The sequence below is a fragment of the Adiantum capillus-veneris genome, chromosome 19, assembly GCF_014529385.1.
Source record: "Adiantum capillus-veneris isolate H3 chromosome 19, ASM1452938v2, whole genome shotgun sequence".
Classification (NCBI taxonomy): domain Eukaryota; kingdom Viridiplantae; phylum Streptophyta; class Polypodiopsida; order Polypodiales; family Pteridaceae; genus Adiantum; species Adiantum capillus-veneris.
The window spans coordinates 110,516,070-110,628,183 of NC_140949.1; the positions used below are offsets into that span (position 1 = coordinate 110,516,070).

The 112,114-nt window shown below is 44.0% G+C and overlaps 1 protein-coding gene across 1 annotated transcript; it reads left to right on the forward strand.

Annotated features, from left to right (window-relative positions):
- Nucleotides 1-26,979: 26,979 nt before the first annotated feature.
- LOC147434656 (transcription factor TGA2.3-like) lies at nt 26,980-102,569 on the forward strand. The gene is made up of 11 exons (XM_086491108.1): nt 26,980-27,527; nt 63,845-63,942; nt 64,021-64,097; nt 64,178-64,378; nt 64,454-64,534; nt 64,718-64,777; nt 64,858-64,935; nt 65,016-65,058; nt 100,775-101,046; nt 101,728-101,964; nt 102,051-102,569. The coding sequence occupies exons 1-11, from the start codon at nt 27,448-27,450 to the stop codon at nt 102,195-102,197; spliced, it is 1,374 nt and encodes a 457-aa protein (XP_086347234.1). The 5' UTR covers nt 26,980-27,447; the 3' UTR covers nt 102,198-102,569.
- Nucleotides 102,570-112,114: the final 9,545 nt, after the last annotated feature.

Sequence of the window (112,114 nt, forward strand, 5' to 3'; positions counted from 1 at the left end):
GGAAGCTTTTAAATTAGGGGTAAGCCAGGTAGTATCAGAGCAAAGCCATTCTTGCGGCATAAGCCTAACTTTATTCCAAAAAATATTTTTTAGCGTAGAGGTAAGTAGGATGTTAGCTTCTTCCTCCAGTTGGAGTTTTAAGGCCAAGTCGGCCAGGCATTCAAGTAGAGCCACTAAGGCCAGCTGAGGATTTAGTGGAAAAGGAGGAATATGGTTCAAGCCTTTTTTCAAGAGGTTCCTTATAGGAATATCAGATATAATTCCCACCTCAGTAGTACACACATGTGAGCCAAAGTTAGTAAACGCCTTACAAAATTTTGGAAAAAGATGACAAGAACAGATAGGAACTTTTTCATTACGCAGGAATTCATTCGAATAAAACAGATTCTTGATAGGTGGCAAGTATTTCCAACCAAACATCACTTCTTTTAGTAATAGAGGTGATCCAAAAACATGTCCAAAACATTCCAAAAAGATAGCTTGAGGAGTAAAGAAATCCAAAATCTTGCTAGTAAACCAGCAATGTGCAAATACTCTATTACAGGCTTCATCCTTCGGCGGTAGGTAGAGTCTTCCACAGGCGTTCTTTTTTACCTGTAAATTACATATCCAAAAGATTTCTGATTGGTAGGTTCCTTCCCCAGCCTCTCACATAACTTCTACCCCTCCCTCTTTCAAAAACAGCATCACTTGAGGAGGGAGTTAGAAAGGATGTGTAAGAAGCAGCAGGAGAGATGAGAGTGTTAGGACGTTTGGAGACTTGAGTTTCATCATCGTCAATACTAGGCTTGATTTGCCCCACAATACTCTTTATTCCTTTGTAACTGCCATATGTGGTTAGAAGAGTGCCACACTCATATGAACCAAGCTCCTGGAGGGTGTCACACATAATAGATCTGTATTGAATAAAAGCTATCTGAGCTAGGACTAGCTCCCTAGCTTGACCACCAAGCCATGAGCAAAAAAGGGAGAGATGAAATTCTTCAGCTTTGTCAGGAAAGATACTCGGTAGATTGTTGAGGGCAAACCAAATTGCATGGTCAAACCAGATGATGCTTGATTCGCAAGACGCTTTAGGGTCTAAAAACCTGCATGCACACTTAAGGTATGGCCTGAATACATTCCATACTGTTTCAGTATAGTAATCTGCATTGCTTTTACTAAAGGTCATTACACCTTTGGTTCTTGCATATAACCCAGTATTTGAACTGCACTTTTTTTTATCCAAGAAATTCATATTGAACGGAGCTTTAATCAGATCACCTTTATCCAAAAGCTGAATTCCTTTGAGGACTTTAAGTCTGCACTCCTCAATAGTGGAAGGCGCCAAGTTGGCAAGGAAGACCCAAGTTTCCATCGAAATAGGTGCAATAAACCCTTTATTAGGGAACAGCCATAGTTTGTGCTCTACGCCCAAGGATTCTACCTCAATCTGACGCGAAGGTAAAAAAGGAAAGGCCCTAGATACTTTCGGCACCATATCCAACAGGGACGCTTCACTAAGTGAGCAAAGGTCCTTCTGAAATTCTTTTACTGCTTCCAAAGCAGCAGCATCCCTACAAAATAGGCTGTTCGGGGGAGGAACTATAGGAGTAGAAGGAGCCGTAATAAAGATGGGACTAAGCCCGCAAAATTTTCTGAGGAGATTGGAGAGTTCAGATCCTTTAGACGAGAAGGAAGCTAAGTCTTCCATATGGGTTTTTGAAATACCAGCTAGATTCGAAGCAAACTCCAGCAATAGGTTGATACCATCAGATTTATTCTTGACAAGGAGAGCAAGCACCTTCATCCATTGGTCAAATGAGATAAGCTGGACAAGAGACAGACTAGAATCCTTAGAGGCATCACAAATTAAGGTTGAAGCCTCATTATCTTGTATACACTTCAATACAAGTAACGAAGCGACGGAAAGGGGTTCCATAGGAAGAGAGAGCCCTTGGGATAAGGAAACAATCTGCATAGATTTTCAAGAACATTTGTTAGATTACATCGTAAGGAGGAGTTGAGTGGTCTAGAAACCCTTATCCAGCTTTTTACTTCTTATTGAATTTTACAGTCCTGTGTAAATAGGGCCGAATTCTATAAGAGATATAAGGAAAGAAGCTTTCAATTTCTTTAGCAAGCCGTAGTTTTTCTGAAATCAGAGCTCTATTTTCCGGGTCAGAGCAGACCGTTATTCTTACAATGAGCTTTCCAGTAACCTGGTAGACAGACGTAATACACTAGTGAAATGAAAAGTAAAAGACAGGGGATTTTTTTGAAAAATGAGAGTATAGAGTGGAATGGTAGTGCTAGCAACCTTTCACCAGTCGGGTCAATGAGAACCACAGTGACTGTGTGATAGCACCCCAGCCTATTATCATATAAAAAAAGATTTATATAATAGTAGGCAATTTTTTCTAACTAGAGCTAGGGTCTGAGAGAGACAACCTACACGTCAGTCTCTCTTATGCGTTTATTGTGTGTGTAGTAGTTCTAAATATATAAACCTATATATACGCAAACGAACACCATAGTTCACAGACCACTAATTCTAGGACAATACAGTGGAATTGTACAATAATCTATTTGCAGTTGAAAATAAATATTGTACAAGGCAGTATAGATATCAATGTAAATCATGGGGTGAAGCCATCCCCAACTTCGGAGTAATGTAGCTTCAAGTTAAGCGAACATCCATAGTCATCACCAACTTAGAACTGAATGCTTTAAAAGAAGGTAGCCCTCACCTGCACCCATAGCCACAAGAAAACAATTCGTTAGCACGTGACTGTACGCAGGTGATGCTGGGCATCCCAGTTGTTATCCATGTCACTTTTAAAAATTCACACAGTTCTTATCTAGTATCTTTGTTTAAAATAAAACAGATCCATGGATTATTGCCAATCCAATACGGAAAGTGGAGTTCATCTTAGTGTAGCTATTCTAATATTAGGATTTAAAAACTTAAGGAAATTTCCCAAACCTTAGTAGGTTTTTTATAGGTAGTTTTATCCAAGTCAGACACGACCTGCCTTCTTAATCGGACACGAAAGCACTACAAACTAAATGCCATGAAAGGCCAGTTTTCAGTTATGGATAGCACCTAATTCGAAATGAAATTTTTTTTTTACTTTCGGACCAGATCATAATCCAAAATACTTTTCAAGTATATATATTTTATAAACCAGAAAAATTTAACTACTCTTCAGATCTAAGCCCTTTCAAGCTATAAATCAAAAAAAAAAAAAAAAAAACCCGCTGTCAATATGCAATGACTGACAGCCTTTTGCCAAAGTTTGTAATAAAACCAGTCATCATACGCTAGTTTTTTAGATAGCTCAGTCATTAGAGTATGTCCCGCCACTTTTCGAAAAAAATTTATATACTTGAAGCAAACGTATCAAGTCAAGAGCATATTGCATATCAGTAGGCCAAGTGAAGTTCACATAAATATGAGATATCATCTACGAAGCGAGTCATACGGTGTAAAGTTTATTTGTTTTTTCTCAAGAAAAAAACACCGTCCCAGCCAGAAGCAGTTATTTGATATGCTGAATCAGAGATTCGCCAAGCAGACCTTACACTACATGAACCATCTTGTGAAATATTATGGTAAAAAACACACGAGGGAGAAGAAACATAACCAAATTTCCAACAATTTAGGGTATGCGAAGCTTATTTTCAGCTTTCCGAGCCTCATCCAATTAGGCAATCAACTTGGAACAGCTTTATCCGTTCAGCCAGAGTCTCATTAGACTTTTCACGACATTAGGTATAAGCATCAAGGACACAGTAAGTCGGCAGTCAGTAAATGTACCTATCGTAAACCGAACCTCAAGTTTTTCACCTTTATCAGAAAATCCGACAGTCTCTGTACACAGTTTTGAGCTATACATATTTTATATATATTTTTATAAAACCATCAGCCTGATTCAAAAACCCTGCAGTAATCCGAATCATATTTACCTTCTTCAAGAAATCGGCATCTTCAGCCAGTCCACTTAATACAAATAATGAGTTACAACCATTCTTTAAAAAGTTTCATTTTTAGCTTCCAGATTACAAGTAGTACGCAACAACCTCGGCACAAAGTAATGTCAGCAGACATTTTCAAGTTTTTTAATTGCTTCAAATCAACACCCATTTAATGCATAACATCAATATCTTCATCTCATTACATCCCACTAGGATGCCATACAGTACACTGCTCGAGTCACAGTCATCTGGTAACACTATACTCCAGCCACAGTTTCAAAATTCCATCCAATATCCAGTCCGAGCACTTCCTCTAGCCCCCGGTCAAGTTAAAAGAACAATCACAATCTCTCATTGTTAGCTGGTATCTCAATCATAGTTTTTAAGGCCACAATTCCCGTCAGGTACACAGGCAGCATCTGATTAATAATATCACCCCCCCCCTTTTTTTTTTTAGAACAGAGATAAAACCTGCAATTTATTCCTTATCACATTCCAACCCATTTGGCTGCCCCCTATTGAATCTTTTAGCATCATAATCATCTGGTAGAAAAATGCCCCTGCCATAATTTCAAAGATTCATCTAGAACCCAGTCCAAAACACTTCCTCAAGCACCAGATCCAAGAGCAATTACATTTTACCAACATTCACAAATATACCAATCATAAATTTGAAGCATGACTTCCCGTTACGCAAATAGGCAGAATCCATTTCATATTATCTCCTCTTTGTTTAAAAAACTAGAAAATCAACAGAAATATAACCTGTAAGCTTGACGCAGAGGTCTCCATGATCACTTTATCACTTTTTTTCGGCATGATGCAGTAACACAGCAACGCAGAATTGCAAGTAAAACAGAGATCACAAATCACAGTGCTAAGTGAGCATAGGTGCTCACCTGATGATCATTTATAGGCGAGCTTTCTGTCACTCTGCAGACGGGTACGAATACTGCACGCTTCCCTATCACGGCCGGCTTCCAAGACCTTTTACTCCGGGATCTTACTCAGCATAAGATCTGTGAATGTGAAGTCTGAGGAGAAGCCAGACGCGAGCTCACGAAACGTCTCAGCTCAGCCAAGCACGGGAAAACCTTACAGACTGCAGAACGCCAGAGCGTGATACACATAATAGGGTACTGCAGATACTGAAAAGCTCTCATACGGTGAGATTTATACAAGGATTGTTTTTTTTTTTTTAAAGGCGGTCCCACACTCACACTACAACAAGTTATTAAATCAATAAAGTGGCACTAGATAGCAAGTGAATGTAAACCCAGAAAAACCGATATACGGTCTTTATACAAGCTAGTGCCCTCAATCTATGTTGGATACAACCCGCAAGTATTCTGTACCACCATATCTCTTCATAGTCTAAGGTAAAATCTCCATACACTAGGACAGTTTTTAGAGACAGAAGCTGAAGCAAAACTAGATGAGGCCTACAAAGTATAGTGCTTTTAACCACAACCATTGGGTTCAGTCATCAATCAGTCTATATAAGACGAGCATCTCTTTTTTTTTAAAAAAACAAGTGTATAGCAACTGTTGAGAGTAGCTGATTCCAAGTTTATAAGTAAATATCCAACATTGTTATCAGGTGTCTTCTTCTGTTATGGCTCATACTGGGGAACAGGTTTTAGCAATATCTATTGCACATCTTCAGCAGTCAAGTGAGTCTACTAAGCGAGCCACACTCCTCCGTTACGAACGACTTTTATTTCCGCAGTTAGGCACATCTGTGACTCAGACGAAGTGGTGGACACATCAGAACCGAGTGACCAGGGTGACACTTTGGGGTAGAGAGCATTTTAGGAATAACATTCGTCTGGCGATGGTAACTGAAGCAATGGGTATAGGGCCACGATACTATTATGTAGAATACTCAATGAAGCGAGGTTTCTCAGAGCGATTATACCTGCTATCGCAGTTTCTTCCTTTTCGAAATATTTTTTTGTATCGCAGTTATGGCCAGCCCCTCAGAGGTTATTTCAATATCACACCACGAACCTTGGAGTATGGTGTACTCTTATCCACTCGAATCCTACCTTTGTCAGAACGTCCAAACACCTGTTTCTACTGTGACAGCTGTTTGTGTGATCATGTCATGGATGGTCTACTAGACCTGTAAATGTGAAGAGCAAAGAGGGGGTTTTTTTTGAAAAAAAGTTTCTTTTCAAACCAAATAAAGTGGTGACACTTGAGAAACAACTCGTGTGTGTGTGTGTGTGTGTGTGTGTGTGTGTGTGTGTGTGTGTGTGTGTGTGTGTGTGTGTGTGTGTGTGTGTGTGTGTGTGTGTGTGTGTGTGTGTGTGTGTGTGTGGAAGTGCCACTATTGGCAAGTTAGTGACAGCATTGTTAATGATACTCTTTTGTCGCCACGATATCAATTGAAAAGGGTGAAACCCTAAACCCTCCCAACGTGCCATCAATGCTCAAATGGTGGTCAAAGCTATTCTGGAATGCCTTGGAGAGATTTCGATCGTCTTTTGTGTACTGATGGCATGTCGGGAGGGGGGGTCTTTTTCACCTCTTTCACTGGTTCATTATGCAGATGCAAAATTACATGACTAGAGAGTATTGTACTATGATTTGACTGTAAAGAGATCTTGTCTTTGTTTGAATTCAGGTATCCATACTAAGTTTTATTTATTTATTTTTCTTATAATTAATTTTAGATAGATACAAAATGAACCAGTCATTGTCCTATGTTTAATGGAATGTTCTCACTTTGTTTGAAAACTAAATGTAGTCTTGCAATTCGGAAAAGCTCTTTAAGAAGAAGGAGATCAAGCCTTGTTGCTCACAATTCACTTTGTAGTGACCAAGTGAGTTCAGTGTGTCAGCCAGGGAGAACTACAATGACACAATACGATAATCACCCTAGAGATAGGCCTTGGAGGAGGTGTCTCTTTATAGACGACTAATTAGTTTATGTACAAATCTAAACCCTGGTGCCATGTTATTATGCCTGCCTCATGTACACAATAGCCTCAACTATAAGATGAGTTCCAGACTAGTAGTGACAAACCCAAAAGAGACTCGCTCATTTATTTTGTTGCTCGGAAATACTCACTCGCCATCTCGTATAACCCCCCAAGGAAGGGGGGAGTACTTACTAACAATCATTATTTGATTGCTTCCCTCTTAACCTTCCTCCTAGACCCCTTAATTTCCACATCTTAGAAAATGTATATATATAGTCCTAGTATATAGTAATGCAAACCAAGATAAATAGATAAAAAAACAAAAAGAGGAGGAAATAGTAAACGAGCAAGAGCGACTAGCAACAAGAATGCACCCTATCGAACCCAACACATAGTCCAAATACACCATGTCACACCAAGCAATACAAGAAAACATGTTTTGGAGACCTAACCAAATCTATCTATGTTCCCAGAGATGGCTAGTTCACCAAAGGCATGCCGTTTATTTTTATGAAAGGTACCATTTTTCTTTTTCTCAAGTATTTCATATATTCTACCCTATACTTTCTTGTGAATGGGATTTGGTAGAGAGACTTGCGTGTGAGAAAAATTTTGAGGATTTGGAATGGCTAACACATCTATGGACTACTAGTGACCAGTACCCAGTAACGAATGTTTCTTTCGTGGCACATGCCTATTCTTTTGCACAAGATGAGTATCCACGTATAGCGAGGTACTTGATAAACATATGTGCACACGAAGATGATGAAGAATCTGAGGAAGACTATGGTCACACTGACAATGATTTTGTTTATCTAGATGATGAGGATAGAGGCCTAGCCTTAGGGATGCCACCCGTTGTATATAATATCCTTTTCCCTTGGTTCCATAAGTGATAATAGATAGGTAGGTTAGGGGTCTAGATTTTGTTTTAACTTGTTTTTCATGCGTTTTGGTCTTTTCCAAGAGTTTTACTGACATCTCTCCTCGAGATATAGTGCCTTATTGCTTGATATTGTTGTGTAGAACTTATATATATCTCCATCAACATGGCTGAGGACATCTGCTTTGACGAAATGAGCCTAAGTAGAGGGTGCTCCATCCTTCTCTTGCTGTGCTACAATAGAGGATGTTGGATCAGATCTTGTTGTCTCTTCTCGTGTTGGACTCACTTGCTTCTTTGGCTCGGTTTCTTTCTCTTGTGCAGTGGTAGCCTCTTTCATAGTCTCGTGTGTAAATTCACTTGCCTTTTTCTCTTCATGCTTTTGAGTAGCTTTGGAAGCTTCCTCTAGTTCACGCTCTGCTTCTTTCTCTTTTTGTTTCTTGAACTGGTCAACCTCTTGTGTAGATCCTGTTTCTTTGTTAACAAGGACTCAGATTCATTGGTTTTCTCTTTCTCAGGTGATGGTGGTGGGCTTGGCATGGGGTGTTCTTGTTGTTAGGTAGGCGCTGAGGTTGGTCTGGGAGATCCGTAACTTTGTTCTTGTGCTTCTTCTCTAGCCGTCTCCGCAGCTTGTCTTTGTTCCTCCGCCTCTTTGGCTTTCTTAGCCGCTTCTTTTGCTTCCTTCAGCTTGAGGCCTTTGGCTTCTTGGTACATTTTTTCCAATCTCTCATCTTCAGCCTCTTTTCTTGTACGATGCTTTGTCCTTGGGCCTTTAAGTCCAGTAGGCACCCATTTCTCTGGGTCCTTCCCTTCTGCTTGTCTACTGCACTGGTAGGCCTGTTTCTCTCTTTCAAAGCATGTTTGTTTTCGTGCAGGCTCTTCTTGGTGGGAGGCCACAACCTTTCTTTTCATTTCTTCTCTATGAGCTCTCTTTTCCTCGTTATCAGAGCTCTCGCTGCTGTGCCTTTCCGGCGAGCTGTCAGCTGACTCTTCATTGGATTTATACGATCTCTTTCCTGACCTTGTAGCCCTTGGAGAGTGTTGTGCTTCCAATATCCAGGTGTTTTCATCAGAAGCAGGTGGTAGATTGTCAGCCATGCCAATGGCATGGTATGCTATCCTCATCAAGACCTCTGGCGCACCCAAGTACAAGAGGTTGTGTGCTCTTGTGACGCTGTTAGCGACGAAAATACACTGGGTTTTTATAACCCCCGGCGTCGCTAAAACCGTCGCTAAGAGCGTCGCTACGAGAGCGTCGCTATATGCGTCGCTATAAGCGTCGCTATATAGCGACGCTCATAGCGACGGTTATAGCGACGTTTACACAGAAGACTATAGCGACGCTCATAGCGACGCTACAGAGCCATAAATAGCGACGGTTATAGCGACGTCCGAGAGAAATTTTTTTTGGTGGCAGGGCATTGAATGCCCCATCAACCATATTGTACTTGATTCACTTTTTAAAAAAAGTGCAAGGGTAGATAATAGACCTAAAATAGTCACCCACAAGACGCATTGTTTGCAAAATTGACAATTGTACACATCATAGGCAAAATGAATTGATTGGCAAATGTAATAATGACAATTGTACAACATCATAGGCATAAAGAATTGATTGGCAAAAGGAACTGCGGTGACAAATGTAATAATATACATGGTTCAAAAAGACGTATAAAATCCGTCTCATGATACATAAGCTATGAGAAACCCTAAACTAATGCTATCTAGCTACGGCTCAACTGACGTCGTCTAGTCAGACGTCTCATCGCGTCCAAGCGGCGTATCTGTCGGATTCTGCAAAAAAAGACAATAAGACAGCTTTCAGTAAGTATAAACATATAACGACATTTATAAAACAATACAAAAAATAGAAAAGAGTAAACCCTAATACTAACCATGCTGTCGCGAGAACTGAGAATGTCCATCAGGGCGTTTAAGCCCTTCCTGCCTGCGTACTCGCGCTCGTACGGTGTGGGATCACGTCCTGTCATCGACCACTGTCAAAACATACAAAGATTTCATTATGTTAGAATTAAAAAACTCATAAACCCTAAACTATCGAACATAAAGAGCAATGAGAAAACACTTACAAAATCGGCCTCAAATGATGCCCATCCACCGCTCCCCAAGTGGTGCGAGCTCCCTGCCTCTACTCGCGCTCTGGCTGCATCCTTTTGTTGCTTCCACTTGTCGGGATTCTCGCACGCTGCTTTCTTCGCATTCTTCCAATCTTCTTTGGCCAGCTAATCTGGCCTGTTCCACCCATTCTTGATTGCTTTTTGCACTTCGGAACGCTTGTGTTTGCAATATTCGCGCATTCAAATCTTCATCAGGTCTTCATTGAAGCGCTGATCCCGTGTTGGAACGGGAAACTCATCATGAAGTATGCTGATGACTCTGTTTTTTAAATCACTTAGTACTTCACTCCATTTGTTTAGTATGTAGTGTCTAAACAGCTGAGAGCAAAGACCACGCATGCGCGAGATCACCTTCTTGCCGTCATCATCCATGATGATGTCGCCGCTGAAGTCGACAGAGTAAGACAAGCCCTCTGGCCGGTGACGCGTGAACCTGGGTGTCCCGGCAGGGGTCTCTAGCGGCGTGTCGATGGGGGTACGGACGTCAGGTGTCTCCACCGGCGTCTGGGCCCCGAAGCGAGGAGTGTCGAGTGGGGTGGCTCCTGGCGGAGTAGGTAGAGGTGTGTAGCTTCTAGGAACAGTCAGCCGTGCAAAACCTGGCGTAGATGGCGATGCTGTGGCTGGTGTGGGGGCGGGCAAAGAAGGGGAGGGTAAAGAGCTTCGTCGAACACGAGGCGGTGTGGAGGCATCGGTGGCGGAATCCCCACAACAACCGCCACCGCCACCACTAGAGCGCCGGTGTCTAGACGAGTGTGAAGCTCGTCTCGTCGACGCCGAAGCTTCAGAGCGCGCCGAATGCTCCGAAAGAGAGGGAGATGCGGATGGAGTAGGAACGCCCGATGATGCGCCAGAGCGATGACGCTCCACGTACCACTGTCTCTGCTGCGGTGACAAAGAAGAAAGAAACTCCTCATCATCCATACCTGCATTAAACACACGAATATTTAAACTTAATATTGAATGAATAGAGTAGACAATGACGCAAAGACCATTAAATACAATGACGTAATGACGCATATAAATACAATGACGCAATGAATTGAGCGATAGAAGAGGCAAGTCGAAAACTCAGAATTTTCAATCAAAAGATGTGAGCGCGAGTAGAAAAGAGCGTTATACACCATGGAAGGTACTTAGAGAGCCAGAGCTTTTACAACACGGAGCAAAATTGTTCAAATACAATATTTGTGGCTTTAAGAGATCTCTCTCTCATCCTCGCATAACTCAGCATAACTTCCTATATCTATATAGAGCTCTCCGTTTAAACATATATCCTCTGTTTCATTTTGTAGCTCCTCTGCATGCACCCCATATAGAGTAGTAGCATCTTGATGCTCGTCTGGCACCACCGCAGCGGCTTCTGATTGAGCATCTTCTCTAATCTCCTCCATTGATGCCGTTGTGATTGGCACATGGTAGCCTTCATACGTCCTTGCACTACAAGGGGCTACCTCTATGACGTACCACCAGTTTGATGTAGACTTTGTAGGATGAAATATTACCTGCCAGAGCCACATAACTTACATGAGAGCTTTCAAGCACATAACTTGTAAAAGGAAGATGTTAACTATTTACATACTTACTTGTTCACAATGCTCGGGTAGTACGAAAGTGTCTCTTAGGTCAGTCCATTTCCTAGTAGAATCCACCTCAAGAAAACCAGACTCTCCTCTACGCACAGTAGCGTTGCGACCCTCCATGATTATCTTGAACCATTGCACGTCGAACAAGTCGACAAAAAATCCTCTATAATCGATCCTCAAACTTTGTCTGCATGTTGAGAAGAACCAGGAGTGCTTTCAATCTAGACATACGTGCTCCATTATACAATGGCGTATCGGCTTCACTTTTCATATCATCATAGATAAGCCTTTCTGAATCCATGATCGTCTCGATCAATTCATCAATCTCGGGCTCAAACATTGCCTCGTTGGGAATGTGCTCTGCATGATCATCCCCCGAGCTGTCAGAGGCTACATCTTGTGGCCTCACATATGCTGCTTGACCAAAGCGCCTGCGAACACGTCTATTGGGTTGCAAGATTTCTGCTTGTTGGCCAGCGTCAGAGTCCGACGAGTTATAATTGGCAACAACTCGATCTATAATAGATGGATCGAACTCGCCAAATTCGCGAACGTGCTGCAAAGAAACACGTCTTGTCCGTCGCACAACATGCTTGCATTGATTACAAGGACATAAGACCCTCGTTGAGAGATAGGTGTTTCGGTTGGACGGTCCCACATCCTCGTCACTACTCATAATGAGGATAAAAATCTTATAACCTGGACAACAAATTTAATATTCTATTGGCATTCTTCGTCTTATCTCTCTCTCTCTCTCTCTCTCTCTCTCTCTCTTTACCTCACATTCTCTAGTCATGTCCAATCCCCGCACACCTCGGTCTAGAGGTGCACAGAGATCAGAACCACCGGGTTATAATCTCGTCTTTATTGGTCAATACCTATATTTGTGGGTACAAGAAATCTACACACCCACGTCTACATGATACTGCATGTAGTGGACAAAACCCCTTTGCCTCTTCTCTAGCTGTAGCACTTCACAGCATCTTAACATCTTTTCACAGTAGATCTTTTCACTGTTCGTCTAACTCTAAACCCTAAACCGTAAGTAATTCTTGCGTGGACTCGATCTAACGTAAATAAGCGTAAATCTAAATAAATCTAACTAAAAATAAACCTAAATCTAATTTAACGTAAGTCTACATCTAACCTAATCTTTAACGTCTTTTGGGATAGTTTCCTACGACGTTAAAACTCTCTTCTTCTTGTGTGTGTGTGTGTGTGTGTGTGTGTGTGTGGGTAAACCTAAATAAACCTAAGTCTAATCTAATATAACATAAATCTAAATCTAACGTAAATTATGTTATATTAAAAACAAAGAACTAAACTAACAGGGATTATAAGAACCTTAAAACTAATTTAACACATAATTTTTCACATAACTCGGCAAGAGTTGGCATTCTCATCACTAAAGATGTGAGAGTTAACTTCCGGCAGTGACGCTGCCTCATCTCCATCCACATCTGACGACAGCAATTGGCCCTTTAGACCGTTCTTGCTCTTGTTACTAACTTTGAAGTTGCTGTTGAATGACTAGAGGTTGTCTAGATGGTCATTGTGTCGGGGATGTAGTGACTCGTGCCGCCCTGAAGATCCACCTTCTTCCCTATCTTCTGAAGACATTTCACCAGTACTTTTGGATCGACGGAGCCCACCATGAGTGAAGGCAGCAATACCCTATATTCCATTGAGGGCTTTCTTCACCCGCTTCATGCAGGCATCGCAGTCTATGGAGACCTAAATCTAATCTAATATAACGTAAATCTAAATCTAGCGTAAATAAACGTAAATCTAGTTAAAAATAAACCTAAATCTAATCTAATTTAACTTAAATAAACCTAAAGCTAATTTAACGTAAGTCTACATCTAACCTAATCTTTAACGTCTTTTAGGATAGTTTCCTACGACGTTATAACTCTCTTCTTCTTGTGTGTGTGTGCGCGTGTGTGGATGTGTGTGTCAATAAAAAGAGATAAATGGTATAACCTTTCTATCACCCATGCCAAGTATGATAGATTGATTATGCCATTTCCCTCTTGAATAATAGGTCTTGAGTTCAACTCCTCGTCGGCTAGATCTTTAGGTCTTTTAATTTTAATTAGTTTCCTACGACGTTAAATTAGTTTCTCTCTCTTTCTCTCTCAATGTGTGTGCGTTTTTTTGGATCGTATGCATGTTTTCTCTCTTTTCCTCTCTCAATGTGTGCGTTTTTTATTTACGCATGTTCTCTCTCTCTTTTCCTCTCTCAATGCGTGCGTTTTTTGTTTATGCATGCTCTCTCTCTCTTTTGCTCTCTCAATGTGTGTGTGCATTCTTTGTTTATGTATGTGTGTGTGCGTTTTTGTTTATGTTTGTACTCTCTCTCTCTCTCTCTCTCTCTCAAAAACACTATGTGTGTGTGTATGTGTGTGTGTGAGAGAGAGAGAGAGGGAGAGAGAAAGAGGGGAAGGGAACATGAGAATGAGGAGAGGGAAGGAGCATACCTGGCTCTCCTTCCTCTCCTCGTGTGTGTGTGTGTGTGTGTGTGGAGAAGAAAAAGAGAGAGAGAGAGAGAGAGAGAGAGAGAGAGAGAGAGAGCGTTACCTGCTCCTTGCTTGAGGGCGTTGAAAAACTCAGATCTGAGATCTGAGTTTTTGGGCGCGCTCGGTTATTTTTTTAGCCCAGCCGGCGTCGCTATGAGCGTCGCAAATTTCTTTGTAAATTTGCGACGCTCATAGCGACGCCGGGATTTTTTTTTTTGAGCGTCGCTGTGTGAGCGTCGCTAATATGAATAGCCTCTTGTAGTGGTAAGTGATTTTGGCTTCTTTCTTGGTGCCCTTCAAGGTGGTCAGGACGTACTGTGTGTGGTCCACTAGCTGCCTTGTTGTCGACTTGAGAACTTGAGTGAATGTGGTGTCCACGGTGTGATTTGGCATAGTGTACCTTGATGGCCTTTTTGCCAAGAAATGGTAGTGCTAGTGGTACAAGTAGGCTGGCTCTTCCACTTGTTTGTGAATTAAATCGGCGAATGTAGCCGCGGTGGTTTCCTTGGTAAAAGTTCCGATTGTTTTCCAGTCCCTTGCTTGCATGGTCATTCCTTCTGTGGGCAGTCTGAGTGCCTCTGCCACTATATCTTTAGTTATCACTACTTCGACCTTGTTCCCTTGGGGGTCAGTGATCTGTGCAGTTCCATCTTCTTTAATGGTGGATAAAAGTTTGTAAGCTTTTTGAAAATCCACTCTGCAAGGCTCCTGTTCGTAGAAATCCCCGAGTCGCAGCCTGCGGTTAGCCTCTTTAGTCTTTGGCTTTGCGGCTACATCATAGACTTCCTTCGGTAAGAGTTGCAACTCCACTTGATGTCCCTCTTCACTTTTGAACCTGCCAGTGAAGACTGTTGTGTGATTCTCTTCTAATTGTTCTCTGCTGGCTTCATAGGCTTGAAGTATATACCAAATACATGCTCTGAGTGAAATATGGGCTCATTTGGATGCATAGGGTGAAAATGGTACCAGATTTTGGCTTTAGGTCTCTAAAACAGTAGATATAAAGAAAATTTGAGATTTTAAGCTCCAAATTGGTTCAAAGTTGGCTAGTGGGCTTAACACATCATGTACTTTGGATGTATGATGGCAAAATATCAAAACTCCCCAATTTTGACCAAAAAGTATATAATCGTGATTATCAAGTTTTCTTTCAAAATTGACATTTTTTCGTACAAACTGGTATTTCATATATGCTACCCTATACTTTCTTGTGAATGGGATTTGGTAGAGAGACTCGCGTGTGAGAAAAATTTTGAGGATTTGGAATGGCTAACACATCTATGGACTACTAGTGACCAGTACCCAGTAACGAATGTTTCTCTCGTGGCACATGCCTATTCTTTTGCACAAGATGAGTATCCACGTATAGCGAGGTACTTGATAAACATATGTGCACACGAAGATGATGAAGAATCTGAGGAAGACTATGGTCACACTGACAATGATTTTGTTTATCTAGATGATGAGGATAGAGGCCTAGCCTTAGGGATGCCACCCGTTGTATATAATATCCTCTTCCCTTGGTTCCATAAGTGATAATAGATAGGTAGGTTAGGGGTCTAGATTTTGTTTTAACTTGGTTTTCATGCGTTTTGGTCTTTTCCAGGAGTTTTACTGACATCTCTCCTCGAGATATAGTGCCTTATTGCTTGATATTGTTGTGTAGAACTTATATATATCTCCATCGACATGGCTGATGACATCTGCTTCGATGAAATGAGCAGCTCCATACCTCTAGGTGTACTACTTTCCATGATTCATGCTGGTGGATATTTTTACTTGTTGATTGTAGTTTTCCATGGTTTGATTAAGTGCATTTAGTTATGTTTTGCTATCTGCCATTATAGCTATATAAATTTGTCTTTTCTTGGATTGATGAACTATAGTTTAGTCTTATGGATGAGCCTTGAGGTTAGGAGGCCGTGACTTTAGGTTAACTCATTTACTTGACCACTAGTCCTAGTTGGTATATGGGTGTTTGAGACCTTAGGAGTGTTTTAGGCATAGAGAAGCTTGCTCATTTCAACAAAAAAAACACTAGTGAGAATACAAAGGAAATAGAAGCAAAAAGAAAAAAGTACCACAAAGGTAAAATCTCAAGATGGAAGGGAAATCTCGGCTTGATTTGGTACTTCACTCACATGTATTGTCTATGGTACTAGAGCCCTCGAGGTTCCTAGTGTGGGCGCTTTTCTTTGAATAGCAAAAAGCCCCGGACATACAAAATAAACACACACAACAAATAATTTTGAATAAAAAAAGAAAAAAAGACATGAAAAAGACTTTCATTAAGCTTAAAATGAAAAATTCAAGCTCTTGTTTGGAGTTATGAGAGTTAGTTGGCTAATCAAAGCTGAAAAAGGCATAATTGGGGAACCTTGCATTTAGATAATCTTCCTAACTTCGCTACTACTAGAGTTTTAACCTTAGCCATACCTACCTAATTGATAGATTCATCCATAAGCCCAAAACTCTTGATTGATTAATTTCATCAAATTGCAATTTATCGTCCTTAAGGGCATTGTAGCATTTCATGATTCCTTGCAATTACTCATGTCCTCATGTATTTTATATGTCCCTCATGCTTTATTGCCATAAAGTTTCGCTTGCATACTCTCACAGTGAATTAGTTGTGCAGACAATCTATCCCAAATGCTCTACCACCTTGACAAATGAGCTTCACCTCACTAGCTTTCGAGGACGAAATCTACATCAGGAAGGGGGCCATGTTAACCCACAATGCCACCATTATTCTTTAGTGCACATGTTTAGTCATGGGCCGGGCTTGTCGGTCCAAGAGGTTTATAGTAAAAGACTGGTGATCGCCGATGTAAGACGCACCAAACCCATTTAGCACTGATTGACAAAATATGGACGCACATATGTGAAAAGGACGGCAAGCCCTAGATAAGGTTGTAAATTAGGGTTTTCAATGATTCTCAATGTGCACGCTTTGCTCTTGCTTCACTTATTCTTGCTCATCTATGAGAGAGAGAGAGAGAGAGAGAGAGAGAGAGAGAGAGAGAGAGCGACCAAGCATCGGTTGCTCAAAAAAGTTGCCGATTGCGAGCTGCTTCTGCCAGCATTGGCTACCCCTTTGTCAACGGCTTTCAAGCGTGTGTGTGTGTGTGTGTGTCACACACACACACACTACTAGCATTTCCCCTTCGCTCTACAAGCTCAACTATACTCTCCTCTTGCAGTGTTGCCGGCTCAATTTTCTTGATTTGCTTTACTGCCAAATTGCAAATTTGCCTTGTTGACTTGCTTGCGACTCTGTAGAGTTTTCACACAATGATCCCCTTCTTGTTTCTTGATTTCCCCCTCTCGGATGATCTCCTGATACAACCCCAGCTCGATTTTCTACTCACTATTTTGGATCAATTGTCTCCAAGTGTCTTTCAACTCCCTGTTGCACTCCCTTGCTTGATGGTCTTGCTCACAAGCCCTGTTATGCTCAGTGTCTAGACTCATTCAAGCTCTACAGATCCCTTCTCCCTACTCGATTCTCCAAGCCTCTTGAGATTTCCTCTTGAGTACAAGGTGAGTTGTGCACGCCAGGGCTTTGATCTTGCGAATTTGCTCCAATCAAGCCCCGTGGTCTCCTACACAAAATCCGGCATCACCCCAAAGCTCTGAGATCCGAGATCTACGACCATCTGGTCTCGAACTAAAAATGATAGTGAGGGCCAAGCTCCCGAGACCGCCGTAGAGAGATCGCCGGGAGGGGGAAATGCACGCGCGCCGATCATTGCAAAGCTTGAGTGTGTGTGCGTGGATGCATGCATGCGCGATGCGGATGTGATGCGGCGTGTGTGTGTGTGTGTGTGTGTTGTGTGTGTGTGTGTGTGTGCGCGTGCGTGAGAAGGGGAGAGGGAGAGAGTAGACCGTGTGTGGGTGCAGCAAGACTCTAATGAGCTACTCCTTATTCTTGGTATATGTACACAAATAAGGTGAGTAGTGGGCGGGCGCCCATAACCTGGACGATTGGGCACCTTTACCCCAACACTTTTTGACACATTGGTGACACCGGTTCTTCTCTATGGAGTTGAAGTGTGGGACAGGAGCATCTCAAAGTCTACTTGAAAAGAGTTTGAGAATGTCCAAAGCCGTTTTCTTACAAAATTTCTCCAAGTTAAGACACAAACACCATATATGCTCCTACTTCTTCAGTCGGGATCTCTTCCAATTGAGCTTATGGGCATGGAAAGGGTTGTGGAGTACATGATAAAGATGCGTCAAAACCCCACACGTTGACTTCCTATAATTGCATGGGAAGCAAGCAAAAAAGTTCAAAAGATGCATAAAAGCAAGATCTTGAGCATGGGATGGATGCAAGACATAAAGAAGTGGTTTGAAAGATGGGATGCATTACACTTCTACATGATGCCTCAATAGACTCCTAAGTGAATAAAGCTTTTTAAGAACGCCAATGTATTACAGTTTGGGAGGAATCTGAAGGGTCACACTTCATACATTACACCATCCATATTGTCCCCAACTACAAAACCATGGTCTTTGTTGAAATAGGAAATCGTACTCACCCTTACATAGCTTATCTCCTTGTCATAGCTATACACACTATTGCAACCATTCGGCTTACTCCCTTCGATGTGAGACATGGCGTTGGGGCAATGGAGAAGAGTCAAACCGATTGTGCACATTATGCGCAATGCAAGTTTGAGAGTCTGAGTAACACACACACTAGCTTTTGATCACATCTAAACTTGCTTCCCTCAAATTTTTAGCCATGACTTAGACCTACACACAATCCTCTCCCAGCCACAATGTGGGCTCTTGATTGTGATTCGCATCGCCACAATTTTGGAGCATCGAGAGTCACTCATCAACCACTCACATACTACATCAAATGTAACTTTGGTCCCATAGGTCATATTTGACCTCCGAGGATGATAATAAAATCTCTCTCTCTCTCTCTCTCTCTCTCTCTCTCCATCTCTCTCCCACTTCTCTCTCTACATCTTTCTCTCTGTGTCCCTCCCCCCCTCTCTCTCTCTATATAGACACTCTCTTCCCCCTCTCTCCACTCTTCTCTCTCTTCCTCTCTTTTTCTCTCTCTTCCTCTATGTCCCCCTTTCTCTCTCCCTCTCTTTTTCTCTCTCTTCCTCTTTGTCCCTCTCCCCCTTCTCTCTCTCTCTCTCTCTCTCTAGACACTCTCTTCCCCCCTCTCTCCACTCTCGTCTCTGTCCCTCTCTTTTTCCCTCCTCTCTCCACTCTTGTCTCTCTCCCTCTCTTTTTCCCTCTCTTCCTCTCTCTCTCTCTCTCTCTCTCTCTCTCTCTCTCAGCACAAGTGCTTGTGCTTGGAGAGAGAGAGAGAGAGAGAGAGATAGAGAGAGGGGAGAGAAAATCTTGCTCCAATCACTTCATGAGCGAGTGTTTTTGGTAAAAGACGACATCTAGCGAATATCCCAAAAACCTCTCTTGAGCTCGCTCGAAATAGTCCCGCAAGATTCAAGGTTCGAGAAAGGGCAAAGTCAAAGGCAATCTCAACAAGGACGTTACCGACAACACCCACTTAGCAACCTATGCACGACACAAGTTCTCAAGGAAACCATATGATTGTTTGGTTTGGGAAGGGGAAGCCAAAACCAAATGTTAGTTCGCTAGAGGACAAAGGCAAAGACAAGCTTGACAAGGATAGTAGAACCAGTTCTCAATTAGCTACCTCGTTACCCATGAGGTCCGACAACCGTTGTTATCAATGCGAGAAAACACTTTGTTTGGCTTAGGAATGCAAAGCCAAAGACAAAAGGAGGAACTCATAGGAGGACAAAGGCAAAGGCAAGCCGGACAAAGATAAAGATGATAAAGATTTCAGAGGACATTGGCATGGTACATGTGGTGGCGGCCATAGTGGTCATGACTCCAGGTTTCTAGTCAGGAGGCAGTTGCCCCGCCACTAGCTTTAGCCAGGGAGAGGCTTGTGAGTAGAAGAGAGGGGCAAATAATGCTCCCCATAAATAAATTGGACCCTTGTGTTGGAGTTCAAGTTAATAGAGTTTGAACTAGTGGGTCGGAGTTCAAGGTACATGCACCTGGCGTCAGGGAACCAATCAGACATATCTAAAACACTATGGATGAGTGCAGCAATCCATTGTTCTTGGCCGGATTATGGATATGATGTGTTTCAAAGTTCATGGAAAGTCTGGACATGATGTGTTCATAGTTCATGAATAGGAATTCTTGGACGAAGTGTAGTTGCAGCTCATTTTTATATAAGGCAATCGATGCTCAAGATGGCATTCTTCTAAGCTAAAAAGTTGAGGGTAGCAAGACCGAGGTGTACCCATGGTAGCTTCTTCATCGACTTGGTCTCATTGTTTATGTCTACTATGAGCTGCAGAGAGGGTGTTAAAGGTATGGCATCTCAAGTGAACTACCTGATGTGATCCCAATATTTAATTTGGCTTTAGGTATTTATTTTACTTATTTGTCAAACTTTGGGTAGAGTAAGGTGACCATATAAGTACACCTAACCCCCATTGTATAATCATCATTTCATTGCCAAGGTTGGTTGTGGTTTATCTCTCTCTCTCTCTCTCTCTCTCTCTCTCTCTCTCTCTCTCTCTCTCTCTCTCTCTCTCTCTCTCTCTCTCTCTCTCTCTCTCTCTCTCTCTCTCTCTCTCTCTCTCTCTCTCTCTCTCTCTCTCTTGTATTCTTCCCATTGCTCTACACTTCAACATCGTCGACTTGAAAAGTTCGATAGCTGATCAAGTACACGAATTATCTACTTTAGCTGTCTATCGAAGAATCAAAGATCCCAAAGAAAGAACTAGCTAACAAAGCCAATCATGAGCCCCAATTCAGCTAGAGTTAAAGTTAATTAGCTAGATCCAGCTGGGTGGATAACAACTACATCCATTTTCCACAAGCTAGCCAGGACAAGACTGACAATGGGAAAGACGACTCTTTATGATCCAGACACAAAGAAATGGCACTAGCTAACACCCTACGAAGACAAATGCTAACAGAAGGAAGGGAGCAACTGAGCAAGAGGCTATCTATAGAATCATCATGAGGGAAAATGTGGCCTCTAGCACTCCCTAGAACTAGATGGTGATCAAATTTGATGGACCACCAACACAGACCGATCAGGCTCTAGACAAACCGAAGCACAAACGGAAGAAATGAAGCCTTTATGTCTGAAAATTTTGTATATGACAAAATTCAAGAAAGAGGGAGGAATGTAAATGGTGGGACCAGTTTCGTTTAGGTTGAGGATTTTTGAAGTCACTACTAGAGGCCAAATGACACGTGGAGGCAGCAGCTCTAGTCTGTCCACTTGTAGCCATATGTACTCTCAACCTCAACCTCAATCTGAACTACTTTCTAAGTTGCCTTCATTCAGTGTCTTATAATTTGAATTTCCCATTTCATTTCAGTCCAGTTGTTCATCTAAAGTCTGAGTCTATCATCTGGTCCTCTAAAGTCGTTCATTTGGTCATCTGAAGTCTGAAGTTTCTCATTTGGTCATCTGAATTCATTCAACTACTCTAAGCCTAACTTTGGAATAATTGTTAAGTGATCTAGCTCCTTCTAGTGGTAAGAGTTATTCATGATGGGGAGGGTGTGAAGCAATGGATCGAAGGCGTGCATGTGTGCAATATGAAGATGGAGAGAGAAGAGAGGGAGAGAGAGAGAGCATGACACATGGATGTGGGGTGGAGCTCCCAATTCTCATTGTATGAGCACACTGTGAGAATGAATGAGAGCTCCTATTATTTGTATGTATAAAGAATAAGGAGATAAATGTGGGCGGTCGGACATTGGCCGGTGGACATGGACAAAGCACGGTGAGGCACATCGCCTTTACCTAACATTCTCCCACTAAAGGTTGTGTGCCGATAAGTGACGAGAAGACTATCCTACAACTAGTATATACAAGAGGTGAGAGAAGACGGCTCTCAACCTATGGCCACTGGCTCACTCCAAACACGTGAGTGCATATGTAACCGCTCTAGTGGAAATGCAACATGCATACCACTAGGGCTAGAGCCATGATGACACTCCTGATGCAGGTATCGAGTGACGACTTGCATGGCTCCACAATGCACAATGCCAGTGTCAGTCATCCCACAACTGACAACTCCCACTGCAAATGCACCAACCGCATAAGCAAAATCAGATCTCGAGACCAAAAGGTCAGACATGAGAGACCCAAAAGCCGATGAAACATACACTATGTGTGCCAACCTATCCCTGTCAGCAATCTCAGTGCCATATGCATCCTCATCAGGAACCACCAGACTATGCATCACCGTGTCAGCAACGTCTGGCAAAGGCATATTTGCCGAGAATGACTGCAAAATTGAAAAGTTGTCTGGAGGACATTGTTGCCCTCAAATGTATCAGACGCATCATAGAACAATGCATCGGTCTTTGGCTCAGCTGATGTCACCTCAACTGATGACTGACCAAGCTGTGCATCCCCAGAGATACCACTGTCTGCGTAAACATCACCACAAGACAAATGAACAACATGTTCTCCATGCAGCACATCCGCAAAAGAGACACGCTTCGTCTCTCACTCCAAACATGGCTGCAAATACACAGAGACTACACCGCCTCGTGTGTCAAAAATATGCAAAGGCTATACCAGACCACTCATAGCACCTCTGGCTATCACCAATGATCCCCTATGCATTTGAAATGACCGCTCTCCAAGCAGTACACAATGTCCACTACTCTGCAAAACTGACACACTAAAATGAGACTCTAGTTGAGTCCTGGTACATAGCGTACATCTCATAGCGTAAGCAGGGCACCGCTAAGTAAAGACATGCATACATATCCAGCACCCTCTATGTCATATGCTGAACCATTAGCAAACTACACACAACCAAGTCTCCCACTAGAGAAAGAGAAAAACAAATCACAACGTGGCGTCACATGAAAAAATACATGCTCGTCTAGTAGAAAACGCAAAGACAATGTGCTATCCAAAGACACAAAGTAGTCTGAAGGCAAGCTAGACTCAAAAGTGACATGCCCGTCACATGCATACTCTCTAGCATCTGCCCTCATAGTAGCACCATGCATCTGCCTCTTTCGCTGCCTCATATGCCTGAAGCAACGACGCATAATATGCCCATCGTGGCCACAATGTCAACATGTCAATCGCGTGATCGTGAGCGAGAACCGCCTCTAACCTGAACTGTCTCCATATGCATGCCAAAACTATGGCAAACAATGCTCAAGATCACAAGACTCTCCCACCCGAGAGCAAACCACTGTCTCAGGCAAAGAAGGTGAGCAAACAATCAAGCTCACTTGCCTCTGTACAAGGCAGATATATCTGGCAAAGACATACATGTGTGAGTGAAAAGCTGCTGCCAAAATGTGTCAATGAATGAACAATGTGCCAGAAAACCGTAGCATACACAACCTGTGTAAAAGTGGGAGTCAAAACTCAACCACTATCAAGAGTAACAAGAATTGTACTTGTAGAGTAACACAAGCTCCTATATGGCTGAAGAATATGGCTGCAAATCAGCCCCAAAACAACCCCAAATTCAGCTCACAAATAGCTGAGAAATAGGTCATAATTGTGCCACAAATTAGCTTACAATTGAGCCATACTCAGGCACTTGCAAAGAGTAAACGATGGCTGAAAAATTCACCTCACAAATGACCCTCAAACCTGCTTGTAAACTTGTCAATGTGAGAGCTGAGCTCGATCACAAACTATGGCGAGTAAACTCCAACCACTATCCCACAAAAGCATACACAAAGCAAAAGCTCAAGACACCTGCTGTGTCGAAACCGGTATGCAAGCCAAAACACTGCAGAAGATGTCCTCAACTAAAAATGGCAACACCTGTGGGAGTACTAGACTCAACTTGTAGCTGGGAGTCAAAATTGGAAGCTCCAAATGGCCGAGCACTCACAACTCAAGACCAAAAATGCAGAGCGAAACACACTCGTGATGCACCACTCAAAAGGAAAAACACTCCACTATATCCCGAGTGCTACAAGCAATCGCAATCTCGATCGCACCAACGATACACATAAAACGACTACAAAGCTAATAACCAAAGTGACTGCACGCTCAAAAGCATGAGCAACCAAAGTGCATCAAACCGCACTCCAAATGCATGCACCAATCTCCACATTTTGCATACATCATTGCAAACACCTGCAAATCTAGTACACAAATACCTGCTCTACCTGTGACTGCCAAACAAACATGATTGAAACATACATTGTCGAGCTCAAACTGCAATCACATGAGTCTCCCTGAGCATCAAACCACATAAGGCATACATTGCATCCTCCCACATGTGAGCAAACTTGCAACCAATACGACTCTCACATCCGAGAGGAAACCATGTGTGGAATCCTCGACACACAATAAACAGTTGCTGTAGCAGAAATTTCAGAGGTCAATATCAGTCCAAATACACATCACCATTGCGTCCAGAGCGTGCCAAAACCCCAGGTTACACCCTAACCTTGCATAAATCGCATTCCGTATGCAAAAGTTACCCAAAAAACATTGTTTTGCGGGCCCAAAAAATGACATGCGAAAATGAAAATCTGCATTCTTCCTGCAAGTATGGCTGCAAAAAAGAATACACACTTGCAATACACCATCCTCTCAAGCTTGGGAATGTCCCTCAAGCTTCCAGGAGCACAGATCTAGTGGTTGCTCACCAATTTCAAGCTTCCATCGAAAATGAGCTCACCATAGCTGAAAGCTCACTTCTCTGTAGCACTCTATCTGTCCGCGAAGCCAAAGCTCTGATATCCATAGTGAAGGAATGGATCAAAGGCGTGCGTGTGCAACGAAGATGGATAGAGAAGAGAGGGAGAGAGAGAGAGAGCATGACACAGGGATGTGGGGTGGAGCTCCCAAATCTCACTGTATGAGCACACTGTGAGAATGAATGAGAGCTCCTTATTCTTTGTATGTATAAAGAATAAGGAGATAAATGGGGGCAGCCAAACACTGGACGACAGACACGGGCAAAGCATGGTGAGGCACACCACCTTTACCTAACAAAGGGCCCTGCCCTTGTTTTGAGAGCTTGCCCACATCATGAAAGACCCTTGATCATAGGAGATCCCTTATCTTAGGCCTAAGTGGCTTTTTTGCATCCTTGATAAAGTAATCTTCCTCCCATTCTATAGAGGGCATAGATTCTTTGCCTAGCCTAGGGTACGCTAATAACAAAAGTATTGTACTTGAGACTCCCTTGCTCGAGGACACCGCAATTTCACTCCCTCGTTGCATTTACCCATGTATTTTTCTCTTTCAAGGAAACTGCTCTCTAAATCAACACATAGTGTCCTTTCTCAAGGGGACCTTCTCGTTAAGTGAGCAGGAGTGGAAGGGTGTGTGTGGCAAAGAGGGGCTATGTCAAGGTGTGTATGTATGCATATGTTGTATGTGTGGGGAGGGTGTATGTATGCATGTAGGATGTGTGTGTGTGTGTGTGTGTGTGTGTGTGTGTGTGCAAAGGTTGATTTTATGAGACAGATCTCCCCATAGTGTATCAATGGTCCATGTCAAAAGGCATGAGAAATATCCATCGAAGCCATTGGATGCCGAATTGTGCATTGTTGTCATTGCAATGTGCATTATATGTAGGTGCTCATGGTGTAATCTTGATGTGAGCTATTGAAGGTGTGTGAACAACATGTGAACTATGCGTGAATGTGGTGTGAATCATGCGTGAACTATGGTGAGGGAAACTCGAAGTTTACTTCATATTTTACAAGTGCCTTTTCAACATCAAGTGGTGTGCATTCGCTTAATGCTAAGGAGTTTGCCTAGCAAGTGGGATGTAGTGGGTTCAAACCCCTGCTTGTGTCGACATTTGTTTCGTTCCCAATGAAACGAGCGGCCCATGTTCATTGAGCATCATGAGTCGTCGGGCCCCTTTGGAGGGGGAGTGTCGATTAGTATCATGGGAAGGGAGGGGTGGGCAGGAGAGATGAGGTTGAGGGGGGTGGGGTAGGGGGGGGCACAAATGGAGCCCGAGGGGGGCTAAGATGGTGGGAGAAAGATGAGTGAAAAAAAGAGGCAAAAAAAAGGGGGAAGAGCTGAGGGAAAAATGAGTCACCAAATTGTAATAAAAAGAGGTGTACTTAAAGGGTTTTTTTTTTGGGGGGGGGGGGGGGAGAGAGAGATAAGAAGATAATTTTAACGTTGTAGGAACAATCCCAAGAGACCCTCCTCACTATCACGGGCATGGGCAGGAGGGGATCAATGGGCCACGCCCATTTTGAGGATCGGTGCGCCCCCCTGCCCCCCGGATTTGAACTCGGGACGTCACCTTTGCAAGTCTATCACCTTAACCACCTCACCTATGCATGCTTGTTGAAAGCATTGAGAGAAGCGTTTCTTCTATGACGAACCCGCCGCATTTTAATTTCGGGTATGTTGAGTAACTTGAGGCGCGATGCAAGATCGACGGCCCACGATGTCCGCGCTCCCCAAAAAAGGCGTGGGCCATTGATCCCCTCCCTCCCCCGTGTGAGATAGTGCGGAGGCCATGCGACCTCAAAGATCTATCCCATGAGTCTTGAACTCAAGACTTGAGACTTAAGACTTCACACACACACACACACACACACACACACACACACCTATCTACTAACATAATATGGCGGAGGTACTAACCCTTTATACGTGTCTCTGATTGCGAGACGAAGGCTAAATGCCAAAAGTGAGAGAAGCACACGATAAAGAGGAGGAGCGAAAAGAGAGAGAGAGAGAGAGGCCGCCGAAGACGGCCGGCCGTATTCGTATATAAATAAATAAATAAATATATATATAGAGAGAGAGAGAGAGAGAGAGAGAGAGAGAGAGAGAGAGAGAGAGAGAAAAGTTGTACCTCATGTGGCCAGTTGTTTGGTGGAAGGGGATTAAACGTTAAAGGAATTCCTGTGCCTCGGGTTAAAGAGGTGAGCATATATAAAGATAATTATTTTTTGGGGAAAAAGGATAACTGAGTTGAGTCATTTTTCGGTGCATCGTCGTCCTCTCGTCATCGCGTTCCCATAGCACTCAGCCACAGTTCACAGCTTCTTGGACGCCATAGCCAGCTGCTACATTCGAGCTTCCATCTGCTTCATTGCCAGCATCGTTTCTTTTGAAAACGCACCTTCTGCGTTTCCTGCTTTATAGCCCCTCTCATTTCTCGGCGTCGCCTCCACGCTCTTCTCAAATTGGCGTTATTACCTGTCCATCAGCATCGAATTTTCGCTATTTGTTGCGTTTCTGCACATCACAGCTGCTTCAGCTTGAAGCCACCGACAAGAAGGTCTTTCCCCTTAGTGCCCAAATCTCGTGCCTGGAGCAAGTTTGTAGAGATGATACTGCCTTTGGAGCTCTGTAAAGCTCCCTATTACTCTTGATCTTGCATCACAACTCAAAACCTCTAGGGCGGAAGGGAGGAATGGTGAGGAATTGTCATGGCCAATAATAACAGCAGGCAGGATTCCGGTTTACCAGATTTTGGCTCCGGCATGCAGAGCTTTTTCCCTCCATCCATGTATGATTTACTTGAATTCTACCATTCAGCTCTTTGAGATTGATGCTTTCATTAAATCGAGTGTGTAGGTTGTGCGAAATCACTGTATGGTGTGAAAGCTCACGTTGGGTGTTTTGATTATTTTTTATTTCTCCCGTCATTCTAATGCCTGGAACCTAATGCCTGGAATCTGTTATTCGATCTTCAAGCTTGCAATGTTTTGACCTGCAACATTTTGTACCTTGTCAACTGAGGTTAAAGTTGTGATTTTGATTCAATGGGAAGGAATGAATCGTGGAGACCCTGAAGCTAATGAGGGCTATTTGAGGGTGTTTATTCTGGCTTTCTTGGCCTAACAGGAGGCTAACAAAGTTGATTTTTCTCCGATTTATTATATTAAGCATCTTGTTGCACGTATGTATAGTAATTGGCCAATACTCTTTGGGTTGTTTTGGCGCATAGACAGATCATTGTCAAATGCCACTCTTTTGTGAAAATTTTAGGGATGCTGTATACGGTATAAAGGAGTGCACCTTTAATTTCAAGGGGCTAAATTTTAATGCCCCTTAATTTTGCTCTAGTTTTCTTACCTGGACTCGGAATTGAGATTCAAAGTTTTTCTTCTAAATAGTAGTGAATTTAGCTGGCTTGCACGACATACAACGAGGAGATTAAGCCTGAAAATGCCATGTGCGGGTCTAATATGTGTATGTGATTGGTGGTGCATGTGATGGCTCTTTCCCCAACCATCTTCCACTGTTTTTTTTCTCTTTGTCCCTTTTCATCTTTGTCTTCACCACATTTATTACTTTGATTCTTGAGTTCGATGTCCCTTGCCATGTCCTCCTTGAGTTCGGCACGGTTCTCACTCCTTCCCTCGAGGTCCCTCAGGAAGCTGGTGGTGTGTCTGTTTTTCAGTTCTTCCTAGCTGCCTTTACGATAACCTATAATGTTGCGACTTCTTTGCATCAAAGTATTATGATTTTCAAGTTTATGTCTCTCTCCACAATTCTCACTCCTTGCCTCGAGGTCCTTCACGAAGCTGGTTGTGTGTCTGTTTTCCAGTTCTTCCTAGCTGCCTTTACCTAACCTATAATGTTGTGAATCATTTGCATCAAAGTATTATGATTTTCAAGTTTATGTATCTCTCTCTAAATTATGCACAGTAGACTCTTCAATAACCTTCCTTAGTGATGCAGCCTGCTCCCGTTGTTTTAGGCAGTTGGAGCATGCCAGCCTTTTTATTCAAGCAATGCTCTCTGTGAGGGTTTTAGCTTGTGTGTCTAAGAGGTTTATCTCCCGCTTCGTTTACTTTACTGCATTCTACCATTGTAGTTGGTTCCTTGAGCTGGCTACCATTACATGGGCTGTTTTATGGCTTTGAAATGTGCCGTCTCTTTTGCGCAAGTTAAGGGGCCCTTGGGGATTGCACCCTATACTAGGTATAAAGGAGATGATCATTTAAGTACCGCTTACATACAAACCACCTTCATAAAGGAGACTAAGTACAAAATTTGAAACAATTGCCAAACATAACTAAGCCCATGCTATACTAGTGATAAAGGAGATGATATATTAAGCACCGCTTAATATTCCTGGTTGTAGAAGCTTCAAAGGATCAAGGCGTATCTAAACTAAATTGCAAGCTCAGTCTTCAAGTTCAAAATAGCGAGCACAATCGCAGATAGAAATTATTTTAGCACAAATTCCCTACGAATATTTTGTCAAAGTGGTAGCGAAAAAGGTGATTGGGATGATGAATGGGAAAACAACCGGTGGCTGGCACCCACAACCAAAGAAAATGTGAGCCCTCAATGGGCTACGTACTTGACAGACCCCAAGGAAATTCAAAATGGTTTGTACAAAGAGACTTCGGGTGCTTACTTCCAAAGTTGGAAGTAGTTCGCGCGCTAAGGATGCCTTGCCTCATCACTGTGAAGGTGCCATATGCACATTTATGCAACATCAACAAAAAAAATGCCACATGGCATAAAAATTGCACATTGGAGACTTTGATCTACAAATGACCTAGAAATAGGGGAAGCCAATCTACTTGGCGGGGGGTATATACACAACTCAACAAGTCTTGTGCAAGTATGCCTACCTCACATATGGAAATTTAGAGGAATGTTCTCGGATTCGAAGTGGACCCAATAGCCACCTAGGTAGTTTTACCGGTTTGCCACCGCCTTTGTGGACAATTGGAATATCATCATTGTAGGCACAAACTAGCATCAGCTACATCATCAATCATGAAACTGTTGGCCGTCTCCTAGAGCCTATGGAATAAGAACTAGAGAAGAGGACTAATCTGAAGTTCAAGGATCGAGGGACACATGAAGCTGCTGGGGTGGACGAGGAATTTTTCATCAACTATCCAGATTTGCTAGCCTCATACAAGGAGGCCATGTAACTTGGTACTCGTACCTCACCTTAAGCAGGAGGGGATTTCTTGTGCACATGGCTCTGTGTGCCACATGGACATGCTTCATCGACTTTCAGAGCTAGTTTTTCCTCTATCCCTAGATAGGAGTGTCTAGTATCCTAGGAGGATTAGTACCGGCAATTTTGTGAGCCTGTTCGCAAGACGTGCATGTCCAAATGAGTCCATTAGATTAGGTTTTCTAGTTTAACCCTCTTGTATAAATGGATTGTACAAGCGTTTTGACATATGTTATTACACTACGGTGAGCATCTAGCATGACGTGCATGTAGTTTTAGGCTAGAGGAATGCAATGAGCCATTCCCTACGTCAATCAGATTTTCGGGTGGACAGATGTGCTACAATTTCATCTCGAAACTTAGCACTGGTCAAGTTTATTAATAAGTCAATTTACTGGTTTGTATTATAAACTTTGACAGAGGTTTTGCCCTACCTTATGCCTAGTAGGTTTCAGTAAATTTCCCATAAAGGGAGACTTGAGCCTAGCGTCTCTTACAAGTTGTAGCTAGCGCCCAGATCAATTAGCGTTTGCAAAAGCCATCTCTAGCGTTTTGCAGACAATCAGCCCTGGCGTTTTGTAATCTGTAGATGAGCTTTCCAGATGCAGTCCGGTACTTCGTCAGCCCATCAAGCCTCTTCTCAGCCATTCCCTCACCGCATCGAGTGCTCCCATTGCTGCCCAGCACTGGCATCATCAAGATCTGCGTTTTCAACTCTTCATGGAATCTCATATCGGGAGTGCAAATCAGTGTGACATGACACGTTTCGGGGTTTCGAGGTTTCTGAAACGTTTCGTTTCAAAGCTCAAAGAAAGCGAAACAAAGGTTTCGTTTTATATGTATGTTCGTATAATTATACATTGAATATACATACAAATTCATCTGTAAAGAGATGAAATATCAAAATCTAGATGTGAGACTTGAGTCACGAGTGAACAAGGTAAGTCGATAGCCAGCTGCAACAACGTGGAGGTAAAGACGAGGGGACCATGTTGACGTGTAAGATTCAAAGAGAGAGAGAGAGAGAGAGAGAGAGAGAGAGAGAGAGAGAGAGAGAGAGAGAGAGAGAGAGAGAGAGAGAGAGAGAGATTATTTGATGTGTGTGGGGGTCAAAAAATCTATCGATTTTTTGAGGCGGCCTTTGTGCATAGCTTTAAAAATCCTCAAACGGGTGGTTTGAGGTTAACTGGTCAAAAGGGGGCAAAAAAGAAAAAATCAACTCGTTTCGCACGTTTCGTCGAAACGTTTCGGCCGTTTCGCCGTTTCAGAGGGCTGAAATGGGTTTTTATGTCACTATGGTGCAAATCAGCCCTAGATCTACCCCTCGGTGGCCATCAACAACCCCACATCGAGACGGATTCAAAGGTGCATCAAATCAGCCCCGGAGGTGCTTCATCTTGAAGAGTACCGCGGTGACATTCCCCATATAAGTTAGTAGAGTCTGCACTTTATGTATTGCATGTGTGTACATTCCATTTACGCAATCAAAAGCAAATACCACATCGTAACGTGTGGGGGGACCCTTGAGAGGGTTGGTTGGGACCCCATCAGGTGTCATTCTCTCTCTCTCTCTCATTCCCTCTCTTACGGAAATAAAAGGAATCATCATTCATGCTAAAAAGCAATATTTAAATGCAAGGAAAGAAGTAAAGATTTGTGATAGTGTAAAACCTAGATCTTCACCATTTCAATTCTGCTGCACCAAACAACCGTCTTTACCCCACAAAGCATAGTTACCAGAAACGGGAATTTGGAACGGGGAACGGGGAACGGGGAACGACAACATGCATGAAATGCCATTCCTTGTTTCGGGTACTCACGTTTGAAACACGGAACGGGGATTCGGAACGGCAAATTGGGATGGGAACGGGGACCTGAAAATGGCCATTCCCTGTTACTATGCCACAAAGGCCTACATAGGTCACAATGCTTGAGCAATGAGCATAGTTCGGGCAATTCATGATTGAGGACTAATTGTGTCGGGGCCTTGCTTTTCTAGGCTCTGGCCCACAAAGCCCCTCAAGCGACTATTAAGATCATAAGCTATCTTGATGAGTGCATCAAACAACTTCCCTCATACTCAAAAACATAAAATCATATGCTTTGGTAAACACATACGTGGAAAGCAATCCCAGCCTGATAACTGTTGCGTTAGCGCTAATTTGTACGTTGCCGCGAGTCACGTGCGCACTTCACTTGCGCCACGTGGACATGCTTTTGCCATAGTCTAGCATGAGCCTTAGCTTAGGACTGAGCTTGACACCTTTGTGAGCCTCTAGCAAGACGTGCATGTCGAGGCTAGCCACACTTGCATACCCTCTCCTGCACAAGAACAATCATTGCATCATGCAGGCATTTTACTGCGTCGCGCAAGGGGTGGGCTGAGGGCTGCGCGCAAGGCAGGGGTAGCGATGGCGAGAGCGGGGGGGGGGGGTACGGCCGGTCCTGAGAATTCTTTACCTGTATGCAACTAGATACCACCTGTTTTGGCAAAATTTCGGCAGCACAACAGCTCCAAAACTTGCCCGAACCAATTCCCTTGCTAGAAGTCACTTCCACTGGCATAAACCCTTTGATTTCTGCCCAAAAACAGTAAATTCAGTTGGCTGTATTTACTGGTTTTTGCCCTGTTTTCAGCGCTAAACAGTTCCTGAATTGCCCTCTAGCAGTGGGGCACTATTCCCAAGGGTTCTGGCATCCGTATGGCTGAAAAACAGTCAGAATACAGCGCATAACGAGTGCTGAATTCGCACCTGTATGGTGAGGTTATCACCCTCACCGGTGCCTGCTTTTGGAGCAGCAGCTAGCTACTCCTGTGCTTGCTCAGAGAGGCTCTTGCCTCAGCAAGGACGCATATAACCACACAGCTGTACATGAGTCAAATGAAGAGCCCTCTTGTGGGGCATCACATTACTGCACGTAGGGAAGAGAGAGAGAGCAGCGTGGGGTGTGCAGGACATGACTTCTTGCACCACACTGTACATGAGAGGGAAAGCTTGCAGTCAATAGCTCTTAACCTGTGGGGCAGGCTGCAAATGAAATCTCTCCTAGCTAGAGAACGAGCGTCCCCTCTTTTGCATGAGGCAAGTTCACCAAAGAGTGCCACTTGGCACATTTACAGGTCATTTCCCGTTTGGTGCTTGCTGCTTAAAAATCTCTCGATTGGTTGCCCAATTGACTTTGCAGTAGAGTTGTAATGTTCCCCTTGTCAATCCAGAGGCAATGACGCGAACAGATTTCATGGCCCAAAATAGTAGTTCCCTAATTTTTAGGAGATGCTTCCGTTGGGCTCCCACTGGTCTTCTGACCATCTATCCCCATTGGGACTGCATCCAAAAATGCAATGTGGCCCAACTATCGGGTACTTTGCTTTGGTGACCCCACCTTGGCTTTATGCCTTTATTGAGTTCACTTCCTAGTATCCACCAACTTGCTAAGTGCGACGGGGGGACCTACATGATCTTGAACTGAGCCTAGACATCCTCTTACTATATGAATTCCAGTGCCGACCAGCTTTCTCCCGTCTACGGGTGAAACTACCGCTCACATTGGCCATATAATGTCCGACCATTTGCAACTTCAAAAGAGGGTCTCAAAAATAATACAAAAATCATTGGAAAGAAACCAACAACTAAGGTTAGCAGTTGCCACATCCTCGTGACATAGTTAACAGTTGCCATGTGAGAGAGAGAGAGAGAGAGAGAGAGAGAGAGAGAGAGAGAGAGAGAGAGAGAGAGAGAGAGAGAGAGAGAAATGAAATGTTATATTAACGTCTTCAAAAGGCCAAAATGACCTATGAGACCAATCAGTTACAAAATAGTGAATCTAATACCATGTCTGGGTACAAAAGAACTAGAAAAGAACTAGAAGTGGAACAAAATACTACTACTACTACTACAATCTAAAACTACGTGGGTGTAGCAGCTGATACAATAGGTACCCGGTAAACTGGATGTAACAGTGTGTGAAACAAAGATGGAAGAAATGGTGAGGATCCATCCTCATCTGCACTCTGGATGTCGAGAGAGTATGGCTCGAATCTTCTGTTGTAGTCTCCGTCGATGCTGTGTAGCTCCTCTCCTCAGTCGCGGTCGTCTGTATCTCTGTAGCTCCAATGCTCGGTCGATGAGAGTGCCAGTAGTGGTCGAATGAGTGTGGGACGAGCTCTGCAGTGGTGGCTGCTCCTCTGGCTGTCCCATATCTAGTGAAAAGAAATCTGTAATGTGTCTCTGGGACTGCCTCTCTCTAGCTCTCCCCAGTAAAGTGTCTCTATACCTGTGTAACTCAAGTAGATATAGTCCAAGACATCTCTGATCCTCATAACTCATGACCCTAGATAGAGGACCAAAACCCTCTCTGAATAAGCAGTGGAAACGCCCCCGTATCTCATAGAACACTGTGCAATGACATATGTAGTGCAACTCTGTCTCTGGCTCTCTCTGGCATAATCGGCATATCCTGCTGTCTGCTGGTATCCCTCTGAATCTACCAGTCTCAATCTCGAGCTGATGTGAGGATGTGCGTATCTGACCAATGGCACAACGCAAACCATGAGAGGGGCCAAACAAACGCAATTTAATGATCAGTGTATTTTACGCTAAACCTAGTCACATACAGCCCTCTAAAATCAAAGCAATCGTCCTTGATTGTAGGACATAGGAAAAGCAAGAGATATTAATGAAAGAATTTTCACACTTCTTAACATTTACACAATGTTTTCCCAAAGTTAATCTCGTGAGTGATCATTTAGTCATGCATTCATGTGTAGGATGATGATGTGCATAAAACGAATAAGCTAGTTGCAGACAACTTGAGTGCGTCTAAAAATTTATCATGCGGCTAGTATCATAGCCAATGCCTGTAAAAGTACATTGGATCATGTTTGGATGTTGATCGCACACACAAGATCATCATAATCCTAATCATCATTTGTCATAAATTGATACAAATGTTATAAAATAAAACAAAATTCATGGTTCTCATGTTCTACAGTTGGATCGATCGTTCTCTTACTGCGAGCTTGGCACAATATTTGTTAAATCAAGGCTTGCCCAAAATAACATCAAACCTTGCCAACTTTATTTTGCAAAAAATCAAATTTATTTGCAAACAAAATAACAAGAGCATCCAATTTATTTATTTTTGGCACATGCTGAAATTTTATGCACAAACCCTATAGGATTTGCTGCTGAAATTTCTAATTTTTTGAAATTGTTGGAATCAAAATCCAGTCGCGTCATTGTGTAGGGCTTGTCGAGAGGATTGACTTTGACTTCTGCTTCATATTTAAGTTCTCATCTGTCAAAGAGATTTTTAGGGGGTCTTTGAAACACAATAAAACGTTAAAAAGCATGTTTTTTTTGAAGTTTTTAGGGCAAAAACGAACTCGTGTTTCTTCATCTCCTAACTACTACTACTTCTTGCTCTTCCAGAGGAAGAATAAGATTATTACCTTTATCTTGCATAGCTTGGACAATAGCTATGACATCCCTACTCACGTCATCAGTGCCAAAAGAGTAGGTATACTATATAGGTTTGTACAGAGTTCATCATGCTTTGAATGTACTCTTTAAAACCAACGAACTGAGTTTCTATCACCCTTCGGAGGTGATGGGCATCCTTAGCCATGATAAAGGCCAACATTTGTCAAATAAGAGCAAGATACTAAAAGCACTAAATATTTTAACAACAAAGTAGCTCTCTCTTTAAATGCTTTTTTCATTTCAGTTTTAGAGAGAGAATTCGTTTCCAGAGAGAGAAGATCAATAGATTCTAGAGGGAATCACGGATTCTAGAGAGAGAAAATTGAAAATTCAGGTTTAGAGAGAAAAGCAACAGATTCTAGAGAGAGAAAATTAATGTGCATAGAGGATTTTGGCTGTGACAAAGACTGGCTCATGGACCACCTTTGGAGAGAGAGAGAGAGAGACTTGCCAAACGAACGTAATGATCAATTCCGTCTATAACCTCGACGCGAAAACTCTATCCCTAAAACCTGACACAGAGTGCTTGTTTTTGCAATTCCCACGGAGCTACTCCTAGATGGCTCCTCCATGTTTGAACATTGTTGACGAGCTTTCTGGAGACAACTATGCTCATCTATGCATGCTCATTGAAAATTGATCATGCGGTTGTGGTTTCTACGAAAAGGCTTGTGGCACATCGTCAATGGCGAAGAGACAAGGCCCGTGAGGTTCAACAACAATAGGTGGACTTGACTTCAGGATGGCCAATTTCTTTAGTCATGCGTTGATCGAGATGCAAGTAATGCAAAGGCCATGTTAGCCTTTGAAGTTTGTTCAAGCATCTTCTGCGGTCTAGACTTTGCAAATTGCGAGTGAAACGTGGTCAAAGTTGTCATGTGGTCATTTTCTATGAAGGCTTGTGGAGGTTTGTGGAGATTATGGTATGCTGCTTGAACTTTGAAAGCTTGGTACATGTATCATACTCATTGTACTTGTTCATGTGTATAATTGGTTGGCTTTGACATAATTGGGATAATAAATATTCTCACATAAGTAATGTATTTTTATTCCCACGTTTCTTACATTTCAACGCTTTTTGAAACTTGTTGTATACCTCGTTTCGTATGTATGTGCCAAATCAGCTTTGCAACGTTGGGCCATGTGATGTGTTCACAGTTCAGAGTTCACGAATGGGGATTCTTGGACGTAGTGGTCTTTCTACGAGGCAACCGGTGCTCAAGATGGCATTTTTTTGGTGACAAGCTGTTGGTTACGATTGTGAGGTGTATCGAGTCAAAGGCCTCTATTGGGGTGTTCATGGTAGCTTCTTCATCGACTTGGTCATCCTACATATGTCCACTATTAGCCTTCCCACCTTATGAACTATTCAACTCTCTTAAATGACAAATGTTTGAATACAAGAAAGAACAAGCACAATAATACTCTCTCATTGTTCAAAACAAAGGGAACAATAAAGGAAAAGGAAAATTCATGAAGGAATTTAAAACCAACAAAGTACCTACACCCAACAAAGATTCCAAAGAACCAGTCAGGCTTGCCTTGTGTGGCCCTATGTATGGTGTAGTGCACAATCAATGAAGAAAGGCATTTGCCGCTTTTCTCCTTGTTTGTTTGGCGACTTTCTCAGTGCAAACCCGATATTCACTTTGCCGCTTTTGCCTTGGTGATCCTGCACTTCTTCTTTATCTGCTTTGTTTTTTCTTGTTTTTCATTTCCTTTTGTTTTCTTTGGCTTTGGTTGTTTCTTTCTTGTTTGTTTTTGCGTGTTGTGGTGGGTGGGTATGTGTGTGTAAGTGGAGCTTGGATCTTGTGGGCATTGCTTTTCTTTCTGTGTTTGTTCTTCCAAGGCTTGCTTTTGGGGGTGTTCGTGTGTGGGTGGGTTTGTAAAGCTTGCATTTGTCAACATGGCTTTCTTTTCGTTTGATTTCCGGTATATTTTTGTGCTTCCTCTTAGTCTTTTATCTTGGTTCCTTTGGTTTTTGGTTCTTTTGTTTCTAAGATTATTTTGTGAGAGGATGTTGGGTGCACTTTGGTTGGAACTCTCCTCGTTTTTTGATGGATATCTTTTGGTGGCCCAAGAGTTTCTTCTACGGTCTTCTTGGAGGTTACCTCCCCAACTTTGGATTTGAGGAGCCACCTTCAACAAGTGGATTGCTTTTATAGTGGTCGAGTTGGCAGCTCCAGTTTAGAGCTCCTAATGCACTTCCTGTTGAACTATCTCAATAGAGCTTTATATAATGCAATATGCTTCTTATCTCTCAATAGTGCGCCAACGACTATTCCCCTTGGTGTGCCTCTTCAGTTTCATAGTTGTAGATGGTGCTAGTTGGTGGGCTTTGGTTTGACATTCAGCAGCTTATCCTTGCAACAATCCCGGTTGCTTTTGCTTGTCAAATTTGATTTTTTGGCATACTAAGCATGATCTTACAAATGCACATCTTGACGTAAAGCTTGCCAATAGAAGAATGCCTCAACCCCCTTCACTGTCGCATCAATTCCACGATGCCCTACATATGGTGGAGCATGACTTTCCATCCAAACCATTTGCCGTAATTGTTTAGTAACGCATAACTTTCCATGCATCATGAGAAAGTCATTCTTAAGCATATAGTGCTCATGATGTTGCCCATCAACAAGTTGATCGTAAATCATTGCAAAATTTGAATCTTCAGTATATCATGTCTTCATTTCTTCTAGTTCACAATGGTACGAATTGACATGCCAAAATTTGGGGCTTTCGTGACTACTCATCAGCCACCACGTTCTTTTCCCCTTCCACATGCACAATGTGAAAATGGAACATTGACAAGATGTTTGCCCATTGCATGTGTCTCTCAGACAACTTCATTTGTGTGAGAAAGTATCGCAAGGTTTGATGATCTGTTTGGACAACAAAATCAGCCCCTAGCAGATAGTGTTTCCAGCTAGTGAGGTGTGAATTACTGCCAACAGTTCTTTCTCATAAACTTGCAAGTTCCTTTCGGTCTTCAAAAGAATTTTACCTAGCAGATAGTGTTTCCAACTAGTGAGGGCATAAATTACTGCCAACAGTTCTTTCTCATAAACTTGCAAATTCCTTTCGGTCTTCAGAAGAATTTTACTCTCATATGCGACTACTTGGCCATTCTGCATTAGAATTGCACCTAGACTATGGCCTCTCACCAAGCTGTCCAAACTTGTCAGGGCGGAAATCGCTGAAATTGCATGTTTCCGACTTGATTTTGGCAGCATAATGGCGCCAAAACCCCTGCAGGTCAAAAGTATACCTTTATGATGGATTCCCTCGCATTTTAGAAGCTTTTCGGTGAGGTGTAACAGAATTTCAGCGTGCTGTAATTCCCTGTTTTGTCACTGCTAGGTGCCCAAAGCCCTCTCTAAGTATTTCAAGGCCTTCCCGAGGCTCCCCTAGTGTTTTCTTGCAGTATAGGTGCGAAATCCTAAACTTGCAGAAAAACATAGTAGGTTGTAATTCTCTGTTTTGGATTGTTTTGGGCGGAGAGCTCCTGAATGCAATGGGACAGCCCCCTTGCGATTTAGAAGAGTTTTCACGCGAGAAAACTCTCCAAATTCACAATCTTTCGCGATGGAACTGTGCGTACCTGTGGGGGAATAGCAATCAGCTAATCCGGTTCCTGTTCAAAAGGGTCTCGCCCTGACAAACGCGCATAAACCCATAGAACTGTACATGATCATCTAAGTAGCCGAACTAGTGGGGTATTACCATAATTGCAAAGGGGAGAGAGAGATGTGCGAGAGCAAATCATCGTGCTAGATGAGACAAAGGAGAAGGCAAGCTTTCTATTAAAGCTGTGAACCTGCATCCACTACTCACACACACACACACACTCTCTAGTTCACAATGAATGATAAATCAACCTCCTCTCTCAATTTGGGCGCCCCCTCTTGGGCCCCCTCTTGGGATGAATCTGACAAAACCATTCAGAGCAGCCAAGTGTCCAATTTGCCTCTTTTGAGTTAATTTCCTAGTTCCCACCAACTTATAAAGTTGTAAATGACTTGTCGAGTGGCCCAAATTCCATTTTGGCACTTACAGGCTTCCATACTCATCAGAATTCAGTGCTAACTTGCCCGACCAGTCCTGGCTGACCTAGATTCCCGATGTGAGAAACTCGTTCTGCCAAACAGCCGTTTCACACTGGCCATGTTGTCACAAACTGCTCACTGTCAAGTCCCTGAAGAGTAGAGTCAACCTTCAGATCATGGCGGAGGGGCCTTAAACTTAAGAAGAACAAGCAACAACAGAAGAAAAAGTTCTACCAACTTATGGGACCCCGCTCGATGGGGCCTAAGTGACATAAAGGGATTAAAATAAAGTAGGATCCACACACACGTACACAAAGACTTGCGCAGCTAATGATGTGGCAGCAGTGCGGACGCTCTGGAATTTGCGTTGACATGCTGACGTGGCAGGTTGTTCAGATTTCTGTGATTGCATTGTTGACGTGGCAGTTTTACGGATTTTTGTAAATTACGCTGGCAGCTTTTGGGCATTGCTTTTGGACCAGATGCTTTTGAGTTTGAAGGCTTTTCATGTAAAACTGCCTTTATTTCTAGGGCCTTTAAATATGAGGCCATGGGCTCATTCTCTGGCATGCTTCTTGGAGAAGGTGCAGAGTTTGGGGTACCGGCTTGTACTGTGTTGATGCAATATAAAGAAAGACCGAAAGGGGCGCCAAGGTTTGGGGTCAATACTCTCTGGGGTGGAATTTTGCCACTGTGTCGCGTGCCGTCTCTCTCTCTCTCTCTCTCTCTCTCTCTCTCAGGTCGTTTTTATTGAAGTGCTAAAAGTCTGTTCAGTCTGTTCTTTTCTATTGGCACGTGGTGCCCGTCTTGTGACACATGCAATGTCCGCTTGCACCTTTTCAAGGGTTTCGGGGAAAATAAGTAAAAATCAAATAAATAAAAATATGTAGTACATATTTAAAGAAGCCAACAGGAAGAATACACCTCCTGGTGACACTAAGGCTGAGAACTGAAAACGCTAGGGTTGATTTGACTTGGATGCGCAAACTGAAGAAGAGGCTATGGCTGAAATCTGAAAATGCTGGTTACTATGAGGGCTGAAATCTGATGCAGGCTGGTGTGTTGTAAAAACGCAAAGGGTTGATCGCTTGATGGCTAGGAATGGCAGCGTCATGCTGATTTGAGGCAGAGACGGCAGATTTGCAAAACGTTAGGGTTTTTGATGCTTGAGGGCAATGAAACATGCTGAGAGGCTGTTGTATGCAAAATCGCCAAGCTTGCTAAGGGTGCTGCTGCCAATACTAATGTTTTGATGATCTGGAAGTGACCCAAGGGGTCACTTATATAGCCTTTGCAATGTGGGGTCAAGCAGTGCAAAAAGGAGCCATATTGATACCCCATGACTTCTAAAATGCTGGACACATGTCACTTATAATATTAACACTAATAACAAGAGGTGCTTCGTATGCAGATAACTACCTAGGCTTGGTACTATGCTAGAGTATGGGAACACTTCCCAATGCTGACACCTAGTAGCAGACACTGGTTGTACTCATGTGCAATCAAAGAGTATGCAACTACACTAATGTGTCTGGACATGCACGTCTTTCATACAGGCACACTGCCACAACACTTCCTAGGTTGTCCTAACCCCTAAACGTAGGAGTAAGCTTGTCCACATGCATATAGTGTTAGATGAGAGAGAGAGAGAGAGAGAGAGAGAGAGAGAGAGAGAGAGAGAGAGAGAGCCCTAGCGATGGCCCCTCGTGCTCTTGCCTCTCGTGGGTTTCCGCTCGCACCATTGCCCCCGCCATGCATCCAAGCCTTGCTGCAGCCTACTGTCCCGCCATGCGCCCCTGCTCTATTGTGGCTTGCTGCATGTCACGTGCACATCTAACCCTATGTGCATGTAAGCTATCTCAGGTAGGGTTTAGGTCAGCTCAAGAAGTGTTCTGACACCTTTGTGAGCCTGTGCGCAGGCCGTGCATGTCGAGGCACTTAGAGTAGTTGCATACCCTCTGGTTGCACACAGTGTGATCATCAGCATGTTATTCAGTACCCATCATGAGCATTTTACAGTGCATAGAACCCATTTTCCCAAATCACACATTTTTCACTTATTTATTAATAAGGGACTTTTGTTGGAAAAGTGAGTAGGGCAACTTTGCTAAGGCAGTATAAAAGAAACCTAGCGCTAGCACTTTTTGGCAGAAGAGGCAAAAGAAATTCCAGCAACTTGCAGTGCACCTTCTCAGCAAGACCGGCAGGAGGCCCTAGTGTTTTCAGCCAACAGAGCATATAGCGTTTTTGGAATGCAGTTTCCAAAAACAGATCAGCCTGGCGTTTGCAGTTTGTAGGTCCAGCCTAGTGTTTGCAGATTCCGGCGTCAGATCAGCCCAACACATCAGCGTTTTCAGTTTTCAGCACTTAGACATAGCAGATTCAGCCCCTAGCCTCGCAGATCTCACCTACTCGCAGCAGATCCTCGTCGTACCGTCGAGTCAACCAACGTTTACAGTTTCAGCCTGCTGTTTGCAGATTTCAGCATCTGTGTTTTCAGTGCATCATTGTCGCGTCGTTGCGATCGCCGTCCTCGTAGACATAGTGTCAGGGATAAGCAGAAAGTCAATGTTTTGCAGATTTCAGCATTTCAGCCCTAGCGCTTTCAGATTTCAGCCCGTCCTTGTCGTCGTCATCATTGTCATCGACATCGTCGACAAGTCCATTGCATCTAGAGCATTGTACCGGATTTGTTCAATCATTAGCATAGACCTCTCTCGCCATAGAGAGGGGGGCCCTTGGAGGAGGGTTTGAGAACCGTCTTGTGTTGAATTCCTCTCTCTCTCTCTCTCAGCACCTTCATTCATAGTAGCATTCACTTTGTTTGTGATCATTGCACTCTCTTTCTAAAGGAACGGAAGGCTCTCCCTTCCGTAAGTAAAAGGAACCCTTCATCACAGTTCGGAGCACTCATCTTGAGCAAGATCAACATTCACTTCTGCTGTACCTTACATTGGTATCAGAGCTTTGGCAGTGATCTATATTACTCAAGGAAAGAACCATATATTTTATTTTTTTTTGCTTGTTGCGGTCGCACTTAACCCAAGTCCACTTGGGTGTGTCGATTCCTAATCATGTTTTTGAAGAGTGACACGTAACCCAAGAAAGAAGGGTGTGCCCAGCCTCCTCTTGTTCCTCTTTTCACTCATTGAGAGCGGACCGTGCACTTAGCGGCTGGCCAATCGACGTGAGGTGGGAAAAAGCAACTTTGGTGTGAGCGCAAGGCCGCCAAGGGGTGCGCCCACAGGGAAGAGTCGAGCTCGGGCAAGAGAAAAGCCGTCTCAAACACCGATTGTAAGCTAAAGAACTCAAGAACCTCAAAAACCCAAGAATCTCAAGAACCCAAGTTGCCCACGAACTTAAGTACCCAAGATCTCAGTGTATGGTTATCACGGAAGCAGAATGGATACTTTGCGTGAAGGTGAGCATGGAGGTGGTGATGAAGAATATTCCCCACCAGGAGGATTTTTTTTGGACCCTCCTCCTTCCCCATCTACGCCACGGGTTGTACCAAATCCTATGGAGGCTTTGGTCAAGTCAATGATGGATATGATGCTACAACAAGAGGCGCAACGTGCCACCTTGAATCACGACCGCGAAGAAAGAAAGGCAGCCTTAGAGCGTGAGCAAGCGTGCTTGGCGGCCGAAGCAAGAACGGCAGCCTTGGAGCGTGAGCAAGCATGCTTGGCGGCCGAAGAAAGAAAGGTAGCCTTAGAGCGTGAGCGTGAGCAAGCGCGCTTGGCGGCCGACGAAAGAAAGGCAGCTATTGAGCTTGAGCGTGAGCAAGCACGTGAAGCCCAACGCATAGCGGTCGAAGACAGACGAGCGGCCTTGGAATTAGAACGTGAGGTGCAGAGAGACCAACGCATGCAAGAGTTGGTCCTATAGGTACTCACCTTGAAATCCGAACCACTCAAGGACGTGGGCGAGTCATCAGGTAGCACAAGTCGAGAAGCGGATTCCAACAACCCCTTGTCACCGAGAAGTTGACGTTTAGTAAGTATGACGGTAAGATGGATGCTAATGTTATTCATTCTTGGTTGCATCAATTTAATGCTTATTTTGCGACAACTAAGAAAACAGGAAATAGCAAAGTTTTGATGGCAGCCATGTATCTGGTTAGTGATGCCATTAATTGGTATCAAGCGTGGCAAGAGGCACAGTTGGCCGTGCACCTAGAGGAAGCCGAGGAATACGTGCCCCTTTCTTTTAATTGGTTCGACTTCCAAGACAAGCTCAAGGCGCGGCTCATGCCAGCTCAGTACCTAGCGCGGTTAAAGGACGATTGGCGCAATCTCAAGCAAAATAATATTTCAGTCATGTCCTTTTCTAATCGTGTTTTGTAGCTTGCCACCCAATTACGCAAATCGGATGCGAAGCGCAAAGAGGCTTTTATTTTCAGGTTAAACGAGTTTATCAGGTTCGATGTTGAAGTACTCGACCTCGTAGATCTCAACAAGGCGGTAGCGATTGCTCTCGCACAGGAGATGAAGCACAACCAAGGAAAGCCCAAGGAGAATAAGTCTTCTCACAGTACCTCTCAGATTTCTCAGAACTTACAAAACGGTAAGAATGGTAAGAATGGTAACTCTTCTAGCCAATATTCCTCTAATCCTTCGGAAAAGAACTCTCAAAATGAATCTAAGGGTAAAGCTAACACACTTGCTAAACCTAAGCTAATCAGATGAAAAAGTTGCACAAGGAATTCTAGGAGGATACATAATGGCAGAAGAACAAGTCATTTATTCTAAGGAAGGTCGATGTTATCAATGTCACGTCAAGGGGCATATAAAGAAGACATGTCCTAGGAATGAATCTAAAGAACCCACAAAACCCACATCCTCTGTTAATGCCATAAATGAGAACACTAGTGCGTCCCAAGTTTCTCATGATCATCTAGTTGATGAGTCTCTCATGAAGTGTTATGGTCTTGTGAATGGTCAATGCATTGTGATCTTGTTTGATTCTGGTAGTATGCATGATGTGATTGGTGACTTTCTTGTAGACAGAGCCCGCTTGGAGGTTAGCAAGATATCTCCTCTCAAGGTGTCGGTCTTCGCTCCCGGTATGGACTCTCTCATCACACGAGAGTGCCTTGGTGTGTTATTCACTGTTGCAAGTTTCCTTTCGTAGAAAATTTGTAGTGTATCCTCTTTCAGGATGTGATATGATTTTGGGCATTAGATGGTTTCGTGAGCATAACCCTCTCATTGATTAGACAGACAATACGTGCTAACTCTAAATGCCAAAAGTGACTCTCCCATTATCATTCGTGGTGAGCAAGTTATTCTAATGTGCAGGCGAAGCTTGAAAAGAAACAAGAGAAGGAGACTCTCTCTGTCTTTTCTTCTCCAAAACACGACACACATGTTTTGCATGATAGAGATGTGATTGTTCACAAGGATGATGGTTTGCATGATGATTTTTCTAGTGAAGCGAACCTCATTGCAGATACGATCAATCACAAGGATGTGATTGTTCACACGGATGATGGTTTGCATGATGATTTTTCTAGTGAAGCGAACCTCATTGCAGATACGATCAATCACAAGGATGTGATTGTTCACAAGGATGATGGTTTGCATGATGATTTTTCTAGTGAAACTAACCTCATTGCAGATACAATCAGTCACGAAGAACCGATCTTGGCTCTTGTGCCGAGGTCCACAGAACCCACTCAGGGAGTAATGTGTGTTCGCATGATTAGCCAGCACGCATTGTTCGAGTTGTTATTCGTGACGGTTTCTTGTATTTTCGTCACCGTCTTTATGTGTTCCCTTTTCACAGGCATGCCGTATTGTACGATGCTCATAATTCACTCACGGATGAGCATGGATGTATGTGGATCACTCTCGAAAAGGAAAAAAGTTTGCATTCAAGGAATTCACATTGTTTCCCGATTGTCCAATTTGTCAATCGCTTTTACATGTCTCTTCCTTGGCATGACATAGTCTTAGCAAGGGCACGAGAAAGATTGTCCATCAAGCATCTGCATTTCCGATGTGATTTGCCACAGTTGATAGGTTTAGGTTGAAAGGTCAAGAGTCGATCTCACTTTTTGCGTGTGTTTGGTGAACAACTTGGCACTCCGTAACTTTGTTCATCTGCATTACATGCACAGTCTTTTAGGAAGAATAGTATTTTTCCAGTCACTCTATATGGAATGTTTATGTTCATGATTTTGTGTTAGAAGTGGTTTCAAGAATTTTGCTCCTCAGAGATTCTTGAAGACGATGGACCCCATGTCCATAAACGCAATTGTAGCATTGAAGCCGCCAGAGATCACTTTGTGTCGCTTTTGATGCGGCCCAAAGAAGCAAGCATTGCAGACCTCCATGAAGTTAAAGTATCGCACGACCCACGCATCAGAGTGGGCTGGCGAAGAGTTCTTTGCAGGATTCCAGGCGTTGTTGGCGCTCTCCCTTGACGCTATATAGCTCGGTACCAATACCTTACTTTGAAAAGGAGGGGATGTCACATGCACATTTAACAACCCTATGTGCATGTGGACAAGCTATCTCAGGTCTAGGGTTCAAGATCAGCTTAGGAAGTGTTGTGGCACCTTTGTGAGCCTGTGCGTAGGCCGTGCACGTCCAGGCACTTAGAGTAGTTGCATATCCTCTGGTTGCACACAACATGATCATCAGCATAATGTTCAGTACCCATCATGAGCATTTTAAAGTACATAGAACCCATTTTCCCAAACTACACATTTTTCACTTATTTATTAACAAGTGTAAAAGAAACCTAGCGCTAGCACTTTCTGGTAGAAGAGGTAGAAGAAGTTCCAGCAACTTGCAGTGCACCTTCTCAACAAGACCGGCAGGAGGCCCTAGCGTTTTCAGCCAACGAGCAGGTCGCGTTTTTGGAATGCAGTTTCCCTAGTGTTTTTGCTACATATCAGCCTGGCGTTTTCAGTTTGCAAATCCAGCCTAGCGTTTGCAAATTTCGGCGTTAGATCAGCCCCAACACATCAGCATTTCAGTTTTCAGCACTTAGAAACAATAGATTCAGCCCCTAGCCTCACAGATCTCACCTACCCGCAACAGATCCTCGCGGTACCGTCGAGTCAGCCAACGTTTACAGTTTGAGCCTGCTGTTTGCAGACTTCAGCATCTGTGTTTTCAGCGCATCGTTGTCGCGTCGTCGTCATCGCCGTCCTTGCCGACACAGTGTCAGGGATCAGTAGAAAGTCAGCATTTTGCAGATTTCAGAATTTCAGCCCTAGCGTTTTCAGATTTCAGCCCGTCCTCGTCATTGTCATCACTGTCGTCAACATCGTCGGCAAGTCCATTGCATTTAGACCATTGTACCAGATTTGTGCAAGCAATAGCATAGACCTCTCTCGCCATAGAGAGGGGGGCCCTTGGAGGAGGGTTTGAGAACCGTCTGGTGTCGTATTCTCTTTCTCTTCTCTCTCTCTCTCTCTCTCTCTCTCTCTCTCTCTCTCTCTCTCTCAGTCTCAACACCTTCATTCACAGTAGCATTCACTTTGTTTGTGATCATTACACCCTCTCACTAAAGGAACGGAAGGCTCTCCCTTCCATAAGTAAAAGGAACACTCATCTTGAGCAAGATCAACATTCGCTTCTGCTGCACCTGCCATGCATCCTTGCCTTGCCGCGGCCCATCCCCTTCCTTTCTGCTGTGGCCAAATCCCTTGCAGTTCCTAGCTCACGTCACCTTCGCCGTTGCTGCCCCGACGCAGACCTGGTTCATGGCCTCCTCCCCCACCCTTTGTGTTTTCCCACATGACTCCCAAGTTGTCGCTCTACTTTCCTCAATGGGGAGCCCGTCGGGATATCTGTCTTTGATTGGAGAAGGTTGCCTGCGCAACCTTGCTTCCCCCACAACTCTCCTCCTCTTGCTGCTGCAGACTCCATGGCAATTGTTCAAGTGGTCTCCCTATGCTCAGTTTAGTGTAACAGGGAACGGGGGAACACAGCCCAAACGTTCTGAAACTGTGTTCCGGACGAGTCACGTTCCCGAAATGGAGATGGGAACGGAACGCCGTTCCGGAACGGGGTGTAACCGGAACGGTGTTTCGGAATGGGGGGAACGAGGTGGAACATGAGGCGGAACAGCAAAACGCGGGGCGGAACGGGCAAAAGTAGGCATTTGGGGGGAAAAAAGTGGGCTTTTGGGGGAAGATTTGGGGCTGTTCGGGGAACATATTTGGTGCACTTTGAGGGCAGGTTAGGGGGCAGTTTTGGGGTTGTTTAGGAGTTTATTTGGGACTAAGCTGAATGGAGGTAATTCAAGTCTTACTTTAGGTGGACCGTTCCGGCCCCGGCCCCGGCCCCGTCCCCGTCCCCCCCCCCCCCCCCCCCCCCCCACCCCCCCCCCCCCCCCCCCCCCCCCTGTTCCCGTCCCGTTCCAGACCCTCCTGTTCCCGTTCCGGGTAACTATGGCTCAGTTGGCTTGTTCGACGGTGCGTGCAAGTTTCGGGTTTGGTTTCTATATTTCTCTTTTGTTTCTTATTCATATTTCATTGGTTTTGGTTTTCTCTTGCTTTTATGCTTGTGTGGGTGTATGTCTCTATGTCCCTCTAAACGCTTGCTTATGGGGGTGTAAGTGTGTGCAGGGTTGTGTGTGTGTGGAAGCTTGCCTTAGAGTTTGTGTGGGTGTGTGTCTGTTTGCTCCTTTGTTGTCCTGTGAGGGCTTGCTTTGGGGTGTGTGCGCGTGCGCGCGCGTGCACGTGGAAGCTTGTCCTTTGAGGTTGTTTTGCTTGCTTCTGGGTTTCCGTTGCTCTTGTTGGTTTTGTTTCTTTCCTTGTCTTTTCGTAGGCTTGAGTCATTGTTGTCGCTTGTTGGCTGTTCCTTTGTTCGGGGTTGGCTCGTTGTTCTCAACTCTGCTCTCTCCCAAGACTCTTCAGCCGGTTTTCACCCGGATGCCGTTTTCAAAGCCTCCTACACTGTCTCACTAAAGTCCTCTCTCCAGCAATGGTCTGCATGAGCCACCTTCAACAAATGGACTGCTCTCTATTTTGGACGAATTTTTCTTGCCACCTCCGGTGCAGCGCTTTGTTGCACAAGGTAGCGCTTTGTTACCCACCTTGTGCTATCCTCCTGCAGTTTCTTGGTGATGTCAGTTGCCTCTTCACCCTCATCGTCCTTCACCAACTGCTCTCTTCCTTTAGTTACTCCATTACCTCTCATTGTAAGATTTTATCGGTTGGCGGGTTTCTGCCCGGTGTTGAGCTTCTAGTGGTTGCTTATTGTGATCTTCGATGGCTCCAATTCGTGGTCTGCAGTGGTGGAAAGACTTTTGGTCGAAGTGCCTATCCTTCAGAGGCTACTGCCATCCTCTCTCCACTTAGCTTACTAGGGCACTTTTTACTCTCTTTAGCAGAGGTTTTTAACCCTGGCCTTCCGTCTGAACTGTTTGGCCATGTGCCTAGTTGTATCTCGTTTACGGGCTTGCTTTGTAAACAGTGAATAGGCTATTTGGGCGTTCTGGGGGATTTTCAAGTAATAGAATCAGCCTTTATTTTGAGAGAGAGAGAGAGAGAGAGAGAGAGAGAGAGAGATGAGATGAGATGAGATGAAATGAAATGAAATGTTATATTAAACGTCTTCAAAAGGCCAAAATGGCCTATGAGACCAAACTTATACAATCCTTGTCGATCTAATCCAATGTTTGGATACAAAAATAAAATGATTTAAAGTGAAAGACTAAAACTAAAAGACTAAAATCGTTAGTCTGAAAATCAACATCTTCCATGCTCGAGGATGCCTGGCATCAGGCATTGTCCGAGAAAGTATTGCATTGGTTGTTGAAAAGCTTCGTCAATGTCCGCCTCTGTAAATAGCCGTATTGGGCGTCCCCCATGTCGTGCTAGAATAGTCCTGATTCTTTGATGGAGCCTCCGTCGATGTCGTGGTCGCCCTCGTAGACGTGGGCGTCTAGCTCTTTCGAGCTCAATGGCTCTGTCCACTAATATACCTCTGGTAGAAGTGGGCTCTGAAGTCTGATGTGAAGCATGCTTATCCGGCTGTTGAGTTCGTGCTATGAAGAAGCAAGTGATCTTCCTCTATGAATGTCTTCCACTACCTGATCTCCTCAAGAGACTTTCCCTATTTCTGTGCAGCTCTAGCAAAAACAACCCGAGGCATCTCTGATCTTGATATCTCATGACTGTAACCAACGGTCCAAAGCCCTCTTTGAATAGATAGTGAAAGCGCTCTCGTATCTCATAGTATACTGGACAATGACAAATGTGATGTAACTTTGTCTCTAGCTCTATATGACATAACGGGCTATCGTGGCTTCTGCTGGTACTCTCCTAAAACTGCCAGTCTCAATCTCTAGTTGATGCGATGATGTGCGCATCTGACCAATAGTATGTGAGGATTAGTGGTGTTAGTCCTATAATTAAGACTAAAATTTCATACTTAAGATCAAACCGAGACTCAAGAGACTCAAATGAAAAGACACGTCTCCTGGTGAAGAGACATGACTTTAGATGCTCGAATACTCGAATGAATTTAAATTGAGTACAATAGGCTCCTTATATAGGAGACGAAGAGACACAAATGAAAAGACACGTCTCCTGGTGAAGAGACATGACTTTAGATGTAAAGACACATCCTTTCGGCGAAGAGCTACAACCATTGGGCGAAGAGTCGCAACCGTAGAGCGCAGGGGTGTGACCAGTTGTCGAAGGAGTGTGGCTTTTGGGGAAGAGGCGTGTCTTTTGAAGGGTCGCAACCATCCAAGCATAGGGGTCCTCCTTGGCATGGCACTTCGCATTTCTGCAACTAGGAGTAGATGTAATACTGCAACATAGTCACAATCGTCACATTCCTTCTCTCTTTAAACAGAACCCAGGGTAGTTGAAGAAAACTCCGGGAGAATGAAATATATTTTTGTAGTGCTTCTGCATCCAAAGCTCTTTCTGTTAAGTCCCACTACATGGCACTGTTATTGACCATAACTATCTTGCCAAACTAAAAACTGATCATATCTGCAACTTGATAAGTGCCTTTGTCAAAGTCTTTTGTAACCGTGAGCTTTTTCCAAGAAAAGATTGAATCTTTATCTGCTTCGAGTGAAACTATTGGTAAACTGACTTGAGTTTTATGTTGAGTGAAGACCATTGGTTGGAAATCTGCAAGGTATTCCATTGGTTTGTTTGGAACATTAAAATCCTCCTGAAGGGATGTCGTAGATTCAGACAGAGTAGTGTTTGGAGGTATATCCATCTGTAAAGGTTTATTTGTGGAACAAGTTGTGTTCAAAGATTCAGTTGCAGCGACTGAAGGCGTGCTGCAAGAGTCTTCATCTGTTTTATCCTTTGCATCGCTTAAGGTAAGGATTGGAATCTTCAAGTTTGAAAAATTATCATTCACCATAGCATCTGGTATCTATTTAGAGACAAAGACTGTATTCCGCAAGGGCGGTGATGAGGCGACTTTTTCTGCCTAGATCACAGCCAAAGAAAGGGTTATGTGCCTGTTGGTTGTCACACAAGAACCAAAATTTCTGAATGGGTTATGTGCCTGTTGGTTGTCACACAAGAACCAGAATCTTCTGAATCTTTAGCTGTTTTAGTGGGTATTAAGGCTTCCAATTGAAAAGGGAGAGATTGAGGGAGATGTGGCCCCTCAGACCTCTAAAGAACCCTTGTGCACAAGGAAAGAATTTATAAACCTTCAACTGTACCACCATCAGATAAGAAAGATTTAAATGTAGGGCATATACTTCAGCTCGAGGATTGGTTCTAGTATCTGTTCTGGGTTCTGTGTCTGTCTGTGGAGTGTTGGGAATAATAGTAACCTTGAGGAAGGGGGTTCTCTGGCAAACTCTCCTCCGGAACCTCGTCTATGTATGAGAGATACGAAATAAGGGGTGATCGTCTGCCATGGCTGTGGGTCAGAATGCGCATAGGAGAGAGGCAAGGAGCCAGTGTTGGATGGGGAAAGAGGGGCAGCGTGAGAATTTTGCAAACGCTCGCCTTGCGATACGTGTCGTATTTTTTTTTCACGCTGCTGGTTGGTTTGTATGATTAAAAAAATTGTTCACACAGTTAAATTTGGGGCATGCCAGCCAAGTTTGGCCGGCCACTTTGGGGCTTAATAAATTTGGGGTATTTTCTAATACGTGCTTCATGTAGGCTGCTCATGTAAAAAAACCCAACGAAGAGGTGCGTAGAGAGTTTGTAGCATCCAGCGAGGACTTTTTCAGCAGATCCCAGCGTTTCAGCAATTCAGGCTAGCAGCAGGGAAAGGGTGCGCAAGGGCAGCAAAGGGGTGCGCTAGGGGTAGCCTCGAGAAGGAAGGGATGCGATCCCGCAAAGGGTGGTGGCTTTTCATACGAAGGTGTACGAATTTGAGCTCAAAAAGGCACATCCCTTCGAATAGCCCCATCCAAAATCACGAGCATGACCGGTACGCCCACACATGGCCATGCTGTTGTCCCTTGTCTTTTGTATTATTATAGCATTAATACATGAATAAATTCAGACTACCTCATACCGATATGTGTGCGTAGACCATCGTTCTTCGGCTTCCATGCAATGACGGGACGGGGTGAGCGTGTAGCGGCTAGGGTGAGAGGCTCACAACCTTTGGGTGCGGGGAAGATTTTTGCTCTGATACCACTGTGAGGATTAGTGGTGCTAATCCTATAATTAAGACCAAAACTTCATACTTAAGATCAAACCGAGACTTAAGAAACAAGAACACTTGTTGTTTGAATGAATTAAAATCGAGTACAATAGGCTCCTTATATAGGAGACGAAGAGACACAAATGAAAAGACACGTCTCCTGGTGAAGGGACATGACTTTAGATGTAAAGACACATCCTTTCGGCGAAAAGTCGCAACCGTAGAGCGAAGGGGTGTGACCAATCGTCGAAGGAGTGTGGCTTTTGGCGAAGAGGCATGTCTTTTGGGCGAAGGGTCGCAACCATCCAAGCGTATCTGCAACTAGGAGTAGATTTAATACTGCAACATAGTCACAATTCTGACATAGCACATCGTATCCCATAGGATAAATGAGTGTCCATATAGGCCGGTTTGATCACATATCCATCCTCTATTAGTTGGAGGAGATGCTCTCTATAGAAAGCCATCTTTGTACCCAACTCTTGTACTGGCTATATCCATGTGCTTCTGGTATCTAGTTGAATCAAATCGTGACATATAGGTCTAGTGCTCTCTGCGCATGTGAGAGAAAGGGAGGGTGCATCCAAGGAGTACTGGAATGGAGGTAGTCTATCCATGCTGAAGCCATGTGACTCAAACCATGATGTCATCTGCCCATACCAACATGTTGTGTCCCCTTGTAGCGTTAGCTATCGGGATGACTCAAGTGCTAGACGAGCCTATCGGTCTTTGGGAAGGTCCCATAAATTATGCATGAAGGAAACTGATTTAGTAAGGGCCTCAACTAAGAGAGGAGGGGCAGCTAGCTCAGCCCGAATAATCTCATGTGGCACTGAGGCCTTTGCCCGAATCATCCGAGAGATCATAGAGACTAGAGGCCTTTCCATACGTCTCCATCCATCAGTGGTGCCAGTGGTACCCCCCAAATCTGAACCCCATAGAGCATAGCTGAAGCCACTAGAGTGTCAAAAAGCCACAGCTTTGTTTGAGGTTTCTGAAATTGAACCTGCAAACACATCTTCTCCAAACCTCCTAAGGCTGCATGAGCTCTTGTGAATCTAGTCTTTGCTGCCTCCTCAATGAAAATGCCGGTCCACTGAAGACTACCCCAAGATAGGTGTATGCATTTGTATACTCCACCGTCTCCTGGCCATATGTAAAAGTAGGTGGTGACCTCTTGACCCACTGTGGTGTGGTGTTAAACACCATAACCTTGGTTTTCCCCAGGTTAACAAACAATCCACTATCGTGGGCAAATGTGTACAAAGCATCTAAATGACGCTGCATCCCCTCCGGGGAGTTGGAAATCAACACAATATCATCAGCATATAACAATAGTGGGATCCATGTCCCTGCCAACTGTGCTCCTCTATCACCATCCCTCTCAATGTAGTCAGCAGCCTCATCCACATACATGCCAAATACTGTAGGAGATAGTTGGCAGCCTTGTTTCACCCCAGTGGTGGAGTGAACCAAGTCAGAAATCCCCTCTGGAGTGCGTACATGTCCCACTACTGACTTGTATACCCAGATCAACTCTTTTGGAACCCTCATCTCTTGCAGTCTGCGCATCAATCTAGCTTTGGGCACTGTATCGAAGGCTTTGTGGAAGTCCACAAAGAAACAATAGAGCCGCCTCCCACGTGATCTCCCTCCTCAATAGTGGCTCTAAGTGTCAGAATATGATCAAGAGTAGAAAAACCTCTCCTGAAACCCGCTTGTCTTGCTGCCTACACACCCTCTCTCTTTGCCCATCTACTAACTGCTGCTCAAGGATGGATGCATACAACCATGCCAATGTGTGGCCAATCATGATAGTGTGGTAGTTCCAAGGCTCCATAGGGTCCCGTGACTTGAAGATAGGTACGATCGTGGACTAACTCCAAGTATCAGGTAGGCCCTCGCATATGGCATAGTTGAACATCACTGCTAGAAGCTCTGCAAGTAAATTTTGGCATGTATAAATTGATCTGCTACTAGGCCATCGTGATCATATGCTCTCCTAGTCTTCATCCTATCAATGGCTGTAGGCATGGCTCTGGTGGATCTGGAAGAGGTGGCTGCCCTGAGACGGTATAGAGAGATGATGCATACTGACTTATACCTTCGTAGAAGTGATGACCGGTGGGGGGGAGTGCTCATGGAAGAGTCACTGTCACAAGATGGGCACCACGTGCCATAGAAAAGAACAGACATAGCAGACTTTTAGCACTCCATTAACAACTGAATTGAGAGAGAGACGACACGTGACACAGAGTGGCGGAATTCCACCCCAGAGAGTATTGGCCCCAAACCTTGGCGCCCCTTTCGATATTTCTTTACTTTATATTGCATCAACTTAGTGCAAGCCGGTACTCCAGACTCTGCACCTTCTCTAGGAAGCGTGCTTGAGAATGAGCCCATGGCCTCATATTTAAACGCCCTAGGCCCAAAAGCAATTTACATGAAAAGCCTTCAAAATCAAAAGCATCTGGTCCAAAAGCAATGCCCAAAAGCTGCCAACATAAATCATGGAAATCTGTACAACTGCCACGTCAACAATCAACGCAAAACGCGGAAATCAGTACAGTCTGCCACGTCATCATGTCAACGCAAAACAAGGTTTTCCGTATAGCTGCCATGTCATCAGATTCTACCCTATGTGTGTGAGGGTCCAGCTTTATTTTAATTCTTTATGTCACTTGGGCCCCATCGGACGGGGTCCCATAAGTTGGTAGGACTTCTTCTTCTGTTGTTGCTTGTTCTTCTTAGGGTTTAGGCCCCTCGGTCGTGATCTACAAGTTGGCTCCATTCTTCAGGGCTTGACACGTCAGCAATTTGTGACATCCACCCTTCTTGAAAGAAAGTAATCGTCCGTGATCACAACATATCTGCAAAACAATTCAAGTTAGCTCAAAATTTCCAAGGGTCATTCCGAGGGACAATCCGAGGGACAATCAGTTTGCTCTTTTTTTTTATATTTATAAAGGAGTTGGCTTCTCCTTTTGTCTAGATCGGAACTCTTGATATTCCGGCGTAGTAAAATTAGCCATCACACCCAGACCGCATTGATCTTCCGCAGGTGTCTTGATGGACTAAAATTACATACCCCAGTAATCTCATCCAATTAGGAATTTTCAGTGGTTGGCACATCACAATGCAACACAAATGCTCACATATGCATGTTACAGACACAACAAACAGCGCCGTTGAGCACTCCCCCGAGAAAAACGGTCTGCAGTATGAAGCTACTCAACGACTACCTCATCACTCCCCCCGCAAATAATCTTAAAAGGTCCGAGCCATGAGCTCAGAGGACTGTATAACCAAACGCTCCCTAGGCATCGGCCTGCGTCGTTCGGAGGTTTTCTAGCATACAATGGAACGCTCTCTAGACATCGCTCCCTAGACATCAGCTTGCGTCGTTCGGAGGTTTTCTAGCATACAAAGGAACGCTCCCCAGACATCGGCTTGCGTCGTTCCGAGGTTTTCAAACATACAAACGAAACGCTCCCCAGGCATTGGCTTGCGTCGTTTCGAGGTTCAAACAATACCAAAACAGTTTTCTCACTACTCCACCTGAGAGTAAAATCACCAATCAAAGAAACCAATATTTAAACTAGAGTCAAACATTTCAAATCGGCACCAAAACAGGTTTAAATAAGATACCATCCGTTTCAAACAAATTTCAAATAAGATCACCAAACAAGTTCTCAAACATAACTCAAACTTAAAAAGCAATCTTGACATTAGTGGAGCTCGAAAAGTCGATTGACTTTCCATCGTGAAACCTGCACCGAAAATTAGGGTTAGGTTTCTTCCATAAGGTCGTAGCCGAGCAGAGCATGGTCCATTAGCTCTTGGACAGACAGTGCTCCTGTGGCAGTGATGGTAGTCCCATGATATAGCAGTCACACCGGACCTCCAAGGTTATCATCTTGAGAAGGGACACTTGGTGAGAGTTGTCCAAAATTTTCAAGTCGTAATCTGCTAGGGTTTCCATGGCAAGCATTTCAGGATACCCCACTCTGCGAGAAGTTGCACTTAGAAGGAAGACGTCAGAAACCATATAACTTTGGGCCAAAATTTTCTTGAAAGTTTTGGCTTATGGCCTGTAAGACATGAGCGGTGAAGACGTGAGCGTGCCCGATGCGCGATGAAGTAAGGGTGGGAGTGCCTACTAAGTCTGGGGTCGGGCCCCCGAACATACGTCAAATAAAATTCCTGTAGTCTCTGGTTTGCTCTGTCTCCTCTTTTGTAGGACCGGTATGCTTTCAAAAAAGTACACACTTGATGCTTTGATACCACTGTCACAAGACGGGCACCACGTGTCAATAGAAAAGAACAGACACAACAGACTTTTAGCACTTAAATTACAACTGAACTGAGAGAGAGAGAGAGAGAGAGAGAGAGAGAGAGAGAGAGAGAGAGAGAGAGAGAGAGAGAGAGAGAGAGAGAGAGAGAGAGAGAGACGACACGCAACATGGAGTGGCAGAATTCCGCCCTAGAGAGTATTGACCCCAAACCTTGGTGCCTTTTCGGTATTTCTTTATATTGCATCAACTCAGTACAAGCCGAGACTCTGCACCTTCTTCAAGAAGCATGCCAGAGAATGAGCCCATGGCCTCATATTTAAAGGCAGTGCAAAATCAGGGTTTCCTGTACAACTGCCACATCATCAAATTCTACACTGTGTGTGAGGGTCCGAGCTTTATTTTAATTCCTTTGTCTCTTGGGCCCCATCTGACGGGGTCCCATAAGTTGGTAGGACTTCTTCTTATGCTGTTGCTTGTTCTTCTTAGGGTTTAGGCCCCTCGGTCATGATCTGCAAGTTGGCACCATTCTTCAGGGCTTGACACGTCAGCAGTTTGTGACAGTCGCCATGCCTCGCCTGAATCCTGGCTCAAAAACAACGGATATAAATCCCGCTCTAGCCGAGCTAGAAACGCCCTCTTCTTTCGTCGTACCAAATGCCGAGAAGCAATTCATGATTGCTTGTGAGTAATGACACCTAGAAATACTCCCTTTGAAGTCGGGCTCTCGTCTCTGTGCTCCCAGAACGGCGGCGTTGCTGAGGCTGGGTATGGGGGTACGCCTCTGCTTTTGCATCATGTAGTGTCTCTATCAATATATAGTGAGCTCCCCTAAAGGTCTCCCCGGATCCTCTGTGCATAAGCGTCTGGAGATACCATGTATGTAGATAGAATCAGTTTCTGAAGTAAAAGTGTATCGGGTATGCGTAGGTGTCTGTGCCAGTCGAGTTGTGTTGAATTGGAATGAGATGGTAAATGTGAGGAGAGCATGGTCTACTGCTACCCCAATAGGCCTGGACCCGACTGTAAAGTCCTGTAGAGGGTATGCAACTCGGCTGAGCAAAAACATAATCCACTATGCAAGTGAAAGTTGTGTGTGTGTGTGAGAGAGAGAAATGAAATGAAATGTTATATTAACGTCTTCAAAAGGCCAAAGTGACCTATGAGACCAGGAAGTTACAATGCGGTGTATCTGATATCAAGTCAGATTAACAAAATAAATTAAATTAAATTAAACTAAACTAGGGATAACAAGATATAAATACTGCGTAATCCTAAACTAAGCGGATAGGTGTGAAAGGCGAAAGGCGTGAAACGTGTGAACTGAGCTATACAATGTGTAGACAATTTGGGAGGGAAGTAGAGATCTATCTGCATAGAGATCCATCTTCATCTGCACCCTGGACGACGAAAAAGTATGGCTCGAATCCTTTGCTGTAGCCTCCTTCGAAACTGTGTAGCTCCTCTTCTCCATCGGGGTCGTCTAGATCTCCCTAGCTCCAATGCACGATCTATGAGAATGCCAGTAGTGCGGGTAGACCTCTCCACTGTTGGTTGCTCCTCTGTCTGTTCTTCTGGGTGTTCAATATCTAGTGTAAAGAAATCTGTGATCTGTCTCTGGGGTTGTCTCTCTTCAGCTCTCCTCAGTAAAGTTTCTCTATGCCTGTGTAGCTCAAGTAGATACAGCCCAAGACATCTCTGATCCTCATAACTCATGACCCTAGATAGTGGCCCGAAACCTTCTCTGAATAGACAATGAAAACGGCCTCGTATCTCATAGTACACTGTGAAATGACATATGTAATGTACCACTGTCTCTGGCTCTAGATGGCATAAGCGGCATATCCTACTATCTGCTGGTGTCCCTCTGAATCTGCCAGTCTCAATCTCGAGCTGATGTGAGGACGTGCGTATCTGGCCAATGGCACATCGGACACCATGAGAAAGATGCCTGTCCATATAGCTAGGTCGAATCACAAACCCATCCCTTGTGAGGTGGAGAAAATGCTCTCTATAGAAAGCCGTCTTTGTGCCCAACTCCTGTATCGGCTCTATCCATGTCCTCCTTGTGTCCAGCTGAATCAGATCTTGACGAATGAGTCTATTAATCTCTACCCGCGTCAAAGACCTCAAGGGTGCCTGTAGAGAGTATTGAAAAGGAGGCAACCTGTCCATGGTGAAACCATGTGTCTGAAACCATGATGCCATCTGTGCATACCAGCATGATGTATCCCCATTAAGAGCTAATTGTCTGGAGGACTCTAGAGCCACCCTGGCATATCTGTCTTTGGTAGTATCCCACAGACTGTGTACAAAAGAGACTGATCTAGTAAGTGCCTCAATCACCATAGGCGGAGCAGCTAATTCCGCTCGAATGATATCATGCGGTACGGAAGCCTTGGCTCTAATCAGCCGAGAGATCATAGATACCAGGGTCTTCTCCATACGCCTCCAACCCTCCTGGCCTATAGAAGGTCCCCAAACCTGCACCCCATATAACATAGTAGAGGCAACCAGAGTATCAAAGAGCCATAACTTTGTCCTAGGTTCATGGAACTGAACCTGCGAACACATCCTCTCCATTCCTCCCAGAGCCGCACCAGCTCTGGTTAGTCTAGTCTCTGCTGCTCTTCTCAAAGAAAATCTCGGCCCAGTAAAGACTACCCCCAGTTAAGTGTATGCATCTGTATACTCCACAATCTCCTGACCATATTTGAAAGTAGGTACTGATCTCCTGACCCATTGCGGTGTGGTGTTAAACACCATAACCTTGGTTTTACCTAGGTTTACACACAATCCACCATCCTTTGCAAAACTGCGTAGTGCATCCAACTGTCGTTGCATACCTTCTGGTGAGTCGGATATCAGCACGGCATATAGCAACAATGGGATCCACGTCCCTGCCAGCTGTGCACCTCTGTCACCCTCTCTGTCGATGTAATCAGACACCTCATCAACATACATACCAAATAGAGTAGGAGACAATGGGCAGCCCTGTTTCACTCCAATAGTAGAGTGAACTAAATCAGATACCCCTTCCGGAGTGCGTACCTGTCCCATCATTGATCTGTACAAAGCCATAATCCCCCAAATCACCTCTATGGGCACCCCCATCTCCTGTAATCTGCGCATCAATCGAGCTCTTGGTACCATGTCAAATGCTTTATGAAAATCCACAAAGCTACAATAGATCCGTCTCCCATGTGCTCTGCCCTCCTCAATGATGGCCCTGAGTGTCAGAATATGATCAAGAGTGGAGAAACCCCTCCTGAAGCCAGCTTGACCCTTCGCTCGTACACCCTCACCCTCTGCCCAATTACTCAAGTGTTGCTCCAGGATAGATGCATACAACCGTGCCAATGTGTGTCCAACCATAATAGTGCGGTAGTTCCCGGGCTCTGTAGGGTCACCAGCCTTGAAGATGGGCACAATATTAGACAACCTCCAAGTCTCAGGTAATCCCTCACACATGGCACGATTGAACAACACTGCGAGAACCTCCATCAGTATATTCCTGGCATGTATAAAGTGCTCCGCTACTAGACCGTCATGATCATATGCCTTCCCGGTCTTCATCCTGTCGATGGCCCTTTGTACCATCTCAGGTGTAAAGAAAGTGCTCGTAGCTGGGCAAGGCTTGGTAGGGTCTGGAAGGGGTTCCTGTCTAGGAACCGTATATAATGATGTCGCATATTGGCCCCACACCTCAGGTGAAGTAATCACTGGGGGAGGGGAGTGTTCATGGAAGAGTCGCCATGCCTCTCTTGAGTCCCTACTCAAGAACATATGATACAAGTCTCGCTCCATCTGAGCTAGGTAAGCTCGCTTCTTCCGTCGCATAAGGCGTCGGAAAGCAATCCGAGACTGTCTGCAAGTGATGACTCCTAAAAGAAGATCCCTCTGAAGTTGGGCTCTCATCTCTCTGCACTCCTCATCATACCAACTATTCTGGGGCATGCTCCCAGAATGTCGTCTCTTACCCGGCTGAGTGTGTGGGTATACCACTGATGCAGCCCCATGCAGTGTCTCAGTCAGTAGAGTGGTGCACTCCTCCACTGAGAGGCATGTACCATTTGTGCCAGCTATGCCTTCCAATAGACGGTCCAGATCTCCTCTGAATAAACGAAATCAGTCTCTGGTGTAAATGTATAGCGGGTGTGTGACCTGCCTCCTGATGTCTGGGTTGTACTATACTGAAATTTAACGGATAGTGTCAAGAGAGCATGATCTACTGCTATGCCCACTGGCCTGGCTCCCACTGTGAAATCTTGAATGCAGGGGACAAAGCTCGGTTGTGTCATAACATAATCCACTGTACTGGACCCATGTCTATGTGGAAAGCATGTGAAACCGGCTGCTCCAAGAAATCGCTGTAAGCCATTAAGTATGGCTAATCTAAGTGTAGTCGTCATTTCCATGAGGTATCTCCCATACTCCGTTTGCTCTCTGTCATCTGAGCATCTGTCAAGTCCCAACTCACCCACATCCAGCTCTCTAAGCATCTCATCTGAAGTGTCATAGAAGACTGTCTGCGCGTTGCCCGTTCAGGCATTGAAGTCCCCTAGGAGAATGATATCACCATCCCTAGAGAACTCCCAAATGTCATCATCTAGGATAGAGAAAGGCGATTGCCCTCTGGATGCGGCATACATTGATGTACTGGGAGGAAAGTAACATATGGCAATATATAGGAATCGACCTGTGTCAGCTCTCAGTCTCACCCACATATATCTAGCATGATCATCTCTTCGTACAATATGCAGTAATGGTTGTAGTTCCTCTCTGAATAGCACTGCTACTCCTCCTGAGCCTCCACTCCCATGCTCAGATCTCGCATTTGTCCTGTGAGCTGTTTCCCATCTGTATCCCACCACATGTGGCATTACCTGTCCAGGGGCCTGATGAGTCTCTGAGAAGAACACAATATCCTTGTCTTTGAAACTCTCCTCAAATGCACCCACGTCCAATCTCATAGACCCATTACAATTCCAGGTAGCCATCTTCAGTGTGGTCCCATATGTCTCGCAGCAGTACGCCACTCTAAAATCACCACCCGTCCATCTCTGTAGAAGGCTATCTTTCCCTTCTCCCTTGCCGCTGTAATCTCTGGCATTACCTCTCTCATATGTGCGAGCTGTGAGAGAGTCGGGTCATCACCGAGGAAAATACCTGTCTTTTTGAGAGTAGGCCTCTTCCTCAAGAATTCCTTCTTCGCTTCCAACGAGGGGAAGCGTAGTATGAGAGCTCTCCCCTTTGAAGACTCTCCCATGCCATCACTTTTCTTACCTACCCTCCATGCCTTTGTGTGCAAAGGCTTCTCCATCCCTATCATGGATGTAAGGCTTGTGACCTCTTTCTCCACATTGTTTATGTCCTTGAGACCGGTCACTCTCACATGCAATGCTCGCATCCGCCTTCTTTGTTCCTCTTCGAGAGTCATGTTGATAATTGTCGGTGTACAAGGAGTTTCTTGACCTTTCCCTTTCTTGGCGACCTCAATCCATTTTTCAGCCTCGTCCGCCTTTTTCTGTGTCCTTCTTATCATCTCCGCCCATGAAGATGTCTTTGCCACACTCAGTTTCTCTTCCTCTGTGATCATCCTTACTTGTTCCTTAATTTCCTTGATTTCATCTATTACGGAGGGTTGAAATTCGCCTTCCTCTAGTCCATTGCTTACTCTATCAGCAAACTCCTGTTTAAGGGCTGAGACTTCTTTTTTGAGTGCCTGTATATCGACGTTTGGGTTCTCCTCTTTGAGGGCTGAGACTTCTTCTTTGAGTGTCCGTATTTCTGCGTTAAGGCTCTCTTTCTCCTTCTTCCAGTGTGCGCCTTCATTGAAGACCATCTGAAGGAGGTTGGCCTTCTCCTTCCACCATCCTTCCATCTTTGTTTTCCACTCCTTCATTTCCCTCTCCATCAGCGCCATCCGCTTATTCGTGAGCATGAAGGTTGCCTTTGCTCTTGGCTTGCAAACAGGTGAGACATTGGTGGCTTCCGTGTCCTGTGCATGGTCTTCTTCAAGTGTGACAGTTTGTGCAACATCCATCAAGCATTCATGTCCTTGATGTTGATCCATTACGGTGTGGCTCAAAGAATCATTTTCCATTATAAAATTCAAGCTGGACGTGCAGGGCTGCAAGGAACCCTCAGGAAGGAACGCGCAGGGCTGCTGTGAGAGAGAGGGAAAGAGAGAGAGAGAGAACCCTACCTGACCTGCTGGGGCTGCGCGCTCTGTACGTCCTCAGTCATTGCAGTCCGCCATGTGTTCAAAGATGGGCGCGCTGCTCCACAGAGAGAGGGATTAAAGTCCTGTCGATGCTCCTGCTGTGGTGCCACGCGAACAGAGGGAGGCTGGGCTGCTGCTACAGTCCTGCGAGAGAGAGAGAGAGAGAGAGAGAGAGAGAGAGAGAGAGAGAGAGAGAGAGAGAGAGCATCGGGGGGGGGGGGGGGGGGGAGCGATAGGCGATAGAGTGAGGTGGGGGGGGGGGCGAAAGTGAAAATTTAAAAAGGGAGGGGGGGTGGGCGATGGGGTGGGTGGGCGATAGACTAAAACTAAAACAATGAACGGAGAGAGAGAGAGAGAGAGAGAGAGAGAGAGAGAGAGAGAGAGAGAGATGAAAATGAAATGTTATATTTAACGTCTTTTGACGGCCAAAATGACATAAGAGATCAAAGAGTTACATCATGTACAAGGTTTGGATAAAAAGAAACACTATTAGAGCTGCAAAAGGTGGGTATCAAGAGCCCGAGGGGTACACATATAGTATCTTAGATAACAGATACAAAATGGTGGATATGTGTGTATTAGAATCCGAAGATGGCTCGCATTGGGCGGTACATGATCGTGTCATTGTTCTCCATGGTGAGAGTCGGCGCAGGGCGTCTCCCATGTTTCGCCAATATAGATCTGATCCTTTGTTGCAACCTCCTCTGGCAATGGGAGCGTCCCCTCATCTTAGGCGTTCAAAGGGGGGGCCAAGGGGCCAAGTAATAGAATGTGAGCTATGTTTGAGAGAGAGAGAGAGAGAGAGAGAGAGAGAGAGAGAGAGAGATGAAATGTAATAATAACGTCTTCAAAAGGCCAAAAGGACCTATGAGACCAAAAGGTTACGTGTGGTGAATCTAATACCAGGTCTGGGTACAAAGAGTACTAAGAACTGAAAAGAAAATGGTGGGTAGGGGTGGGGTGAAAGCCGATACAAAGGGAATACAAAGGGTGAGCTGATACAATGGAGCTCTCTGACTGTAGAGGCATCATATACATGTACATCAGTATCCAAAAGGCTATAGAGGTTCAATGTCCTCCGAGGTAGGCACTCTGTCGGGACGGCTCCTATGTCGGGTCAGTATGGTAAGTGCTACTATCTAGCTGTGGTGTGTGTGAGTGTGTGTGTGTGAGAGAGAGAGAGAGAGAGAGAGAGAGAGAGAGAGAGAGAGAGAGAGAGAGAGAGAGAGATCAAACTGCAGAGACCTTCCTGAAGACAAGTGTTCAGAATTTTTTGGCCTGGGAAAATCTAATCAGCAGCAGGCCTCTTTGTCTGAGGGAGTCGGTTTACCAGGCAAAGGTTTGGAAATACACTCTGCAAGTTTCAAATGCTTTCCTAACGAAGATATCAGCTGTTTAATTGTTTGAAAACCTGTAGGCTTTTTTCAAGGCAACTATTCAGCTGCTCCGAACGTGTGGCAGGCCCTGCCGCTGCGAATTTTTCCGCAGCAAGAGGTAAAGTAGATTGCTCAGGATCTCTCTCTGCTGTATGCTGAGTCTTTAGTTTATTCAACAGTGCTTCTGTTTGTTGACAGGAATATCGCCAAGCTTCACAAGTGAGCTCTTTATCTGAAACCAGCACAGAATCACAATCTGCTCAAAATACAACTGCCAATCATAGTAGCCACATGGGCTTTGAATCACCTCCAGGGAGGCATTTTCAGGCTTGGCCTGATCACAGTCCTAGAGCTGAGACGTCTACCAGCATGGATGGAGATGGGAAGGATGATCACAGAGTAAAGCTACTTCTGCTCTACAAAGCATTGCTTTGTTTGTTCCCCCTCGATAATAGGCATTTACTGTATTTGCAGCTGGAAAATGGGAGCCGGGGTGACCTAGTAGTAGCTTCTGGTTCCTCCGACCACGAACGTGGCAAAGTAACAGATTCCAAGGTAGTTTTTGCGCTTTCAACTTCTGTTGGATAAAGCTTCTTCTGCCATTTACCGAGTTTTTCTTTAAAATACACGGTTGCGCTAATTGCATATACATGGACAAGCACATACTATTTATGAAAATGTTTCCAAAGAATAAATTGTATCGCAAGTGCAAGATGAGCATTATTTGCTTGTGTGCAGGTTCTTAGACGTTTGGCACAGAATCGTGAAGCAGCGCGTAAGAGCCGCTTGAGGAAAAAGGTCTCTCTTTTGAACTGCCTCCTCGGATGTCGTCTTGGGGGTAAAGTGCACTCACTGTGGCAGCTTCCTTTTCAATGCAGGCCTATGTACAGCAGTTGGAGTCAAGCCGTGTTAAACTCAATCAACTTGAACAGGAGCTTGACAGAGTTAGACAACAGGTGATTTTGCTTTTGATTTCACTCCTTTACAACGCCAGGAAAAGTGAACATTGTGCTTACACTCAATAGTATGAATACAGGGAATGTATATGGGAGGCTCTTCTGGAGATCATAGCCACCCAGGTATTTTCTCAATCATGACATGCAAGTCATTGCACATTAGGGATGGGGAATGCAACTTTTCTTCTTGGAAATGTTTCTTTAAGTGGTGGGGTTGGGACCATAGTAACAGGGAATGGCCGTTTTCAGGTCTCCGTTCCCCGTTCCCATTCCAAGTTCCCGTTCCGAATCCCCGTTCCCTGTTTCAAACGTGAGTACCTGTAACAGGGAATGGCATTTTGTTCCGCGTTCCCGTTCCTGGTAACTATGGTTGGGACTAGAGACAGTTTCTTAAGAGCGGTGCGCCCCGCAACCCCCCCCCCCCCCAACACACACACACACACACTCCACCCCGGCCGCCAAAACCACCACCACCACAAACAAAGCCTGCTTATATTGGATCTCCTTCTAATTACTTGGCTCATTTGCAACACTTAATTAATAATAAACACTTCACAACTTGAAATAACTGAACTCAACAAGAAAGTGAAAGTAGAGAGAAAGAGAAGGTCAGGAGCAAGGTGCTCTTGCACGAGGGAGGTGCTTTCCCAGAATGGCCAGTGTTAGTTGGTAGGTGTTGCTTCACTATATTGGATGCCTAGGACAAGCTGTTGTGGTGTTTTAAGTCCTCATTGGCAGTGGGATGCTCTTGCACAAGAGAGGTGGTGGTCTTGATTAGTCTTCTTGGTCTCAAAAGTCAAATGTGCCTATAAGTAAGCATACCCATCCTGAGCATTTGCCATTATACCTTGAATTCTAAAGGCCTTTTGCATGAGGAATTACCTCTTCAACCCAAGGAATTATCATGTGGGAGAAAAGGAGTGAGCAGTTGAGCAGTTGGAGGGGCAGCGTTTTCAGCGGCAGAGGAGTGGTTGGTAACGTTTTTAGTGTTTTTTCCTGCGAAGGGCATGATTGCCAGTGGCTGATCCTTTTGGAGTGGTGGTGTACTCCCCCCAGTCAATCACTCTGGATTTTTTTCAAAAGGGTAGCTTTTAAAAAATGCTTGCCTGTGGATAGTCATAAGCCAAAAAATTACCTTTTTTAAAAGAAAAACCCTATAAGCCCCTGTTCACATGCAATAGGGCAAGCCTTTTGGAGTTGCTACTCTCTGTGAAGCTTGCTCATTCAGATGGCTCCGCCCTATTCAAACACCAGCTACAAACTAACAAGAGACAACCATGCTGATTGGAAATTGATCATGTGTGTGTGGTTCCCACGCAAAGGCTTGTGGGACATTGTTGACGGCGCAGAGACAAAGCTCGCGAGGTCTAGCAACAAACGGTGGACTTGACTTCAAGATGACGAGTATCTTCAATCATGTGTTGATTGGGATGCGAGTAGTGCGAAGGCAATGCCAACCATTGTTCAGACACTCACGGATAAATCTTTCTGCCAATAGAGACGTTGGAAATTGCCAGGTAAATGTGGTCAAAGCTTGGAGCTATGTTTGATCCAGACTCTATGATGTGAGCGGTCACCCTTCTTGGACAATTATTTTCCATCAACTTAACGTCACCACGAGACGTTTCAGCCCCAAAGCGTGAAGTTTCGACATGAAACATTTCACCCCAACTTGAAGTGGAGATTGAAATGTGGATTGAAATGCCAATATATATAAAACAAGAGACAGTATAGAGCGTAACTTCCAATGTCACAGTGATTTTGGTTTCACGAGATAAGTAAAGTTCTACCTGCTAAAATGAACTGCAACAAGTAGTTGCTTAATTACAAGACCAATCTGCAATTTGCAAACATAAGCATCGAGATTGAGCAAGCTACTTCAAAGTTTGAACAACCAATTACATTAAGTCACAAGTTACAACAAATTGACATTAGTAAAAAACCAGACCATTAAGCTGTCGAAACTCAACAAGCAAATGTAGATTCCAAAATCCAAAACAATTATGAGTCAGACTTGTATCGAGTCAATATAGAGTGCATGTCCCAAAACCAAAACCAGTTAGGCCATTCGCTTCATTGTAAGATAGCTTTGCCAATATCCCGCGCTTGAATTCGCTGCAATACCCTTGGACACAGGAGAGAGTCGAGTGGGAGCTTCTGAGCAGCCTCACCATTTGGCTCATTTGGAGAGCTAGATGCTTCTGAGCCTTTGAGGAATGATTGGAGCCACCAACAGAGACGGTATGAGCCATATGGGAGGAGTTGATCCACACAGTTTGGGGCTAGTAGTGTTGTGAGCGTGTCTCGAGCTAGAAGAGAGCAAGAGAGGACGCTCACAATATATAAAAGCTTGAAACTTGATCATGACTTTAATCTTGATTACATGACTTGATTAAGAGAACTTGATTATAAACTCGGATTACAAAGCTTGAAGGCAATACTTGATAACAAGACAAGAACTAGAAGAGGGCTTACCTTGTAGGGGCCTCACAACTGGTGTTGAGAAGAGTGAAGGGCTTGTAGCCCAAGACCTCTATTTATAATAGAGCTTAAGGAGATTAGGAACCTTCTAGGTTCTCCCTCAAGCTTAAAGAGGTTAAGAACCCTTTAGGTTCTTTCTCAAGCTTAAGGAGATCAAGAATCTTCTAGGTTCTTTCTTAAGCTTCTAGGACCTTCTAGATTCTTCTTCAAGCTTCTAGAACTTTCTAGAATCTTGTAGATTTTTCTAGAACTTTCTTCAATCTTCTAGAGTCTTCCACAACTTTCTTTTAGAATCTTCGAAAACTTTCGAAAATCTTCTTAGTGCTTTCTTGTAGGAAACTCAAGAAGACCAACTCTCAAGCATTCGAGACAGTAACCCCTCCTCTAGCGACGAGTTCCACAAGGAGCGGTTTTGCTTCTTGGTATGCAAGGCTTGATGGATGTCGATGGTACTCACGAACTTTGGATTAATGACAAGGCTCCACCACTGAAACATGGAAGACTAAAAGAATCCGCATAGACTTTGGAAAGTGGAGATGATATGTAATTGGATTCACATGGCCAATTATCTTGAATGGTCCAAGTCTTTGATAATCCAGCTTTTGAAAAGGCAAGATGAACATAGATCGTGGCGGAGAAGCCACACTCGATCCCCAATCTCGTCTAGTGGATGTTGCATTCGGTGTTTGTTTGCAATACTCTTATACAGAGTTACTGCGGAACAGTCTTTTGAGACCTTGGAACGTCGGAACGGCGTTCCGGCCGGTGGTGGGACGTGGAACGTTTCGGAACGGACAGACGTTCGGCAGGTGGGCTGTGACTGGAACGGCTAGGCAGGAATGCGTCGGAACAGCCGGAATGGACCAGAACGTCTGTCAACAGCTAAAAACGGCAGTTTTTTGAGTTTTTAAAAAAGTGACTGTTTGGGGCAGCCAAGTTGCCAACGGCCATTTACAGCTCCATAGCTTATATAAATGCCCCTTCTTCCCCCATTCTTCACAAATGCCTCAAGGTTGAAGGCCCTCTCTCCCTTGCTCTCAACTCTCAAGCCATAGGGCCTCAAGGCTCAAGCTGTCAACCTCTCTCTCTCTTGGGCTAACCCTCAAGGCTCAAGGCTCAAGCTCTCCTTCTCTCGGTCTCAACTTTCAAGAGGTGAAGCCTCTCTCTCAAACCCTCCCTCAAGCTCATTGCTCAAGCTCTCACGGAATCAAGCCTCTCTCTCTCAAGCTCTCGCTCTCTCTCACGGATAATCCATGGCAACACTCAAAAGGCGAAGGAATGGTCGTGGTGGGATGAAGTGACCTCGGAGGGCACCTTGTCGGCGGCGGGAGGTTCTCGTGCATGGGCATGCAAGCTATGCTCTTACACGCGGAAAGGAGGGCATGACAAAGTGAGGGCACACTTTCTTCGAGTGCCGGGACATGAGGTGAGATTTTGCACCAACGTAACCATCGAGAAGAGGAAGGAGCTCGAGGAAAAGGATCGGCAATTCAACCATAAAGCCAAGCCCGCCACGCAAAGGTATTGATCCAAAGACCCTCATTTTCCCTTCTTCCTCTCTATCCCGTTTAGGTCTTGGTGTATCTTCATCGGGTCCAATTCGTCGCCAAAGGACCCTTGCCACCTCTTGGGACCCAAAGAAGAGGAAGGTGGATGCGGCCGTGGTCGGATTCTTCTATCACGACCATATACCATTTGTCGCGGCGAGGTATGTTCTATGATTTATCAATCTTCTCTCTCATTTCTTCCATAATCGTCGTTTCCGCCTTTTTGATACTAACCTCTTCTATGTTTGATTGAAATAGGTCGGAGTATTGAAAAGTCATGGTGAAACGGATAGAAGAGTATGACACCGGCTATGTGCCGCCATCTTTAGAGGCTCTCCGAACCACTTTGCTCTATCGAGAGAAGGCTATCGTGGAGCAAGCAACCCTCAAATTCAGCGTCTTTGGGCAAAACATGGCATTTTTCTCATTGCCGACGGGTGGAGCGATACAAGGAAGAGATCTATCCATGGTTTCGTCGCATACTCGAGTGGAGATATTTACTTTTTGCACTCTCATGATACCACGGAGAGTGGCAAGTCCGCCGATGTCCTCTCTGCAGAGTGGACAGGGCCATAGAAACGATCGGTGAGCAACACGTGGTGGCCTTTGTCACAGATGGGGAGGCATCAAACAGGGCAGCAAAGCTATTATAGAGGGCCACTATCCGCATGTGACAGTGTGCTTTTTGTGAAACCGGCCTGTTCAATCCAAAAAGGGCGGTAGACTTTACTTCAAACCTTGATTTAGCTTTCACTCATTATTAGTCGTCTATTTTACCTGTGCTATAGTGACACAAGAGAGGGGAATGGGATACAGATGCTAGAATGCACCTGTATGAGAAGACAGACACCAGATTGGCCCCTAACTTAGGCGCCCCTTTCGGTATTTCTTTATTGTTTAAAAGAGGGAATATACGTTGTGGTTCTTTCCAAGCTGCCCCGTACAACCTTGGCTGAATTTTGACTGTTCTGGCTTGATTTCGGCAGCATAACTGTACTAGAACCCTTCACAGTCAGTATTCCCACGCATTGGCCGACTTTCCCGACGCATACGGGCACTTTGCAAAACGTGGCGAGAATCTGCAGCACGCTGAATTCTCTGTTTTCAGCCCTGAAAATGCGCCAGATCGCCTGTACAGCGGTCCCCTTGCGTCCCCGAACCTCCTGGGGGTATTAGGGTCCGTTTAGGGCCAAAACCCTAAACCTGCAAAAATACACAGCAGGCTGTAATTTACTGTTTCGGGCTCCGTTTCGCGTGCCGGTCGCATCCGTAGCAAGTCCTCGAGCTCCCGCACCTGTAGGGCTACTTGCCCTTTGAATCGGACGAGATTTCTGGCGTGAAACCTCTCCGAATTCACCTGTACCTGCGGGGGGGATTAGCCGCTAGCTAATCCAGTACCTGTGCAAGAGGCTCTTGCCTCGGCAATCGCGCATGAACCCACACAACTGTACATTGGTCAAATGAAGAGCCCACTAGAGGGGCATAACATACTGCCAAAGGGGAGAGAGAGGGCAGTGCGTAGCGTGCAGGGCATCACTCCTGGCACCGCATTGTGCATAAGAGGGAAAGCAAGCACTCCATAGCTCTTAACTTGTGACAAATTCTGAAAATCAGCCTCCTCTCTCATTTTAGGCGCCCCCTCTCTGGCAAGAGTAGCAGAATGCTCACAGAGTGCCACATGGCACATTTTCCGACTTTGGGCATTCCTGGCTAAAAATATCTCAACTGGTGCGTCAGTTGACTTTGCAGCAGAGCAACAAAATGTTCCCTTTGTCATTCCAGAGGTAATGACGTCAACACATTTTCAGGTCCCAAAATAGCAGTTCCCTAAATTTTAGGAGATGCTGCCATTGTATCTTTCTAGGTCATCCGACCCTCTTTGTACACTGCGGCCGCATCCAGAACTGAAATGTAGCCTCTGTAGCAAAGGATTCCACTTTGGCTAGTCAATGACCCCACTTTGGCTAACCATAGTCCTTGTCCAACCTTAGTGCTCTCTTGCCCTCAGGCCTGGACTCCCTCTGGACAGTTCCACACTAGCTATGCAATGCAGGGCAGTTAGATTTCCCGAGGGGTGTTTCCAAAAAGTGAAAGTAAATAGATAATAAGAAAAAAATCAACAAAAAGGATACAAATCATGAATGAAAGGCATTGTGATTTGAGGAATAAAGTCACGTAAGACCTTATTCATCCCATTCATCATATGTGCAACCGAGTTGGTTGCTCCCTGTTGTTGTTTAGTAGTCACACGCTGGTGACATACCCCCCTCTTGAAATCTCAAACGTCCTTGTTTGCATCTATGTCGTACATGCTTGCTGTCAACACTGATGTATTCAACACCTGTCGACACATATACGACACATACATGCTCATTGTCAACCCTGGTGTATTCAACACCTCGTCGACTCATGTATTGCCTGTGTGTGAACCCTGTCCCAATGACATAGTGGTAGCTTCGCACTCTGCCATTGCTTTGAGTCACTAACTTTCCAATGACAAAATGGTAGCTGCACATTTTGCCACTGTCTTATAGTACACGTTGGATCCCGTAACACTTTCGAGCATACCCAAACCGACAGTTTAAGAATGCAGTTACACATGTACTCTTTAATAGAAGCAATCACTGTATCCTTGACAAACTGACAAGAAATACTCACTTCTATATCACTAACCAAACTTTTGGACATTCCATAAGAGCAATTGCCAAACTGACAATCTGTATAGCTCTAACATTCATGTAACAGGTATTTCATTTGAGCTCACTTTAAATACCATGTACATCATTTGTTTCAGAAGCCATTGTCACACTGACAAACCATGTAGCTTTGAAACTCAAGGGGTCAAGGTAGGTTGCAAACCGAAGGCTTCCAAATAAAGTGATAACACAGTTGGTGACTCTGCAAGTTCACCTTCTTCCATCCACTTAGCATCCATTGGTGGATAGTTTCTGAACTTTACCAAGTAACGCCTAGCAACCTTGCCTTTCACTTTCCTTTCTTTGTGTGCCAAAATCTGTTCAGGGACCAAGATCTCGTCAAGTTCCTCGACTTCCGGCTGATCTTCAGCTGGCATATCTTCTGGCACATCACCCACATAGGGTCTGAGAAGACTCACATGAAACGCATTGTGAATCTTCCAACTGTCAGGCAATTTCAGCCTATATGCAACATCACTGATTATGTCGCACACTTGAAAAGGCGCATAGTAACGCATGCTGAGCTTTGGAAACAGTCTTTCCTTGCCCTTCATCTTCTTTAACCTTGCCTTTTCAAAGCGTAAAAGCACCCAATCACCAAGTGAATATACCACTTCACGACGGTGACGATCAACTGCTTTCTTTTGCTTTGCCTGAGTCCTTTCCAAGGCCTCTTTGACCTTCTTGTACATTTCATCCATGTCCTGAACATACTTATCTGCTTCAAATATCTTGTCCTTTGTATGCAGTATGGGAGGAACTTTCTTGCCACCTTCAACTATCTCAAAGGGTGCCTTGCCAGTTGATGAATGCACTGTATTATTGTATGCATACTCCACCAATGGCAAATACTGCTCCCACTTTCCTTTATGCTCTGACACATAGCACTTCAGCAGATCTAGGACAGTAGAATTTGCCTCTTCTGACTGCCCATCTGTTTGAGGATGAAATGACGAAGAGAATTTGAGCGTGGTGCCCATATTCTCAAACAAGCCTCTCCAGAACAAACTTGTCATGCGTGGATCACGGTCGCTAACAATCGACTGTGGCATGCCATGATATTTGAAAATATTGCTCATAAACAAGCGTGCCATCTGATCTGGCTTTATCTTCTTCCTGACAGGAATAAAATGAGCCTGTTTGCTGAATCTGCAAATAATGGTCCAAATACCATCATTTCCTGTCTGCGTTCTCGGAAGATCAAAGATAAAATCCATAGCAATACTTTCCCATGGTTTATCTGGAATAGGTAGTGGTTGCAATAACCCTGGTGCCTTTTGCCTGTCAAACTTGACCTTTTGGCATATTAGGCATTCTCGCACAAAGGCATCCACATCCCTTCTCAATGTAGGCCAATAGAAGAATGTCTCAACCGCTTGAACTGTAGCATCGATACCACGATGCCCTGCATACGGTGGGACATGACTCTCTTCCATAACTTTGCGTCGCAATGGCTTTGTGACACACAATTTGCCATGCATCGTCATGAACCCGTCTTTAAGAAGATAGTGTTCATGACGTTGTCCATCCATTAGCTGGTCGAAGACCCTTGCAAAATCTTCATCATTTTCATACTGTTCTCTCATATCATCAAGTGCATGATGATAAGGAATCGACACAACTGAAATTTGTGGCTTCCTTGACAAGGCATCAGCCACAACATTCTTCTTGCCTTCCACATGCACAATCTGAAAATGGAACATGGACAAGATATTTGCCCATCGCATATGCTTCTCAGATAACTTTGTCTGTGTCAAGAAGTATCGCAAGGTCTGATGGTCCGTTTGAACAACGAAATCTGCACCTAGCAGGTAGTGTTTCCAACTTAAGAGCGCATGAATCACAGCCAGTAACTCTTTCTCATAGACCTGCATGGTCATCTCTGGCCCTTGCAAAATTCTGCTCTCATAGGCTACTACCCTGCCATCTTGCATTAGCACTGCACCAATGCTACTACCGCAGGCGTCGCATTGGACCACAAATGACTTCCTAAGATCTGGCAACACAATGACTGGATTTGAAGTCATCTTTTCCTTTAAGAGATTAAAAGCTGAAATCTCTTTCTGTGTCCATCTGAAGGTGATTGCCTTCTTTTGAAGAGCATGTAAAGGTGAAGCAATCTCGGTGAAATTTCGGATAAACCTTCTGTAATAGGAGCATAGTCCCAAGAAACTTCGGACATCGTGCACCGTCTTCAAATTTGGCCATGACTTGATCGCTTCAACTTTTGCAGGATCCATTCTGACACCATCCTTTGAGACAATGTGTCCCAGAAAGTGAATCTCTTCTAGAAAAAACTCACTTTTCTTTGCATTGAAGAGCAACCTATGACTGCGTAGCTCTTTGAACACAATGGCCAAGTGATGCCTATGCTCCTCTTCATTCTTTGAGTAGATTATCATGTCATCAAAGAATGTACCAACAAACTGTTGGTGTGGACGGAAAATTCTGTCCATCATCCTATTGAACGTAGCAGGAGCATTTGTGAGACCAAAGGGCATCACTAAAAATTCGTAAAGGCCAAACGTCGTTCTAAAAGCAGTCTTGTGCACATCCTCTGATCTAATGCGGATCTGATGGTACCCACTCTTTAGATCTATCCTGCTAAACATAGCTGCTCCTTCTAATTTGTCCATAATATCATCAATTCTAGGTATAGGGAACCTATTCTTGATGGTATTCTTGTTCGGTGCACGGTAGTCGATGCACATACGCCATGAGCCATCCTTTTTCTGCACCAACAACCAAGGAATACCTAACAACACATCACATCTGTCCAGTGGCATGATGTAAAATTCTTCAGCATCTACATAGGACTGGATATGTACACGCAACTTTCCGATGATGGGCGTCACAGCCTCTGTATGGCCAGGACATGCCAAACCTGCCTCTGTTGTATACCCCATCTCTTCAGGTCTGATTCCCAACTTTGAAGCCAATTCTGGGGAAATAAAGTTGGCTTTGGCACCTGGATCAAAGAAGATAAGCACTGTTTGATCCCTGACCTTTCCCCATGCTCTGCAAAGCTCACTTGCATCTGAATTTGGCTTGTCGCCAACCATATCTGACACTAGACCAGCCATGGGCTTCTTTCCTTTCTTGTCTTCCTTGTCATCAGAATCAGCTGGCCTTTTCTTTGTAGGACAATTGTAAGCAATGTGGCCAGGCTGCTCACATATAAAGCATTTGTTCTCTGTCCTCAGGACCTTCTTTTGCTCTTTTGACTTGCGAGGAAAACGTCTTTTCCATTTCTTTGCTGGTCCCTTTTCTGATTCAGCCGTAGCTTTATCTTTCCCTACGTTGACTGACTCCCAAGTCCCTTTAGGAGCCTCATTGGGAACATGCTTCTTGGCTGAATTTTTCTTGCCTGATCCTGCCTTCACGCCAGTGTTAAATTCACAATCTTCTCCCTTGAGCAAACCATTGCCAGTGTTTGCCACCTCGATGAGCTGCGTCAAAGTAGTGACTTTTGTCTTCGTACAATACTTTCTCAATCCTTTAGGTAGGCCACAACAGTATTTTTCAATCTATTCTGTCAATGGCACAAACCTATAGGAAGTTACTGGAAGTAGAGCTTTCCAAAACTTCCGATTGTAATCATCCAGATTTCTGCAAGTGGCCGCATTAAGCTGGTGCCATTCTGTCATGACATCTGCTTCAAAGTCATCAGATAACCATGCTACTGCAAAAATCTGCTTGAAGTAAATCCATGTGGACGGAGCTTGCCCTTGAAGCAATAAAGTTGTCCACCATTGTCCCGCATTCCCTGTCAAGAAAGTGGTTGCCTTGCGGACCTTTGAAGCCTCTTTAAAGTTTCCCCCTGCATAGGCCTTGTCAAACTGTTGGAGGAATGAGAGAGCCTTCTTCCTGTCATCAAACCCTGTAAAGGTCGTGAAAGTCACACCTTTGCCACCTTCTTTGTATGGAGATGGCCTCTCTAGCGGCGTCAAATTGTCATATGGAAGTGACTGAAACATGGGAACACTGTTAGGGTTCATCTGTGTTCCTTGGCCGCTATTAACTTGACGTGGAAATGCCATATTTGGCTGCTGATTTGTAATTCCAGCCATACCAAAATTTGCCTGTGGCATCCCAAATTGGCCCTGAGTGCTTTGAAACCCTGGTAGCATGCCCGTGACACCATACATGGGGTTAGGCATCATCGTTTGAGCACCCCCAAACACTGTTCCTGGCGTGTAAAACTGATTTCCAGGTGCATGACCAGCCATGCTCTGGAATACCGATCCACCTCCAAAATAGCCAGGGTGTACTGAAGGTGGTGGGAAGACCTGTTGCATAGCCTGTAGGTTGCTTCCCTCCCCATTAGAACCAGCTATAGGCTGCTGAAAGGTGGCGGGCTGAATTGGTACAGCTTGAAAGACTGGCATCTCAGCCACCTGTTCCTGCACCTTAGGCACAGGTTGTGGAGACTGCATATTCTCCGTCAAGTGTACAGGTGTTTCCATTGACTGTGCAGTATGAATCACCTGTGCTCGAGCCTTAACAGGCTTTTGAATATGATCCAGTGACCCAACTTGCTGAGACGGAACAGGAGGTTGCAGAAAGGCTAAAAACCTCGGGTTCTGCATTACTTGTGTGAACATAGCCACAGCAGTAGCCAACTGGGTCCTGAATATATCGTCATCTGTCTGTGGTGGTCTTGAGGACTCAACCACTTCATGTGTCTGTTGACCCTCTGAAGAGGAAACCTCTTCAGTCACATCATCTGGTCTGTCAGCCATAATTGCAATTCCCTGTGTCTGATCTATGATCCCCTGTGTCTTCAAGCCCAAAACTGACCAAGGCTCACTTCTATGGGAAAAAGTGATTTAATCCCGTCGATGGAACCATGAAACCGGCCTGTTCAATCCAAAAAGGGCGGTAGACTTTACTTCAAACCTTGATTTAGCTTTCACCCATTATTAGTCGTCTATTTTACCTGTGCTATAGTGACACAAGAGAGGGGAATGGGATACAGATGCTAGAATGCACCTGTATGAGAAGACAGACACCAGATTGGCCCCTAACTTAGGCGCCCCTTTCGGTATTTCTTTATTGTTTAAAAGAGGGAATATACGCTGTGGTTCTTTCCAAGCTGCCCCGTACAACCTTGGCTGAATTTTGATTGTTCTGGCTTGATTTCGGCAGCATAACTGTACTAGAACCCTTCACAATCAGTTATTCCCACGCATTGGCCGACTTTCCCGATGCATACGGGCACTTTGCAAAACCTGGTGAGAATCTGCAGCACGCTGAATTCTCTGTTTTCAGCCCTGAAAATGCGCCAGATCGCCTGTACAGCGGTCCCCTTGCGTCCCCGAACCTCCTGGGAGTATTAGGGTCCGTTTAGGGCCAAAACCCTAAACCTGCAAAAATACACGGCAGGCTGTAATTTACTGTTTCGGGCTCCGTTTCGCGTGCCGGTCGCATCCGTAGCAAGTCCTCGAGCTCCCGCAACTGTAGGGCTACTTGCCCTTTGAATCGGACGAGATTTCTGGCGTGAAACCTCTCCGAATTCACCTGTACCTGCGGGGGGGATTAGCCGCTAGCTAATCCAGTACCTGTGCAAGAGGCTCTTGCCTCGGCAATCGCGCATGAACCCACACAACTGTACATTGGTCAAATGAAGAGCCCACTAGAGGGGCATAACATACTGCCAAAGGGGAGAGAGAGGGCAGTGCGTAGCGTGCAGGGCATCACTCCTGGCACCGCACTGTGCATAAGAGGGAAAGCAAGCACTCCATAGCTCTTAACCTGTGACAAATTCTGAAAATCAGCCTCCTCTCTCATTTTAGGCGCCCCCTCTCTGGCAGGAGTAGCAGAATGCTCACAGAGTGCCACATGGCACATTTTTCGACTTTGGGCATTCCCGGCTAAAAATATCTCAACTGGTGCGTCAGTTGACTTTGCAGCAGAGCAACAAAATGTTCCCTTTGTCATTCCAGAGGTAATGACGTCAACACATTTTCAGGTCCCAAAATAGCAGTTCCCTAAATTTTAGGAGATGCTGCCATTGTATCTTTCTAGGTCATCCGACCCTCTTTGTACACTGCGGCCACATCCAGAACTGAAATGTAGCCTCTGTAGCAAAGGATTCCACTTTGGCTAGTCAATGACCCCACTTTGGCTAACCATAGTCCTTGTCCAACCTTATTGCTCTCTTGCCCTCAGGCCTGGACTCCCTCTGGACAGTTCCACACTAGCTATGCAATGCAGGGCAGTTAGATTTCCCGAGGGGTGTTTCCAAAAAGTGAAAGTAAATAGATAATAAGAAAAAAATCAACAAAAAGGATAGATAGTAGTCACACGTTGGTGACATTTTGCATGGCACACTGCTTGAACAACCTTCTAAAAGACATCGGCAAGCTAGACTGGATCGCTCTAGTCATTGCTGATGCAGTGAAGATTGTTACTTTCATCAAAAATCAGAACTTGGTTCGGAGTGAGTACCTCGAGAGGTCGGGCGGCAAAGTGCTTCTAAAGTATTCAGACACCCGCTTCGCATTCAACTTTCTTCTTGTGCGCAGGCTGTCTGAATGTCAAAATGCGGTCCGACAGTTCTTCATCAGTGATGAGTTCACCACCTCTCCCTATGCAAAGACAGTTGCAGGGATTTTGTGCAAGGATAAGGCAGAGGATCTTGAGTTTTGGAAGGAGCTCAAGAGTCTAGACGCACATGTAAAACCGGTGGTTCATTTGCTTCGAGTTTTGGATGGCATGGATCCTTGCATTGGCAAGATTTATGAGGCAATGGACCGCATGATTGAGCAGCTTGCACAGCTTGAGCCGAAAGTGGAGCGATATGAGGAGATCCATGCGCTTTGCAGCTCGAGGTGGAATTCATAGGCCTCTCCTTTACACGGGGCAGCATACATGGGGGATCCAGAGTTCCAAGGTGCAGGGCAAGAGACAGATAGGGAAGTCATGAACCAATTTACAGAGATTTTAAACAAGATGGTTCTAGATAGAGATGGGCGACGCATTGTCAGAGATCAGTTGAGACAATACAGAGAGATGTGGGGGTCATTTGGCAGTCAAGATGCTCAGATTGATCGCAGGAAGATAGGTTCAGTGCTATGGTGGGAGGACTATGGCTATGATGGCCCTGAGCTTTAGAGATTGGCGATCCGTATTCTCAGCCAGTCAGTTAGTACCTCATGCTTGGAGCAATTGTGGAGTACCTTTAGCCACATTGCTTCCAAGAAGAGGAATCGGCTTGGAGTGGAGAAGGCTAATGATCTTGTACTACTTGTATTCAAACACAACGCTAAAAAAAACAATATTTGGGTGTTTTTTTAGCCTCCCGTTCCGCACCGTTCCCGTTCCGGGCCCATTCTCGTTCCCTCGTTCCTCAGGGAGGCCGGTCGCCGTTTCTGTTCCGTGTTCCGGGTAACTCTGCTCTTATACCTCTGTTGAGCCTTTCTGATGTTCTTTGTTTGTTCTTTATGAATACTTTGTCCATGTGTGGAAAAATCTGCGGCAGCCGGATTCTTCACTTGGTGATTCGTGTGGACGTTCATCTCTGGTCCTGGCCATGGTTGGCAAAGAATGGGGTATATTTGAGAGGAAGCATGAATAGTGTTGTTGTAGGCAAACTCAACGAGGGCTAGCAATTCTACCCAATTGTCTTTATGATAGTTGATTGTGTTAGGAATTGGATCATGTTAGCTAGGGTGGATGAAAGAGAAACATGGTGCAAGTGTGTGAGTGTGTGTGTATTATGTAAGCAAGATTATCACCCAAGTGAATTAGGTTCTACGATAGAATTAGCTTGGACTCATAAACACAATCTTGAGTATTGACTTAGCTTAGCACAAGCTCACCATAGACAAGCATGTAGTGCAAAATAGAGTTGTGTTTATTGATTCATGAAATGAGCTTTAAGTAGCTCTACAGCCTTGCTTCACTGCATGTGGGATAATTCCACTCTTCTCTCTTTGACTCACACTCTAGGACAAAGCTCACACTTTACAATCCTCCCCTTGAGGTTTGGACTATGACAAAGTACTGAAGATGCATATCCACATAGGATGATAAGTCGGTGTCCGCACATGATGGTAATATCCACACAAGCTGACAAAATCCACACAAGATGATATATCCACACAGGAAAATAGAAGTCCTCCCCTACAAGTAGAGAGGCTTCATCTTCAAAATGGGTCTACATAAAAGGTTGTTCTTGCCTTCATCTTCTTTGTCTTCTACCATGTGAGTTGATCCTTTGATAGGTCTCTTTCCTTCGTGGCTTCTGCTGCTGCTTTCTCCACTGCTACTGCCTCCATTTGAGTAGCATCGAGAAGGAGGGTGTCCCTTCTTACTGCATTTGTTGCAAGGTTTGTTTGTGTAGCAGTCTTTCGCTACGTGTCCCATTCTTCCACATTCATAACACTTTCTTCCAGTTGAGGATGTCGATGGCGAATATCTTCCCCTTGAGGATGTTGTGATAAAAACCCCTCCGGATGAGGTTAATGAACCTTTTTGCTTTCTTTCTTCTGCTTGGATTGAGTTGATGACATCTTGGAAAGGTGGAGCCGGTTCTTTTTCTTCAAGAATTGTGGCTAAGTGGTCATAAGAAGGTGGAAGTGCACTTAATAGTATGGCCACTTTGTCGTCTTCTGGTACTTCGACTTGGATGTAAGTGAGCTGCGTGACAATGCTCTTAAGCCTATTCATTAGGCTAGCATTGTCCTCCCCTTCAGTCATAATGATTTTGTAAAGCTGTCTTTTAAGACTAACATTACTTCTTTTGGCCCTGGCTCCAAAATTACTTTCTAGGACATGCCAGGCATCATGTGCATGCTTACATTCGTCTATGAAATGCACATAGTTGTCATGCAAGGAGGTGATGATGATTCCTAACGCTTGTTCGTCTTTGACCAAATTCTGTGCACTTGCTATGAGTGTAGTTGCCCTAGTGTGCACTCCATCAGGTTCAGTTTGTTGCTCTAAGGCAATGCTGATGACAGACCATAAACATTTTTTTTTAGGTATCCTCTTAACTTCATTTGCCAGGTGCGAAATCCCTTCCCATTGAATTTTTCTATTCTCTTGTCCCCCATTTGTGCTAATAGAGAGGTCTTAGCTTAGGAGACTCTCCTAGCCAGTGTCTACCTCTTTACACGAGCACAAATAGCCCTTGAAAAATTTTATTGGCAAGTTGTCACGCTTGGTTGCAACGAATTAGAGTTTAATTGTAGGTAGGAGAGAGAGAGAGAGAGAGAGAGAGAGAGAGAGAGAGATTTCCTTTTTGTGAAGCTCCCACCAAAAAGACCACCCTACAGGGTTAGTGCGGCTCAGCAGAAAGAGATTATGGGCCAGGTTGAGGAGCTTTTAGAGAAGGGGCTCTTCAACTTTTTGCTCCCTAGTGCTCCTAGTGCAGAAGCAGGATGGCTCTTAGCGCATGTGTATTGACTACCGTGCGTTGAATAAGAGTACCATCAAGAATAGGTTTCTTATTCCAAGGATTGATGATATTCTTGACTGTTTAGAGGGTGTTGAAATATTCAGCAGGATAGACCTTAAGAGCGGGTACCATCAGATTCGTATAAGGCCAAAGGATGTACACAAGGCTTCGTTTAGGATGACATTTGGTCTCTATGAGTTTTTAGTGATGCCATTTGGTCTTACAAATGCTCTTGCTACGTTCAATAGGATGATGGACCGGATTTTCTGCTCGCATCAAAAGTTTGTTGGCACATTCTTTGATGACATGATAGTCTATTCGAAGAATGAAGTGGAGCTAGGCGTCACTTGCCCATTGTGTTTGAAGAGCTACGCTATCACAGGTTACTTGTCAATCCTAAGAAAAGTGAATTCTTCTTGGAAGATCTTGGCCACATAGTGTCAAAGGATGGTGTGTACGAATGGATCCCGCAAAGGTTGAAGCTATTAAGACATGGTTAGACTTGAAGATTGTGCACGATGTGCGAAGCTTCTTGGAATTGTGCTTGTACTACAGAAGGTTTATCAAGAATTTTGCAGAGATAGCTTCACCTCCTCACACTTTGCAAAAGAAAGAGGTCACTTTCGGATAGACCCAAAAAGAGATTTCAGCTTTGAGTCTCTTAAAGAAAAAGTTGACTTCAGATCCCGTGATTGTTTTACCAGATCTTAGGAAGTCATTTGTGGTCCGCTAATTTTGTTGTCCAAACAATTTATTAGACCTTGCGATACTTCGACTCAGTCAAAGCTATTTGAAAAGCATATGCGATGGGCAAACATTCTTTCTATGTTTCACTTCCAAATTATGCATGTGGAAGGCAAGAAGAATATTGTGGCTGATGCGTTATCAAGAAAGCCACAAATTTCAGGTGTGTCAATTCCTTATCATCATGAGCTTAATGACATGAACGAACAGTATGCTACTGATGAAGATTTTGCAAGGACCTTTGAACAGTTGCAAGATGGGCAATGCCATGAGCACTACCTCCTCAATGATGGTTTTATGATGATGCATGGTAGACTAGTCACTATGTGTCACTAGGCCATTGCGACACAAGGTAGAAAGTCGTGTACCACTGTATGCAGGGCATCATGGTATAGATACGAGAGTGAAAGCGGTCGAGACATTCTTTTATTGGCCTACTTTGAGGAGAGATGTGGATGCCTTTGTGAGAGCATGCGTGATTTTCCAAAAGGGCAAGTTTGATGATAGGCAAAAGGCACCAAGGTTATTACAGCCACTATCGATTCTAGATAAGCCATGGGAAAGCATTGCTATGGATTTTATCTTTGATCTTCCAAGAATGCCGACAAAGAATAATGGTATATGGACCGTTATGTACAGATTCAACAAACAGACCCATTTCATTCCTGTCAGGAAGAAGATAAAATCTGACGAGATGGCACGGTTGTTCATGTACAATGTGTTTAAGTACCATGGTATGCCACAATCGATTGTCAGTGATTGTGATCCTCACATGAGGAGTTTGTTTTAGAGAGGAGTATATGAGAACATGGGCACTACGCTCAAGTTGTCGTCTTTGATAGGCAAAAGGCACCAGGGTTATTACAGCCACTGCCGATTCCAGATAAGCGGAAAGCATTGCTATGGATTTTATATTTGATCTTCCAAGAACGCCGATAGAGAATGATGGTATATGGACGATTATCTGCAGATTCAACAAACAGACCCATTTCATTCCTGTCAGGAAGAAGATAAAATCTGACGAGATGGCACGGTTGTTCATGTACAATGTGTTTAAGTACCATGGTATGCGACAATCGATTGTCAGTGATCGTGATCCTTGCATGAGGAGTTTGTTTTGGAGAGGATTATTTGAGAACACGGACACTACGCTCAAGTTCTCGTCTTCATTTCATCCACAAACTAATGGATAGTCAGAAGAGGCTAATTCTGTTGTCTTGGATTTGCTGAAATGTTATGTGTCAGATAATAAGGGCAAGTGGGAACAGTATTTGCCTATGCTTGAGTATGCTACAACAATATGGTGCATTTGTCCACAGGCAAGGCATCTTTTGAGATTGTTGAAGGTGGCAAAAAGGTTCCTCCCATTTTACAAAAAAAGTACAAGATCTTTGAGGCAGATCGATATGTTGAGGACATAGATGAAATGTATAAGAAAATTAGAGGTGCCTAGGAGAAGACTCAAGCAAAGCAAAAAAGGGTTGCTGATCGTCACTGTTGTGAATTGTTGTTTTCACCTGGCGATTGGGTACTTTTACTGTTTGAAAAGGCAAGGTTAAAGAAGATGAAGGGCAAGGAAAGGCTGTTTTTGAAGCTCAGCATGCGTTACTATGGGCCTTTTCAAGTGCTTGATAAGATCAACGATGTTGCTTATAGGCTGAAATTTCCTGACACTTGGAAGATTCATAATGCGTTTCATGTGAGTCTAAGACCCTTTGTGAGTGATGTGCCAGAAGATCTGCCACAAGAGGATTAGCCAGAAGTCGATGAACTTGATGAGATCTTGCTACCTGAGCAGATTTTGGTACATAAAGAAAGAAAAGTTAAGGGACAGGGTTGCAAGACGCTATTTGGCGAAGTACAAGAACTATCCACCTATGGATGCAACGTGGATGGAAGGGCATGAATTGACAGTGTCACCAAATGTGTTGCAGCTTTACCTTGAGGCCTTTGGGTTACAGCCTACGTATGCCCCAACCCAACGTGTGCAAAGGAGGGGTAATGATGGAGCTAGCACATCAAATGTACATACAGATTCAATGCAATAGAAGTGTACACCGCTCTTCAAGTGTTAAAGGTATTATGCTCACTTCTATCATAGATGGAAATGACAAAAGTATGAAGGTCTCTTTAAGTCATTTGTATCTATTGTTATGACTTTTGTTGCGGGTACATGCGATGATAAAAGCGTGCTAACAATACAAGATCATCAATGGCATGTATATATGGCATGCAATCGAGGACGTTTGCGATTTCAAGAGGGGCGTATGTCACGAGGACGTGGCAACTGCTAACCTTAGTTGTTGGTTTCTTTCCGATGATTTTTATTTAATTTTTGAGACCCTCTTTTTGAAGTTGCAAATGGTCGGACATTGTATGGCCAGTGTGAAATAGCTGATGGCAGAGAGTTTTACGTGCAGACGGGAAGGCCTTGTCGCTTTGAGTGGGTCGTGCTGATCGGCACTGGAATCCGAGTAGTAAAAGGGTGTCTATGCTCAGTACAAATTCATTTAGGCCCCCTCGCTACACTTGTAAGTCAGTGGGTACTAGGAAAATTAACTCAAAGAGGCATAGTGGACACTTGGTAACACCAGAGCCTCTAGAGGCTCAAATACTGCCACATTAGCTGGAAATTGGCGCAAAATTCAGTTGGGGGATTGCCTCTCTCTCTCACTGTGACTTATAGTGTGTGTGTGAGTAGTTGTTGCTGGTGTTGAAGCTTTAGCGGAAAGCTTGCCTTCTCCCTTGCACTATGTAGCGCGATGATTTTACTCTCATGCACCTCTCTTCCCTTTTGAAAACAGAAACGTGATGCCCCGCTCAAGGGCTTTTCATCTGTATGTATAGTTGTGTGGGTTCATGTGCGATTGCCGAGGCAAGAGCCTCTTGCACATGTATTGGATTAGCTAGCTGCTAATCCCCCGCAAGTACAGGTGAATTTGGAGAGATTTCACGCGAGAAATGTTGTCCGATTCAAAGGGCAAGTAGCCCTACAGGTGCGGGAGCTTGAGGACTTGCTATGGATGCGACCGGCTCGCGAAACAGAGCCCAAAACAGGGAAATACAGCCTGCTATGTATTTTTTAGAGTTACCGGGGAACGCCCCCTAGCCCCCGTTCCGACGTTCCGGGGGGCAGTTCCCTTCCCGGACGTTCCAAAACGTCCCGGAACGTCTGACGTTCCAAGTGGCCAGTGCAAACCGGAACGGCCAACGACTACAAACAAATTTGGCAAAAATTGAAAAAATTGAAGTAAATGTTTGGGCTTCTTTTTGAAGTGTGCAAGGCCTCAAGAACTCATAAAATGCACCCCCCTCCCCCTTTCTCTCCACAAGCTAATCCTCAAGGCTCAAGCTCTCTCCCTCTCACATTCTCAAGATCTCTCCCTCTCAAGACTCACTCTCTCAAGGCTCAAGGCTTCAAGCCTTCAAGCTCTCTTCCTCTCCCTCCCACTCTCTCAAATCTCTCCCTCTCCCTCTCACTCTCTCAAGTCTCTCTCTCTCTCTCTCTCTCTCTCTCTCTCTCTCTCTCTCTCACTCATCATCTAGTCATAGCAAGGTTGGATGGTCTTCAAAACAAGTTTTTTGTGAGTATTAGAGTCAAAGCACTCTAATACTCCTCGTATTTAAACACAAGGAGCTAAAAAATGCACTATTTGGGTGTTTTTTATACCTCCCGTTCCGCGCCGTTCCCGTTCCGGACCCGTCGCCGTTCCCCCGTTCCGCGGGGATCCCGTCGCCGTTCCTGTTCCGCGTTCCGGGTAACTATGGTATTTTTGCAGGTTTAGGGTTTCGGCGGCGGTGCCTAGGCTAGGTGAAGTGGTTGAAGTGAAGCCAAGGGTGGTGCCAACAAATGTAGTGGTGCAAGAAGATTTAAGGATTTTGTGGCTACAAAGAGATGGTGTGGTTCCCATGCCAATAATGCCAATGAAAGTAGCTCCAATTGTAGAGAGAAGTGTTGGTGACTCCAGATCCAACAAGACAAGTGTTGCCCAATCAAGGTATGGATGTTTAGTCTCCTTTTAAGTGCAATAAGGATCAAAGAGTGTGGTTTGTGGATGAAGTTGAAGCAGTAAAGATAGAGGAGATTCCAGATCTTGAGACAGAAGAAGAGGTGGAAGTATAGTAGTGCTATGGATGTTGATACGACATGAAAAATCAACTCTTCCTACTCAGGGTATGAGGATTTTGATCTTTGGATGTGGTAAATAAGTGAAAGGTGTGCTAGAGGAGTAGGATGGAGTGCAAACCAATCTTTTGATGAGTTCCAAGCGGATGATTTCAAGCCTATAACAGATGATATGGAGGTAAATATGCTATGCAGTGCCATGTTGATGGCTATGCTTGTGAAAATTGCTATGGAGTGTGCTAAAGTGGTACAGGAGGTACGGAGTTCTGTTGGGAAAGAGGGAGCAAGCTTGGAAATGGAAGAGACCAGGGCACTGCGGTAGAGGATAATTCTCTATCTTCTTTGGTCGAGGACAATGGTCCCTAATACCCACAGGAGGTCTGGGGACACGAGGGGACCGTTGTGGGGGTGATCTGGCCCATTTTCAGGGCAGAAATCAGAGAATTCAGCGTGTTGCAGTTTCTCGCCAGGTTTTGCAAAGTGTCCGTATGCGCCAAAAAATTAACCTATTGTGTGGGGATATTGTCTGTGAAGCGTCCTAGTACAGTTATGCTAACGAAATCAGGCCGGAAAAAGTCATTTTTAGCCCTGATTATGCGGGACAGCTCGTAGGAAATCGCACGTTTTATTCCCTCTTTGAATACAATAAAGAAATACCGAAAGGGGCGCCAGTCTTTGGGGCCAACAGAGTGTCGGCGTCTATTTGGTAGCGCTCTAGCTTCCAAGGCGTGTGTGTTTGAAGTGTTAAATTCCCGTTACAGGTTTTTATTTGCAAAGTTTCTGTGTGTCCTAAGGCCTAAAGTAAAGTTTCGGGTGAAAGCCAAAGTCTACCGCCCTACGGGCCGGTTTCACTGGCAAAGCCAGCACTGGTCCAGTAGTCAATTTCTCTTGGAGCGTCTGAAAAGCATTCACCTCTATCGATCCCCATGTGAAAGGAACTCCCTTTTGAGTCATTAAATGCACAGGTGAAGCTATCTTTGCAAACTTTCGAATGACTTGCCTATAATAAGAGCACAAGCCCAAAAAGCTTCGAACCTTGTGAACATTCTTTAAGTCAGGCCAATCGCGGACAAATTCAATTTTGACTGGGTCCATTTGTGCTCCTTTTGCTGAGACGATGTGTCCCAAGAAATGTATCTCTGGTAAGAAAAACTCACTCTTTTTGGCATTGATAACCAAGCTATGCTTCCGCAACGCCTAAAAGACCTATAGCAGATGATGTCTGTGCTCTACTTTATTCTTGGAGAAAACTATAACATCGTCAAGAAAGTGCCCACAAAAATTGGATACTCGGAAAATCCTATCCCTCATCCAATTAAAGGTTGATGGAGCATTTGTGAGTCCAAAAGGCATCACCAAGTATTTATATAAACTAAACATTGTCTGAAAAGCTGTCTTCTAGACATCCCCCGGAGCGATTCGGATGTGATGATATCCATTTTTCCATTCTGTTGAAGCAAGAGGATCCCTGAAGTTTGTCAAGAATATCCTTGATCCTTGGGATAGGGAATCGGTTCTTGATGGTGATTTTATTGGGAGCTCTATAATCAATGCACATTCTCCAAGATCCGTTTTTCTTTAGTACTAGCAAAACCGGAGAACAGTAGTGATGTGGTAGGTTGAATGAGACCCTTTTCTAGAAGTTCTTTTGCTTGGCTCATTAATTCTTTATTCTGGGCTCGGCTAACTCGATAAGGTGGCCGCCGGCCGATTGGGTGGTGTACTTTCAAGAATCAAATCAATCGTATGGTCTTAAGGACGAGGTGGAGATAACTCGCTCGGTAGGCCTTCAGAGAAGCAATCAGCTTGTGTGTGCAAAAATTCTTGTCGCTCCTTATTCAATTTAGACATATTGGTTCGTTGTTCACCATTCAATTCTTTCAAGTAGATGGAGTAAACGAAAAGACTTGATTTTATTAATTTGGAAATGGCCGAAGCCGATACAATAGGGATGGACTCGCCCTTCAATTTTACATCAAGCACAATTTTCCTTCCCTTCTCATTCGTCAAAGTCGCCTTCTTAGCCCGATAATCAACCACGGCGTTGTTCTTGTGTACCAAGGAATTCCTAGCAGGATGTCACACCCTTCCAAAGGCATGATGTAAAAGTCCTCGTGCCGTAAATACCCCTGACAATGTAAACGAAGTTTGCCAATGATTGGTGTAATGGCAACATCTCGTCTGGGTGCCGCTAGATTTGCCTCCGCTTGTGGCCCCATTTTGTCAGGCGTAATTCCAAGTCGAGCCGCCAATTCAAGTGAAATGAAGTTGGCCTTGGCTCCTCCTTCAAAGAAGATGAGGGCTTCTTGATCTCGTACTTTGCCCCATGGGCGGCAAAGTTCTGTGCTTTTGTCCATCTGATCTGGGTCGGTCCCCATACAATCTGGTACCAGTCCTGCTTTCATTTTTCCTTTTTTGCCATGTTCTTTAGCTGCTCTGGAACTCTCTAGCTTGTCTTCTGATTGTCCTCGTTGTGCCTTTTCAGGGCACCTTGCAGAGACGTGTCCTTGTTCTCCGCAGCCAAAACACTTGCCCTCCTTGAGATAGTCTGTTATGTGTTCCTCGGTGAATCGGGGTTGTGCATCCTTCGTTTTCTGAAACTTTTTTCTTCTATCATCATTTGTTGAATTCTGTCCGGTCATTTGGTGTCGAAACTTGATCAGTTGGGTAAGTCAGGTTACCCCAATGCATAGCAAATCCCTGCTTAGCATGTCTCATCAATTGTTGTATGGACTCGGACTTCTGCTCAAGGTAGTAATCTCGGATCTCTTTGAGAAATCCACAACAAAACCACTTGATTTGCTGCTTAAAAGTGACCTTCGTAAAAGAAGAGGCGGGTAGAAAAGCATCCCAAAATCTCTCACAATAAGCATCCAAAGTGTCAGACTTGGTCATTCGAAGATGGTTCCAAGCGGTCATCACATCTAATTCGTACTCCTGAATCAGCCGAGAGGAAATAAAGAGCCGTTTGAACTTTAACCACTTAGTTGGGGCTTCTTTCCTTAAAAGAAGAGTGGACCACCACGCTCGTGCATTTTCTTTCAAGAATGATGCTGCATTCTTGATTTTGGAGTGCTCTGAGTAGCGCCCTCCAAAGAATGCTATGTCAAATTGTTGGATAAACTTTAAAGGCTAAAGCCTTGGGAGCATCTTGAAATCTTGAGAAGGATCCAAACTTCTGAGAGTCCACCCTCCTTAAATTCCTTGGTCTTTTTGCCCTTGTACTCGAAAAAGTCGTATTGGTTGGCTCTATAAAAGTGTTTCTTCTCTGAGTAGAACATGTGGTCATCAGAGTCCGAACTTTTAGAGGAGCATGAATCCTTATCTTATTTATCGTAAGTATGTCGAGATCTGCGGTATGATTTACTCTTCTTTGCCTTCTTCTTGTTCTTTCCAAATCTTTGGTTCTTTCTTCGTTTCTTGCCCTTTCTGTCCTCATCACTCGAATCGGAAGAGGAAGAGCTATCTGAACCGTCAGAAGAAGATGAGGACGATCTGGAGAGTCCTTCGAAGTGTACATTCTTCTTCTGTTTTCTTGTATCTGCAAAAGAAGATTGACGGCCCAAACAACCGGGGTAGTCAATCCCCTTGTTGCGTTTCTTTGATGGTGTCTTCACCTCCCCAAAGTTGGTTGAATCGTCTTTCGACAACGTCATCAAGTTCTTTTTCAGTAAATATCCTTGGCGTAAGGAGGTTTCTTGAGGGCCGATCTTATTCGTGTGTCGATGGCATTTTGCCAGTGCGTATGCACTTTGTCAATCGGGTGTTGGGTCAAAAATTTGCATATTGTGTATCCTTTGCAAACTGGAGCATCTCTTTTCGCAATCATCAACCTACTGCCGACGTTGTGTCTCCATCTGTTGATACTCCGTAGGTCGAGGTGGCCCTTATTCTTGATCTGCTGCTCCATTCGAATTTCCCATGCTGCCTCTCGTTCCTGAAGTGGCAGTAGGAGTGGTCTGATTCTTGTCAGAATCATGTGTGCCGCGAGAAAAGGGATCGAATTTCTCGGTAGAAGAGAAATCGATTGAGCTCTGATACCACTATAACAAACTTGGACACCCCAAGTCGAGAATCTGGCATGACACACGAGAGAGAATCACTTTAAAACACTTCACACTTAATTCACAATCAATTGAGTCGACACCGCCCGGTGTAATTCCGTGCGCAAAGGGATTGGCCCCAAAGACTGGCGCCCCTTTTGGTATTTCTTTTTGTATTAATGGTTGAGCAAATTACAGTTGCTTGTGGGTCTCCTCTACTCATTGGCTCGTCAGCACAAGTGAGCCAGAGAGCGCCCAGGGAGTTTATTTAAAGGCCCTTGGCCTTGGGGAAAAATAGTACATGAAAAGCCTTCAACTCAAAAGCTCTTGGCTTCAAAAGCACTAGCGCTAAAACTGCCAATGCAATATGCGGATTTCCATATAGGTGCCACGTCAGCATAACCAACGAAAATTACGAATTTTCGTATGGTCTACCACGCCAGCACAGCTAGCGCAATCTGCGGACTTCTGTATAGCCAGCTAGTCCGCCATTTCTTTTTTAATCTTCCTAGTTGTTCCCAGGGCCCTATCGACAGGTGCCCATAAGTTGGAACAACTTATAGCATGCCATGTCGTCCGTTTGTGACATAATGCACCTATAAGAGTAGTCCCTTGGGTGCTCGAAGAAGGCAGAGGAGCAGAAGGCAACCAGCCTGCAATACCAAGAGCCTCTCAAGTACCTAGCGTTTTCACCAGTGCCCCCAAGCACCTGCTGTTTTCAACAAAAAGTACCAGCGTTTTCAACCCCATTTCATCAGCGTTTTCAGCCTTCAGCCCAGTGTTTCGAGTAACACCAATGTGATCAGATTTTAGCGTGTAGCACCATCAGGGTTTTTAATTTTCAGCCTATCATCGCCTCCGGTGATAGCAAATTAGTTCATAGCCTCGTCGCAGTCACAGATTTCAAGCATCGTTCCCTATCGTTTTTGCATGATAGCCTTAGCCTCACAATACCCAACATCTAGCACCCCTTGTGTTTTGGCTTGGCTCCTGCCTAGCCCAGCGTAGAGATCATTAGTACCTCCGTATCTTCAGAACCCAAGTACCTTCAGTGCCGCATTACCTGCAACACAAAGGACCAAAGTACCCTGCAGTACCAAGCACTTTAAGTACCCACAATATCCAATCCTTAGCCTCAAAGTATCAAGCAACTCCAGCAAGTACCCATCAGCAGTTTTCTTGTAGGAAACTCAAGAAGACCGACTCTCAAGCATCTGTGACAAGCACGATCGCATACAAGGCTCCTCAGATCAAGCGATTCTACGATGGCAGGCTTTCCACGCCACCTGGAGCAGAGGTCCCTTCTAGTCACTCGAGGCGGGTGCTCCTCACTCCTACTACCGCCACCGATGTGGCTCTTCCCCGCGCCTATTGTATGATATAGCCCATCATCCTTGCTATTGTACACACGTAGCATGGGAGAGTCTCCTTTCACTACACCTGGTTTTTTGACTCCTACACACAGGAGAGCTTTGTAGCCCTATGGGCGTCCTTTCTTTTTTTCATAACTAATGGAAGGACCTCTTTCTCGTGAAAAAAAGAGAGAGAAAAACGTCACAAATTGTTTACGTGTCAAGCCACTGAAGAATGGAGCCAACCTTCAGATCCCGGCCGAGGGGCCTAAACCCTAGAAAGAAGCAACAGAAGAAGTAAAAGTTCCACCAACTTTTGGGACCCTGTTCAATGGGGCCCAGAGGACATAAAGGCATTAAAATAAAGCTGGACCCACACACGCAGACAAAAAAAGAATAGCGTTTTTTTTATTTAAAAAATGATGACGTGGCATCCAGTACGAATCTCTAGATTTTGCGTCGACTGATGACACTGCAACCTGTACGGATTTCCGCTTTTTGCGCTGGCTTGCTGACGTGGCAGCCTGTAGGGATTTTCGTGATTTACGTTGGCAACTTTTGAGCACCTACTTTTGGACCAGATGCTTTTGAGTTTACTCCTTTTCATGTAACTGCTTTTGAGGCCAAGGGCCTTTAAATATGTGCAGAGGGCTCATTCTTTGGCACGCTTCGGTGAGAAGGTGCAGAGCGTGAGTACGGGCATTGTACTAAGTTCAAGTAATATAAAGAAATACCGCACCAAGGTTTGGGGCCAATACTCTCTTGGGTGGAATTCCGCTCTGTGTAGCGTGTGCTCTCTCTCTTTCAGTTCAATTTGTTCTTTTTCGTTGGCACGTGGTGCCCGTCTCGTGACAAAAAACCCCCAAAATTTTTCCTACATTTCATTCCCAACATTTCAAGTATGGCGTTTTAGTGAAACATGAAGCGTTTGATGCGTTATGCTTCGTGTTTCAAGAAAAGTAAAATGCATTTTGTGGTGACTCTTATCAAGTTTGAAGCCCAAACTTTCATGGAGTCATTTTTTATGAAGGCAAAGGTCATCCATGATCAACGCTCGGCTATGGAAGTGGTACTTAGTTAGCTGCCTTGGTACTTGTGAAGTTGCTTGAGGAGTACAAGATGGTGGCAAGGGCAGTACACTTGCAAATCATGTAGGGAAAGCTAGATTTTGAGGATCTCAACTCTTTTCTCATTGAGGAAGAAGCTGTCTTAGTCTCCCAAGGCAAGGTTCGAGTTTTGAGAAGTGATAAATAGGCATATGCTTCATTGAAAACTAAAAAGAAGTCCCACAGCGGTCGTTCCAACTGTGGAAAGTGTGGTCATTTGTCTCGGGATTGTAAATCCAAAGGCAAAGGCATAGGTTCTCAAAAGGACAAAGGAAAAGGCAAGCTTGATGAGCACAGCAGTACCACGGACTCAACGGAGTTTGCTGGTATGGCAAGGTGGATAGGTACGTTAAGTACGATATAAAAAAGTGTCAAAAAACGTTGTAGGGTATGGGTACTAGGAATCACTACCGGTATGAAAAAATCGTTAGGTAATGAATACAAATGTCACGTGCACATGGCTCTGTGTGCCACGTGGAAATGCTTCATCGACTTCCATAACCAGTTTTTCCCTTTTTTCCTAGATAGGAGTGTCTAGAATCCTAGTACTGGCAATTTTGTGGTTTGGTACTTAGGTCCGGTACTAAGGCAGCCCATTGAGCCTCCATCGGCAATTCCCTCGCCGGCATCGAGTGCTTCATTGCTGTCCATCATTGGCATCGTCGAGATCTGCGTTTTCAGCCCTTCATTCCTCTCACATCGGGAGTGCAAATCAGCCCCTTGGTGGCCATCCGTAATCCCACATCGAGAAGGATCCAGAGGTGCATCAAATCATCCCTTGAGGTCCCTCATCTTGAGGAGTTACCATGGCGATAGTCATCATTCGAGTCAGTAGAGTCTGTACTTGAGGTATTGCATGTAGAGTACTTGAGGTATTACATGTGTGTACATTCCTTTTACGCAATCAAAAGCAAATACCACATCAGCAACGGTGTGGGGGGCCCTTGAGAGGGTTGCTTGGAACCCCATCGGGTGTCAATTTCCTCTTCTCTCTCTTTCTCTCTCCCTCTACACATTTCTATCGCACTCTCTCATTCCCTCTCTTCAGGGAAAAATAAAAGGAACCATCATTCAAGCTAAAAGGAATCACTAACGCAAGGAAAAGAAGTAAAGGATTTGTGGAAGTGTAAATCCTAGATCGTCACCATTTCAATTCCGCTGCACCTGACATTGGTATCAGAGCTTTGAAGATTTTGCGGTAACCCGCTAATCTCCAAAAAGCTTCTTTTCTTTCACATTTTTGGTTGTGTTGGGAGCCCTTCGGTGTATACTCCTCCCGATCTTGGAACGACAAGCCTACCATTGTATGGAGGACCATGAGCTTTGAAGTTTTTGCACTAATCCGCCAATCTCCAAAAAGTTCTTTTTTTCTCGTGTCTTTGGTTGTGTTGGCAGCCCTTCAATGTATACTCCTCCCTCTTGGAATGGCAGGCCTACCATTGTGTGGAAGACCGTGTGCCTTGAGCGTTGGAAAAATCAAAAGCAACCAATTGTATATCGGGTATTGCATGCTGGGTGCGCCAACGAGGGGGTAGATAGTCTCCCGAAGATTAGTCTGCGACCTTCCTTAACCAAGAGCAAAAATTCTTGCATGGCCAAGACTCGTAGCAATATGAGACAGCGAGCAAGTTTCTCCTACGGATCCTCCCATTAGTTCTCCTTCTACCCCTCCTTCTTTGCCACCAAATCCCATGGATTCTATGATGCGCATGTAATGATGGAGATGATGATGTGGCAAGACGAAGCTCGCCGACATGAGCGTATGGAAGCGGAGGAGGCCTGTTGATTAGAGCGTGCGAAAGCAACGGAGCCAGAGGACGTCGATTGGCAGCCGAAGCGGAGGCTCGTAGATGGGAGCGCAAGGTAGATGCAGAGGCTTGTAGACGGGAGCATGAGGCTGAAGCCGAGGCGCATAGGCAAGAAAGGGCATGCGTGTTTACATCACCACTTTGACGGTGCGATCCGATACCTCTTCTTTAGAGCCCGATTATGAAAAGCTTGCCAAGACCATCGCGGAAGCAAACGATGCTACACGGACGACCAATGAACCAATTTGTGAGAAGATCACGTTAAGTAAGTGTGACGGTAAGATAGACTATTGTCATTTATTCTTGGTTGCATCAATTTACATCCTATTTTGCGGTTGTTAAAAAGTTTGATAAATAACGAAGTTCTCTTGGCTTCTATGCATCTCACGGGTGATGCGATCAATTGGAAGGATGAGTGGATGGAGGAGGAGGAGGAAGCCCACAAGGTTGCCCATTCTGAGTCTCTCCTCGAGGAGGATCTAAAGACTCGCTTCTTACCCCCACAGTAACTGAAGCGATTGAAAGAGGCTTCGTCTCAAGAGGGTAAACGTGTTACGTCGTGTGCTAACTGTGTGTCTTAGCTAGGTGGACAATTACGGGAATCAGATGAGGAAAGGTTGGAGGTTTTTCTCTTTGGATTGGACCGCTCGATCAAGTTTGATGTAAAAGCCAGTGATGCGAAGACATTGCAAGAAGCTATACGCTTGTCAACTCCATAACAAGAGTAAGCTCAAAATGGCCACGGGTAATGGTAACTCTTTCTCTCAAGACTCGTCAGGACAAGAATTCTAATGGGAATGGTAACCATAAAAAGAACTCTTCCAGGTCTTCTTCTCAATCTAATTCTCCATCTCAATCTCAAGCAAAGAGCAATAAATCTAAGGATAAGGGTAAAGGAAAATCTAATAAACCTCAACTCACACTTGATGAAAACATTGCTCAAGGAGTTTTAGGTGGTCAATTAAGTGAGGAAGAACAGGCATTGTATGCAAAGGAACATGGGTGTTTCCATTGCTCAGTTATAGGTCACATGAAAAAGGAATGTCCTAAGAAAGAATCTAAAAAGGAAAACCCTACTTCATCAACTTCTGACTCTACCCCTCAAGTGAATGCTATGAGTGTGGCAGAGCAAGAAGCTAAGCAGGAGGAGGCTTTCGAAGAGGATGAACTCTTAAAATGTTATGGACATGTCAATGGTCAAAGGGTCAGTGTGTTGTTTGATTCCGAAAGTTCTCGTGATGTCATAAGTGAATCTGTTGTGAAATGTGCACGTCTTGAGATTTCTCCCATCCCCACCCTCCTTGTGCAGGGGTTTTTTGAAGGCATGGACTCTTCGATCTCTCAAGAAGTTTATGATGTCAAATTGGTCATTTAACAAACTCAATTCACTTGCGATTTTTTAGTCTCTAAACTTGCAGGATGTGATATCATTTTGGGCCTTAAGTGGTTTCGCAGGTTCAAGCCCATTATCGATTGGGAGAAGCTCAGATTTTTTATCAAAGACAATGTGTTCGCAACCCATCCTCATTCGAGGCGAGAGCAGTATTCCCTCTCTCCTTCTCATCTCGCACGTTCAAGAAATAGAGAGCTAGCACGAGGAGCCCAAGAGGCAGTCACCTATGTCAACCCCACATCAAGGAACTTGGGTATTCCTGACAGACATAGTGAAGGTTTTGTCAAGGTCAATTCCGTGCTTTCTTAGGATCATCATTCCCCTACACACCATCCCCATCGACCTATGGACATTGTCTCGGACCAATTGCATTACGCGGAACGCATAGGTAAAAAAATTTCTGGACTGGATAAAGAGAAGCCAAAACTAAGTGAATTCTCATTTAGGAGGCTTTGCCCTCCCAAGGTACGATCTTTTGGATAACCAGCTCTCTTTTTCGCAAGAAACCAAACTCATTTCAGTTTTTGTGAATGTCAGGGCACTCATTACAAGGATGGTCAAATTCTGGAAGCCAAGACCTCACATGGCCACTCCTTTGGAGCGTCTAGAGAAGGCACAACGAGTTTCCAAAGTGGACTCGACGAGTTGCCACCACAAGGGCGGACTTCCTGGAGGAATCCAAAAGAAGAACCACCAAAGACCATTTTTTCAGTCAAAGTCATCAAGCTGAAGCGTTTTCGAATGCAGTTTGGCAATAAGAAGAAAGCAAAGCAACATTTCCTCAAATTCAAGGATGGAGAAACACATGAAGCGGCTTGGGTGGATAAGGAATTTTTCATCGACTACCCATATGTGCTAGCCTCATACAAGGAGGCCACGTACCTCACCTTAAGCAAGAGGGGATGTCACGTGCACATGGCTCTGTGTGCCACGTGGACATGCTTCATCGACCTCTAGAGCCAGTTTTCCCCTTCTTCCTAGATAGGAGTGTCCAGAATCCTAGGAGGATTAGAATCGGCAATTTTGTAAGTGTTCACAGAACCTGCATGCCCGGACAAGTCTATTAGATTAGGTTTTCCAGTTTTGGAACCCTCTTGCATAAATGGTTTGTACACACGTTTTGAGAGATGTTGTTACGCTATGGTGGGCATCTGGCGACGTGCATGTAGTTTTAGGTTAGAGGAATCCAACGAGCCATTCCCTACGCGTTTGGATTCCCTGGCGGGCAATATTGCGATAGTTTCACCCAAAACTGACCCTTGGCCAAGCTTTTAATAAATCATTTAAATGATTTAGTTGTTGGGTCTGGTGGACAGCTTACCCTACCTAAGCCCGAAGAAGTTTATAACTCCAAAGTCAGCCCTATAAAGGAGGCCAGAAGCTAGCGTTTGCAATCAGATGCACTAGCGCTAGAGAAAGGAGAGCCAACGTTTTGATGCAAATCAGCCTAGCATTTGTGGAGAGGGTAGAGCAGCCAGCATTTTCAGCTAATCAGCCCTAACGCTAGCATCCAGAAGCATATCAATTCAGCATTTTCAGCCCATTCCATCGCTTGAACTCGGCTCGGAACTGTGTTTGCGTGTTTCCCATTGTGGCCTGGTACTAAGGCAGCCCATCGAGCCTCCCCTCGGCCATTCCTTCGCCGGCATTGAGTGCTTCATTGCTGGCATCATCGAGATCCGCGTTTTCAGCCCTTCATTCCTCTCACATCAAGAGTGCAAATCAGCCCCTTGGTGGCCATCGCCAATCCCACATCGAGAAGGATCCAAAGGTGCATCAAATAAGCCCCGGAAGTGGCTCATCTTGAGGAGTTACCGTGGCAACAATCATCATTTGAGTCAACAGAGTCTGCACTTGAGGTATTACATGTGTGTACGTTCCATTTACGCAATCAAAAGCAAATATCACATCGGCAACGGTATGGGGGGCCCTTGAGAGGGTTGGTTGGAACCCCCTCTTCTCTCTCTTTACCGCACTCTCTCATTGCCTCTCTTCAGGGAAAAGTAAAAGGAGCCATCATTCAAACTAAAAGGAATCACTAACGCAAGGAAAAGAAGTAAAGGATTTGTGGAGTGTAAATCCTAGATCGTCATCATTTCAATTCTAGTGCACTTGAGAACAAATAGATGTACATATGTCACAAATGGGAGCACATAACAACATCAAATTTACTTTGATAAAGTGACCTTATCATTTAATATTGAAGCCAATCAATATAGAGAGAAAGAAGATCGATACAATACTGGGGACCAGAAGAGGGGCCGTCCCCCCCCCCCCCCCCCCCCCCCCCTCTCAACGAAAAGAGTATCTTTGTTACTAGGGAGAAGTCATCATACAAGCACTTAAACCGAACGTATTACCAAGTCCATTCTTGATCTCAGACTCCATGGAGCTCAGAAGCCTTTGCTTCCTTATCTCAGGGTAAAACCCTAGTCCTACGAACCTCTGTTCCTACACAGAATCCTCGAGAACAAAGGTTCTCACCTCTGGAATTCACCTTTCACGACTCAAGGCATAGCATCCCTATAATTCTATTCCGAGAGTCCTCTGCCGCAGTGATCTTAGCATGAACTCTACTATCTTGGACATGCCGTCCCTTCTCGGGAATGTCTCCTCCCTGATCCCAACTCGAGAGTCTATAACTCTCAGATTTGTGGAACTACTCCCAAAACCTAGGGTGCGAAACCCTTGGGCTGATCTGGCTCTGTTCCCATAGAGCGCTTTTCTCTTGTAGAGGCTCATACCCTCCTCTACTCCTACTTCCTCATGTAAAGGAAGCGTACATGCTAACAAACACTCAAAAGATTAAAATAACGTGTAAAGACTCGAAAGCTCAGAAAGCAACTCAATTCTCGAAAAGCAACTCCGTGGAAGAGCTCTCTTTGCAGAAAAGGTTCTCTTCCAATCCTACACACAGAAGAGGTGTGTGCACACGTTCCTAGTTGTAAAACAGCCCCGCCCACAACGTTTAATGATAAGCAAGACTCTTATTTTCATGAGCAGTCACCCACAGTAAGAATAAGAAAAAGAATAAGGAAAGTGATAAGACTAAAGCAGGTCTATAATGAGGTAAGCTCACAAAGATGAAGTACATGAAGGACGGTAGATGTTTCTATCGTCACATTCAAGGAGAAGAAAGACTAACTCAGGCGAGGTTCTACTAAGACATTGATCAATGAGCCTATGCCCTGGTAGGAGTCAATTATCTATCCAAGTAATAGTATTAGTGTGGTTAGGGATTAGATACCATAGAGTGCGAAACTAAATGCAGCTCTTGTATTGGAGGTTCCGACGTTTGGTTTTGTAGAGGTCATGAGGTCTTCTATTGCATGTATTTTTCATGATGTCCATTTGATCGTTCAAGGCCTTGGGTTGTAGCATGACTTTGTATTTGTGACCGGCTGGCACCCCATGCCAATGGAAAAAAAATGATACAACTGAAAATAACCACAATAGAATGAAAAAAGAGTTCATACTTCACTCAAGTCGACACACAAGAGGCGTAGTTTCCCTATAGAGGGTGGTGACCAAGAAACAACCAAAGAACCAAGTAGCTTAGCAATGGAGCTAATAATTGATTCTTGGGTCACAATTATCATCTGCTGCGGTTGGCATTGATTTCACAGCTTTTTGTATTGCTTAATCATAACCCAAATTTTCTTTTCGTGTTTTGAGGCTGGGTTCAGACTGAACTGGCGGAAGAAACAAGCCTTCCTAAATGTGCTGCCGCCTAGTGTGAACAGTGTGGAGGAGGAAAAGTGAAAAAGTGAAGGGGGCTGAGAGAGTCCATCAACTCTTCCGAGGGGGGGAGGGGGGGGGGAAGAAAAATGGAGGGCCCGGCGGAAGAGTGCCTCAACTCCAACCAATTAAATTTTGCCATGGATAAAGAACGCCCCTTTGCTTTTTTCTTCCGCCGCCTAGTCTGAACCCACCGTGAGAGTGTGCTTTTGGCTTATTCCCCAGGAGCACTCATCTCATGCTTGGATATGTAGGACCTTCCAATTCGATTAGACAAGTGCACCTTGAGCCTAGGAGACAACAAATACCATATACGCTCGCATAGTTTTTCCATGTCAACCATATGTCAGACTTGGACGGGTACGGAAGTACGGATTAGATCCCCCTCAGATTCCGTATGGCTCACTTAAAAACAGTCTACATATGACACGTAATACAGAGAAACACAAAACCATAAAATGCCATGAAATCCCATATGGATTTTAGAATCTAAGCAAAGAACACAATGAGGAGGCCAAAAAATGGAGCCTCAACGCAAAAGACGGAGCCTCACGTAACGTCCGAAGAACCTAATCGTGCTTCAATCGGACTTGGACGCATCCGGGGGTATGGCTCCTAAATCAGATGCATCCGGAAAAAACTATGTAGGCAAGGTTGCGGTCATGGTACGCCTTTGAGCAGGCAGATAGTGCCTTGGAGTAACGGCTGTTACCACCGCTTGTTATTGAGGTTTTTCTTGCTTGGTTCTTATTTGTAGTGGCATGGTTGTCGTGTTCGCATGAGCACCATAAATCAGGCACCACAAGCACCGATGACTGCTATTATTTCCAATTCCGTGGAATCCATGAGGATGCTGATGGAGATGATTATACCAACGTAGAGCGTGGTCATGATAAGTGAGAGGAGGACGAGTGAGAGGATCCCAAAGTGTTTTTGTGATCATACTTGACCTTTTGGCATGTGATGTACTCGTGAATCAGCTTCTCCACATCTTTGTGACTAGAAGGCCAATTAAAAGAAAGACGCTTTTGTCTTTCATATACTGAAGCATTTATCAAGAATTGTATCTTTGAGCAGTCCCTCCCTTGTGCCGATTCTTGATTTTCTTGTGTAGTTTGTTTCTGCCACAACCTGGGTGAATCATTAGATTTTGGAGGAGTGCTCCTGTAGAGTGCTTCGTGTGAATTGTGCTAGATAGAAGACTGGGGAACAGTACTTTTGGACCTAGAAAGACTACTGAGCTGCGTGGAGGTCTACCCCTGGCTTTGAGCTCATTGCCTCACTTGCCAGCTTTTAGTCTTCAAAAAGCTGGTTACTTCAACTTATGAACTGTTTCTATGAAGTATCATGGTACTCTGGAGCTGTATGGTCGTTTCTTATTTGTAATTGTTTCTGATCGCAGGTGTTGCTGCCTTTGACATGGATTATGCCCGCTGGGTCGAGGAATCAAATCGAAATTTGTCAGAGCTACGATCAGCTCTAGCTGCACATGTCACAGACAATGATTTACGAATAATGGTGGAAAATAGCGTTGCACACTATGATGAGCTTTTTAGGCTCAAAGGGATCGCTGTAAAGGCAGATGTTTTTCATATAGTGTCAGGCATGTGGAAGTCACCAGCAGAACGATGCTTTATGTGGATGGGTGGTTTTCGTCCGTCTGAGTTGCTAAAGGTTTTTGCCTCTTTTACTTTTAGGTCGCTGTTAATCGAGCAATGAATAAGGACCGTTCATTCTCTTGTTTATGGCATGCACAGTTTCATGCTTGATAGTCTTCCAATTTTTGCATGTCTACTGTTTTTTTTCTTATTACTGCCTTATCATTGCAGGCTTCACTATGGTCCATAATGTTCTCTTGTTTATACATCTAGTTATGTAATAAATTCTGTTTGGCTCTGTCTTCATACTAATCTCCACCTACTTTTACGCACTGTCAATGCGAGAAGTATGTCCATAGCTTTTGTTTTGCTATGCATGAGAAATATTATGAAGGGTCTGTCAATGTCAATGTTGAGGATTTGTCCTTGGTGTATACCATTGTTGGTTTGGTTTTATAGGAAGCTCTAGCATATACCGAGACCTAGTTCTTCACCCTCTAATTTGCACTGATGACATTAGGGGGAATGTTTTTGTATTTATCGAATACTATGTACGGTGGAGCGATGGTTAAATGGTCTTGTGAATGACTGTCATGGGTTTGTAACTTTGGGTACTTCTTTGATTCAGTCTAGTACAAGGAAATCAATCTTTTTGCACAAGTGGTTTTCATACAAAAAGCAGGCATATTGAATAGATTAGTTGGTCTTAGAAAAAAGTAGCACATTTGTTTTAACAATTAGATCAAATATGTAGCAGATCCTCAGTCCTCAGCTGGAGCCACTCACTGAGCAACAGTTGTTAGCAGTATGTAATCTACAGCAGTCGTCGCAGCAGGCCGAAGATGCATTATCACAGGGGATGGAAGCTTTGCAGCAGAATCTGGCTGATACCTTGGCGGGAGGTTCCCTCGGATCTTCGAACGTTGCAAACTACATGGGTCAAATGGCCATGGCCATGGGTAAACTTGGGACACTCGAGAACTTTGTGCGCCAAGTACAAAATCTACTGTGTGTAATTTTCTTGCATTAGCAAACAGTGCCTACCATCATAAGACACTTGACTTTTTTTTTTTTCTGCAGGCTGATCTCCTTCGACAGCAGACCCTCCAGCAGATGGTTCGCATTCTCACAACGCGTCAAGCAGCAAGAGGCCTGCTGGCGATGGGTGATTATTGTTCACGGCTTAGAGCTTTAAGCTCTCTTTGGGTGGCTAGGCCAAGAGAATGATCACGGTCTTAACTGTCACAAGCATAGGGGACTGCATGCAGCAATCCATTGGGCGGTCGGTGCCACATAGTGTATTTTTAGACTCTTTATTATAGCACAATTATGTTTATAGCATTTGTTACTCGCATCGCTGTCAATAATGTTGCCAAATAGCAAGGGCCAAATTACCTCCTCCATTTCCTCTGCTAGAAAGTCTATTTGTTGATACGGGCCCTTGCAATGTAGAATTATTTGTAGGATTATCAAAGATGCATCCCAGGACGGTAAGTATGAAGAAGCTTTAGCATATTGCAAATCATCTTGCTTGAAGCTAGTTAATTAATTACTTGTATGTAGCCAATGTTGGAATTGAGTATAGGGTTCTTTGGGCAGTACCTTTCGTGGGTCATCTGGACGGAGGCTTGAAGCTAGTTACCTAATTACTTGTATGTAGCCAATGTTGGAATCGAGTATAGTGTTCATTGGGCAGTTTGTTACATGTGTTATCTGGCCGGAGGCTTGTTTCATTAGTCGTGCAAAAGAGCTTCTGGAATCTTTGATCAGAGAGCTTGTATGTGCTTGAACTGTCTAAGCATTTCACGAGTGAATGCCTATTGATAATGTAATAAGCACTGCATTACTCTACTGCTGTATGGATGTATTCATTCAAACCAAGATGCAGTGTTCCCTTGTGATCTTTTTTCTTATTTTCTTTTGCAAATAGCATTGCCATTAGTTGACCTCGAGGGGCATCAAAGTAAACACTTCAGCCTTGTAAGGTACATACTTCGAGGACTAATGGGTCTTGATGGTGTTGGGGTAGGGAAAGGACACTGCCATAAAACAGGCGAGTCCCCCATGGCTACCCCTGCAATCAGTTCCGACTGCTGAGGTGGCAGCAGCTGCCGCTAATTCTGATTGCTCACATGGGGGTGGGGTGATTGGGTGGCTGAAAGGTGCAAGGGTGGTTTTCTGACAGGTGCTGACATGGCATGCTGGGGCTAGCTAGCCCTGCAAATGTTTTCCATGGGCTGAGTTGGGGTAAATCAGCCAGCTGCATGCTGGTGTTCCAGGTTGGAAAAACATGTCAATTTCTCGTGGTAAATTAGCTGTCACTTCTCTGCTGCTTTTGATGTTTCTGGCTTGTCTTTTGGTTGCTCCTCCTTAGGACACTATGCCGCATCCATAGCTGAGGGACCGTGTACTTTCTTCAGAATCAGCTTCTTACCCTTTTTTCCCTTGGAGGTTTCCTTTCTGGTAGGAAGACTGAAGTTCAGGGAAGGTTTTCCTTGTCGAGTTACTCATGGCTGGAAGGAAGCAATCCCCTCTTGGTACAAAAGCTTACGTTCCATTTTTGGGGCGGACGAATTTCAAGTTTCCATTTTTCTTCTCTCTACAATGTGTGCACTCAAGGTTTTATGCAAAATGGTCAAAGCAAATGATGAGGTCTGTTAGCACTTGCTAACGTGAAATCAGCTCCAAGGTTGTAAATCAATTTGGAGTCTGATCATGTGACCTCCTTGGTATTCTTTCTGATGGATTTCTCCTCGATGTGAATTAAAGTGAGGCATGTGTTTGAAGAGATCAATCCAAGCTATAATATCTTGATGCATAAATCAGAGAAAATTTTGGGGTGGACCTTGGGATCTTTGTATGGGTGCTTGCATACGATCAATCCAAGCTGTAATATGTTGATGCATAAACCATAGAAAATTTTGGGGTGGATATTGGGATCTTTGCAAGGGTGCTTGCAAAGATCAATCCATGCTATAATATTGGGGTGGATATTGGGATCTTTGCAAGGGTGCTTGCAGATGATCAATCCATGCTATAATATTTTGGGGTGGATATTGGGATCTTTGCAAGGGTGCTTGCAGACGATCAATCCAAGCTGTAATATGTTGATGCATAAATCATAGAAAATTTTGGGGTGGATATTGGGATCTTTGCAAGGGTGCTTGCAAAGATCAATGCATGCTATAATATTGGGGTGGATATTGGGATCTTTGCAAGGGTGCTTGCAAAGATCAATCCATGCTATAATTTTGGGGTGGATATTGGGATCTTTGCAAGGGTGCTTGCAGACGATCAATCCATGCTATAATATTTTGATGCATAAACTATAGAGAATGTTGGGGTGGACCTTGGGATATTTGCAAGGGTGGTTGCATACGTGCATGCATCCAAAAAGCTTATGTGACTTACATTAAAAAAAAAGAAACTAGTGTTTTTCTTAAGCCCATCTCACCCACATTGTAAGGAGTGTGGATCTAGAAGACACTTGGACACCAAGGAGTTGACTCCGTTTAACGAAGCTCTTGAAGAGAAAATTGGACAATTGATGAAAATCCAAAAGCGCTCTCGAAAGAAAAGCAAATTAGAGGATTACCCCGGTTATCTAGGCTAGAAATCAACTTTTGAGGAGGCTAGTGCATCAAAGAAGCGTGTTCATTTTAAGGATGACCGTACTTCGTCTCTAGAGTATTCAACAATTCCTCTTCCTCTAGTTCCAGTGCGGATGAGAAAAGGTGGAAGAAGTGAGGAAAGACCAAGAAAAGCAAATCCAAGAAAAATTCTAGAAAGCACAAAAAGACAACATCTTTCTGAAGAGCAAGCCCAAACATGGTGGTTGACCCTGCTTCTAAACAAGAAAGCTCTGAAAACGTGGGTTAAATTCAAGAATTGGCATGGTTGATGGAGTACAAACAGGATGTCAACAAGGCTTGGAACCATCTAAGGATGACCGAAGACAATACCTTGGCTACGTATTTTCAATGATTTTGGAATACCTTTTTGCCATGCATTCAAGCTCCTTGGCTTGCCCAATGAATGAATCAGTGTTTAAGTCAACAATGAAGGAATCTTCCAAGGAGAGGAAGAATGGCAAGAAGCATAAGAAGAAATCCACAGGGCCCAAATTGACAAAAGAAAAGCGTGCTGAGTACTTCAAAGAGGGCTCGTGTTATGGTTGTGGTGAACATAGCATATCTTCGTGAAGTGTCCAAAGAAAGTACCAAAGAAACAGTTGATGGTCCATCAAAGAGTTCCGAACATTCAGATTGATGTGTTAGTGGGCAAGCAGCCAGGATAGCAACCATCAATTCTTGCGACACAAAAGAAGGAAGAAAATGGTAAGCTAGGTCCATCAATATTTTGATCAAGAATAGGAATGTTTTGGTTCTTGATGGAAAGTTAGGAGGATTTTGTAGACTCTCCTCAATATTAGAGTTGTACCTTGAGGCTTTTGGATTTTTATCAGTGTCTATTCCTTTAGTGCACATGAAATTAGCAGGTTGCATCTGGGAACCACTCAACTCCTTTGGCTTAGATTGAATAAAGTCACTAATTCCTTTAGGAGATTCTAGGGGTATTGATAGGCTGACAATACTGTGCAGAAGGTCTATGAAAAGCTTTACTTTGATTCGCAAACTTTCTCGATTGATTTTGATTACATGTGCTTTTTCATGTGTGTATTGTTATAGTATATGTTGAAAAGATTTGCAGCATGTTTTTAAATAATTGATCTGAGGGATTAGTGCATCTAGACATTTGCTAGAGATCGGTGAGATCTAGGTGTGATAGTTATACGAGTTAGGAATGTGATCTAGTGCATCAAGAGTTTCGGAAGGATGAGATGGCTAGAAAATGATCTAGGTGCATCAAGAGTTCTAGTCTAGATGAGATGACTAGTTGACTATTTGTACCTCAGTGTTTAGTGTTAACTAAGTGCTTGATTTGTGGAATGCATGCTTTGTGTTTGTATTGTCCAGTGCAAATGGTCAATGGCATGTATGCTTGGATTGTGAGAATGGATATGAATGTGATAGTGGCAAGATTTAGTGGATTAAGACATCCATGGTTGGATGTCTTTAATGATGTGCTTTCAAAATTAAATACAACGATCATGATTTATATTTAGCCTCTCGACAAAAATGTGATGTGATTGTGAATGATCGAAGTCTTTGTGCAATTGTTGGATGTGCACAGTTTGGTGCATGGAAGCATAGTCAGTCTCTATTGAGCTAATTTCGGCCATTATCTATTTTGCATGCATAATCGAGGGCGGTTACTCTTCTTTGAAGAGGGGTATTTCATAAATCATGATGATGTGGCACAACCGCTAGGGGAGCTAGAGAGAGAAAGAAAGAAAACCTTGGACAAATTGGACTGTTCAAGTAAAATTCTAAAGCAGCGACGTGTCTGGAAATTTTCCAAAACTTGCAAAAGTGACGATATTAGAGGCTGGCCTGTGATTTGCACTCACAAGGTGATGTGGCAGCAATGTACGGACAATAGCACTGGTAGATAGGCTACACAATAGAAGAGGGGCTTTTTAGGAAGCAACTTTTGGAGGCATCTCTTCTGGGAGTGTCATTTTTTAAGGGACACTTTGTACCTCTCTAAGGAGCCCTTGGGTCATTCTCTGGCAGTCTTGCATGGGTGCAAAACCACAATGAGGACCCTCAGGAGTTGTACTTCTCGTGAACAAACACTAAAGAAAGAAATATCAAAAGGGGCACCAAACTTTGGGGCCAATGCACCTAGAAGCGGAACTCTGCCGCTCCGTATCTCTCTCTCTCTCTCTCTCTCCAAGTTTAGCTGTTGCAATTTCTATACGTGTTGCTATTGATTTCTCGCTTGCAATGTCCGAGCTTGTTACAAGCCTCGCGGCCACTAAAATGTTGTTTCCTCAACCTCCTCATACTTCCTAGAACCTGTTCACTCATCTTATAAAGGTATAATACAAGTTTACTAAAAAAATGGCTTGTTACAACTAACAAGGGTTAATATATTTTCTCATGTGTTAAGGACATGGCACTTGAACCATAGGAGTGCATCATGTGAGAGTGATGCATAAGCAAATCATAAACACTTAAGTTTATTGCACAATTGGAGATGCTGACAATCGTGAGTATTATGGATGTTATAACATGCTTGGAAGAGTTGGGATAGCTCGAGGGGATTCTCTAGCAGGGGTTTTTTTTACCTCTGTATATAGGATCCCTCTTTTGTAAAATCTATTTGTTTTGCCTTATAAAAGCCCCCTGTTGTACACTCACGGGATACCATATGATAACCTTTAGTTAATGCCCGGACGAATAGCATTAGAAGCTCCAAGATCAATGTCTTCATGCTATTAGGGCCTCCCAATCTTGAAAAAATAAAAATCCGTTTAAAACATTTTAAGTGCATAAGTGAAGGGTGAGTTTAAGACATGAAAGAACACATGAAGATGGAAAGTCAAAAGACTTTTTATGTCCATATAAAAAGGGTGGTAGAGTGCACATTGGTACATTTGTGTTTCTCTTCTTTTTTATTTTCCCTTCAATGTTTTCTTCTCTTTAGAGTGTCCTTGCATTGTGTAGATAGTGAAAACATATTTTTTGAAGCCATTAGGAACACCTTGCGGCTTTCCCTTCAATGTTTTCTTCTCTTTAGAGTGTCCTTGCAATGTGTAGATAGTGAATACATATTTTTTTGAAGCCATTAGGAATACCTTGCCCAACTTTCGCAACTATTTCCAGCTACCACCTCGGTCATTGTCTAGGTGGCCAACGTCCTCGGTCTCAAATTCTAGAGCCGTACCATTCTTGAGCGGCATCCCTGCTCGCCATCTTTACTCCTCTGCTTGTGGATGCCCTTGCAAACATTTGTCAGCTGTCTCTTTGACATCTTGTATTGGGTTGGCTGGATGCCATACATCCCTGCATGGGAACTATGGTGTGAGCCCGAAGATGGAGAGAACCCAGAGAGAGAGAGAGAGAGAGAGAGAGAGAGAGAGAGAGAGAGAGCCTGATAGCCTCCCGTCTGCGCGCTCGTAAAGCCGTCCCCTCTCTGCCATCATTGCTGTAGGTCGCCAAGCCTTTTCGCAAAGGCTACTCCTCAGGTTTCCATCAGCGTCTTCGCATCCCCTTTTGCGAGCCATTCTTCAGAGAGAGTCTTCCTCTACCTACATCCTCCCATCCTCTCGCCATCCTGCAGCAGCATATAACCGCTCCACTCGACACTTCCAGACCATCAGCAAAAATGAAAAAGTGGAGAATCCACATTAGTTGTCTATGACAAAGAAAAGAGTAACTTATAACAATTTTTCTCATGAACCTCCCCATAACATCTAAAACCCATTTACCCTTTGTCAACCTTTAGATAATTGCATTTTCATAGAGTCCCTTACGTTTATGCTCTATAAACATCTCAAAGACTTCTTTGTTTTGTGCGATATATTTCCCTCGCATCATCAAAGAATGTTTGGCCCTCATTCGAAAGACTCTGATTACATGCCTGAAGCACACAAAACACTTTGATAATGCGAACATCACAATCACTCAATCGGTTGACACTTTGCCTCTAAACAGGGGTACTTGGTTGCTGTCACGCCGAAATCAAGTTGGCGAAATGAGTCTCTCGAGGGAATAGTCATGGCCTTAAGAGTGTAGATAATTATGGCCTCTCGTAGTCCAGAGGAAACTAGTGACAAAAGCGTCTGCCTTAGGATTTTGGGTGCATAGTCCTGGTCGTTCTCTTGTGCACTTTTATGGTGTATGAGGAGAGCGGTCGGGCATGCCCTACCAAAATTACAAGAGACTACATTTATATAGAAACCCTGACACCATACATGTTGACCCTCCCCGCCCCCCCCCCCCCCCCCCCCCCAAAACACACACAGACACATGCTTCAAGCCCATTAATGGCTTAACACTCGTTTGGTACCAAAAAGTAAAGTGTTTTTTTTTTACGAATTTAAATAAAATAGTGCAAGAAATCTAGAAAACATTTTAAGACATGCTTTTGCAAATCTATAAAATGTAAACCAAAGTACTCATAAAAATGATAATCACTCACTTGTTTACACAACGTCAATACTCATGAAAAACACCTATGCAAAACAATAGTTGATGTTTCACTAAGACTCGTACCATAGTTTAAGAAAAAAAATTGAGTAGAATGCATGCAATAATCCATTGTAACTACTTGTATATGTGCTTTGTCACTTTTTTTTTTTGGTGACTAGAAATAAATATAGAAAGTCATGAGGATTAAAAAATGCAACATTTGTGAATTCACTCAATGACCACATAAAACATTTAATTCGTTTAAAAATGAATTTTTATCATGATGCATGTATGCTAGATCCACCCTTTTTACTTATTTGATCGTTATGCAAGCCACATTTGGTGATTTATGTTATATCCCAAAAATTGAGCATGTTGAAATTCTTAATTTTTATTTATGAAAGTTAAGCCTTAAGATAAAGTCCACTTTTGAATTTCTTCATTCATCTCGTGTATTTGTATACAAATATCTCTAATGCACACAATTAGAAAATCTGTAGGCACACTTTCAGTGGTTTTTCATAGCAATGCTTGTTTTGCAAGAAATTACACACTATAACTTTTCTTGAATGGGCTCTAATTACAAGATCCCTGTGAGTTTGAAACCTTGAAAAATGCTTAGTTAATGGGTGTTGACCTATAGATACATTATAGACCTTTAAGTTTTGTGCAATAATCTCATCAAGCTAATCAAAGAGGCTTTGAAAGATCAAAATTCTCCTCAGTTTACCGTTTACCTACCACGGAGCTTAGGGCTAACACTTGTTAGGAAAGATTTACGAGGCTAACACTTGTTAGCTATCACCTTCTTTGGCTTTCTCAACGTTTTTTAGATTTGGGTTTTCTTTATTATAAAAGAAAGTTGGGTCTAAGAATTAAGTTATGAAGCTTGAGTTCTTATCATAGTAAGTTCTTTTCCTACCCATAAACCTTAACATCTATGCAAATCTTATTTCGATGAGAAGTTATATTAAATTTATGGAAATTTCGTTAAAACTGCACTGAATTTTTATGATTTTTCTATCTTAAAACTTGTCATCATAATCTTAATATGGTATTACTTTGACGAAATGAAAATTTTGGCTATGTTCTTCACCTTATAACTGACCTAAGACATAAACATGACCTATAAATCTCATTTTTAGCTTCACCAAACAATTATGAGAAATTGCTAGAAAAACATGACAATTTAGTCTCAAAGCAATTGAGTACCCAATTATAAAACTAGTGTTCAATATATGCCCAACTATTTAAAACTAACTAATGTCTTAAATATACAAGTCGTGGTGAAATATCTCAAATACTACCAAGCACAATGTTTCGAGCCCCATACTACTACTCATTATGAATTTTTTTGCTCATGTCGACATCTGGCATAATGCCACATGCCTTCAAGATGCAAGTATAGGTGATGCATTCCAAAAGAAACTATCATTTTGCCTCCTTTGAAAACATCCCAAAGCTTCCTCGCCCTTCTCTTATTGGGAATGTATTGGACATGTCAAAAGAACGTCTTCAACATGAAGAACTTACAATACTTTAATGATACAATATAGTTGATTTCAACATACTTCCCAAGCGATCTTGATAACAACCCCATTAAGAATTGTTTACCACTTCACTTCTTCCAAAATGCAACCGTAGGTGATTGCATATAGAGAGATCCCCTCGGGTCACATACTCTCTAAATAGCCTAGAGCTTCTTTGCCCCACCCATGTTGGCCATACCGTGCAATAAGTACATCTATGAGACAAATTTTGGACCCAAAAATATCATGTAGATGTCGCCGTCAAGCTTACTTTGCATTTTAGTAATGTATTTGCACTTAGGATAAGCACCATTTGGGCCATCTGAGGGGTTTGTTCAAGTAATAGAATTCAACCTCTTTTTATTGCACATAGAGATAGAAAAGCGGGGGCGGGGGGGGGGGGGGGGATCTACCTCTCAACGCTAGTAAGGAAAAAAAAGAAAATATTAAGGATAAATTCTTGATTTGAGTGCCAATTAATGTCGCGACTTGCAAGATCTAATAAAATTTGTTCTTAATAGATGGACATATTTTGGGTGGGAGATTGACGGACTTGGCATTCTTGCAACGTGGAGGTTTTTTCCCAAAATCCTCTCTTTTTTATGTAATATATAGATACAATAAAAAAACATTGATGGTGTGAAAAAACCTCCACATTCTTGCAATGTGGAGGTTTTTTCCCGAAATCCTCTCCTTTTAATGTAATATGTAGATAGATTAAAATATTGATAATGTGAAAGAGGTGCACCTCCATGCAATTGTTGCCAGTATCTCCAACATAAAGAATCCCAAGGTTCTCTACTCTAGCTAGGTTCAACAGCCTAGCAATCCTCCTATAATACCTCCAATACTCCCAAGAAAAACTGCAATTTTTTGAATAACTTCAAAGATCAACAATTGCTTATGCAACCTTTAGCCTTCTTGCAATGCGCCCACGTCTCAAGGACATTAAGATTTTTGGTCCTTGAGCATGTTTGCCTACATATATGTGCACTTTGCTCCAACTTCAATGGCTATTGTCCTCATCAAACAATGCACTCTTGTGATTCACACCAAAGCAAACTCTCATTCTTCATAAATGTTGTGACGATTTGTAGGTTATGAGATTTTATGACCTATAGCATATATGTGCACTTTGCTCTGATTTCAATGGCGTCCTCATTAAAAAAAATGCACTCTTGTGATTCACACCAGAGCAAACTCTCATTCCTCATAAATGTTGTGATGGCTCGTAGGTTATGCACTCTCTCTCTCTCTCTCTCTCTCTCTCTCTCTCTCTCTCTCTCTCTCGCAAACCCTCTGCCTAGGTATTAGGTCAGGGAAGCTTGCCTAATCATAGTCCTCATCTTTTGCCCACAATGCTCCTCATGTAATCTCTCTTTGCACAAGTTTGGAAAGAAATGGTCCTCATCTTTTGCCTACAATACTCCTCTTGCCGTCTGTGTACTTGTCATCAAGTAAACATTGAACAAGGGGTATATTGAAATGTAAAAAAGATGAGGCTAGTTGTAAAAAAGATGAGGCTAGTTGGGAGTCATGAATCATATGCTTATGAAAATACTTACAATCTCAATAG

Bases quoted from the DNA above. Each gene is read 5' to 3' on its own strand.
- LOC147434656 (XM_086491108.1), top strand. From the start codon at position 27,448: ATGGCCAATAATAACAGCAGGCAGGATTCCGGTTTACCAGATTTTGGC. The intron at 63,943-64,020 runs GTTTGGAAATAC...GAAAACCTGTAG, and splicing joins AGTCGGTTTACCAGGCAAAG to GCTTTTTTCAAGGCAACTAT. The intron at 65,059-100,774 runs GTATTTTCTCAA...TTCTGATCGCAG, and splicing joins TGGAGATCATAGCCACCCAG to GTGTTGCTGCCTTTGACATG.